General features: G+C 33.6%; 1 protein-coding gene and 1 pseudogene across 3 annotated transcripts; one reads left to right on the forward strand and one right to left on the reverse strand.

The window, feature by feature from the left end:
• Window positions 1-14,886: 14,886 nt before the first annotated feature.
• Window positions 14,887-120,696, forward strand: LOC143387181 (cadherin-12-like). The gene is given in 15 exon segments (XM_077108042.1): window positions 14,887-15,001; window positions 29,180-29,347; window positions 56,454-56,641; window positions 68,047-68,300; window positions 82,896-83,232; window positions 102,391-102,506; window positions 103,039-103,277; window positions 103,735-104,090; window positions 104,177-104,323; window positions 105,356-105,429; window positions 106,109-106,134; window positions 109,146-109,260; window positions 112,705-112,844; window positions 117,308-117,559; window positions 120,197-120,696. Coding segments are annotated over 14 exon segments (2,886 nt in total). The 5' UTR covers window positions 14,887-15,001; window positions 29,180-29,205.
• Window positions 100,289-105,415, reverse strand: LOC143387175 (SNF-related serine/threonine-protein kinase pseudogene; annotated as a pseudogene). Of its 2 annotated transcripts, XR_013154880.1 has the most exons (2): window positions 105,214-105,415; window positions 100,289-104,907 (listed from the first exon to the last, which is right to left on the reverse strand). The product of XR_013154880.1 is annotated as an SNF-related serine/threonine-protein kinase pseudogene, transcript variant X2 (transcript). The 2 variants fall into 2 exon arrangements; XR_013154879.1 differs by having other exon boundaries at window positions 100,289-105,415.
• Window positions 120,697-144,179: the final 23,483 nt, after the last annotated feature.

Here is a 144,179-nt window from a genome sequence, read left to right on the forward strand (position 1 = left end):
TACTAACAAAATAATAAGGATTCATCTCTTTCATAAATTTTACAATTGCTTCATATCACTTTCTGTGTTTGCCTGTATGAGAGTGTGTCAATAAAGCAAATTACATATGAGTCACGAACAACTCAAACAAATTGACATAAAAATAAAATTTGACAAAATTTTTTCAATTAATGGGAGAATCAGGACAATGAAGCAGTGCTTAATTTGTCATAGTATGAACAAAAAAATCTATAGATAATATCTGTCTCATGCTAAAAATGAAGCAAAGAATCCTGGACATTGTTTTATTAATTAACTATTGGAAATATTGTTTGATCTAATTTTACAAATATTGCTTTGGAATTTATTTTGGTTTGGTAAGACATCTATTATTTATCTTGAAATCCCAAATCAATAAATCATGAAGTACACAAATGCATTAGAAATTAGCACTTTGATAAATTATCAATTCCTCTGCTATGTTGCTCAATGTCAAATATGGGTTATAGTGGAGCTAGTTTTTTAAATGATAAGACTATAAAATAAAGATCTAAGTCTTAATATATATTACTTATATTTAGTTTTAAGCATACAAAACTGATTTCAAAGTTGTGTACTAAATATTCATTTAATGTGAAATCCTATAATATATATGTATTTTTTAAAAATATCATTTAATATCAAAAAAGCAAATCCATAAATATAAATCTAAATTTGACTGAAATAGACTATTTGGGTACTTATAAAACAAAAAACAATGAATAATGCATTTCTATAGAGCTGAATTCCTGATTTAAAACAAAAATGCAAATAAAATTAAACAAATTTTTGTAGCAAGCTCTACAAATAAAAGCAAATTCGATACTTAACTCAGAGTTCCTTTCACCCTATAGTTGATCATTATGGTGGCTATGAGCAAAGGCTTTGGTTTCAGCTGAATGAGTTTCCCCCCATTGCATTTGTTAAAAGTCCTGACTTTAGATGACCTGCATTATCATGTGGTATGGTATAGAGATACAGGGTGTCCACCAAAAACTCATGTGTTGGACAATTCCAGAAGGTTTAGAGATGAAATGATTGGGTTATGAGAGCCTAAATTTAATCAGTGAATTAATCTACTGATACGGATTAAATGAGTGTAACTATGTTGGTAGGGTGTGGCTGGAGGAGGTGAGTCACTGGAGGCATGCCTTTGGGGTATATATTTTGTCTTTGTTGAACAGAGCTCTCTCTCTGCTTCTTGGTATGATATCTTAAACCACTTTTCTCCACCATAATCTTTTTCCATGATATTCTGCCTCACCTTGAGCCCCAAGGAATGGAGGAGGCTGTCTATGGATTGAGTCTTTGTAACTATAAGCCCCCAAATAAACTTTTTCTCCTCTAAATTGTTCTTGTCAGATTATTTGGTCACAGCAATAAAAAATCTAAGTAAAACTTCATGTAAGTGTTTACATTTATAAAAAAAAGTGTGAGTCATAGAGGTAGGATAGTTTTAACTTTCAATGCAATAATACACATCAAATATTTTATACTGTGTTTCACATATTGTAGTACCTCCTAATATATTAATTGCTGTGTTTCTATCATTTTAGGGAAGAAGAGGGGCTACAGATGAGAATTACTTTCTGAATTCCCCAAAACTCATATAAAATGGTCTTAAGTTATTTAATCATTGTTTTTAACAGCAGAGTTTTTTGGTTGCTCTTATGGTGGTGCTTCTTGTTCTTGCTTTTGCTTGTTTTGGGGTCTTATTTTCAGTTAGCTGCTTGAAACTCTGGTCACTTAATGCATGCCTTAAAATTAAAAAAATAAAAAAACTAAAAACTGAGAAAAAAATTAAAAATAAAGAAAAAACACACCAGAGAATATCTAAAAAATGTCCTCTGGTAATAAATATGTATCTTCAGTGTCAGTTACTGGAAGAGTAAATGGAAGTTCTGTGGTTTCAGAACTTTGAAATTTGGGAAGTCTGTGATTGCATTTAAATGCAAAAATCCCACCTTTTACCATTAGAAAAAGAAAAAGAAAAAAAAAAGAAGTCCTGAGCCTATATAGTTACCTTTCTGAAGAAGGAAATGCTAATGGCTGGGGACCACAAAGACTTAGCTATCTATTACTTCTAGTTCATAGGGTATGCACTTCTGGTTATTAAATATTTCAGATTAAAGAAGAAAAACTAAAGGAGCACTACATGTAAAGTATCCCATGCTAACATAATCCTCTAATAAACAAGTGCCAGCCTAGTGCAGTGATATTGAAGAGGAAAAGGAAGCCACACTCCAGGTACAACTCCGCTGTAAGGAAAAGAGCACTCTCTACAAAAGAGGTCATGAAGGAAATCATGATAGCAGTGGGGGTGGATGGTTTGAAGGAAATATAAATTTGTTTGAGTAAGAGGTCCTCCTTGGAGTAAGATTTATGGAATAGGACAAACTTCTTTCTGGAACTTCAGAGCCATATATACTGCTAGCCAAAATATCAGAGTCATGGCAGCCTTTGCCTGAATGTGGCCCCAGGTCAATGCTCAGGAAAGGAGAGGACAACTGAGCCCAATCTCAGGCCTAGCACACATTCAGGACTCTGAACTGCCTGATGGACTTCTAGCCAGCTGCTAAATTTATTGAAATTTATCTTCTCACAGTTTTCTTGTTTATTTGTATTATTATTTTAAATAGCACTCATTAACAATTTTCAATTCTACTAGGCAAAATTGCCCCTCACCAAATTTTTAATCTACCTTTTAAATCAAATATGAATCAAGTTCATTGTTTTAATATTCATCCCAGAGCATCAGCTACTGCTGCCCTGGATTTTTATTAGTTTTTTTTTTTCTTTTCTGTCTCCACAGCTGGGTCATAAAATACATTCCTAAGTAAACTCAGCTAACTAGGACTCATTCTCCCTTGGACAATTAATCCCTTTATTGTCTTTTAATCTCTACTATATTTTATCATTGGTTTACAACCTGAAAGCTTTTCTAAAAATACTATATGTAAAAATTTCCATGTAATGACATAATCACTGAGATATTAAAAAGAAAAAAAACTTCAGTATAGAGGCAGAAGCTTCAAGATAAATACTGAAGTCCTAAATTAGTGAAGACCCATCACATTTATTTGGAAATAAATGGCATACTTAGTTCTACTTTTGTCATAAAAAGTGTCATAAAAAAGTGTACAGAACAAAAAAAAAACATTTTTTTCTTTTATAAGTAACAAGAATGCCTCCAGATATCTGAATTAATCATGCAAGTTCTTGGTTAAATTCAATGTTCCATATAGTATACATGGAAATTATAGTTTAATGATATAATATTTCTTCCTTTTCATGTGTGTGCTACTCTGAAATTTTCAAAGTGGTCAATAAAACATTATTCTATAAATGATAAATTAGTAATAAACAAATAGTTATAAAAACAAATATTTATTTATTTTTAGTGAGCTTTGAAAGTGATACCTAACTTTTAAAGTTGTTTTCTAATATTAAAATAAAAATCATCCTGAGAATGATTGCTATATTGCAGCTGTAAAGCAAATCACACGTTCCAATCTTCATACAGAAACCTTTGATGTGAAATGATAACTTGATCATATGTGAAGATTGGGCCATTCAACAGTGTTTGATTTCAGGAACTATAAAAACAATCTATCTCTGTCAGTAGTCATAATATTTATCTGCATAGAAGAATCTATTCCAACAGTTCCTGTTTTATTGAAGAAGAAACTGATGTCACATTAATGAATTGGGAGAATTTGGATCAGAAGGCACATGAACTAAGCCAGACATTTTTGTTTTTTATTTTGAGACAGGATCTCACTAAGTTGCAGAAGGTCTTGTAAAGTTGCCCAGGCTGGCCTCAAAACTGCTATTCTCCTATCTCAGACTCCAGGGTTACTGGTATCACACATTTACAACATGGGGCCTAGCACTCAAGGGAATGCGAAACAATTTTGCAAGTGTGGTAAAGTCATATGTATCATCATGCCTTTGATTCTGTGTGATAATCAGTATTAATGTCACCTAGTTGCAGGTCATGTGAACTACAATAACAATCTCTAAATGTTATTCAAACAAATTTTCTGCATATGATGTCAGTTTAATTTTTGCTCTTAGGAAAGTATATTCTCTTTGTGGGAAATAAAAGTAGAATTGTGCACATTTCTGTAAACTTAGCAGACTTAAAGTGTCAGGATTACCAATATGCTAGTAATCACTTTTGTTGTACTATTTTGCCATTGCCCTTAAGAGTTCTCAAGACACTTTTGATTCGAAGCTTCTCCTTTGATTTCTGCAACAGACAGCAAAAGAGTGCTGCTGTCACAATTATTGACAGGGTGGAACATTGAGCCTTTAGGCTAAGTCAAAGAATCTAAGGCTTCATTGAAAACTTCTAACACCAATTGATTGAAACTACTTTTTTAGCCAGACACATTTGTTCCTTTATTAACTTACACAAGAGACACGAATTAAGTACGTATTATAAACCAAGATCTATAGTATTTCTGAGATTCCAAAAGAAAGTAAAGCTGAATCAGTCTGTAGGTCACTGGTGGAAGACACAGTAGGGGAAGGATAGACAGGAACCAAGACATTCTGAACATATAGGAAGTGAGTTTCTGTAAGAGGAGCTACTGATCCAGTCTTTGAAGTAGGCAAAGAAGATATTTCTAACATCAACAACAGCATGAATCCATAGCAGAATATGGAGCAGCACTATCTCTTAGGAAACTGCTATCTTACAGAGGCAGCATAAACACGAGTCCTTAGCGAGAGATGAACCTGGAGGTGTTGGGAGAGGCAGTTCACAAGAACATCTGAGATACTGCTGAGGACAAAGTCAAATTTACATTTTTACATAAAAGACAAGTGTGATTGAATTACACAGAATTGATGCTAGGTACTAAACAAGCAGCTTTGGGGTTATTAAAAATTGCAATACTATGATCTAGATGAGAAACTAATATTTTAATTAAAAATTATATCAGATAGGAGGGACATATTTTAACAATGATTCACTAATAATAGACTGGAATTAATTTGAAAAATAAGTTCTAAAAAAATCATTCTAGAATACAATCAAGACTTATCTTGTTCTCATTACTGGCAATTTTGCTTCTGAAACAACTGAAAACTATGGATGTTGACCAAGGTCTAGCACCTAGCAGCTAATAGGAATGAGATTGAGGAGTAGAACATACAGCTTTAGAGTAAAAGTCTACAGCACAGAAACCTTTCCAGGTAGGGAGCTAAATGTGATTTTATATAAAAGGTTAACTGATGATCAGAGAAGCAAGTAGAAAGCAAAGAGGAAATGGTGTTAAGGAAACCATAAAGCGAAATAACTTGAAGAAAGATTGGGACCTCCAAATTAAATGCCTTCAAAGAGAGCAGGAAACATGAGGAGCACCTTTCTCTCTTGAGAGCAAATTGAGTTGATTGGAAGCAGTACCTGAAAGCTGAAGCAGTGCTGTTGTGAGTTCTAAATGCTGAACAGATATTTGGAGTCTCAGGGGAACCAGGATTTTAATTAAGGTGAACTGTCAGTGACATCACACTGTCAAAGTGCAACACAAAATTTCCAATTCTTAGCAATTCAGACTTGTTAGTCTCCAAAATTAAGCAGCCAAGTTCTAACTTTTGTTGGACAGCAGAAAAAAAACAAATGTCCTATAGATCGAGTTTGGAGGTGCTGACTAGATAAATTTTAGAATGGAAAACAGAAATCAGACTGTCTTGATGTTCACACTACAGCTATGCCTGGGCCTGGTTTTGGAAAGAGCAGTGATATGTTTAAAATCCTGTATCCAAAAGATAATGCTGCAGTAATAGAAAAGTTTTTGTGAGAGGAGTTCTGATAGAATTCCATCTCAAATTATACAATAAATTACTGGAAATAGAGGAAGACTCTATGCTTTCATTGCAATGCTAAAGGACTGTGACAACTGTCATGATAAGCTTTCTCTATGTGCCAGTTATTACACTTAGGAGTTTTTCATATTTTTACATGAATTGATGCATTAATGAGTTCAATGAAGACTGGACAGTTTATACTTCCATTCTGAGGTAAAAGTGGCCAATTGGGTTTAAATAACTTGCAAAATATTGTTTGTGTAGAAGTAACAGAAAATCTAAGTCAAAGTCTAAAGTAGCATTTAAAAAATGGTTTCTGGTCTCAAATTATAGAAAGTGTTGATGGTTGAGCTTCAGGCATCATTAGTAAAAACAAAAAAAAACAAACAAACAAACAAAAAAAAAACAAACTTTATTTCCATTCTTGTAATTCTAGGGTTATGTCCTCTTCTGATTGACTTTTTCCATTCAAGTTCTTCCCAAGGTGTTCTAAAAGACTATCAATTTCAGACATCCACACACCTATTTCTAGAGAAAAAAATAAAGAGAACATTTTCTAGAAAGTCCCAGCACCTAGCTCTTTGAGTTTTGTTGGCTTGAAATGAGTCACATATACAATCCTGAAATAATCATTGTTAAAAAATTTAAAAAAAATTATATAGTTTAAACGTGAGCCTATTGATTCCACAGAATTCTACTTTTGCATGCATGGAAGAGTGGGTGATAGAAATAGTGCTAGTGTATGGACAGTTTAGGGACTGCTTTCTCTGTCTCTCTCTCTCTCTCTCTCTCTCTCTCTCTCTCTCTCTCTCTCGTATTTTATTGTATTTTCACTGGATATGATGGCAAATGCCTGTAATCACAGCGATCCAGGAAACAGGCTGGAGGACTGCAAGTTGGAATTCAGCTGTACTTTACTGAGACACTGTCCCAAAATTAAAAATAAATAAATAAAAATAAAGGTATGTAGCTCAGTGGTAGAGCACTTGCTTGGCATGTGTGAGGTCTTAGATTTAATCTCTAGTACTACACATGCACTTAAATTACTTTATCATTATAATAACTTTCATAAGATCACATTTCCATTTAATTAGAGTACTTCTGAATTCAAGTATATATAGTGGGCCAATTTTATTATAGTCTACTTTTTTTGTATTTTATTATATTTTAAAAATACGTCCCAAAGTCACTTTGTCTAATACATAGAAAATAAAATTCAGATGAGAATTTAATATTAAGGGAAGAGCTCATCACTCATGTTAGTGTTAAGCTTTGTTAGCCTATAGGTGATGAAAAAAGAAAAAAAAACATAAATTTTTGTGTATTTATTTTATTTTACATGTATTTAAATAGCATATACTACATACACTTTTCTAGATAATAAAATTCATGGTTTTTCAATTTTATGTATTTTTCTTTTCAAATGTTAGCTGAATAAATTTCAGAATGTATATCATTCCATACATCCTATTATATGTCTATAACATTTACAATGTTCTAATACAATGTACATAAGGCAAAAGTAAAAAAACAAAAAACAAAAATATGATGCACCTCTTGATAAATCTAATCTTTCCCCAAGCATTTGAGATGATTTTTACTTCATAGTGGTGAGGATGCAAATGGATTTAGGCAGTCTCAGAATGATAAACAGCAAAGGACGTATTTGATGAATAGAATATTCCTATATATTGGGAATATTTTAAAGAAGAATTTAATAGAAACTGTATGTTAGATTTAATACACTTAAATTGTCTATGCATTTCCAGCAAGTTTATGTACTTATTTACTAAGTACCCAAAATGCAAGTAATATAATATGCAGAATATAAAATTTTCATGCTAAAAGTGGCATTGGCAGAATATATGTTTATGCAATATGCTTTCTTGTATGTTGAAAGTGATATCTGTAGATACAATAGAATGTATGTTGACTGAAAGGATAAATTCATGCACCAACAAATTAATGACTACTTCAGTTGAAGTTGTGAATTAATATGACTGCAATCTACCATTGTCTTGCTACAGTCATCTGTGGAAGTATCAAAGACAGTGATATTAGCATTGACCTTCAATTCCTGTGTTATGAAATGCAGACAGTAGAGATACTATAATGACTTTCAGACACTGTTGATATCACTCTTAACTTAATCAAATAAATAAAGCACAATTATCACAAGACATATTCAAGCAGAAGCAAGGCCTATGTGGTTCCATTGTGAAAAAAAAGTGACTAGTCTTTTCTGTGTTCCAGAACCCATATACACTGTGATAGAAATTATGAAGAAGAGACAATAAAGACAACTTAATCTCACCAGGGACAAAGCATAATATTTTAAAGTATGTATGCAATGTACATGCACACACAATATGTTAACATATATGCATAAAAAGTTCTAATTAGTACAACCTAATTTCATGAACCCTGTTGTGGTGGCTCACACCTAATTCTAGCAACCTGAGAGACCGGGGCAGGAGGATCACAAGTTTGAGGCCAATCTTGGGAACTTATCAAGACTCTGCATCAAAATTTAAAAAGGGAGGGGTGTTGGGGTGTATTTCAGTGATAAAGTATCCCTTGATTAAACCCCTAGTAATGCTAAAGGGAAAAAAAACAAACCAAAAAAAGGTGTTCCACAAAAATCACGAACCAAGATAAAATAAAAAACTAAAGGTAAAAAAAAATAAAAATAAGCTAGAAAATGACCAATTTGCCGATTAATATATAACATAATGTGTAAAGGACAGATGATTAAGAATATGATACCAATTTATATTTGTGTGTGTGTGTGTGTGTGTATGTGTGTGTGTGTTTGTGTGTGTGTGTGTATCTAATGCATACACAAGATGGAAATAACAATAAACATAAGGTGATGGACTACCAAAGTGCAGTCAAAACACAACTGCATATGAGAACTGATGAGAATGCTAGAAATCATACATTGGCCAAAATGTAAATTAGTATAGTCCTTTGTAGAACAACTTGACAATGGATATTGATATGTTTGAATTCAAATGCCTTTAGACTGAGCTGTGCCAATGGAATTATTTGTGTTAGAATTATTTGTGTTCAGAATTATTTGTTAGAGACAATAAACAGAATCTTTTAAAATAAGTACTCACTAAGTAATTATTAGTTAAAAATCAGAAGAATTTTTTTTGTGCTTTTGTAGGATGTCTACTCAAGATTTGAGTGATCAAAGTAACGTTTGAGAATGTGTGCATGTTTCTATATTTTATATAAAAGAAAGCTGAAACAGGGATAATTGGGTAATTAGACGGTACAATGAGTTATAATGAGACAAAGACAATGACGTGTTGGAGAAGTAGGATAGGCCTAACAATAGCTTTGGAAAGCCATACACATTCATTTTCTCTATTATCCCTTCTGTGTCATTTGTTATCCCCAGTGAGTGTGGCTCAGTTCTTCCTGGATCCCTCAGCACATTTAATGTGACCTATCCCTAGATTTTGTCTCTCCGTGGAATAAACTTTCTTCAAAAATCCTCATAGAAGCCAGGAGTAGAATGGTGGTTCCCAAGAGCTGGGAAGAGGGGGATTGTGGAATTCTTGGTCAATCAGGGTAAATATATTCAGGAGATGTACTGTACAACACAGTGACTGTAATTAATAACAATGTACAGGTGGATTTACATACAATGAAAGCATTGCGATTTGAAAATAATTTAAGTATTGAATAATACACTCAACATACGAAAATCACAGTTGAGCCTAAACCTGCTTTCAACATGTTAAGAACCATTATGTTAGGTTAGAGTTGGGTGAAATCAACATGAACTTATTTTATAAGAAAGTGCTGAATATTTTATTTAATTTGTAATACCTATCTCCAAAAAAGAGCATTGGTGGTTTACCCTCATGGTCAAATGGTTGCCTGTGGGAGCTGTTGCCTGCTGTTGATGCTTCTGAGATTACTAAGGGGGTGTCCTATCTACTGTGTATCACTAGCTCAGGCAAAGAGCATATTTCACAATTTGAAGTATGGTTTTTACTGACTGTAAAATGAATGTATGCACAAATTTCATATTATTTTGAAACTAAAACAAAAAGTCTTAAGTTGAATTGTCACTAAGTCAGAAACTATCTGTATTATATACTTGAAAATCACTAATGAAATTAGTACAAATTTTAAGGTTTTTTTAACCCAAAGATTGATAAGTATGTCAAGTAATGCATATAAAAAGTAACTTAATTTAGCTACTCCATAGTGTATGCAAATATTTTAAACATCACGCTGTATACAATAAGGATATAGAATATTATTTGTTAAAGAAATGAACTAGGGCTGGGACTGTGGCTCAGCAGTACAGCTCTCACCTAGCACAGGCGAAACCCGGGTTCGATTCTCAGCACCATGTAAAAATAAAAGCATTTTGTTGTGTCCGTCTACAAAAAAGATTCTCTCTCTCTCTCTCTCTCTCTCTCTCTCTCTCTCTCTTTTCTTAAAAAAAGAAATGAACTAGAAAAAAGTACAAAAATTTTACCTCATTTTATTCATTTGTCCATATAAATTATTTGTCTCAAATATTTTTTCCTGATCACTATAGAAAACATTCCTCAATTTTATTCTGAATTGTAATCCACCCCTAAATTTATATGTCCAATACCAAACTATTCATGTGTATTTCAAGACACAGCATTTCAAGAGTTCTTAAGCATAAATGAAGTCATAAGGGTGGGGCCCTAAACTGATAGATCTGGTCACCTTATATGAAGATGAAGAGATGGCAGAGCTCTCCCAGTTCACATGAGCACAAAGGAAAGACCATGTGGACAGAGTGAGAAAGTGGCCATCTGGAAGGGAAGAAGAAAAGTCTTACCAGAAAAAAAAAATTCAAAGTTTGGTCTTAGACTTCTTCCCTCCAGAAATGTGAGAACATTGCTTTCTGTTGTTTAAGCCACCCCAGCCTTTAGTATTTTGTTGCTTCTATTGTTTATCATAGTCTTACTAATACCACATCCAAATTGGATCTCAAATGAATTCTAAATATGATCATTTAGATGTTAGGGAACACTTACTTAGTTCAGTTTCTCTCAATTGGGTTCCCTGATGCATTTTCTTTCTTCACTATTGTTTTTTTTTTCTTCACTATTGTATAATACAACTCCATGTTCAATTTTTCTGTTGCTCTTAGTTTTATATGTATATGTTAAGGTTGGCTTAACTATTACTAAAAATACACTATTAAATTTGTAATGATTAGGGCAGTGTAAAGTGAACTTGAAGTGATTTGATACTCTGCCTCAAACATTTTGCACACTATCTGCAACCATTTATAAAGTAATGTTTTGTCTGTGAACTACATTCTCTCTGCACTGCAGTTAGAATGTTGTATTATTGTATTTGAATTTGAGGCATAGGAAATAAATTCCAGGCTGTTGTCAACATAGAAGACCCCTCCATTTTCATTGCAAATCATTGATTAGTATATTATTTCCCTATTGCACACTAAATGCCTTCGCCTCAAATCCACAATCTTTTCCTACTTCCTGGGCATTTAGTAATTAATAATGTTAAGAACAACTGGTGTGTGAGTTTAGCACTGAAGAAGGTAGTCTTGCTTAGAAGCATAAATATTCCTTAAATTTAACTGAGAATTATTTTTTTAAATTTTTTATAGTTTTAGATGAACAGAATGCCTTTATTTTATTTTATTTTTTGGGGCTGATAATGATCGAACTCAGTGCCTCACACACTCTAGGCAAGCACTCTGCACTGAGCTACAGCCCCAGCCCTCTAACTGAGAATTCTTAACAACATGAAACATGTAACAACATGAAAGTTTTGTTTTTTGTGTTAGTATAGAGAAAAGCATGGGAAAGTTGACATAGCAAGCCAGGATTCACCTATTCTTAAATTGAACAGACAGCTCTTTTTAATAATGTGCTTCAAGTAGAGAAACATGTATTCTTGCTATCATGTGACTAATAGGATTGAATGAAAAATCTCTGCTACTTATATGTATTAATGAAGTACTCTCACTCTTTTAAGTGACAAACTTTTTAAATGATTCACACAAGATTTTAATATTAGATTTCAAGAAAAAAATTTCTCCAACATGTTTATTGGAAGTTCATAATAACATTAAAAACAGACACGTAAAAAGGAAGACAAGATTATATTTGTATTCCTCTTTGATATTGCATGTGGTATAGGTTTGGCAAACTTTTATTAAATTTATTACTACATATATCTATTTTGTTAAATATTTTTATTTGCTACTTATTAAAAAATGTTTTAAGTTCAAATGTACCTATACAGTAGAACAATTCACACATCTCAAACTGCAATTTCATATTTAGGATTGGGGTAATATTTAAAATTGATAGGCTTTTCTATAAAACACATGTATGGTAAAGAAATAGACGTAATGAATCTGAGGGTAAAGATCACTGTTGAGGAGAGGAAAATTTATTCTTGATAAAATGTTCATATCTACAACATTGAGCAAAGATCAGTTTTGATGACTCCTTAAGACAAGAACATAGTGATTCACAGCAGCAAACACTAATCAATAATGAAATTTCTTGTGTGTGTGTGTGTGTGTGTGTGTGTGTGTGTGTGTATGTGTGTAATTATGGTTTCATTATGATTAGTGGTATGATTAATTCAACTATTGATGGCATGGAAATGTTGGTGCTGGTGATGGACAATACTACTCATCACTCTTATCTACTTAGCAATATATTCCTCCTTTCCTTCTAGAAGTTTCTTGCCCTGGGAAAGGCTGCTATAACATGTTTTTCATTTGTTGATAAAATATACCAAAGCATATTAAGCAAAAGCATTTGATATTGAATATCTACAAAAAGTTGTCATTTATTTTATAATTTTATTTATTTGTTTATTATTGATTTATTGTTTTGTGGTACAATACCCTCAGCTCTTCTATTTTGTATTTTGAGACAAAGTCTTGCTAAGAGGCAGAGATTGGTTTTGAACTTGGAATCCACCTGCCTCAGCTTCTTACTGAGCTGGGATTTGAAGTACACTCCACTGTGCCCAGGGAAAGTTAGCACTCTAATCTCTAATACTTTACTTTTTTAAAAAAGTAATGGTGAAGAGTGGATTTATTCCTTTAGACTTTATAAGACTTAGTTTATTCAAAGTTCAAATTGGTACCAACTTGAGAGAAAAGGCTAAATAAATAACTGAATGGAAAGGGCCAACTGTGCTTTCCCCAAATACAGCAACTACTCTGAATGCCTCCAAGGGATAGAGTGCACAGTAAAACTTAGGATGCACACATGCACACACACACATACTGCTCAGTATATACATATGTGTGTGTGTTTATGCTTAGCAGAGATTTCTAATTAAAAGCAAAATATAATTTTTTACAAGTTATGTATAATATCTTTGATTTTTTTTTACTCATTTAAGAATAACAATGTTGAAGAAGACATTGGGAAGCGGTACTTAAAAAGTTCTTGACTGATTAATGAATGTGCTTAAGTAGATAAGAGAAAAATACAAAAAAATTCTCTCCAACTTCCCTTTAGTACTTAAATAATATTCTCAATTTCAAAAAAAAAGGAGTAAAGCTGCAGATAATTTTGACTGTCTTCAGTGTTTTTCAATGCCAATGAACCCTCAGTTTAATTTAGTCTTGAGACCAAGAGGTGTTCTGTAGCTATTTGACACTGCAATTAAATATGGTTTTTTCAATTTTTTAAGTATTCTTTTCTAATTAAAGGCTTCCTAAAGTGTGTATGCAGTTGCTGCTTTGTAACCTGAAATTGCAAATCACTTAACCTCTAAAGTTCAGTAAGCCTCTAAACCTTTTAGCTTAGCTATTGATATTCTAATCATAAAATTAAAGCATCCACAGTAAGCAGATGAGCTAATGTAAGTGGTGTCCATGTTTTCTTTAGTGTAGAAATCAATAATACTATCTTGACAACTTTCAGTTCAATGATCTATCTACTGGAAATGGACTTAACTTTTAAAATAGATGTCTAAAATATGTGCTATTTGAAGAACAGCTCTATGATTCCACATTTTTAAATTTATTTTAACTCATATGTGAAAATATAGCAATTATATATATTAATGATATGTTGTGTTATCCTTTGACACATGTAAAAATTGTGAAATGTTTAAATGAAATTAATGAATCTCCTCAAATATTTATTATTTATTTATGATGAAAACCTTAAAAATACTATTTTCTTGCTTTTAGATGATAAGTTATTGTTATCTATAGTCCCCTAGATGCAGTACCACACCAGAGCATCTTGCTCTTCCTTTTGTTACTCAGAATATTCATCAACATTTCCCCTATTTTCCACAACTCTGACTTCCCCAGCCTTTGTGAACCACCATATCACTCTCCACCTTTATAATATCAAATGTTTAGATTCCATACAAAGGTAAGATCATGCAATACTTGTCTTTCTGTGCCTGGCTTATTTCATTTAACATAATGATCTATAGTTCCATCCATGCTGCCACAAGGGACAGGGTTTAAATTCTGGGGCAGATTATTATCCTCTTTGTAACTTTTTTTTAATCTCCTCATCAGTTGAGCAACACTTTGGTTGTTTCCATTTCTTGGCTATTGTGAATAGTGCCACAATGAGCAGAGGAATGCAGATGGACTTCCACATTCTGATTTCATTGTCTTTAGATATATTTCTCTTAGAACCACTGGTTCAAAAAGTTGTTTTGTTATAAGATTTTTTAGGATCTTTCACACTAATTTCCCAAATGGATGTACTAATGTGCATTCTATCAAGCATTGAGCAAGAGTTCTGTTTTTTCCCCATCTTCACCAGCTCTTGTTAGCCTCTAAGTCTTTTTGATACTAACCATTTGTAATAGGGTGATGTGATATCTCACTGTGGTTCTGATGTATTGTTATATGATGTTTTGATGGTAACAGTTAAATTTTCTTCTGTGGCATAATATCTCATGACATCCATGAGTAATGCCAAATTCCAAAGAAAAACAGAGTGCAGCAAATTACAGAAATGGCTTTCAGCTCTGTACAGGAAGAAAACTAGAATCACACTCTCTTATTTTCCAGGTGCATATGTGCTCCAGGTCAAGGCCACGGATGCAGAAGACCCGACCTATGGAAACAGTGCCAGAGTTGTTTATAGCAATCTTCAGGGACAACCTTATTTCTCTATTGATCCCAAGAGAGGTAATTTTTTTATTAGAGAAAACCTAATCACCACTCCTTCAAATATTTGAACTTTAATTAATTCTTGGCATGGAAATCACCTATTCTAATATAGCAAAAAAGATTCTGTGAGCTTCATACTGAGCAAAGAAACTAGCATCTCACCTATCTGCTATAGATAGTGACTTGTGTAAATCTAAACATTTTCACATATACTTACAACTTCTCTGGTTGTCTTATTTTAAATTTTCAAAAGTCTACTTTTTAAATATCTGGCTAAATAATTTTCATTCCAGGTTTCTTAGCTGAATTAAATTACATTCCATTTTTAGGCTTATCAGTGCATGGAGAAATCCTAGATCATTTTTGCTGTCTGTATAAGTGTTATAAGTGGCTGGCTAAAGCCAAAAGACACGTTTGTAATAAAGCAAAGGAGAGCATGACAGACATGAAGACCATTGATTCTGTAGTCTGTGTCTTCAAAGCCATCACACTTCTAATAAAAAAAAAAAAAAACAACAAAAAACAACAACAACAACAACCTAACCTAAATTGCAGATTTAAAGGCCAAATATAATATGGATGATGTAGAAAGGGCAGGAACATATGCACATGAAAGATCTTATATCCCTCCCACTGTTTTTGTGGTGCAGGGGATTAAACCCAAGATCTCATGCATGTTAAGCAAGTGATCTACCACTGAGGAAACCCTCACCCCTATTTTCCCTGATATATGACATGAGATCTCTGTTCTTCTAAGCAGTCTGTTTTTGAACACTAAATACATTGTTATGGAGAGTCATCCACTCTAACCAGTGAATGAAGAAGGTATTCCATGTCACATCAGAGTTAAAGCAGGAACTCCAGGTGATAGCCATTCTATCCCCTCTTATATAGTGCAATTAAATAAGTTGCAAAATAAATTGGACACTATTATTTATGTTAGCTTAAGATAATGGGAATTGTCAACATATACTAAAATAAACTATCTTTAAAATTTGCAGATCAATTACGCTTGATGAAAAATATTAAATTTATAAATTTTAAGACACATTATATCTATGTATATATATATATATTTGTATACAATTTATTGATATAATCCAAATATATTTCCTAAAAGAGGTATGTGATGAAATCTGGTATGCCAATGAGATATGTTATTAATAATTAGCCATCTACCAATGTTGCCTAGAAACAAAGCATATTGTTTTTCTACTAAATTGGAAACAAATGCAGGACATACAGAACTTACTGTCAATGCTCACTTCTTTCCCTTGTGATGAAGTCAATGGGGAAAACAGAAATTTTGAAGCTGAGAGTAAGATAGTGAATTTCTTCTTTGTCTAGACCCAAAAAAAGAGTTGAGAGTAAAGAGAACACATCTTTCCTTTAAGAATTCCTTTGAGAAGTGTTATAGTTTGGATATGAGGTATTGCTACAAAACTCCTCTGTTAATGAAGCAATGTCCAGAGGTACAGTAATTGGATTGGGAGATCTGAAACCTAAAGTTCATCTTAGTTTGAAAGGACTAGATGGTAACTGTAAGCTGGTTGGGCATGGCTGGAGGAGACATATGACTGGGAATGTGCCCTGCAAGAGTACATCTTCCTTTCCCCACCTTCTGCCTCCTTAGTGCAAGAAGAGCAGGATTCTTTTACCATACCCTTCCCCCCATGATATGCTGCCTCACCTTGGGCCCAGAGCAAGGAATTGGCCATCTATGGACTGAGACCTCTGAAACTGTGAACCTCAAATAAATTTTCCTTTTTTTTAGGTGTTCTTGTTGAGTATTTGTGGGACAGAGATAAAAGGCTAACTAAAACAAGAAGCAATTATAAAGGGAAGAGAATCCAGAAGGTGAAAACCTCCTCTGGTTTAGACAGAGTATTGTAGATTAAAACTCAGACCATGAAATGCTACCAGTGAGTGTGTAATGGGGAAGTAACCTTTAGAAGGTATTTTACAGTAAATATGGCAGTGAATGTAGGAAGATATATGTCAATAACATTATTAAACATGATTTTTGATTATTGTTAACTATGGGAAAATTATTTATTTTAGAAGAACGGGGAAAATTGAAGAAGAAAAAAGTTGAGGATGTTGTTCAATGAAGTTTATGTTGACACAAAGTTTCCAAGAAATTACAGAGTTTTGGAAAATGGGCAGAATATATAAAGGATTGATGAAGGGACATCATCTAAAATATATCCTTTCATTAGATTGGGTCATTAGTTTTTCTTCATATATACATATAAATTTGATTTTCTTAGTTGTACGTGGACAAAATACCTATATTTAATTATTTTTTTAATGTGGTGATAAGGCTCAAATCCAGTGCCTCACATGTACTATGTGAGTACTCTACCACTGAGCTACAACCCCAACCCCTGGGCTATTTTTTTCTTAAAGAGTTTTAAATCATATCCAAATTTACTTTTATTGAAAATCTGATAAGAAATGAAAATATGAATTACTTCAGTCACTGAGGAGCACTCCTGAGAGACAAAAGAAAGAAAAAAAAAGTATATAGCAACTTGTGAAGAAAGAGGGTCAGTTTTAGAATACTTTCATGGGTTTGCAATTATGTACTCTATAGACTGCGTGTGTTTATATCCTAAGCAGGGTGGCCAATAAAAGATGAATGACTTCATGCTGTTAAGAAAAACTGTAGGTGATGTGGATATAATTGAAACCTAACTGAAAATAAGAAAAAAATATATACAGAGATAAACTAAATACTTGTGTTAAGAATATATTAGCTATAGTCAAATTAATGCCATACAGATATCAAGTATGTGAGTCAAGACAAATGCTCTCCTTTTGAGTCTACTTGGGCAGTGTTAACTTTAAATAAATTCTAAATCATTTCAAAAGTATTACACTACACCATTATATATGAATACACATTATGACTTCATAATTTCATGTTTATATTTTTGTATAATGCTTATTATATAGAACTAAATGTGAAACAATTCTGGCACAAAGTACATAATAGATTTTTGAAGCATTGATTTTCACTGGAGACAGAAGTCTTCATAGTAGCCATGCCTCAGACCACTAGACAGGAAAAGAGTGGATGATGAGACCTTCATTAAGATAATGAAAACTAGTTCTTCATGCACAAAAACCATTAAGAAGACTTTTTGTCAAATTTATCACCTTGTGATAGATAAGAATAAATCAAAAATCAAGGATAATTGCAATTTCTCAGAAATACTTTCCATTTGTTCCAGCCATATACCTTCTTTTTATGATTCCTCTTTCTGTTATTAAATGAAATGCATGAAAAGCCAATATTATCTAAAATTTTCCACATTTGAGTGTAGAGAACAGTTTAAAACAATTCTTAAAGGAAGAGTCTCATCAAAACTTCTGGTGCGTAAATACTTAGGAAGAGATAAATATTTCTATATTTTATTTATTAGACATGAGAAAAGAAAATTGAAGTTTGTACTGATATTTCACTTTGATAAGCCTTCCTAACATTTCTGAGTAGATATGGCAAGATTTTTTTTTCTAAATATAAACACATGACCTTAGTATAAATTAATTTATTGAATGAAATAAATCAAGAAATGGTACTTTTAAAATTTATTTATTTGATAACTTTTTGTCTTAACCAAGAAATACTTTGCTATAGGCATGTTCATATATATGCCTTAAGTTATAAATCAATAATATTCGTAAAAATCCAAATGTAAGTGCATCTATAAAACATGCATTATTTTATTATATTTAATGTTTATAAGACATTGAATTATTTATTATATCATATAATGATATATTATTATATCATAAGCTTTTATCAGCTAATTATATAAATCATAATGCTTAATTACACTTAATGTTTAAAGAGCAATGAAAAGCCTTTATAAGTTATAAAATATTTTTTAAAAAGCAAAATAATGTAGTATTTTATCTAATGCATGGCATCAGAATACTGCTGAACATAGTAACCTTAATAATAGAGATATTCAAGTTAGAACAAAAAATATTACTCTTTATAACTGAATCTAATGCATTAAATAATGTTTGACGTTTTTAATGCATTTAGTTTTTTTTTCCAAATGATTCCAAGTAACTAGTCTGCATTAATTAACTAGTGATTTCCACATTGTATATCTACATTGTGTATCATATGGTGATGATATTTTGTACTTTTCTAAAATATCTGAGTCCTACTTGAGGAAGCTTATTGATATCAATTTCAATATATTTGTTATTCCATAAACTTTAATTTTGTCTGTATACAAGATATAAAAAAATCAACATTTTAACTTTTTAAATACAAATTTTAGCAGTATTATGTATATTTACATTGTTATGCAACCAACAATGGACAGATATATTGTATAAATAACAAGGTATAGATATAAAACTAGTATTCTATATCCAGAAATTTTTGGCCAATTTATTTACATTAAATTTGAAACATGTGTCCTTTCTAAATTCTTTTAGAACTTGTGTATGTATACATCATTTATATAATTTATACCAAAACAGTTAAGGGAAAATGCAGTTGCATGAGCTACTTTGTTTGTTGTTGTTGTTGTTGTTGTTCTGATATTCCAGGCTGTGTGACCCTCCTTAGTTCAGTGACCTTACCAAGATTTTTGTTCTTGAGTCTATCATTGTTCATTCAGATATAATAATCTTCAAGTCTATATCCTATGTGTTCTTATGTTTTGACTTTTTTTTTTAGGTTTTAAAGTGTTTTGGTATTCTAAACTTCATACTAATATTGCAGCATGGACCATACCATATGTTTTGAACCACTACTTTATAAGACCATGCAAATGCCTGTGATATCTTGTGTCTGGAAAATTATTTTCATATTAATTCATAATATAATTTTGTCGAACTTAAATTTCTAATATCTCCATCCTTCAAGGATAAGAGTGCTCACACAAAGTAGCCATTCTTTCAATATGTGTTGGCCAGAGTGAATGAATTGCCAGGAAACATTAAAACAAGGACTCGTTATGGACACACCAAGGGCAAGAAAATCAATAGATGCAGTACATATTGAGAAGAAAAATGTGTCAAGGAAACACACCATTATTAAGATAAAAAAGCACACATGTTTAGCTATTCTGCAATGTTTTGCATATGTGTAGCAATATTAGCTGGCCATGAATGCATCATAGAAAAAGATCCCCTTGTATTGGGCATTGTCCCTCTTTAAGAGAAGTGTAATTTAGTTCCACTAGCCTTGATTTAGAATAAGCAGAAAGATATAAGAATGTTTGACCTTGAAAAGACAATACTCCAGAGGGATGTAAAATATGCCGGTAGGAATTAGTTTCATTCTTGTTGCTTTTGAGGAGAAGCTCTCTCAATGGCTCTCTAATCTAAATACACTGTTTGTGTGTGTAAAAAGGGGATGTGTCATAATCTTATGAGCTTGACATCACTGGATTTGGTATCATAGATCAATACCATAATTGGTATTGTGTTTAATTAATAATTTTTTTAATGTACATTTATTTATAACCTATGGTCTGGCAGGTTCTTGGCCACAGTGATACTGGGATGAATCAAGTAGATTCCCATCTGCTGGGTGGAGCCCATCAAGTCCTCAGAAGGTTATATTTGAATTTTGTATGACACAATTTTCTATGATGAATAATGCTACTAATGGACACTACAGATATAGACTGATTAGAGGGGTGAAACTTCTTGAGGAACATCTCCTGGGGAAAATGACTCCTAAGTCCTTTGGAACTGTTAAGGCCTATTATAGTGGGAGTTCCCTGTTAAAAATAACTTGTTAATTCTTCTTATTATCTAAATACATTGTTGACAACATTTACATCTGCATCCATCACTGCATACATGAATTTCATATAAACTTTATCTATGCAGTGATGGATGCAGAATTTTTACTAATATCTATAATGGCATGGGTATGAGGTGTTTCCTGAAAATTCCTGTTTATGCAGGAATATTTAGAGGTAAATTTATTTGGCCATGAGACCTATAAACTTATCTGTCCATCTTAGTTTAAATCACTGGGTAATAACTACAGGCAGGTGGGATGTGGCTGGAGGAGATAGATCACTAAAGGATGTGGCCTGAAAGTGTATTTTCCCTGTGGCCCTTCCTCGTCACATCCTTTCTCTTTCTCTACTTCCTCACCCAGCCACAGGGGAGAAGCTTACCTTCACCGAACATGTTCCCCCATAATGCGTGCATCATCTTGGGCCCAGGGCAATGGAGTCAGTCTGCGATGGACTAGACCTCTGAAATTGTGAGCCGCTAATAAACAGTTCTTCTTCTTATTTGTTCTTGTTGATAATTTCTGTCAGAGAGATAAAATCAAAACAATATGGTTTAAAAATGCATCATTTTTGGCCAATTAAGTCTAAAAGGAAATGAAACTCAGTAACTTTTCAAATCAACTGATAACAAAAAACAGATCTCTTATATAGTGTTTTTAATTACTTAGCTGTGAAATTGAAAATGGAAATATATATTATGCTGCTAAAGTTCTTAGTTCTTACACTATTATTATTGTTTCTATCCTGCCATCTATCTTTAACAGGCTTATATATAAAATATATTTTATACTGCTTTCTCCACATTATTACTTGTGTAAAAGTTTATTATTACTTGGTCAATCCTGGAGTCTATGATTTACTTAAAGAGATCACTCTCTGGTCAAAAATAATGCTTATTCAAGATGTTTCTCATGATAGAGCAATTATAATACAGCTAAGTCCAAACTAAATCCTTCATCCCATTCAAAATTATATCAGAAATTCTTTTCTGCAAATAGTGACCAGAATTTTTAAAAACACATTAAATAATAATCTCTCTTGAAAAAAAAATGTATGTATGCTTTTTTTCCATATGTTAAATTAACTGTTACTTTATTAAAATCTACTTTTTAAAATATTATTTATTAAGTGGCTACTGTATCCTTGAAATTATTCTAAGTAAGTATTCTCCAAAAATACAGAGAAAAAAGCTTGCTTTCAGCAACTGATATTTTGTTGGGGACCACAAACCAAAGAGAATAATTAAGAAAAATAAACAGGGTTTTGAATAGCAATAAGAACTAAAGAGAAAATGACAAAGGTCATGAAATGCTGAGGTGCTGGGAGCCATCAGCCAAGTAGGTATGACAATCTCCTTGCCAGCTTACTCCCATGCTGTCTAGTGGAAGGACTTCTGAAAGGTGACCTTGCTCAAGGACCAGGGCAGTTTAGCATAATAGGAGATTAGGGTGTTCCCCCTTTAGAATAGGGCGTATCCTGCTGCTGAGTTCCTCTTGAGTTCTTAGGGTCAGACAGTATATTTTGGGAGACAGAAGCCCATGCAGAGTGGATTTGGGCAGAGAGTGGATTAGGGCAGAGTGTGGATTTGGGCAGAGAACGTGGATTCCCCCAGAACGTGTTTGTAGATGGCCGGTGTGAGTTCGGGAATAAAGAATTGCTGTTTGAATCTACAAGCTGTGTGGAGACTCGTGATTTGTGCCCAGCCAGAGACTGCGGCACTGAGGAATAGTATCTCTCATAGATTAATGACCCAACCCGAGTATTAAAAGTTGTTAATTGCTTGAACTTGCAGATGTGTTATACTATATGCAAAGAAGAGCTAAGCAGCAGGTATAATTTATCCATCAGATAATCTGCTATGGAGATGGGGATTATCCTGTTTCCTTTCAGTGGACCCAAGTAATCCCAAGGGTATTTCTTAATGAATCAGAGGAGTCAAAAAAGAATTAAAGAAGCTGCTTCTGTTGCTGCTTCAGAAGATGGTGAATGGTGATGAGGATACAGGCAGTTAGGCATCCTCCAGGAGATGAAAATGTTTAGAAAGGAACACAGCACTGCTGACAGCTGGACTTGAGGCTAACAAGACCCTCTAGAATTGATATGGTATCAAGCCATTATATTTATGGTAATTGGTGACAGAAGCAATAGGAAACAAATTTAGCATGAGAGTTTGGATCAAATGACCAAGAATGTTTTAAAAGATAACTTTAAGAAAAAAAATCTGAAGGAAGTTGAGAAAATTTTCATGAACCTACGATGGGATAACGTTTGCAGGAGGCAAGAAGAGAAGGTAGATTCCTCCAGTGAGTCAGGAAGGGTGTTAAGGGGAGACAATCAGAGAGCTCAGTGGGAAGGTAGGGATTTTGTGAAAACTTTGAGAGTCCTGCAGTTTCTGAAGACTTCAGAGAGAAGATCATTGGAAACTCACCATTATAGCTGCTCTAATTAGAACACATTGGTGGCCTTGGGGACTTCTTGGGGCTAGATTACTCAGTGAATGGAGAATGATGGGATTCATTTGTTGTTCATCTCCCAAACCCAAACTATAATGCTATTCTAAATTTCTAGGACTTGGAGGGAAGAAAATAACCTGATTCCTTTCTGTCTTTGAAAATATTTTCTTCTTCCATGACACGATAAAGATTGATTAAAATATAGCATAGACATTTCTGTCTCAGAATTAAGCTTTAAAGTGACATGAAGATGAATTGGGAAGAATGTAAAAGGCTTTTGCAATGAACCTTATTCTATGTATTTATTTGATATTTATTGCAAAATAAATAGATACACAGGGAAAAGACCATAGTGAATTGATAAATCAGGGCATTGATATGGGGGATATTGTGTATCTTCCCTGAATAAAAGGAAAGAAAAAACATGCTTGTATTTTCTGATTTGCAGGCAACAAAACATAAAGGAAAGTGGTTTCAAAATAATGAGTATCAAGTGCACTAAAAATATTGCATATTATTTTACCTCTATTACGTGAAGGTAAATAATTTTACCTTTATTACATATAGGAAAAATATAGAGAGTTGTATTAATAAAGGTGAAACAGGAAAGTAGATATACATTCATAAAAATTATTAAGAATCTTTTCAGTCTTCTGGCAGCCTTCTGTCTATTGAGGGAAGATAAGAAAAAAAGAGCAAGTGTGTACCATGAATAATGGGCATCTGTGCCTGAATCCTGTTGGATATAGTCACATATGAGTCAGAGATGGAGCTGGTCATTGAGGCAGAAATGACTTCTTAGGAAAAGCACACTAACATTGGAACGAGAAAGATGAGCAGCCTGCCATCTGTGGAACAGAGACAGTAAGAGTGAGATGTCTGGAAAAGTACAGGGGCACAGGAAGCTTGGCAAGGCTGGGATAGCAGAGGTAGAGTGCTCCAAGGTGTGAACCTCAAATGGCACCCTCTCGGAATCTATGACTGGTGGTGGTGTGTGACTGCAGTGAAGGCATTTCTCCTGAGAGTTTCTCTATCCCAGCTATGTTTATAGGGGATATAACAATTCTGGAATTTGCATTGCTCAAATGAATCCCAACCACCTTGTCCTTTCTTTAAATCACCATCATTTTGAACATATGTGTAATATCATGATTGTTCCAAGACTAAAAGTTAGGCTATCAATGCTACTATACCATGGTCACCCACAAATTAGAAATGTCAGTTTCCCCCTGATTGACACAGTCACTACACTGCTGAAAAAGAAAGACAGCAGGATGAATCTGTCAATCTCTCTCAGATAATAATAATAACAACTGTAATGGTAACAACAACAACAATAATAATAAATCTATATTAAATTCAGTAGGATCTGTAATAACTTGGGGATTGTGCATAAGAGTCCCCCAAATTGTGTTTTTATTCTGGACTGTCACCAAATAGATGTCAGAAGACTTTTTGTGATACTGAAAAGTGATCACATAATTTTCAAGATGCTTTCTCAAAAGGCTTATTTGTCTTTGAATAACACACTTGTCTGCCTCTTTTGCCCCTCTGGAGTCTTGTTTCATGTCATGATCTCTCATCTGCTGGACCTGAGGGCTCTTCCAGTGGGCTTTGAAGTAGGGACTCTGCTGTCTCCTCTCCTTAGAATGTCCCACCCTGTTTTTTTCCAGATCTGCCTCCTCTTCTCTGAGATTTCATCTCCACAGTCTTTCCTCAGAGGAGATTATTCTGACACCCCCACGTCCAAGGCACTTGCTCTTATAGTCTTCACAACACTCATCACCATATGAAATTGCCTAAATCACTGTGTACTTCCTTATGATCTGCTTTTTACTCCCACAAACACAAAACCATTAAATATAAATTTTGAAAGGAACTGTACAGAGAGTGTATGAATTATCATCCCATATGTCTCATATGCCACTATGGGAAAGTTTGAGATTAGTTTAATTAAACTACAATTGGCTAAAGCACATGCACACTTTAGAGAATCACTAAGGCATACATAGTACCTGGAGAAGGAATAACAAGAGGGTGCTGTTAGCTTACTAAGACTGAAGGAGAGAGAGGGTCTAGGGACACAGGCATTATCTAGTGAGGGCCCCTGGGATAGAAGAAATGGAATGTGGGCTACTATGGGAATAAAAGCCCAGGCCAATTTCGTTTTTACTTGACAATACACTGCCAATAGACCTAAGGCTTCCTGGAGCCAAGGAGCAAAGTCTAGAAAAGTATTAAAGTAGATCTGTGGGGCGGGGTGGGGGGGAAGGGGAGGGGAGGCAGCAATTGATTGTGTCTATTATTTCCTCAATTCTTTTTTTAATTATTTTTATTTTTTTATTAGTTACACATGACAGTAAAATGATCTTGACAATTCATACATTTGAATCAAATGGGGTGTAATTTCTCATTTTTCTGATTGTACAGGTTGCAGAATCATATTGCTCATACAGTCACGTATATACATATAGCAATAATAATGTAATAATAATGTCTATTTTATTCTGCTGCCCTTCCTACCTCCCTTCCTCTCCCCACTCCCCTCCCATCACATCTCTCTACCCAAGCTAATGTGACACACTTCTTCTTTTTTTTCTCCTCACAACATTATATGTGTATTCTGTATAATGATGAGGGTCTCCTTTCATCTTTCATGCAATTCCCCTTCTCCCTCTTTTTCCCACCCATCTCTCTTCCCTATTTAAAGACCTAAAAAGAGCATAGTACAGGGACACAGCCACATCAATGTTTATAGCAGCACAATTCACAATAGCTACACTGTGGAACCAACCTAGATGCCCTTCAATAGATGAATTGTTAAAAAAATGTGGCATTTATAGACAATGGAGTATTACTCAGCACTAAAAAATAACAAGATCATGGCATTTGCAGGGAAATGGATGGCATTAGAGCAGATTATGCTAAGTGAAGTTAGCCAATCCCTAAAAAACAAATGCCAAATGTCTTCTCTGACATAAGGGGGGTGACTCAAAATGGGATAGGGAGGAAGAGCAGGAGAAGAAGATTACATCCTCAATTCTAATAAAAAAAGGTGAATGAAATGTTTACTTTAGTACAAGGCCTTCCTGATCTGTGGTCCCATGTCTTAGTACTGAACTTTACCTCTTCATTCAAAAATTAGCTTTTGTAAAATTATATACTAGATGATCACAGATGCTGTTTATGATATTTTTCCTATATAATATTGTGTTATTTTTCATCTCAAAATGGCATTCTTGGAACATTTACTATATTTTATAAAATAATCAGACATTCATCAAGATTGAGGGACTATTGCCAAAGAAAATAAACTCTCTGAAGACTATTTTTCTTTGTTATATTATTTTAAATGTGTAAAACTATCTCAATCATATATGTCCATTTATATTGGTAGAAACTATGTAACAATATTCTTCCCATTCTAGTTGTCTTGATTAATACATTAGAAATATCCTCAGTTAGAAGATATTAAAATCATCCCAGGATTAATTATCTCTGTCTCCTTTTATCCAATAAATATGATTTATTTTAGAATTCTATGGGATGAATTAAAGTAAGTGGCATTATTTTTGTGAAATATTTATACTGTTCTATAAAATCCATTGGTTTGTTTTCAACTGCTCTCCTATAAGTCAGCCACTGTATCTATATACAAATACCAAAAGGAATGTAGATAGGATGGACACTAATACTAACATGAAAACTTAGTTGGCTTGAAGCATTTTCTTCTGCTTCCTGCTGTGTGGTATGGAAGTACTGCAGCTCAGTTCTTTGCAAAGTCCTCCTACATCAAAACCATGTAATCTATTCTTGCTTGTTTGATTGGTTTTTATATTTTAATTGATTGATACACAAGTGGCCATAAGAGGAATAATTTCCTGAAAGAGAAATTTTCAGCATTTTAAAAAGTGATGTAATAAAAAATTCTCTTTTCATGTTCAATATTATAGTCTTCCCGATTCCCCAGATTTGTACAAGTTACAAAAATGTGCAAATGTTGCATTTTATTTTTGTGGAACCGTGGTTTCTTGAATGTAAGTGATGGCGGTAAGAGCATCATTCTCATCATCACATATATTCTTGCTCTTCCAAAATTTTAATGTGCTACCTTATAGTTAGTTAGGCAGCATGGTATCAATAGAGGGCAAGGAACAGAAGGCAGGTCACCTATCATACCCAGGGCAGATGAAGAGGGCAGGGTGGCAGATGCCATGGGGACAACTTGACAAAATTAAAAATCACAGGGGGAAAAAGATCACAGGAAAAAACAGATATTCTGAAAGTGAGTTATATGTATCTACCCCCTTTGCAATTGTATCTTAATGTTTTGATCTAACTTCCTTTCAGTACATAGCTTTTTTATACACTTCACTAAGCAGAAAGAAACAAGTCCAAAATTCTCTCTCCCTTTCTCTCTTTCCTGCCTTCTCTCTCTTTTCTTTCTCTCTAATTTGATATTGAGGATTTTCAAACACAAACGAATTAAACAAATAAAAATATTTTATATATATTTGTAATTATTATATTTAAAATAAATTGTGCAAAGCTAGGCCTTAGTGAATAGAAGAACAAGTCAGTAAGCATATGAACATATGAATCGAACTCAGGGATTTATCTAAAATTTGCAGAAAGCATAACTCAGAAAGAAGTCACACAGATTAAGGTAGGCAGGACAGAGACATTAAAAACTAGAGATGAAAAATCATAGTTGTAAGATTTAGTTGGAAATAAGGCATCAGGAGCTTAAGCTGGAGACAAACAGATTGAATCAAAATGGTGTCAGTACCAATTCTTGAATAAAACATCAGTAGCAAAATGAAGGCTGTCATTTTATTATTATTTCTTCCAAGTGTCAAAAAAATTTTCAGATTGCAGTTAAATCTGAATTGGCTTCAAAATGGCATTTGGTAGTTGGATAGTAAGTAGAAAGTAAAGATAAAATGAGGATGTATATTTGGTTTGTGATTTCAATGCTATGTGCTCCTGTTGACACTCTTTGTCATACATACTTGTTCCCTTACGAAACACCACTATTAGTGCCACACAGGTTGAAGGCAAAGGCTGTCCCATCTTACCCTAAAACCATTGACTGAAAATAGGAATTAGGTTAATGCATTCAGTTTTTTTTTTTTTTTTAAAGAATGCTGGAAGCTTTTACTTACTTCCTTTTGAATAAGTGTAAATATAAATTAGTTCTAAATTTGGACACAAAAGTAGAAACTGAACATCATGTATAAATATGCATATGAATCATTAAATTTATGACTAAAAATGTAATTATGGATAAATTCACTCGAACAATCATTTATTTGGTCAACCAGCTGTTGAGTTCCCTCCAAATATCGGGCACTGTCCTAGGTGCTGGAGGACCTGGTGACAAAGGAGACAGAAGTCCCAGCAATAATAAAGCTTAATGAAACCTAAATAAAAAATCTATTGCTAAAGTAACTGAGGGAGATGGTGAAAGACAAAATATAATGTGCAAAGGAGATTATTCATGAATTTTAAAAAAAACTAAGTGGCATATTTATCCTAGAAAATGAAAGTGAAGAAGAAAATGGTAATCATTAGAAAGTGAACACTCAACACAAATTGACCATGTACATTTTTTCACATGATTATGTTTACCAATTTTTTTAAAAAATTCTTATTTGAAATAGACACATTTGTATAAATAAAATTCAACCTAATGTTCTTAGTTACATTTTAGAACTAATATGGTAGTTTTTAATAATTACTCGCTGCTGCTCTATATCTCATTGTAGGGTTGTTTCCGAAATTAAATTATATCTTAAATATTGAGCATTTAAGGTGTTTTTAAATATCACATGATTTCTCACCGGCATAACTTTGCTAGTGAATCTACATGGAATCACTTTATTGTGGTTGCAATCTATTTTATTATGGAAAGTACAGGATTTGTGATGTTTGTCTTCTGTTACTATTTCCCCCTCAAGGTATTATTAGAACAGCTTTGCCAAACATGGATAGAGAAGTCAAAGAACAATACCAAGTTCTCATTCAAGCCAAAGATATGGGAGGACAACTAGGAGGACTGGCTGGAACAACAGTAGTCAACATCACCCTCAGTGACGTCAACGACAATCCAATTCGCTTCCCCAAAAGTATGTAATTTACCCTAACTCAAAATTTGCAGAGCCATATGAAATTATTGAATTACAATGTTATATAATGCATTAGCAATTAAAATCATTTCCCAGACTTTTTTTTTTGGTTTCAGGGAGCATAAGTCAACAGATAAAAATTGCATGACTTCAGAATTTATAATTTCAATGTATTCACATCCCATATTATTTTAATAGAAAATAGAGTTAATAATTGAACAATCAGACTTATTAAATCAATGTTAACTAAAACAAAATATTTATAGTTATTTGGGTGGGATCTTATCCTGATACATTATTAACTTAAGACGTAACACAAATATACATAATCTGATATAAGGCATCATATTTATAACACATGTACCATCATATTTTTTATTATATATTTGACATAATAATTCTGTGACTCCATTTTTGTAAATATACACATGGAACTATTTTCATATACTTTTGTGAATAGGATGATATTGATGATATTTTATTATTTTAGTTCTGACTACTTATTTCATTTTAGTTTTGCAATAGGTGAAAATTGCTACAGTTTCTTTTGATAATAGAATGGTTCACACCTGTATCCTCTCTATTACTCTGTGTTTCCCTTTGAAAATGAGTATTTCTCACTTGTATTTCATCTAGTTTTCTGTTACAGTATTACATTTAACACCAATCAGTACCTATTCACTTCCCAGTGCATTTTGGGGAATTATTTCTCTGTTCCTCAGAGTTAGAATATTGATGCTGAATGGTTTTAGTCGTAGTTTTATAAGAAATTTGATTAAGTCACTAGGTAGTTTTTTTGTCTAGAGAGTTTAAAAACCAAAATGATTTTTCTTTTTCCACTTCAGAAGGACAATCAGGGAGTTCATCTACTAAAATCTGTAGCACTAAGAATATTTAAATAATTGTATGTTTTATTGCTTTGGCTACATGTTTTCATATTTGAATGCTTTGTCACTTTTTTCTTTATAGTTTCAACCTATATTTTCTTCATTGGTATATATTTTTATTTAGTAATCAGAAAGTCTAATTGCCAAATGTTTGGAATGGCATTTAGAAATCATTATACTTTAATGCATATGTTGATTAGTCAATTGAACCATTCTACCAGGACACATATTAAAAAATGCCATGTGATTCATGCTAAACATACATAGTTTCTGTCAATTTAAAAAATGAATGAATTTGTTTCCAAGATAACACCAAACTTTAGAACATGTAAAGTATATAACAAAGTTTACTAGATAACGTTATGAGCAATAACACAAAATTCCTTAAAGCAATATTTTTTCTTACTTTTTTATTGAGGGAAACAGAAAAAAACATTAAAAGGAGAAACAAATAATTAATTTGATTACCTATCATATGATCTCATTAAAGAATATGGTTCAAATTCTAAAAGCTATCCAAGTTTTTCTTTTCTTTTTTTCCTGTAGTTCTTTCTTATTCCTTTCTTTCTGTTTTATTATTTTTTATTTTTTTATGTCTACTTTAAATTCGGCACACTGTGATAGATTATTGAGCAGTATGGATTGAGAGATTATTCTGTTTGCATGTAAAATGTGGGATATTAAACATGGGTTCAGATTCAGGTTTTGTGTATATAAAGCCTGTGGAATCTATAGTGTAGCAAATACGTTCTGGGAAATGTGATATTCTTATTTATATGGGTGATAGTGGTGTTTCCAGGTCAGAAATTCAAAACCACTACCATTGGAAAGATGTCCTATTAGTGGGTATGTGTCAGGGTTTTAGCCCCTGGTTTCCTCTTGACCTGCGGAAGACATGGGGAAAGCATGCCCTGACCAGGATGAGCCAAGAAAGGCAAAGGTTTACTGGCCTTCGGCACCCAGGCGCCCACACCCTGCCCTCCCTCACCGAAAGACAATCAGACACGCTAGGGAGACCTTCAAAGCAGGATCTTGTTTATTGAGGAAGTACACACAGCTAATATAATGCTCAGGAGCCAATCAGAATAAAGGTCAGAGGGGTGGGGTGAGTTCACTTGTACACCCTTCCCATGTTCTGTAAGGGAAGGCATGAGCTGTCCACAAGGATGGAAGAGTACTGGACCTATCCTGGAGGTGGTTTGTTTTTTCTTTCACCACCACACTACCTACTGGCTGATTGCCAGGCGCCATCCCAGCCACATGTGCGGCCCCAAGACCGGGAAGCAGGCAGCAAGTCATGTCCTACAGGTATGGGTGAAGAGTATTTTGTAGAAGTTTGGGCAGGGATAATAGACCTGGAAAATACACAGTGAAAGTTTTGATTCAAGAGAAGCTACATATAGTTAGGAGACACAAATTCCTGCTTAGATCCCACTGAAACAGAAAGATAACTTTAGATCGTATGTAGGGGGTAAAAGAATATGGATAGGTCCATAGGCTTGTTGGGTATTTATTCAAGTTTCAATTTGTGTTTTTAAGGGTGATTAAACAAGAAAGTATGTGAGAGAACAGAGCATTGAAACTGTTAGAGCATTTATAAGCTATTCCATGAACTTTATGATTACTGTCTTATCTTCTTTTTTACAATAACATTATTAGATTAATATTTATCACTTTGCCTATAAAGAAGATGGACCCTTAGAGAGATAAATACTCAGTTATCAACAATGAATTGAAGTTACAAGGTTTTTAACTCTGAAGTTCACAATTCTTTTAATTTAACATGATATTAAAAATAAAAAATATGGTTTTCTTTATATGCCACTCTAAAACAATATTATTTTAAATGCACCTCTAAAACAATCATAACATATATTAAACTGCCTATACTCATAAAGAGAAAAATGAGAGGGCAATAGAAAATTACCTAGCAGATCACTGTGATCAAATTATTTTATGATTGTATTACATGCACATTTGAACCACTGTCTAGCATTATAATAAGTGGGAGATATTGTTGAATTATTTGAAGGAAGAAGGTTTTCATGTTTTGCATGAATGAAAAATTAGTCCAACTGCCTGAAGTTTTACATGTCTTTGTGTCAAAACCTTTTTAGTGTAACATCATTTTGAATTACATTCATCAGAGGAAAAGACAGAATACATTTATACACAGTAAAACCATTTCTTTCAAGGCCAGTGCTCATTTAGCAGAAACATTTCTCATATGGAGCAATTAAACAGCAAATGTGACAAAAAATTATGAACTGAAATGATATCTATTTGAATGTTAATGTCAAGAAAACATGTATTTCCTACATAAATAACTTAAAGGAGAATTCCCCAGACTAGCTATATTTGCTCATGACTCTTAAGCAGTTATGTTAAAAAATCTTGCTTCAGATGAATTTGACATACTTTTTTCATTGCTTAAACATGCATAACGTAATTTCTTAGAATTTACTTATCACAGTGCTTTATGGCAATGTGTATTCATATGCATGTATGACTTATTAAGCCCCCATTTGCATCCATTTTCTTCTATAAAAGGAGATGGGAAACCATAAATGGCAAATGTATTTGTATAAAACTTATGAAAATAGTTTGTCATTTTACTGTTGATTTAAAATTGATTGCCCCATGATTTTATAACTTTTCTCAGTCTGATAATGATGATGATGACTATGGTATTGACTTATAAATTACTATGTTTCACACAACATAGAAATTGTTGTGTGACAATGATTTGGATGTTCCTTCTCACTTAACTCTTATAATGACTCAGTTTCAGAAATAAAATTGCACTGCTATTTTGTTTAAAAAGTAAAAGAGATTCATCCAAGAACTTCATTTTTAAATTAACTCTCTCTCTAGAGTGGAAATTTATTTTTGATGCCTATGTTTACCCAAAAAGTTCCTCCAAGTAACCCAGAAAAGTGTCCACAAATGAAACCAACAATACTGGATCAGAAGTGGAAATAACCTGACACCTACTAAAAAAAACTCTATCTGAAATCATATAAAGAGAAAGTATTTTCTTTTAAAAATGATTTGCATGAGAGTTATATGGCTCCTATCTATTACAATCAGGGATATCTCTAGAGGATCTTTATTTGTAAGTAAGCTACAAAAATATTAATGATTTCTATTACATGAATTTTAAGTGGCTAAACCATCTAACAAGCTGATCTAAAGTATATATTATGAAATCAAATTACTTAAGTAATGGGGTTGATTCAAGAGTATAAACATATATGCACATAGATATTTATGTGGTTATATATACACAAACATACACACAGTCTCAGAATATGTGTTATATGTGTTAAAATAGAATATCTCCTGGCCTTTGAGTTCAGAGAAGGCCTTGTACTACTCATCTGGATATGGTGAGGATCACTCAGTTCCTTTCACAAGCTTCCTTGTTACTCTCAAGTGCATTTTTTACACCTCACTTCCTATCTTGCCTGGAAATTCTGGCTAAGGGCAGGCGACCTGTTTATTCTCCAAACACAAAAAAATAAACAAACAAAACCTAATAACACTCCCATAACATGGCTAATCAAAGCCTTTGAGCCTGGAGTAAGTTGGATACAAATGTTACAAAGTTGTAATATGTATACACTATGTATTTATGTTACATTATTGCAGAAGGGCAATAATGTAACATAAATTACATTAAGGGCAATAATGTAACATAAAACAAAATGCCATGTATTGCTTTTTAGATAAAATAGCTTTGATATGTGATAAGGACTGAAGTATACAGTAGTGTAGAGAAAGCCCACAGAAACAGTAAGTGAAGCAGAGCCTGGAGATATCTCAATAACAGAGTGGAAAGGACACGGGGATCTTCTGGACTCAAAAAGGAAGTTAAGTAAGAGGAAGACCAATGAAGAAATGACTTCAGCAAGAAGATGGCTTTTGTGTTAATATGATGAGCTTGATGGAGGGGAGAAAGCAAAGTGGCCATTGAAAAAGGCTTTAAAATCCTTAAAAAGTGTTTTCAAAATCGAAGCCACAAAGAAATATTTCTAAGATATATAAGCAAAGAAGTGATACATGAACCCTCACACAAAGAGAAAAAATAACTGAATTAAAGAAATCATGCTCTGTTTATCATTAGAGTATGAAAAGTCTTGAAAAGAAAATGAAGTTATGATAAGATGAAAAAAAGCAGATCAAGTCTTTATTACTTAAATTTCTGACATTAGTGACGGTCTTTAACCATAGTTGTGAAAGAATCCTAAAGCTACCTTTAACTACATATGGTTCACATTTCTCTACTTCATTTTTGCTTTATTATTGGTCTTAGGAGCTATATAGACAAAGAAACTGGATTTTGAAACTGTTTTGTTAATAAGAGCAACACAGAACCAAGTGTAATAGTAAAAACCTTGGAAACAAAATTCTGATATGTAAGAAATATATCTTATTAACAAATATTAGATGTAATAAAATATATCATTCAATAGAAAAATAATTAAAACTGCAGTTTTATTGAAGTAATGAATTGAAGTAATTGAATAATGTAAAAATAATATAATTTTTTATTTGAACCTGCATAAAGAGAATAAATTTTTAAATTTCTTCCCTCAAGCACCAAGTATAGATTTTTTAAGTAACTGACAATCACACAACTTGGAATAAAAACAGTGATAAACTAATGAACACAATATATATAAATGTACTGGATGGGAATCCATATCATTACAGAACAATGGAAATGTTGGAAGAAATGATATCTACATTGATTCCTGAAATAATATTATTATAATAATGTTAGTGGGAAACCAAAGCTATACTGAAATACTTACAGCACTGCAAAACATGACATCCTATTTAAAGGTTTGTATATATAGAACTATGAAAAAGTAGAAGTGAAAAGACAGAAAGGGAAGGAAGGAAAGAAGGAAGAAGAAAGAGAAGGGGGAGAGAGAAAAAACCAAAGAGAGCATTGAAACCATTCCTGAAAAAATAAATGATATTCAGATATTTATAAATGAAGAGATTTGTAGTGATAGCTAGTGAAACATTAAGGCATGGGCAACTAAACAGGGAAAGTCCAACAGTCAAATACAGGCAATAGAAAAAAAGAAAAGCCAGTGCATTTGCACATGATTCATGATGGTATGATGGCCATTAAGAAATCAAATTAAGAGACAGCTAGTTGGACTGTCAGTTAACGAATTGGTTTTGGCTAAAAGAAACTAAACTCTGCCATGAGAGAGAATATTACAAAACTTCATCTCTTCCAGATTACCTTATTAAAGTCTCAAAAGGAAATTCATGAGTAACCAATCCTTTGAATAAATAGATGAGGTCAGCTGAATTTGAAAGTCTAAATATTTATTTGTTTTAAGTATTTCTATATCTATCTATATCTATATTGATCTTTATTTTTATTTGTTTTTATGTGGTGCTGAGGATCAAACCCAGTGCCTCACAGGTTCAAGGCAAGTGCTCTACTACTGAGCCACAATCCCAGTCTTGAAAGTCTAAATATTTATTAAATTTTTGTTAGTTTACTTATTTTTGGTACCAGGAATTGAACCCAATGGCAAATAACCACTGAGCTACGTCCTTGGCCATTTTTATTTATTTATTTTTATATTGAGACAGAGTCTTGCTAAATTTCTTAGGGCCTTCTAAATTTGCTGAGCGTGACTTTGAACTTGTGATGCTCCTACCTCAGCTTCCTGAACTGCTGGGATTACAGGCATCTGCCACCATGCCCAGATACGCTCTTAGTTTAAAGGTGCTCAATTTTTTTCTAAATCATAAGAAAATTTGTATTATTTTTGTGGAATATTTTGATAAGGTTATTTGACAATTTATGTTAGAATTCTTAATGTGCTATATCTTATTTGATTAATCAGAAATTATAGGGATAAAGTCAACTGAAAGAACTGTTTACATATTTAAAGGAGGATTTAAGGGAATATTAAATGCACTCTGTTAAGATGAATGAACAATGGAAAGTTATTGATGCACTTGAAAGGATGTGAACCCTTGCCAAGATCTACATCATGTTTATTACCATGTAACAGGAATAGTGAGTATATAATTCATATGTATTGAATATATATATATATATATATATATATATATATATATATATATATATTATAGAATGTGAAAGAGATTTTTATTCTGATAATAATTAAGTAATATAAATGGGCTGTTAAAATTCCAATGCAATTTTTTGAAAAAAATATAAAGGACAATTAGATTAGTAGGGAAATATAGATATGTTTATTGAAACTGTAGTTACTATAACTGCAGTATTAGATGTAAAACTTATACTTGCATAGAGGTACTTTGTAAAAAGGAAAGGAGAATCAGAAGTCCTGAAAAAAAATGTAGTCAGTTTTCCTTTTTTTTTTGCACTACAGGCATAGAAAGAGTGTAGAAATAAATTAATTTTATCTTTAAAGCCTCATCCCCTTTTGAATATTTTTAAATCTCCTGATAATCTTTTTCTCCATATTTTCACTGACTGTGCTCTTTAAACTTTGAAAATAGAAACCCTCCTGTTTATGCCTAACCCCACTAAGTCACACATTATTGAAATGTACATGCTTCAATATGGCTGAAAGTATTAATTTTGAGTTATTTGTATTTTAAAAGCTTGCTTACTAACAAAATATTGCCTCAGTTTAATTGATTTCAGGTAGTAAAATGAGACCAAGTGGACAAACCAAATAAAGTAATCATTCTGTGGGTCAGAGATGCCACTTGACTGGTCCTTCTCATAACCTAGAACACCTGAAACAGGTGTTGAACAGATTATCTGAGCTTATAGGGCACATCTCCCAGGACTGTGTTCAATGATGACACATAGTTGACTTGAAATTGTCTGTGGTGGGAGTTCTTATGCCATAGAAGTTGACAAACACTAAAACTCAGGGCTTATACCTGCATTCCCTCCCTACTCAATATGTATGTTCATAGTCATACCCTACCAGGGTATGAATGGGAATTATGATAACAGTATAGACATCATAGTTCTAATGTGATGATAAAAATATTTATTGATGGGAAAGATTTTAGATACATGCTACAAAATGTAAAGCAGTTTAGAAATGATTCCTAAAAATATTTATTCTTCTTAAAGTGTAATATGTATTTTACAATGTCTTTCTTTCCTTCATATTTATGTCCATTGACTTTCTAAAAGCTTTATACATTTATTCCATGTTATTTCTGTGTCAGTGATAGACATGACCCTGTCTCTTCTTGCAGAAGAGCATGAGGAAGACATTGCAGGTACCTCAGAGAGAAGTACTACGGGAGACTCAGTTAGCACACAATAACAGTAATAGAGAGAAGAAATATGTGTGAGATCTCTGTTAGCAAAGACTATGGTAGTTGTGAAAATTATAATATGTGTATAGATTTGAACAAATTTATTGGATAAAAAAATGGTAGTATTTATTTTCTATCAATGGAGGATTTTAATTTATGGAACAGGAGAAATACTACTTGCTGAGACATTGCATATTAGATATCTTTTGGGGGACATGGCAATCCTATAAGCTCTATGTGGAATGCAACAAGATCGATGCCTTGAAGTTTTGGAACATCATAATGTTTTGCCAAGTATGAAACTCAGAAGTTGTATATAGAGAAATTTAAAATATAAAAAAAATTAGTGTGAATAGAGTAAATGAAGTCAAGAGGATAGATGAAATTAACTAGAAGAGAAAAATCAAAGGGGCAGCTGGAGACAATGGCTCTTGACCATGATTGTCAATAGAACCAGAAGGAATGTAAAGAATCCTGTTATTCAGGTCTAAACACAGAACCACTAAAGTAACTCCTCTTTGGGTTATTCTTGGGCTGCAGCATTGTATCCAAATCTTTCCATATGATGCTAACATGCAGCAGGAATTTGATCTGATCTTGAGGACATAACAAAGGGCATTGGGGAGGGGACAGCTGTGAAGTGGAAGAAACCAGAACTCTATATAGAGAATGTAAGAGATGTTAGAAGTGTGCTTCAAAAAAGAGGGAATGATGAAGAGGGTTGAATGATGCCCAAAAATTGTTAAGAATTTAATGACAAAGAAATAAAACTGGCCATATCAGAGGAAATCTTTAACAGAATAGTGGCTTCAAAAACCAGCCTAAGTCTACATGTGGCTTGCTTGTTAGGTAGAAATAGGTCACAGTGACAATAAAGGAGAAATTATGTTAAAAAGGGACAATAATTAAAAGAATGTCTGGAGTCAGTTTGGAGCAAAAGAAAAACTTTGTGAAATAATCAAATATGAACACTGTCTATTCTTGGGAATATCTCAGTTAAGAAGAATATTGATTGTGAAAACAGACTGTGTGATAAATTGTACCAGTATTTGCATATTGCTGGAGTTCAATAGTAAAAAGGGAAGATGAAGGATATCTCAATTGAAATTGTCTAAAAAGCGGGAGGGGGATGCTTACAGATGTAATAAAAGTTTATTATTGAAATTTTTACCATGATGCTAAAATTCAGTGAATATCATCTAGCCAAGTATTGTCCAAAGTCAAATGTAGAATTTAAAATGAAAATGTCAGGATGCATTTAAGACTGTTGAGTCATTAGTCAGAACAAGATATTTTGTGTGTGTTTTTTTAAAAAAAACACTTTTTATAGAGTATGGGGAATAATAGAAAACGTTTATGCTGAGGTATTCTTTGAGAGAGTGATGAAGAGTTCCCATATAATCAAAGTAAGTAGTGTGGTTGCTCTTTTCCTAGCCTCAGGTATGTAGAGAAGAGCCTCCTCAGCAACCAGGGCAGATCACAATGGCTGCTGTTATTTTCCCAGACAGGGAGCAAATCCTTGGGATAGTGTTTTCCATATGTTTAAGAATGTTGAAGTACCCAAGGAAAGCTGTTTGTAAAAATAATTACATGATAACCAAAGGAAGGGTAAAGATGTAGCTGCAGAAGGAAAAAATACCCAAGAGTCATTTTAAGTCCTACAAAGGAGATTTTCCTCATATTGAGAATCTGTGCGTGGAGTGCATCACTGAGGGATCTGGAGGGTGAGGCAGTGTTCTATCAAAGTAGAGGCAATTCCTTGCTCTTGGGGGTTGCAGGATGAGATGCTTCCAAGAGTTCTTCACTCACTGCCACTCAGATAAATCAGACCTGGAGAAGCAAAACTATACCTTAAAACAAGGACACACCAAACCCCTAGCTTTGCTGTGTCCTACAGTTGGGGAGTAATATCTTGGAGAATTAATAGGGAACAAAAAACTGACCACTATATTGTAGTTACTGCTGCAGATGATGTTCTGGCTCAACATTGTTTTCATCCAAGGAAAGATATTCACTGAGGAAATGGAGAGGGGAAAAAGGAGAAAAATGAACATGCTGTACCTATTCCAATAACAGGAATATTAGTGAGGGATTGTTTGCAGGTTTGGGAAAGAAAAAAATCTACATAACACCATTCTAATTTCATTCTGTGAAATACAGTTCACAGTCGTTATCTGGGAAAAGAATTAGTGAAGTTAGTAAAGCTGAGTTTGTGGAGAGTGGATTGGTTTAAAATAGAAATGAAAAGAGAATGGTAGTTACTTTAGCATCTGCAGACTTTGCAAGCAATGAGGAAGGTGAATTCTAGGTTAATGATCATAATTTAAACCAATATCTAGCTGTCTTTCTTGTTTTTTCTTAGTCATACATCTCTCCTCTTTAGAAGATTAATTATGACTATTAAGGGTTGTCTTTTGTCAGATATAGTAATAAAAGAATGTCAGAAACCAGGCATGGTGGCTTATCCTGTAATGCCAGCAGCTTGGGAAGCTGAGGCAGGGGAATCACAAGTTCAAATCCAGCCTCAGCAATTTAGCAAGACCCTGAGCAACTCAGCAAGACCCTGTCTCTAAATAAAATATTATAAAGGGCTGGGGATGTGGCTTAATGTTTAAGCATCCCTCAATTCAATCCCTTGTACAAAAAAGGTGGGGGGCATTGGGAATATATATAGGCCACACATTAATATTTTATTGAAATGATAAATCAAACTTTTCAAGTGGATATGGAAAGGACAGGAACAAGATGAGAATTTATACAGATTAATATACCAGTGGTCCTTCTGAAAATGGAGTTGATAGATCACAGTGGGAGTAGCTGAAAAAAGAAAATTATAAGTCAGGAAATTCTTATCCTATTAGCTTTTTCATGTGGTTGTTTCTGTGGATTGATTCTATGGATTGATGGTTCTGTGGATTGTTTCCTATTAGATGACCTCACAGACCCAATATCAAGTTGGCTCAGTTCACACTCTCAGTCTAAATATCATACATGGAATAGAATTATAAACATTGCTTCACACCTTCGAAGTTGCCATGCTAGATTAATATTTGTGATTTTTCAAGTAAATTCTTCAATGACATTAAATTGTTAACACTCCTAGATATGTTTAAACTCATTTGAACATTACACAATATATACATATTTTTAAAAGTAAGATGGGGAACCTCATAAATATGTATAAATTTATGCTCTTATGTAATGAATCAAATGAAAATTATTGAATTCTGAAATAGACAAAACTATAAAAAATCTGTTTATCCATTTTTATATTGTCTTCATCATCCTGTGGACAAAGCTACTAGAAGCTGCAGTTGGACATAATCTTTTACCTGAATTACAGGCATGCTAAGTAATTAACTTACTATATAAATATGATTTACATCTGGCCCTATATTTTTGCATTGTTTTATTTGCATAGAACCAGAAGTTTTAGATGGATGAGTTCTTATCACTCTTAGAAAAGATTTATTGCTATCATTACATAGAATTTATAAAACTTAATCCATTAATTTTAGATATATACTTAACAATTCATGTACATGCTTGTACAATTTAGAAGGGACATTTATAACATTTGTAAACGTTCTTTTCTCTTTTAGTTGTTGAGAACTGAGATTGTATTAGATATAAACATTTCTAAATTGCACTAGATTTTACAAACATTTTGTTTTCCTTTCCTCTTCTGAATTCTTTGAATTTCCTTTATTTTTTTCTACTATTGTATTTTAAAAGAGAAATAATTTAACTAAAATAGTAAAGATGTTGGTGCCCAAACATTGACATTTTAAAACGTGTTCAACCTGCACTTTTACTAAGTCAATCATTGCTAGAAAATGCTTCTCTTTCAATTGATACAAGTTTTTCAATGGCTTTAGGTAATGATAAGTTTGTGAACAATTTAAGATGAAAAATTTCAAAACTTTTTTAGAAAACTTATATCAGTAGAGTAGAATAAACTCTAGTTCTCTTCAAATTTATTGTCACTGGTCTCATAGACATTCTGAGACTGAGTAGGGATAGATTTGTCATTCCTGAGGTTCTATTTACAGATGTTTAATGTGTTTGGTTTAAGCCCAGATTGAATTCAATTTTGTCATCAAAAAGGTCTTTTCTTGTGGACTTTTTTTTTTAATTAAAAAACTGCTTTAGGATTTTGAAGACAGAGGACCTAAAATATTACTAAACTATCAAAATATTTTGTTATTCCTGAATTCTCCAATTTTCAGAACAAGAAAATAAATATTTTAGTAAAATTTAAAATAATTTTTCAGCATTCTCTTTTTTTCATTCTCACACATTTGTACGCAGCTTTCTCTTTCTTACTGTTATTCATATAGAAAAAATATTATAATGCATATTCACGGGGACATTATCAATAAAAATATTATTTAAAATTTAATTAGTAGTAATGGATAATATAAATTATGTTATAATACACACACATATATATATATATATATATATATAAATTTTATTTACTATTGTACCAGTGAATTTTTGAAAATAAATCTACAAGATGAATCAAAATTATTATTACACCAATCTTACAAATAAAAGAATCACTAAATATTTTGCCCAAGGTCACAGAGATATAGGTAAAGTTTCTATAAAGTTATTATTTTTTTTAATTTACAACGATGTTGGTTGCTTTCTCTTGGTATGTTCTTTTTTTTTTTTTTTTTTTTTTTTTCCGGCGGAACTTTTTTTATTTTACATAATTTTCAATTGTTACAATCTTTTCTGACACACATTGATTACATTAGATATTGAGTACCTTGTTCAAAATATTTTTCTGTAACCTTAGTCAATCATGATTAAGCTTTTAGGTTTTTACCTCAATCACTATGTACTAGGCGATGCAACTAGACTACATGACTCCTGACCTATTATTCCCTTTTTTCATATGACCTATTCAACTGCTTTCTTAAAAAACTTCCTTGATCCTTGGTCAAAACACACCTATTCTTATGTCTTTGTAATCTTTAACTAAGGGGCAGGCTTTACACCTCAACCCATTTGTCATTTATATTAACTATATGTTTTCCATTTTCATCATAAGTTTCTGTGTAAGGCAAAGGAGGGTCTATTGGTTGGTGAATGTATTTTCTTTTTTTTTTTTTAATTAATTTTTATTGTAGGTTGTTCAAAACATTACATAGTTCTTGATATATCATAATTCACACTTTGATTCAAGTGGGATATGAACTCCCATTTTTACCCCATATACAGATTGCAGAATCACATCAGTTGCACATTGATTTACATATTGCCATTCTGGAGTCTGTTGTATTCTGCTGCCTTTCCCATCCTCCACAATCCCCCCTCCCCCCTCCCCTCCCCTCTTCTCTCTCTACCCCCTCTACTGTAATTCATTTCTCCCCCTTATATTTTCCCTCCTTTCCCCTCCCTTCCTCTTGTATGTAATTTTGTATACCCCTGAGGGTCTCCTTCCATTTACATGCAATTTCCCTTCTCTCTCCCTTTCGCTCCCACCTCTCATCCCTGTTTAATGTTAATCTTCTTCTCATGCTCTTCTTCCCTACTCTGTTCTTAGTTACTTTCCTTATATCAAAGAAGACATTTGGCATTTGTTTTTAAGGGATTGGCTAGCTTCACTTAGCATAATCTGCTCTAATGCCATCCATTTCCCTCCAAATTCTATGATTTTGTCATTTCTTAATGCAGAGTAATACTCCATTGTGTATAAATGCCACATTTTTTTTATCCATTCGTCTATTGAAGGGCATCTAGGTTGGTTCCACAGTCTTGCTATTGTGAATTGTGCTGCTATGAACATGGATGTAGCAGTGTCCCTATAGTGTGCTCTTTTTAGGTCTTTAGGGAATAGACCGAGTAGTGGAATAGCTGGATCAAATGGTGGTTCCATTCCGAGCTTTCCAAGAAATCTCCATACTGCTTTCCAAATTGGCCGCACCAATTTGCAGTCCCACCAGCAATGTACAAGAGTACCCTTTTCTCCACATCCTCGCCAGCACTTGTTGCTGTTTGACTTCCTAATGGCTGCCAATCTTACTGGAGTGAGATGGTATCTTAGGGTGGTTTTGATTTGCATTTCTCTGACTGCTAGAGATGGTGAGCATTTTTTCATATACTTGTTGATTGATTGTATGTCCTCCTCTGAGAAATTTCTGTTCAGGTCCTTGGCCCATTTGTTGATTGGGTTATTCGTTATCTCCTTGTCTAATTTTTTTAGTTCTTTGTATATTCTGGATATTAGGGCTCTGTCTGAAGTGTGAGGAGTAAAGATTTGTTCCCAGGACGTAGGCTCCCTATTCACCTCTCTTATTGTTTCTTTTGCTGAGAAAAAACTTTTTAGTTTTAGTAAGTCCCATTTGTTGATTCTAGTTATTAACTGTTGTGCTATGGGTGTCCTATTGAGGAATTTGGAGCCCGACCCCACAGTATGTAGATCATAGCCAACTTTTTCTTCTATCAGACGCCATGTCTCTGATTTGATATCAAGTTCCTTGATCCACTTTGAGTTAACTTTTGTGCATGGCGAGAGAAAGGGATTCAGTTTCATTTTGTTGCATATGGATTTCCAGTTTTCCCAACACCATTTGTTGAAGATGCTATCCTTCTTCCATTTCATGCTTTTAGCCCCTTTATCAAATATAAGATAGTTGTAGTTTTGTGGATTGGTTTCTGTGTCCTCTATTCTGTACCATTGGTCCACCTGCCTGTTTTGGTACCAGTACCATGCTGTTTTTGTTACTATTGCTCTGTAGTATAGTTTGAAGTCTGGTATAGCTATACCGCCTGATTCACATTTCCTGCTTAGAATTGTTTTTGCTATTCTGGGTCTTTTATTTTTCCATATGAATTTCATGATTGCTTTCTCTATTTCTACAAGAAATGCCGTTGGGATTTTGATTGGCATTGCGTTAAACCTATAGAGAACTTTTGGTAATATCGCCATTTTGATGATGTTACTTCTACCTATCCATGAACAGGGTATATTTTTCCATCTTCTAAGATCTTCTTCTATTTCTCTCTTTAGGGTTCTGTAGTTTTCATTGTATAAGTCTTTCACCTCTTTTGTTAGGTTGATTCCCAAGTATTTTATTTTCTTTGAGGATATTATGAATGGGGTGGTTGTCCTCATTTCCATTTCAGAGGATTTGTTGCTGATATACGGGAATGCCTTTGATTTATGCGTGTTGATTTTATAGCCTGCCACTTTGCTGAATTCATTTATTAGCTCTAATAGTTTCTTTGTAGACCCTTTTGGGTCTGCTAGGTATAGAATCATGTCATCTGCAAATAGTGATAATTTGAGTTCTTCTTTTCCTATTTTTATGCCTTTAATTTCTTTCGTCTGTCTAATTGCTCTGGCCAGTGATTCGAGAACTATGTTGAACAGAAGTGGTGAGAGAGGGCATCCCTGTCTTGTTCCAGATTTTAGAGGGAACGCCTTCAATTTTTCTCCATTCAGAATGATGCTAGCCTGAGGCTTAGCATAGATTGCTTTTACAATGTTGAGGTATGTTCCTGTTATCCCTAGTTTTTCTAGAGTTTTGAACATAAAGGGATGCTGTACTTTGTCGAATGCTTTTTCCGCATCTATCGAGATGACCATATGGTTCTTATTTTTAAGCCTGTTGATGTGGTGAATAACATTTATTGATTTCCGTATATTGAACCAACCTTGCATCCCAGGGATAAATCCTACCTGATCATGGTGCACAATTTTTTTGATATGTTTTTGTATCCGGTTCGCCAGAAGTTTATTGAGGATTTTTGCATCTAGGTTCATTAGAGATATTGGTCTGTAGTTTTCTTTCTTTGAAGAGTCTTTGTCTGGTTTAGGAATCAGGGTGATGTTGGCCTCATAGAATGAATTTGGAAGTTCTCCCTCTTTTTCTATTTCCTGAAATAGCTTGAAAAGTATTGGTGTTAATTCCTCTTTAAAGGTTTTGAAAAACTCTGCTGTATACCCATCCGGTCCTGGGCTTTTCTTAGTTGGTAGTCTTTTGATGGTATCTTCTATTTCCTCAATTGATATTGGTCTGTTTAGGTTGTCAATATCCTCCTGACTCAATCTGGGCAAATCATATGACTTAAGAAATTTATTGATGCCTTCACTATCTTCTATTTTGTTGGAGTATAAGGATTCAAAATAATTTCTGATAATCTTCTGTATTTCTGAAGTGTCTGTTGTGATATTGCCTTTTTCATCCCGTATGCTGGTAATTTGAGTTCTCTCTCTTCTTCTCTTTGTTAGCGTGGCTAAGGGTCTGTCGATTTTATTTATTTTTTCAAAGAACCAACTTTTAGTTTTGTCAATTTTTTCAATTGTTTCTTTCGTTTCGATTTCATTAATTTCAGCTCTGATTTTAATTATTTCTTGTCTTCTACTTCTTTTGCTGTTGTTTTGCTCTTCTTTTTCTAGGATTTTGAGTTGAAGTATTAGATCATTTATTTGTTGGTTTTTTCTTTTTTTTTAGGAATGAACTCCAAGCAATAAATTTTCCTCTTAGAACTGCTTTCAATGTGTCCCATAGATTCCGATATGTTGTGTCTGTGTTTTCATTTATCTCTAAGAATTTTTTAATTTCCTCCTTGATGTCTTCTATAACCCATTGATCATTCAGTAACCTATTGTTCATTCTCCAAGTGATGCATGATTTTTCCTTACTTCTTTTATTGTTGGTTTTCAATTTCATTCCATTATGATCAGATAATATGCATGGTATTATCTCTACTCCTTTATATTGTCTAATAGTTGCCCTGTGACATAATATATGATCTATTTTTGAGAAGGATCCATGTGCTGCTGAGAAAAAAGTGTAACTGCTTGATGTTGGGTGGTATATTCTATATATGTCAATTAAGTCTAGGTTATTAATTGTGTTATTGAGCTCTATAGTTTCCTTATTCAATTTTTGTTTGGAAGATCTGTCCAGTGGTGAGAGAGGTGTGTTGAAGTCTCCCATGATTATTGTATGGTGGTCTATTAGACTCTTGAACTTGAGAAGAGTTTGTTTGATGAACATAGCTGCACCATTGTTTGGGGCATATATATTTATGATTGTTATGTCTTGTTGGTGTATGGTTCCCTTGAGAAGTATGTAGTGTCCCTCTTCATCCCTTTTGATTAACTTTGGCTTGAAATCTATTTTATTTGAAATGAGTATGGACACTCCTGCTTGTTTGCGAAGTCCATATGAGTGATATGATTTTTCCCAACCTTTCACCTTCAGTCTATGTATGTCTTTTCCTATCAGATGCGTCTCCTGAAGGCAGCATATTGTTGGGTCTTGTTTAGTGATCCATTCTGCTAGCCTGTGTCTCTTAATTGGTGAGTTTAAGCCATTAACATTTAGAGTTATTATTGAGATATGGTTTGTTCTTCCAGCCATATTTGTTTATTTATGTTACTAAACATGGTTTGTTTTCCTCTTTGATTATTCCCCCCCACCTTTACTGTACTACCTCCCGCTGTTGGTTTTCATTGATATTTTCCATTTCCTCTTCCTGTAATATTTTGCCAAGGATGTTTTGAAGAGCTGGTTTTCTAGCTGCAAATTCTTTTAACTTTTGTTTATCATGGAAGGTTTTAATTTCATCTTCCATCCTGAAGCTTAATTTCGCGGGATACACAATTCTTGGTTGGAACCCCTTTTCTTTCAGTGTTTGAAATATGTTATTCCAGGATCTTCTAGCTTTCAGAGTCTGTGTTGAAAGATCAGCTGTTATCCTGATTGGTTTACCCCTAAATGTAATCTGCTTCCTTTCTCTTGTAGCTTTTAAAATTCTCTCCTTATTCTGTATGTTGGGCATCTTCATTATAATGTGTCTAGGTGTGGCTCTCTTATGATTTTGCACATTCGGCGTCCTGTAGACTTCTAGGATTTGGGATTCTGTCTCATTCTTCAAGTCTGGGAAGTTTTCTCGTATTATTTCGTTGAATAGATTGCTCATTCCTTTGGTTTGGACCTCAATACCTTCCTGTATCCCCATGACCCTTAAGTTGGGTCTCTTTATGTTATCCCATATTTCTTGAATGTTCTGCTCATGGTTTCTTAACAGCTTTGCTGAGCTGTCTATGTTCTTCTCCAGTTGAAATACTTTGTCTTCATTGTCTGATGTTCTATCTTCTAAGTGTTCTACTCTGCTGGTAGTATTCTCAATTGAGTTTTTAAGTTGGTTTATTGTTTCCTGCATTTCCAGGATTTCTGTTTGTTTGTTTTTTATAACCTCTATCTCCCTGTATAATTGATCTTTTGCTTCTTGGATTTGTTTGTGTAATTTATTGTCGAAGTGGTCGAAGTGGTCTTTCATTGTCTGATTTTGCTGTCTAATGTCTTCCTTGAGACTCCAGATCATCTGAAGCATGTATATCCTGAATTCTTTATCTGACATTCCATCTGCTGCAGATATTACCTCTTCTAAAGTTGAGTTGACCTGCATTGCTTGTGGTCCTTTCTTTCCTTGTCTTTTCATACTGATCGCGTTTCTTTCTGCTTGGTGAAACTGTTGTGTTATTGATTTTTCCCCCTATATATTTATATTGCTCTTGTATAGCTGCAAAGTCTCCCTCGCAGGCTTTGGCGGTGGCTCTGCCCCTCCTCCAATTGAGGCAATGTGCCTTCCATGCCAGGAGGCCGCTGTACCTGTACTTTCGATGGGCCTGTTCTTTCGGTGGTCACAGGTCCGCCTACCTTGCAGGCGTGAGCAGCGGCTTTGCCCCTCCGCTGGCCACTAGGCCTGTTTTGTCTGTCGGTTGCAGATCTGTCTACCTAAAAGGCGCTGGTGGCGGCTCTGCCCCTCCCCCGACCGTGGCGATGTATCTGGCGGGCCACTGGGCCTGTTTTGTCAGTGGTCACGGTTCCGTCTACCTTGCACACGTGTGGAGCAGCTGTTTCATTAGTGCCTGGGCACACTCTCCTTGTTTGCCTCCCTCAGGCCCTAAGTTTGTAGAGCTTGGGGCTGAGAACCCCCAGCAAATTTGCTTACCTTCTGGTAGCCACGCCCCCGTATCTGGTGCTAGAGACCTCAGTTGTCAGCACTGGTGGGGGCTGTAGCTGGGAGACCCGCGCCGCGCGGCTCCCGCCGGCTCCTGCGTCAGCGCCGCCTCAGCTCCCGCCGGTTCCCGTGCCGCTGCCGCGGTTCCCGCCAGCTCCGTCCGGCTCCCTCGCCGCTCCTGCTAATTTAGAGTCCGCTGGGAAGGAATCTCTTTGGCCGATCTTTGGTGACTTCCCCTCTCTGCTATGGCGGGCCCCTGGCTCCTTGCAGGAGTGACCGAAGGGAGAGGTGGAACTGGCTTGTCTCTGGTCTGATACAATCTCTGGTTTTAGATCCCAGTTCGCTAATTCATAGAGGCTTGGTTAGATTTCCTTCCCATCCTCTCAAGGGGGGGAGCCCTTTCCTGGGTGGGCAGGGCCGTTAGCAGAGCCGGAAGGGCACGTGCCTTCTGTCGGGCCAGGCGGGGACCCTTCTGGCTGCGCTGGGCCGCCGGGGGCGCCCACAGAGCCAGGCAGATGGCGCCCGCGTGGCTAAGAGCCGGGCGGGGTAACCCTTCGCAGAGCGGGCGGGCCGCCAGGAGTGCCGGGATGGAGGGAGCTGTCTGCCGGCCAGGCAGGGACCCTTCTCGACGAGCAGGGCCGCTGGGGGTGCTTGTAAAGCCGGGCGGCTGCAGCCTCGTGGCTAAGAACCAGGCGGGCGGGGTGGCTGTTTGCAGAGCAAGAGTGGAATGGCGGGAGCTGTCTGCCGGTAGGGCGGGGACCCTTCTCGCCGAGCAGGGCCGCCGGGGGTGCTTGCAAAGCCAGGTGGCTAAGACCCAGGCGGGCGGGGTGGCTATTTGCAGGGCGAGAGCGGGGCCGCCAATGTAGCCGGGATGGTGGAAATTGTCTGTCGGCCAGGCAGGGACCCTTCTCGAGGAGCAGGGCCGCCGGGGGCGCTTGTAAAGCCGGGCGGCTGCAGCCTCGTGGCTAAGAACCAGGCGGGCGGGGTGGCTGTTTGCAGAGCAAGAGCGGGATGGCTGGAGCTGTCTGCCGGCCTGGCGGGGACCCTTCTCGCCGAGCAGGGCCGCCGGGGGCGCTTGTAAAGCCGGGTGGTTGCAGCCGCGTGGCTAAGACCCAGGCGGGCGGGGTGGCTGTTTGCAGGGCAAGAGCGGGACCGCCAGGGTAGCCGGGATGGCGGAAGCTGTCTGTCGGCCGGGCAGGGACCCTTCTCGCCGAGCAGGGTCGCCGGGGGCGCTTGTAAAGCCGGGCGGCTGCAGCCTCGTGGCTAAGAACCAGGCGGGCGGGGTGGCTGTTTGCAGAACAAGAGCGGAATGGCGGGAGCTGTCTGCCGGTACGGCGGGGACCCTTCTCGCCGAGCAAGGCTGCCGGGGGCGCTTGTAAAGCCGGGTGGCTGCAGCCGCGTGGCTAAGACCCAGGCGGGCGGGGTGGCTGTTTGCAGGGCAAGAGCGGGACCGCCAGGGTAGCCGGTATGGCGGAAGCTGTGTGTCGGCCGGGCAGGGACCCTTCTCGCCGAGCAGGGTCGCCGGGGACGCTTGTAAAGCCGGGCGGCTGCAGCCTCGTGGCTAAGAACCAAGCGGGCGGGGTGGCTGTTTGCAGAACAAGAGCGGAATGGCGGGAGCTGTCTGCCGGCAGGGCGGGGACCCTTCTCGCCGAGCAGGGTCGCCGGGGGCGCTTGTAAAGCCGGGCGGCTGCAGCCTCGTGGCTAAGAACCAAGCGGGCGGGGTGGCTGTTTGCAGAACAAGAGCGGAATGGCGGGAGCTGTCTGCCGGCAGGGCGGAGACCCTTCTGGCCGAGCAGGGTCGCCGGGGGCGCTTGTAAAGCCGGGTGACTGCAGCGGCGTGGCTAAGAACTAGCCGGGTGGGGTGGCTGTTCGCCGAACGAAAGCAGGGCCGCCAGGGTAATCGGGATGGCGGGAGCTGTCTGCTGGCTGGGCGGGGACCCTTCTGCCGCGCTGCTCTGGGCCGCCTGCCGCTTGCAGAAGCGGCGGGTGGCCGCGGGATTGGACTCTGAGCCCGCGCTGCCGGTCAAGTTTCACTTGTCTGGGGCAAACTGTCACGTCTAATAAACTTACTAATTCTCGGCAGGTCTCCTTTCAACGGAATTTTGCTAGAAGATCCTCAGTAGGTAGAATGTAGCTGTTTTAATTGGTGTTTCTGATCCCGTTAATGTGGAGATATTGAAAGTGCAGCTTCCTCGCCGGCCGCCATGTTGGATCCTCTCTTGGTATGTTCTTTACATACTACATTATTTGTCTATTATTACATTTGCTTAAGAAATAAAATCATGGGCTGGGGGATTTGGCTCAAGTGGTAGCGCGCTCGCCTGGCATGCGTGCGGCCCGGGTTCGATCCTCAGCACCACATACAAAACAAAGATGTTGTGTCCGCCAAATACTAAAAAATAAATATTAAAGTTTTTTAAAAGAAAAAAAAAGAAATCAAATCATATGCAATTAGGTGCAATTAGATGGCATTTCAAGGAAAAAGCATACAGGATCATTATTTAAACAATTCTATGTCTAAATCTAATTATGTAATCTACAGTTAGGTGATTGTGTATGTATATGCATATACACATTCTGAATATTAAATGTAAACTTTTTAAAAAAAGTAGTATAATTATTTAGGTGGGCTCAAGGATACAATTTTGAGTTCTTAAAATGTTTAATAATTCATATCAATTTATTCTTAAACATTTTATATTTCTAGCATTCTAGTGCTGCAGTCCGGCTGCACCAAACTAACGGGGGGGGGGGGGTGACGAGCAACTTGTGTACATTGATACAGCAGGAGTGGGAGCCGTTTATTGTAGGACAGGAGAGGTATATATACATTCCACACAGCTTATCTTAATTAACGTAAACTAGATACAAGAGTCAACCAATAAGGAATCTCCACACTTAATGGCTCTCTGGCATTACTTCACAAACCACTCCCTCTGGCAAAATGCCAGGCGCCAACTTGACTTGTTTACAGACCCTAACATTCTAGTATTTAAATTTTTTAATTTGTTCTTTCTAGGTATACATGACAGTAAAATATATTTTGACATATTATACATACATGAAGTATAACTTCCCATTTTTTTGGTTTACAATGTGGAGTTATAGTGGTTGTATATTCATATAAGAACATAGGGAAATTATGTCCAAATTATTCTGTGGTCTTTCCTATTCCCATCTCTCCCTTCCCTTCATTCTCATTTATCTAATCCAATGAACTTCTAGTATTTTTAAGCTCCAATTATTACCTGTCATATACAAATGATCTTTATAAATAGTTGAATGTTGAGCTCTTACACAATTTTTTTGTTATCTGAAGACTTATTGCTTTAAATATAAAATGTATTTCAAAAGTAAATTTGTAAAAATTTATTTCATCTTTTTTTAAAAAAAAATTCACATTGCTGAAAGTTTTCATGATATTTATAATTTGTTCATTCATTTAATATATTTGATTATATCATATTTTCTCAGTAAATTAAAACATTATTTATATTCTTTTAAGTAAATATATCTCTCTTGATAGTTTCATTAATGCTTCTGAATTTTCTAAAAGGGAAAAATTGAAGGAAACTATATAAATTTGATCACTAAAATTCCACCTTAGATCATTACCTGTAATATTCCTTTTTTCCCAAGGGATTTTGGGAAAGCATCATTTGTGCATTCTATGAATATGTAAATATATTTTTTACTGTGGGTACCATCTCTTGTCATCTGTTTTATTTCTTAATCTGTGTTGTACAGGTAGTGCCATTAAGATGCTTCATATGCATCAAAAGTAGGACACCCAGAAGATGATGGCAGTGTAATTTCATAGTACATAATAAACGATTCAACTTTTGCACAGCTGAAGATTACTTCAGAGTTCTGAATTAATCTGAATGACCCCAGCTTTATTGCTGTTGAGATTCTAGAAATGATAAAATGTCAAGTCATTGAAAATAAACCGACAGAACCTAAACAATCTGACGTGACTAATGCACAGTTTCTCTGGCTTTTTCCATACTCTGTAGCTTCTATTACCAGCTGCAGTATTTTACAGAGCAATGCTTGTCTTAATGAACATGCACATCTTTCACCTTATTGAAATATATGTCTCTTATGTAAAGAACAGAAAATCTACTGTTCTGTGTATTTGAGTTTTACATGCACTAAAACCTCGATGCACAGAAGAAATGTAAGTGATAAATAATTTCTTTATTATGTCTTAATTTTAAGGGATACAGATTAGTCAAATGCTGTTACATCAACCATATATGAACAATGCCACTCTGAATTTACCACAAGTTTTCCAAAGCCATTAAATATTAATGAAATTTGTGAGAATGCTCTGAGATGACAATTCTCAAAAAGAACTGCTTAGGTAACTTATAACTTATATTGACAGAGTACTACAAAGTATAGCTATCTTCACATTTATTGTTAATGGCCTCATAAAGTGTTCTTTTTTAAAGCATAAAATTCACATCTCAGCATAGTGTCTTCAAGGGGGGTTATTTCATCTCTAGTCTGCATTATTTGGTACCCTTCAAAGTTTAAAGTGCTTTTTCTCACAATAGAGGGTCTCAGTTCTGGCTAGACTTTCCATACTCACTAACCATTATCCAGTAGACATGACTCAAGTCTTTATTATTTTTCTCAATATACAATTTATTTATTTTTGCTTCTATACTTTTCAAATAAAAAGCTACCTTATGAAATCTAATACGCAACTTGAAGCTGCTCTCACTGAATATATTGGAAAGTGTCTGCAGAAATACCCTATGCTCTTTATATCCTCCTATTTCCCTAAAGATATCATCCAACACCTGCCCTGCACTCCTCAGGGAGGTATCCTCACCAACCCAACAGAAATCCCCTGTATAGAGCATCATGCTATTGCTCTCAAATCAATTTTTATCCCTTTAATTTGTAATGTTTAACAATAAATTTCCTAACTAAATATCCTATTAGAGGGAGATTTATAGTACTCATTCAACTTAAACCTCCATTTCTCTATTTTTTCAGCAAAAAATTTAAGACTCTAACACTGATGGACCATGAGATTGGACTGTGACTAATCATACCATCAATTTAAGGCTTTTATTGTTTCTACTGATTTTTATCCCAATCACACAGTGAGAATCAAATGTTGTAGACTCACTTCCTAATAAATCATATTTACATTAAATTGACATTAAAAATTTTAAAAGGGGGATTCCACTTCTTGGGTCCCCTTCTTCCTCCGGGAGAAGTCTTTTGTGATGTTCTTTAATAAACTTCTAATTTCTACTCTGAAAAAAAAAATTCAAAAGGAAGTGAAAAATATCTCATATATTCTGTGCTCTGTTCCTTTTCTCTGAAATTTCTCTTTGAGAAGTTGAGTAAAACTTGAGTGACTATGCTCCATGCCTTACTGCCACACTAAAAATAAATTCAAGCATCTTCATGCTTGCTCAAAACTCAGGAGTCCCTCAAATCTGTACTTATTGAGAAATATTTGTGATCTGAAGAATGTAGGTGACAATGGTCACATTAATTTCTACTAGGTACTTGTCACTTTTTGATAAAAGACAGATTGCCCTTGAATGTCCCACTTCCCACTTTATCCTTCTTGGAGACAATTGGGCAACATTTAATCCTTTCATTTTTGATTTTTCTAGTTGATCTGGTGGCCTAGGTTTCAAACCCTGCTTAGAATTTAGTGAACATTGAACATCTGGCAGCAACTGTGTTGTTTGGCAAATAAAACCTAATGAAAACAATACTAGTTTATGAGAAATGGCTACTTTGATCAATTACTATGACTTTCATTAAATATGATTCCTTAAAAAAGTCTATATTAATGCTCCAACATTGTCAATACAAAGTTTTATTATCATTTGTTTGTATTGTATATTTACTTATTTAAATTGTATATGGTGTATTCTTTTAGAAAGTCATCTTACATGTATAATACTAAACAATTAATTACTTACTCACAATTATTTTAGGTCAGTATAAACTATACCTTCTAGTGGGACACAGTGGCTCATGCCTGTAATCCCAGCAGCTCAGGTGACTGAGACAGGATCATTGCAAATTCAAAGTCAGCCTCAGCAAAAGCAAGGCGCTGATCAACTTGGTGAGACCTTGTCTCTAAATAAAATACAAAATAGGGCTGAGGATGTGGCTAAGTGGTTGAGTGCCCCTGAATTCAATATCTGGCACCAACCCCAAATATATATATATACCTTCTTTCTTGTGCATCAAATAAACAAGATATAGGTGGATATTTAGCCCTCTTAAGACAGAATGTGTGTTCTATTGAGGTGATGTTCTTTCGATGTCAGTTAAAATAAGGCAGATTTCAAAATAATTTACAAGAAAAAATGGGAAATATTTGGGAGGTAGAGGGTAGCTGGCAAAATTTAACTGTTACCAGGGCTGATGATATTACCAAGTTTTGCCAACTGATTGTGAAATAACTATATATTCAATAAAAATAATTGGTAACGAAAAATGAAGTGACTTAATTTAATAGTTTTTCATGCCATCTTGAAGCAAATAATTATAATTTTAAAAAGTAATTTGTTGAGTGAACTTAACCATGCAAGAAAAGTGTTGAGTGCCATCATAACTCAATACTCACATATGTACTAGAATTCTAAAAGAACTTAATCACTGCACTTTGTTTGTCCATGGGAAAGTGACATTCAAAATTTATTTATAGAATTTGAAACTGGAATTCCAGTATCAAAATTAAACATTGAATTTCTTCATTCATTTTAGCATCTGCACTTTTAATTTCCTCCTTTTCTTTAAACTTTGATTTGAATATTATTGTTTACCCCATTAATATTCACTTTGATGAGATGTTCAAAAAATAGTATGTCCTATTTATTTTCTTTATCTTAAACTTTAAATTTTTGACAAAGGTTTTAAATTATGTCTACTATTTTCATAGTTCTGGAATATTTTCCACAGATAAGTATTCTTTTTTTTACATTTTTTTCTGATCCAGTACATATTTCATGTAATGTAAGTATTCTATTTGGTGGTAAAAATGATCATTTTAATTTTTTCTCCTTTAATGAGAAAAAGAAAAAAAAATTGGGGAGTTTAAACTTTATGTACTCAGTTTAAATATTAGAAAGTATTCCAAGTTAATATGTATTAAAAATGAGCTGACGCCTGGCATGCGCGCGGCTCTGGGTTTGATGCACCTCATACAAATAAAGATGTTGTGCCTGCCAAAAACTAAAAAATAAGTATTAAAAAAAATCTCTCTCTCTCTCTCTCTCTCTCTCTCTCTCTCTCTCTCTCTCTCTCTCCTCCTATTAAAAACATGAGCTGAATCTTTGTCTCCAATATGCCTTATTTAAATTCGTCGAGGTAGAATTTTGTATTAGTGTACAGCTTATTATTTCAGTTCATTGTAAGATAAATTCATAGTCATTGTAATGGATACTTTCTGGATACATAACCTTCAAATTCATAAATAACTATCCATCTATCTATTATCTATTTATTATCAATTTATTAATTATATATATATATATATATATATATATATATATATATATATATATATATATCTTATTATTGTTTTTTAGATTCTATTTTATTGGTATTGATTACTTTGGTGACAATTATGAAGACTTTTACCCTCACATAGAAGGTATACTTTGATATCCATCATATTAAAATATTTCCACACAGTAATTTTAATATAGCAGACTCTATTATTTATAATACCCATTTAAAAATCAAAAGCAGGTCTACTGAAGTGAAAATGAAGTTATTACATATAATCATAATCCTTGACAGCAAATTGCCTTTGCATTTTACTCTATAATGTTCCAAAATTGATTTACTTTGTGCAGTCTACATTTTTCAAACCTGATAATCTTCCTTTACTAGTTCACTGTCAATGCAAATTACATATATTTTATCAGGCATCTTCCATCTGAAAGTTCCTGAATCTTCTCCTGTTGGCTCAGCTATTGGAAAAATAAAAGCTCTGGATCCTGATTTTGGACAAAATGCGGAAATTGAGTAAACTATTGTTCCCGGAGATGGAGGGAATTTGTTTGACATCGTCACAGATGAGGATACACAAGAAGGAGTTATCAAACTGAAAAAGGTACATAAACGAAAGTTTTGACAGTTTACTATCTAAAAATAATTAAAGAAAATGAAAGAGTATAAGCAATTTTAATTTTCCTTTAATTAGTTATATTTTAAATAAAAAAGTTATAATTATGAAATATTCACTCCCACAGATAGTGTTATTCTATGATTTAACAAATATGGATTTATATTGAAAATTGAAGCCTAATAATTTGATAATGTACTTTTTTAACACTCTTATCAGAGTTTAATTTCTAATTAATTTTATAGCAATGTATGTACAAAAATGATCAATTTAAAAATGAAAAAAACAATCAATAACTTTTATCTTACCAAAGTTGATCTTGACATTTCATGACTTTTTGGAGAACACAGAGTATAAATATCTAAGTTAGCACATTATTGGTGAGAGTTGATATCACAGTGGAGAAACACTATTGTTGGTAAGTTTTATTCAGTGCAGAAGTGGAAGTAATAAGAAAGGATAATAATGGACTTGAGAATTCTGTAAGAAAAAAGCCTACAGAGACTTTTACTTTTATCAGTTAGGAAGTAAGACTAGAAATATCCCCAGTGAAGAGATCATTGAAATAATACAAGAAAGAGATTTAGATGCTAATAGTAGTGAAGATTGAGAGAATTGTGATTCTGGCCAAACTTTAGAGCAAGAGAAAGAAAGGGAGAGTGGAAAGAGCAGCGGAGGAGGACAGCAAAGTTGTTCAGACCCTTGAAAGAAATCGTTACTTGCCCAATATGTAGTTTTGTCTTTTATTGGGTAGTGGCACATGAAGGAGTGTGTAAATGTGAGAAAGAAACCTGATTCCATTAAAGGCATGTAGATTGCTTCCATTATAATGAAGAAAACAATGAATTTTGAGTAGTGAAGTATAGCAAAAAAGTGAATCTTATTAAATTTAGGTCTTCTTTCCCCCTCTCCTTGTACAATGTATACTCTCTTAACCCCAAACTGCAGTACATGTCATTTCTGTTACTATTTATGATCATTTCAACCCAGAAGAAATATTTTTGAAATCAGTGCTATTAATCAGTCTTTTCTTCTCATATTTGTTAGGAGCTCTGAATTTTAATAAGAAACACTATGAATTATAATGAAAATCATCATAAAAGTAAATGTAAGCTTCATATAGATAGTCATTTTGTTTTTATTCCCACAAATGTACATAAATTGTACTTAGTCCAGAAGTTAGTTAACACACATGATACCATCTAAAATTATGCATTAATGCTGAATTTGAGAAATACACAAAGAAAAAAGGTGTATGATTCTTGTGTATTTTTCTATTGTTATTTAGTATTTCTCTTTTCTACTCAGTAACATATCAGTGAATATTCTTATTAATTTTATGTAAAAGTATAATATTTAAATATTTTTCAAAATCAATCCAAATGAAACAACTGTAACAAATATTAATAAGCTAATAATACTAAAAATGGTAGAAAATATTTTACTATTTATGATCATAAATAGTATCTTAAAATTTAAAATTTAACCATTAAATTAATTAGATTTACAAAGTTAATCTGAGTGACAGAATTAATACTAAATTATGCATATCTACATTTAAATATTCTTTCATCTTGCTATTATAAAAGTATTTTATATTTATCAATGTAGTTTTATATATTTTATATTTACTTTTATAGACACCTATTTTTCATCCATGCCTGTAAGTAACTGATGATTAGATGTCAATCAGTAAAATCTTTATTTTTAAATATATTTGGAAAGAAATAGTGTTATATTTCTTTATTATTTTATGAAGTCAAAAATATAATGTTTTAAGGAAGTGTTGCAGTTATAAATTATAAAAAACTTAACTATTATTAATCAGTAAAAATGCATTTTCAGTTCAAGGAAAGATTCATAGTGAGTAGGTGGTACATCATTTTTTGTTTGAATTTTTGAGAATTAAAAAAAAAAATTATTGGATTGACTTTGAGATTTATAAAACTATGGAAATGCCTTATTAAAATTGAATTACATAATGCAGATAATCAATCTGAAAAATGTATCTCTAAAAAAGACAAAACAGTGTTTCCTCCTGAGGTAAATTAATCATTCATCTTACTGGCATAAAACTCCTTGTCCAAATAAATCTGTGATTATTCCTTTCCCTTCAACATTCAAGGGATATTTATGGTGTAGCCACCATGTCCCAGATCCATTTTGGACTCAAAGATAGACATTCCCTGTTCTCCAGCTCCATCCATTCAATTGGGAAAATCGGAAAATTAACACATGAAATATCTCTATCAGCAATGATAGATTCAAGCTGATAGACATAAATAAAGGTAAAGAGATTACAGGAATGTGAAAGGCAGTCTTATAGTAAAGGTCAAGAAGACTTTGGGGCTATGGTGAAATATAAGCATATTTCTGAAGAAAGACAGATGAACAACAACTGTGTACATTACATGTGTTCAGAAAAACTAACCAACAATTGCAAAATCTCTCTTTAAGGAGGGACTGATGGACAAAGAGACTGGAAAGCTCAGTGAATAAAAGAAATGTTGATTGAAGACAAGGTATTCAATGTCCCATGATGGAGGTCTTGTAGGTCAGGTCAAGGACTGTGAGCTTGGTAATAATGAGGGGAGTTATACGTAAATCACCTCTGTTCTAATAGAGTCAGTTTACTCTGTATGCTTTGAGGAAAATCAGACTTAAGCAAGTAAGACTTACTTAAGTAAGGCTGAGAAAAGCCCAGTGAAAAGATCACTGAAATTAATCCAAGAAACAGATTGAGAAGCTCATAGAAGTAAAGACTGCGAGAATTGGTGATTCTTGCTAAATTTAAAGAAACAGTCAAAACATATTGCTATAACTATTTTTATCATGTAGAAAATTACACCAAACAATTCAGTACTTACAAAGCCTGACAGAATACTTGGAGTCACTTTCAATGTTGTAACTTGCTGTGATCTCTAAATAAGGATCCACCAGGGGCAATCTCTACCTAGTAACCTATTCTGTTGAAAAAAAATGCAATCTATAGACTACATCTATTAAATCTAAGAAGTAAGTTTTGCAACACAATTTTTGAATTATCTAACATCTATCTATGTGTTGGATTGCATGAAATGTGCTTATGTACATATACATACACACACACACACACACACACACACACACACACACACACACATATATATATATATATATATATATATATATATATATATATATATCAAACATGGTGGTATGATTTTATGAAAAAGGAATAATGGAAAAATATTCAGCTGAATAAAGTGCATGGAAAACTCAAAATAAATTAAAATGACAGCTGTATTTAAAATACAGAATCCTTTTGGTTAAAGCTCACGTAATAAGACTATTCAAGCATTACATGCAGTAGGTTCTCAGAAAACTTTATCTTGCACTTATTGAAGAATGAAATGAGCAAAAATAAATATGAATGTAAACATCAACAGTAGTATTTTAATTTTCCATATGATCTTAAAATTATTTTTGACAGTTTCTCATTTTGTATCTCAGCATAGAATTGCAATGCAAGAATGATGAATTCTTACATAAATCATATTTTTAAGTATACTAAATACATTTAGGAAATCCATAAATATATATCCTACATATGAATACATAGCTGTATTTTAAAGATGAGTTATTTTAAATTTTTGGCTGACAAACTTTTAAGCAGCAGTAGAGGAATGAAATAATATATTCTTCAATTTAACAGAGCTTCTCTTTTTTTAACCTACTTAAAATACATTCAAATGCTCAATGTTCTGAAGCACATATTTTCAATGTTGTTTTATCTTCAAAATCTTTTATTTAGTTTTATTTTACTGTATATTTCTCTCCTTTTCCTCTGTAGGGTGAGGATATATAAAAATGAAACTCAGGTTTATATAAGCTGAGGAGAATGAAGAAAGGTGTCATTTCACTGTATTACGTTGAATTCAGAGTAAAATTAGAAAAATTTGTAAATCTCTCCAAAGCACACAATACTGGTAAAAACCCAAACCAACTCTTACTCTACTCTTGCATGTTACACTGAACAAAGTATACACAAATTAAAATTCTCTTATGTGTTTTTGAATAATATAGCAATACCAACACTAGAAAAACTAGAATAATGCTTCTGAAAGTTTCAATCACATCTTAAAATCTAGGAACTGGGATATATTTGCAATGAGAAAATCAGCTGTTTTTAAAAGCAACAAATTTCTTATATTTAAAAGACAAATAAACTATATCTTAGTAATTGCTCCCTATGAGAAAAATAAAAATAAAATATATACTCCTTGAATATAAAAATGAATAGGAATTTACATTAGTTAAAAAACTCTAAATGGATAAATATATTGAGAAACACTTTGGTTTGCTTGTTGCTGAATGAAAACTTAGGTAATTAAAACAGTAGAGTGAATACTTCAGTTATACAAAGAACAGTTTAATATCCTGCAGAATTTCAGAAAGAGTCCTGTACCATCTCTATAAAAATGTCTTTTAAGAACTACAAAGTAGTGGTGGCATCTGTTTAAAATGAAGAATGATGAAGTAGTGGCCTATTTACTATAAAATAAGGAAAACATTTTTTGAAATTAAAAAGTTTAACCAGTTTGATGTTATCTTAGCATATTTTTTATTTTGAATTTACATAACTAAAGATCACATTAAATGTAAAGTAGAAGGATTTTTAAATAGGAGATGAAATATTTGACTTTTCAACAGAACGCTTTTATAAATAGGCTGTGGCCTCAATTGGTTCCATTGGGCATCTATATTTTATATTTACTCATGAATCAGTAAAACTCATTAATTTTATCATTTTATATGACTGAGAATTATTTCCACACTATATTACTTGGTAACAGCACCATCATGTGGTAAATTTTAGAATATCTCTTAGGAATAAAATGAAAATAAATTGTAGACTAATTTATATGCTCAAAAAAATTAATAAAATTTAAAAATTCTATTTTTAGTAACTCTGACATTCCTAATTTCAGAGAAAGGGGTACTCCTAATGTTGTTTCTACAAATATTATGTTCCTGTTTTTTTCCAAATATTTGTCTTTCTCTTGTTTTTTTTTTTAATTTCTAAACCTTGTTTATATTGTTTAAATACCTTGCCCAACTTTTCTTAATAGATTTAACTCTAAATTAACCCCGAATTAACAAAACCAAGGCCAATTTTTCTACTGCTTTGCAGATTTTTCTATTTGAATATTTCTTAATGCTTTTTTCAACCTCAAAATGTATAAAGCCATATTCCTTCTTTTTCTCCAATAAACATGTGACCTGTCTTATTTTTGTCCTTTCTAGTTTTTTTAACAAAAATTCCAGAATGCTTCTTAGGTTTCTACCATTCCCTTAGACCTTTGTTTGCCAAAAACAGGGCATGAGCTTAGCCAGTGATTTCTTCTGAGCAGAAATTAATGTTGTGGCTTATATCCTTCTTTAATACTCCCTTCCAACACTGCTAAGTATTTGCCAGCTTCACCCCTTATCTTCCTTCAGGAACTCCATCCTGTGAATGAAGGGTGGGAACTATATCTGATTATCTTACTTAGACTTTTATCTGGTCCCCATTGCTGGAAAGGTCAAAAGCAGGCTGCATATTTTCTTTTACCAGCCTCTTTACACACTGTCACACACATGTACAAGCTCCTTTTCACCCACACCAAATTCACTGCAGGTGTCTACCTGAGTTGTTGAGCTGTTCCACATTCTCATGGAAGTCTCTTGCTCACAGGAATTTCAATACTTTCCTGTTACTTAGTATTATCTCCCTTGCTTATCATCAATGGTTTTTTTGAGCCCTTCTTCCCAAACTGGTTGTCTCTTACTTTATTTAACAAAATTTCAGCATTTCTGCAACAGCACTTATTGTACTTATGACACTCATTTATGACATATGTGATTTTTCTTATTTGAAGTCCTTTATCGTGTTTATGTTTTGTCCTGTTTGTTAAAGAAAATCTCTAAAATATATAGGGTATTAATGTTTTGTTGGATAAGACAAAAAACATTTCATGTTCACTTACGTACTACATAAAGTTCAAAATATTTTGCAAAGTATATAAGAAAAGCAGTGTTTTATTGATTTCATTAATGGGAAATTTGAAGTGCATGGAAGAAGGATACATTTTTCAAAATCACATGGCTTATTTTCAACTATGGTATATTTTGAAAAGCATATGCTTTCATTGCAATGAATAGTGATATGTGACAAAAAAAATAACTGGCCTCTCCAGATAGGAATGATTTATACTGTACATGTATGTGACACATATATTTCACTTAAGCATTTATAATACTTGATGAAACCTTTTGTCATTTTATGAAAATTATTATTGACAATGTGTAGCAAGAAGCCCTGACATTATTGCCTTTGTTTTGATTTATTTTGTCTTTGTTACTAGATTTGTTCCAGAAATTATTGTCACTGAAAAACAGACCTTGAACTAATGTCCATGGTCTTTCAGGTACTTGCAAAATGACCGTCAGAATATTTTCAGTATAAAAAAGACTGGAATGCAATAACTTTGCAAAGAAAAACTAAATGCATTTTAAATAAGTAGTTCTGTTGTAATATTTTTAGAGATAAGTTGGATGTAGTGTTTATTTTATTCTTTAAATAAAAATGGCAATTTTTTTATTTATAGTTATATAATTTTTAATTGTATAAGAAATACTGTGAACACTGTCAAAAGTAAAGCCTATATTTAAAATATCCACATTTTATTTTGTTGCATGCTTCTTCACAATAGGGACTTTCTCATGTGGTACAAGAACATCAATTATTCATCAAATCTTTGATTATTTTTAGTGAAATATTGAATTTAATTCCTTCTTCACTGGAGATTATATATATATAAGCTTTCCCATCTCTTCTCTCAGAGAGGAATTGACTTTATTGATCATAAAATTTACTCATGGAAAACTTGACTTTCTTTCAAAATAATATGTGTTCTGAACATCTTACCTTTATTGTTCAGCTGGTATATAAACTTGCTTTGGAAGAGTGTTTTTCTAGTGTATTTTCATCATGGTTCAGTCTGATTTAAATCTGTTTTCTAACTCCTTATCTTTAAAGGGACTAGTACATTTTGTAAAACATTACACTCCTCGCTCATTTGTGTCCCTTCACAGTTTTCTATTCTCTTGACTGTGAAGACCTACAAAGTGATTGAGTACAGCCTTAATGCCAAGGATACATTGTTTTTTGTTCATTTTTGGAGTATTCCCTTCACTGTGTTGGTAAAACTGATAGATGCTCATCATGAAAACTGCTGCAATAACATTATAGATGGGAAGATGGCTAAGCCACATCCCTGGTTCTTCACTGTCAGCTTTTCAGGCTGAATTGAAGGTGTGGGTTGAGGTTGCAATCTGATACAAGGTTGGAACTCTTTACCAAGCTAACTGGTTGCCTGCAGAATTAACTTTACTGAGGTTTTATGATTGTTTTGTAAATTCCTGGCTGAGATCAAGTCTCAGTCCTCATAGGTATCCTTTAGGCACTTGCCACACTGGCTCCTGTGCTCACATGTTCACTTGCTCAAGACCAGCCAGAGAAGCTGGGGATATAGCTCAGTTGGTAGAGTGCTTTCCTTGCGTGTACATGGCCCTGGGTTCAATCCCCAGCACCACCGAGAAAAAAAAAAAAAAGTCCAGCCAGAATCATTTGCACCATTTGCTAGGTCAGACATCTCCAAAATGTGTCTTCAGTCAATGTCAAATGATTAAGGGCCTTAGTTCTATATTCATATTAATTTTTCCACAGAACTGAACAAGTTGACAAGAGTAATATGCCATTTAATTCACAAGTCCCTCACACTAAGGAGCAGAATTATTACATAAAATGTTTGGGGACAATGGGGACAAAAACAGGGAGCATCTCAGAATTCTGTCTGCCACAGCTGTTCTTTTCCAGTTCTCATGTATCTGTAATTATAGGTACCTGTTTCCACTCAACATTATCTGGAAACAAGAGGAGGCCTAAAAGAGCCCAGGGGGTTATTCTGATATTTAATATTAAAAATAGCTTATCCTCCTTTTAAGTGAAAAAAAATTATTTGTCACTGAACATTTTATGTATATTTAATTATCTGGACTTCAGCAAAGAGTAAAGAAAGCAATGTAACAAAAAGAAGTAAAAGGTGATAATTTGACCCTTCTCTCACTTTGTATTCCAGAGAGAAACTAAATATGCCATTCTCCAATTCACCATAGTCACAGTCTTATGTAGCACAATTTCCTATATTGTGAATTGTTTTCCAAAAGTTCTGATCTTACTAATCTTTTGTTACAGAAAAATCCAAAGAAGTTGCTCAGTTAAACTCTCTTTAGTCAGTCTTTTTCTTATTTTTCTAGAAAGGCTCACTGAATTAAATATGCCCAGAGCAATGTCATAAAATTCTCAAAGTACTGTGTAAAAAATAAATATTTCAAATTTATTTAATCCCATCAAAAATAGAACCAATTTTCTAGCAATTACCAAAAAAAAATCTTTTCTGTTCTATAATTATATCAAATGTTAGAATTTTTGTCGATTACAAAATCTCCCTCCAAATATGGCTTTGGTCTGTCAGATGGGTGAGTACAGTCAAGTAGAGATGATTGGTGATTCTTTGCTCTTTCAGAGTTACACCATTTTGTGAATTTGCCTAAGGGTCAGAGTCGTGAAGAAGTCCACATCGAATATAATTGTGGCATTTCTCTTTCAATTTTCTCCTGTTCTTTGATCTTCGTAGGAAATAACTTTTTGGTTGCAAAAAAAAAAATCTAAATGTACAAAAAGGTTCTTTCATTTCACTCTCTATTTCCCTCACTGCCAAATTCTTACCTGTTGTGATAGGCCAGGACTTCTTTAAAAACATACATCATGTCTTATCTCCTAAAAATAAAAGTAAAATTAAAAAAGTGAAAAATGTTTCAGAAGTCTGTTTCTGTCTCTGGCTTGAAATCGGTTTACCAGTAAAGAGTCAAGTTCATCCAGACAGATGTAATGTATTATTAAGAGGAAAAATAAAACTATATATACAATATATAAGCTATATATACAAATATACACATTAGTACAGATAGTCAGAGGCATTTCAACATCTAGAGGAAAATTAGAGATGGGAAACAGTTGGTAAGAATGCCTACATTTTAGAATAGCCATGGATTTGGAGCCCAAAAGAGAATAAGTCTGAGCTGGGGCAACTCAGTTTGCTTTGAAATCAAGGACTCCAAAGTTGTTAAAATTAGATTGCTCTAAGATAGATGTTAGGGTTCACTGTCAGGAAAATACATTGTTTAACATTTATGGAGCACTTATTTTTTTACATGCAAGAAGAACTTTGTATTTTTTTTTAATTTGAATTAGCCAGTGTACTCTTTCAACTTACTTTTTTTCTCTTTTTTTCAGACAACTACTATGGTGTTTTAAATGAAATTTATTGCTTCTTCAAACTTCTCCATTAGACAACATGCCTTTATTTTATAATTTATTGAATGCTGAGAGAAAAAAAAATCTTATTTACCTTTGTACCTTTCTGTTTTTCCAAGGGGATATCTCTTGCCTTGCCAGAACCTTTTATATTTTAACTAATTCAATGCTGAAAGTTTTAATTTGTTATTTGTTTCTTCCTTTTTCCAAACGAAAGTTATTGTTGTAAAGAATTTAAATTATTACTAATTCACTACTCAGAAACTTACATAATAATTCAAACTTATATTCACCATTATAGTCCTTAATATTTAAAATATGTGTCCTGTCTTGTTTTGGTCTTATTTATTCGAAACTGTTCATTCTCACTATTTGTACTAATTTCTTCTTTTTGTTTTAAAAAACATTTTGACATATTTTTCTGGAAATTAGCTGTATTTTCTTGAGTCTGATTTCTTTCTCAAAGCATGAGAGTCAAGCTTTAGATGGGCCAAAATATCATCATGGGATTATCCTCTATCTATGCTTTCTTAGATATTTCATTTCTAATCATGGGACCAGTGGCCATATTATCAATTTTATTTCTATTTGTTTTACAAGAAATAAACATTTCTAACAGGAAAGTAATAAAAACTGAAAGAAATCAATGTTATGTGTTAACAGGTATGACTAAATTATCAGAAAGTCAAATAAATTATTTGCTTAGAACAAAGATAAAAATAGGAATAAGAATATAATGAACTTGATAAAATGAAGGGAATAATTAAAGGGGAATAAATGTATGTTCTCATGCATTAAAAATATTGTGAGGAGACTTACTTGATGCATATACAAGACTTATAACTGATTTTACCATAGCAGATTCCATTGAATTGTGAGAGTTTTTAAATACATAAGTGATTTTTTTCTCTTTTTCTCAGAAGAAATACATAAAATAATACTCATGTCTTTAAAAGTGAAAATAAACCTCCTTTAGTTTCCTCTGGTGTGCTAGATAAAGGAACAGATGCTGTCAAGGCAATTGGCAAATCATTGTGGTCACACTATAAGGAACTGCTTTAGCAAACAGAAACTTAAGGGTCCCCGTATTCACTGTTAATGTTAAATTTGTGTTGTCTTAGTTTTTCCTTGGAGATTAGAAGTCTGAGTCATTACACTTAAGCTTATCACTTAACAAAGCAACATAGTAGCACCATATTTCTGGAATATAGCATTTTCAGTAACTTTCATAATAAAACTAACATTTACAGTGAGGGTGAATGTAAATAGTAGTAAGTTAAAATTGAGCATTACTGAAAATCTGGAAAATGACTTGTATGTTTGTTCCAATGCCTTCTTTAATTTGTTCATATATGTTGGAAGCCTGAATTCTTGGTGATACTTACTGACAATGCATGGGAGAACCAGTATTTATATGCAGTTCTGAGAACACAAAAGACCAACACTCTTCATAATTACCATTGTGTGTGATTTTGAATCTTGATACCAATGTTTTCTAATAAAACAACTTATTAATTCATAATTATTTAAAAGAAAATGATACTAATGTCAAAATAGGAAAAATGAGCTTAAAAATGTGCTGTTATGCCAAATTTACAAATGGAATCTAGAAATTTTCAATTATACAATTCCATTTTTGTTCCATTTCTTTATCACTGCTTGCTTCCACTAGATGTCAGTATTGGATAAGATGTGAGAAGTGCTTTCCTTAAACTATTAACTGATTTCAAACTGCTTTTATAAAATGTGTAACCCCTATCTAGTATGTATGCTCATTAGTACATTATGTAAATTTAATATGTGCAAAAGATTATGTTTATGAGTTACCCAGAAAGTTTGACTTTGTGCTTTACTTACACACTAATTATAAAAGTGAGACATTTCAAAACCAGTATAATTAATACCAACTTGCATTGCTCTGAAATGATGCTCATGGTTTATGCCACATTCTATACAAATGTAACACTTCAATTTGGATTTGTCCTCACTACATCCTTTAGATTTTGAAACGAAGAAGGCATATACTTTTAAAGTAGAGGCCTCCAACCTTCACCTTGACCACCGGTTTCACTCTGCTGGCCCTTTCAAAGACACTGCTACAGTGAAGATCAGTGTTCTGGATGTAGATGAGCCTCCTGTATTTAGCAAGCCACTTTACACCATGGAAGTTTATGAAGACACCCCTGTCAGGACCTTCATTGGTGCTGTAACTGCACAAGACCTGGATGTGGGCAGTAGTGTTGTTAGGTAAGAATAAGAAATATTTTCTTTTTATGTGTCTTGAAAACAAAACAAAACAAAAAAATAACAATTTTCTGACCAAAAGTGCATCATGATTCACATATAGAATACGATGCTAGAAATTATATATAAGAATAGAGGAAATGCCATAGGATTTTGACAAAACATCTGTATCAGTCCTCTTTGCAACATTTACCGCAGATAAGCTATTGGATATGTCACACAAACTAACAAATCTCAATTTTTGATCAATGAAAGATTTAATAAATGAAGTTCAAAGAATGATTTTCCAAATTAGTTAATTTAAGACACTTTCACAGTGCCTAGAATGTAGCAGCCATGTTATAATTATTTTAAAATTTCTGTCCCCAAAGTTAGTGTTTAAAAATGGATGGTTTTGTCATTTGCGATTTGAAAGCGATTTTTTTTCTTATTGTAATGACTTTTTATTCTGAATGTGAGATTGAGACAATGGAAACACATTAGTAGTCCAAGAGTAAGATGAATTAAGGAATTGCCCAGAACTCAGACTTTGCACGGAGCTCTTTCTTATGGATACCTCCTCACTATTCTCTCTCTCTCTTTCTCTCTCTCTCTCCCTCCCTTCCTCTTTCCCTCCCTCCCATAAAGCTATAACTTACAATAGCACTGTGGAGGGATGATAAAATCCCCTTTTCCTTACATTGATCCTGCAATAGAATTGAGACTTCCTTCCATATTCTGTTGTTTGCTAACTGACCCAAACCCAGACTTTGCACAGAGCTCTTTCCTATCAATACCTCCTCACTAATCAATCTCTCTCTCTCTCTCTCTCTCTCTCTCTCTCTCTCTCTCTCTCTCCTTCTCTTCCTCTCTTTCTCTTTCCCTCCCTCCCATAAAGCTATAACTTACAATAGCACTGTGGATGGATGATAAAATCCCCTTTCCTTACATTGATCCTGCAATAGGATTGAGACTTTCTCCCACATTCTGTTGTTTGCTAACTGATCTTACACATCTTCAACTCTTGAGAACCAATAAAGAACAGCAATAAAAGCTATTCTGGACCAAATAAAGAAAACATTATGTAGTCTTTTAAAACAAAAAATACTCTATTGATATAGAGAGGAATAAACATATCTCTTAAGATTTTATGACATGAGGTAAGTAAATACCAAAAAATTGCGTCATGTATTCAGTGGCAGAAAGCACATCACTGTAGATAGCACAATCTGAAGAAGTGGTTTGAAAGCATGTATTTTTTTTATTGTATTCATCTGAATCTGTCCCATGGGGTGCTCAGTCAGTCTAGGCTGTAGTCTTAGATTACCACAGACTGGGGAATTAAACAATAAACATTTATTTCCCAGATTTCTGGAGGCCGTAACTTTCAAAATCCAGGTGCCAGCAAGTCTGGTATCTGGTGAATATTTAGAAGATGGTGGTCATCTTCTTCAGTGGTCATGAGGCAGAAAGAGACAGAAAGTTCTCTGTGGTCCACTGTTTAGAAGAATTTGGGCCCCACTCACACAGCTTAATCACCACCATCTCTTAATACCATCATATTGGAGATTCAGATTTTGTATCATGACTTAAGGGGGTGAGATGTTCACAAGCACTATGTCCTTAACATTCCATTCTGACCTATCAAGATTCTTGTTCTCACCTTCAAAATGTGTTCATTCCTTCCCCAGAGCTCCCAAAGTCTCAAATTATTCCAACATAATCATTTGAGTCTAAAGTACAAAGTCTAGCTAAATAATATCTAAACCAAATATGGTTGAGATTCAAGGTAAGATTCATGCTGAGGCAAAAATTCCCTCCAGCTATGAACCAATGAAACCAAACAAGTTATGTATTCCCAAAATACAATTCTGTGACCTAGGTCAGACATCACCATTCAAAAAGGGAAAAGCAGGCAATGCGAAAGTGATGACAAGTCCTATGTGAATGTGTACTGTAGCAGGCCAGACTCCCTTCAGCCCTAAGATTTAAGAATAAACCTTCTCTCGGTCAGTCCTCTGCCCTCCTGGACCACTGGGGCAGAGCTCCAGGCTTTTGCACTCACCAGGGTGCTAACATCACCCCTACTCCTGAGCAGGACTCTACACATGCTGTTGCTCTCTATGTTGGCCCTACCCAAGTAGGAAGGTGGCCTCCCAGCCCTCTATTTGGCATCCTCACCCTTTGGCTCTACAGGCATTGATCTTGCACTGTGAAATCACTGGGAAGGCAGCCATGACTCTAGCCCTAGGAAGGTTAGATTATGTTGGAGTCCTTCTTTTGAACTAAGGAAAGCACATGTTCTCAGTTGAAGGTACTGTAGGGCTTTGGAAGTCTGCGAGCCGTTTTTCATTTTTCTCACTGGTTTCTTCAGTCCTTTTTGGCAGAGCTGCTGCTGCTGTGATGACATCTTTACTCCTGGCTTTTGTTGTTATGGTGGTGAGAGTCTGTTGCTTACACCCACAGGAATCCCTTTATCAAATTAGTATTCTGCCAACCCCTACTGTGCTCTTCTCAACACACTTTCTCATGTTTTACTGTATGGATGAGCTATTTCCACATTTTAAGATTATGACTTCCACTGGCTTAACCATTCCATCTTTAGTTAATCTCCCTCCACGTTTTGCTGTAAGTAATTAGAATGAACCAAGTTTCTTCTCCAACACTTTGTGTAGAAAACTCAGCTAAATAGTAAGTTTCACACCTTGAAAGTTCTATGTTCCACAAAATGCTAGAATATGAACACACTTCCCCAAGTTCTTTGATCTTTGATAATAAATATTGCCTTTCCTCCAGTTCCTAGTATGTTCTTTATTTCTCTCTGAACTTCAACAGAATGGTTTTACCATCTACCTTCTACAACACTTGTTGGTGATTTTATACCTGTTCTCTAAGTAGACAGAAACTTTCTTTATACTTTTTTTCTTTTTTCTGTGTCTTATGCAGGATGACTCTGAATGCCCATAATTTATAGAAATGCAAAGGTTCTTAATCCCATCCATAAGGGTTTCACCTCTGAACCTAAACACTCCACAAAATGCTGACCTGTAATACCATTACATTGCAGGTTAAAACATCAATATATATACAAGGGGAGCATGGCCACTCAGATCACAACAGATTCTTTATTTTCTATAGCACATCTGTGATAAGGACACAACACTAAAAGAAGCACTTCTGTCTCACAAAAAGGGAGAAAAATTATAGTAATGAGCATACCTTACTTTTCAGGTCAAGTACTGGCCAGTTTACTCATGGGGCTCAGGCTGTTTTTCTGCATGTCAACATTGCAACATGTTTCAGTTCCAGTGAATCTAAAGAGAATAAGTAGAAAATGCCTTGCAAACAAAATTATAGTTTTTTTTTAATAAATGTGTAAAGCTATTAAAGAAATACTGAAGATTGTAACAAAAAATAATGAAAACATTAAAAAAAACCACTGATTAAAACTCCATACAGTTTAATAAAAGAGAATTGGGGTAATAGTCCAATTGCATATGTCGAAATCACATTCAATTTTTTAATTGTTGAATTACATGATGATACAAAAAACATTAACAAAAGTTGTCCTTCTAATGCAGTACTTCAAAACCCTTTCACACAGAAAAATTTAAAGATTATATAAGTAGAACACATCATTAGGTAAAGGGACAGTTTCAAACCCAGGAAAATTGTCAAATTCATGATCCTTGTATGAGAAGGAAAAGAAGGATATATTTCAGAGAAATTATCCTGCACAAGTGGGCTTTCAAGTTTCATTGTTTATGTCATAGGAGTCAGGGCAATGCCACTTTATTTTAAAGTCACACCCTAGTCTTTCTTCTAATGAGTAGTGCCTGCTTCCAAGATGAAGATGGATCTAATTGATTCTGTGAGAGTTGTCAGAAGACAGAATTGTTTTGAAAACATGAAACTGGTCCATGTTCATGGAGTAAACAACAAACTTGAATCATGCCAGTTGTGGAAATATCCTGTTGAGTCATCTTCGTTTGGTGTAAAAACATGTTTGCTCACTTAACAATGATAGTGAAAATATGTTCTGAAAACTAAATATCAAATATATAATTATTTGACACATTAGGGTACAATCTATTTGGTTTTTTTTCTTTGTTTAATATCTTTTAACAGTGTTACTATGCAAGGTAAAATTTAGTAGTGTTAATCTTTTATTCTGGATATTTTATTACTGATATTATTATTATCATTACACTGAGCACAGTAAAGCCAGAAGTAATACCATCACCAAGAACTAAACCAGCTTCAAAGAAAGATTGGCTTTGATTTTCTGTCTGGCAAACTTACCACACAGTTCCCTAGTAGTCTTAGTTTAATTTGTAAATATTTTCCCCTTTGTTCTTCCAGCCTTTGCCTTTTAATGCTCTCTTCTTCTGCTCCTAATATTGTCTACCCTTTGTGATAGAACATGTTACAATAAAGGTCATAAAAATGATTTCTAGTGAGTCAAGTCTGACTGCAACATGTGTACCTATTACTAGCTACTTTTTCAATACACCAGAAATTTAATCAGATGGGAAAAAATACACATTTATCCACAAAGCACATGTGGGAAGAGACACAAAAGTGAAGCCAAGCTTCCCATGTGGCATGCTAAGGCAACAGATAAAATTTATTTTAATTATTGATAAAATTGGATGGGAGATACTACATGTTCAAAAAATGTCCATTCTATTTTTTTATCTTCCTTAGCAGGAATTTTGTGATGATTAAAATAAGTGGTGGTATAAAATATTTCTAGATTAATCTGCCACATTCTATGAGCTGCATATGTAATTTGTTACTTTTCCTTCAGCACATGAACTTCAGAAGGCCAGATACTGCTCTTCACTGGATTTTTATCTATCTATCTATCTATCTATCTATCTATCTATCTATCTATCTATCTATTTATTTATATTTGGAGTCAGGGTTCTACTGTGTTGCCCAAGCTTGACCTAAATTCACAATTCTTCTGTATAAGTCTTAATAGTAGCTGAGATATGATCACAATGCACCAATACCCTCTCTTCTGCATTGGTCTTGATGAATCTCACATACCTCAAATATTAATGTTATAATTTGTTCTAGAAACTTCACCCCATGAAGCAGTGGTTCAGAGGTAGGGATTTTTGACAGTGATTAGGGCTAGAAGATAATTGGTGGATTAATATATTTAATCAAATAATAACTTGAGTGGATTATTGGGTGGTAACTGTAGGCAGATGGGGCATAGCTAAAGGAAGTCTAGTTTCTGTATTGTATTATATATAATATGATACATACATTATATTATATATGTAATTATAATATATATATTTAAAGAATATATGCACTATAAGAATTTGTTTTATATAAAGATATATGGTCATGATCCGTAAAAAATTGTACTGTATTATATTATATATATTGTATTGTATATAATACTATATACAATACAATACAGAATGTCACTGGAAGCCTGGTTCTTGAATTGTATTATATTATATATAACATCATATTACATATATATAATTATAATAATATATTTGTCTCTATGCCCTTCCTCCCTCCCTTTCTCTTCCTGCCCCTCATTTCTGACTGCCATAGGTTTTGTGACTTTCTTCTGCTACATCATAAGTTTAGAGCAATGGAATTGGCCAACTATAAACTGAAGTTTTGAAACTGTGATTCCAAAATAATTTTTTCTACTCTAAATTATTCTTGAGAGTTATTTTGCTCACAGCAATACACAGCTGACTAATACAATTACCTAGAACATAGGGGTAGATAAATAAATATTGGTTAAATTAATGAGTTGATTTCTATATTATAAACTACAACCAAATAGCAAACTATTCATTTATAAATATTTTCTGTATGATGCAAAATTCAAAATGATTAAATATTTTTTTTACAAATATAGAACAATACATGGGAAACTCAGTAATTAATTAATAGGACTTGCTTCTATGAAACACTGCATATATATTTTTTATGGATCATGACCATATATCTTTATATATAACAAATTCTTGTAGTGCATACAATCTTTAAATGATTCTAAGAATATATATATATATATATATATATATATAGATATAGATATAGATATAGATATAGATATAGATATAGATATAGATATAATTAAAATTCACATTGCAAATACAAAGTAAAGAGATAAGGCTGCAGTTCTAAAAAGTATTAAATATTTTATCTTAATAAATATTTTATAAAGTTTTATAGGTACTACTTTTCCTTAAGATCACAGTATCTGAATACTGTGATCTGAATCACATTATTTTAAAATAAAATGTGGTCATTAAAACAGAAATAATTCTCTTCTACTAACTGATAAAATATAATACAGGAAAAACTTACTAGAGTCATAAAACCAACTGGACTCTAAAAAATGAAGTATGTTTCAAGTTTACAATAAGAAACAAATAGTGTGTTGGTTTCTATGCCATAAACTATTCTTCATGGATTATTTTATTAAGTTAGGAAGAGCTAACTATTTACAATAGTTGAAACTAATTTCCAGTAAAATATATATTATGAATTCTTACATCACTTGAAAACCTGCAGAATCAAATGAGAAGAAACAACTCCAAAAATGTTAAATGAAAAACATAAAGATATTGTGTACAAATATTGGTGGACCAAAGAGAAAAAGCAGACAGGACTTGATTTGAAATACTTCAAAGAAACTCAAGGCAAACAAAGCATTAAAGGGGACACTAATTTAGAAACTGCAGTAACAGCTGAATGTGTTAATCTCTGGGGAGTTTGCCTTATTTGAATTTGTCACAACTATGCTATCCTTAAGATTTAGGACCCTCAAGAGAATTATTTTTCTGAAATTGATTTTTGTATGAAGTCTACTTGCAAATATGCTGATGGCATATAGCTTTCATTAACTGCATTTATAGAAGCTAAGAACAGATAATCATTTTACACAAAGGGAAAAAAAGAGTGGGGGAGGAAATTAATTTTTTCTGAGAAGAGGTTGATCAAACTTCCTTTTGCTATGACATTAGAGTATAAGTTCTATAAATATAATATCAAAATCCTCATGTATGTAAGCCCTTAAGAAAAAAAGGCCAACACACACACACACACACACACACACACACACACACACACACACACCTCTGCTTATGATAGATTTGGAAAAATGCCCTTTCGTATATTCATAAGCATATGCATACTACATTTTATTAATAACATTGCATTACATATTAGGATACATGTTTTACTTCAAAAATATTAACCTTGTATATTGCATTTAAAGCTTGTTCAATAAAAGTATTGAATCAAGTAGGTTTTCACTTGCACATTTTGGGGGTTATTGTTAAATAGTACCATGTTAGTCAGCTCTTCATCAAAGTCACAGAATACATGAGAAAAATAAACTTAAATGAAAGATGACTTATTTGGGCTTACGATTTCAGTTCACAGATTCTTGGCCAAGATGCTTTTGACTTGTGGCATCTCAGTATCTTATGCAGTGGAAAATTGGGGCATAGAATGTCTGTCCACCTCTGGGTGACCAGAAAGCCAAAGAAAAAAAGTCCTGCTTTCACTATCCCTGTCATAGCCTTGCTCCCAATGATGAAGGTAACTTCCTTCCACTATGCTATGCCTCTTAAATGTTCTTCCAGTAATTTGGAATTGGCAATGAAATATGCATATCATTTTGGTACCTGTGAAAGCAGAAGTCTAGGATGAAGGAAAAGAAGTGGAGTATAAGAAATTATTTTAGTGATAGGGAATGTGATTTTTTGAACAATAAAAATTCGTGCTAAATCATGTCTTCATAATTGTTCAAATGCATTTTAAAACTTATCAGTGATTTGATTTTCATAACTGTGATCTCACCTAATCACCTTGGGTAACCATTGCTTGTAAACTCAGCAGGAACCCACCCCTGGGAGACAATAAGGTATACTTGTTGTAGACATGCTCTTATCATGTTATTGGTCCTTCTGAATCTTGCTCATATACCATATTTCTAGTTGACAATACAAAATGACAACAATACTCTTACAAGCATGCATTGCTTATTTTGTTTTCACTAGGAAAAAAAAATTCTGTTCCCTCAAACCTTATATCCAAATAAGGATTTATTTATATTGGTAGCAAGTGACTATCAACATATAATGATATAATCATATTTAATTTGTACTAGTTCTGGGATGTGCACATGTCTCACATCACACACAATAGAATAGCTGATATTATTTTACAGAGAGAGAAATCAAGATACCAGAACATCAAATCATGTTTTCAGGAAGGATGGCAAAAGATTTGAAGAAATACAGCTAGATCCCCAAGTTCTCATTATTATAAGCCTTGGAACAAATAGCCAAAGAATTAGCTTTAATTTACAAAGAAATTTTATATTAGTTTAGTAATACATTCAATTACGCAGTGTCACTGTAATGGAAAGGATGGTGATTTATTTCAGAGGCCAACCTGTTTTGCCTTAGGTAACTCCTCAGGAGTTCTGACCACCCAGGTGAACATGGGATGTATCATGGACCTGAATTGCTATGCTTTCCTTTTGCTAGTGGTTCAGGTTACTTGCTTTATCTCCAAGTGCTGAGGGAGCAAACATTTAAAAAACCCTTTCCATTCTCTTTCTTTTCTTTTCTATCGTGTGTGTGTGTGTGTGTGTGTGTGTGTGTGTTTGTGTGTGTGTGTGTGTGTGTGTGCAGGGTGATGGTAACAGGGATTGAACTCAGAGGTACTCAACCACTGAGACACATCACCTGCCCTATTTTGTATTTTATTTAGAGACAGGAGTTGCTTAGTGCCTCACCTTTGCTGAGACTGTCTTTAACTTTGTGCTCCTCTTGCCTCAGCCTCCTGAGCTGCTGGGATTATGGGCGTGTACCAGAACACTTGGCTCCATTCATTGTCTCTATAATTTCTTCAGTTGCTTTTGGAGAATAATTCTTTTGTCACACTAATTTGAAATTATGTATGTATGTGTTTGACCTATAATAATTAGTTATTTTAAATGCATAGTAAATAATCATCTTATATTTTTCTGAAAAAATACTGTAACAGTCAATAATCATTAGAAAATTAAAGAAATTAGTTCATGAAATAATCTGTCATAAACCATTCAATGAATTATTAGAATGTGAATAATTTTAGTGTAAATTAACTAAAGAGTACACATGTCTAGTTTTGTAGGAAATCAAGCTTACTTAGAAGAAATAAAAGAAATAAAAGATTCTTTAAAACATAATATAAGCTTTTAAGACACAAATGGTAAATTGCTTTAGATAAAATAGCAAACAGATTCAGACCATTTTGCTGTGGCTCCTAGAGACAGTAAATAAAATTAATGATGACCTGAACAAACATATACTACTTCAAGGCACTAATATGAAGTAGTTATGATGAAGCTATCTGGAAAGTACTTCAGGATAAGTATGTTTAACACTCATTGATATAAATTAAGAAATTCCATGTCTACCCTCTAGCCTGGATATTGTTAATAAGAGCAGTCAGATGTTCTTATAAAATAATACAGTGCACCCATGTAAGTACAAGGCCCTATGACTTAACAGGGAACTCACTGATAAACTCTAATGAAAGAAACTTCTTATGTACTCAACAAAACAAAATACAAAACTCTTGTTTTGCTATTTTCATTTTTGAGAAACCACCATTAACATCAATTCAAACATGTAGGTTAGACAAAAGAAATAACACAGGAGGATTTTGTAGGAAAGAAGTGATGGATGTCACTCATAAGGACTTGAGGACCCTTCATAGGAACAACACGAGCAAAGGCAAAATGAGCATTTAGTGCTGCAGGAAATTCAGAAAATAGCTGGATTGAATTGAGAACCACGGCCCAATGAAGGACGCATAAGATCCAGAGTCAGAAATATTTCTAGGGAAGAAATGCCTACATTTATTAAGCACATTCTTTATTTGTATTATCAAACCCTGCTATCTGTATGTTTCAATACATAACAAAACTGAGAATCTGTGTTTTATATTCAAGACATCAAGTTCAGAACCCAAGCTCAGTATTGGTGTAAACCACATTTTCCACCATTACAGCAAGCTGCTTCAAGGTCTCAACAAATTGAACAAAAGGTCACATATAAAGCTCTGGGAACAGATGATGTTTTCTTTAAAGAAAAAAAAAATCTTTCTCTGAGAGTATCTAAAGACAAAATACATGGTCCACATAGAACAAGAGAATGGCAGAGTATAGGGGAGTCTGAACACTGACATGCACATGTATCAAAAGATTCATAGTTAGAATACAATGTGTGACTGTTTAAGAAAAATACAAACAACAAACAACCACAACCACAACAACAAAAACAGGCCTGTCACTTTGGTGCACAACTGTAATCCCAGGTACTCAGGAGGCAGAGGCAGAAGGATGGCAATTTTAAAGCCATTCTGGACAACTTAGTGAGACTCTGTCTTAACTTAAAAGGAATGAAAATATAGTTCATATAGTTCAATGGTAAAGCATCTCTGGGTTCAATCCTCAATACCAAACAAAAAAAAAAAAGGAAAGTATGACAAAATTAAAGGAAAATGAATACATAACAAATATAATTTTAGGGGCTGGGGATGTGGCTCAAGCGGTAGCGCGCTCGCCTGGCATGTGTGCGGCCCGGGTTCGATCCTCAGCACCACATACAAAGATATTGTGTCCACCGAAAACTAAAAAATAAATATTAAAATTCTCTCTCTCTCTCTCTCATATATATATATATATATATATATATATATATATATATATATATATATAAAATTTTATTAACACATTTTATATTTATACCTCTTTAGACACCTATTCAAAGCATATTTCTTATATCCAAATGAGATATTTAAACAAAGAAGTGAAACATTTCTGTGTGTGTGTGTGTGTGTGTGTGTGTTACTCTCTAATACTCTCTTGAACCCAGGGTGTTTTTACAACTAAGCTATGTCCCTAGTTCTTTTTATTTTATTTTGATACAAGGTTTCATTGAACTTCCTGGGCTGGCCTGAAACTTACAATCCTTCTTCCTTAGCCTCCCCTTTCACTGTGTCCCACGTCCCAGCAAGAGTGCTAACTATTTAACCATTCTAACTTTATAATGTGTTTAGTTTGTCATTAAACATTTAAAACAAACAATCAACTATCCAAACTGAGATACAACTTTAAATTTATTAAGAAAAAAGTAAAAATAAGGAGAAATATAAGATAAATAATAAATAAATGAAAGAAATAAAGATCTCAGTGTTTATATGAACCTTTTTAAACTTATGTTTGCCTAAAAAGGTTCATATAAACACTGAGATCTCTAAGAAAAAAGTTTAAAGCTTAATTGTTATTGTTAAGGAAGCAATTACACTCTGAGTGTTGATGTATATGGCTGAAGTTTTCATTAAAATGTTTCTGCAAATAGATTCAATTGACTTTCATTTCATTAGCTGCCCAAAGACAAAAGCAGCAACAACAACAACAACAACAACAACAAAATATTAGCAACTTAGAGGAGATAAGAATGAAGAGATTTTGATATATAATTATTACCTAAACAAAAGACTGTTTTCTACATTGACCTGAATTTTTATTTTTACATTTTATTACCTAAGTATAAGATGTAATAGTTTTAGTATAGTTCAATACCATCAAGTACTTTTTACAAAATGTTTTGAGAATTAGGACAGGGTCAAAGTTAGCATTTCCATTAACTCAGAGGAAGTTATTTAGGTAAATTAAAAGAAACAATTTTAAGGGGAATGCTTACCTAATGAAGAGAATAAAAGTTTTTGAGGCATTTCTAAAAACTCATTTACAGAGAAATAATAAAAACTGTACTCTATCAGATAGCCTTCACAGGTCAGGTTACTGTTTTAGTTTTTTTTTTTTTTAATTTATTTCTATTCAATTGTTAAACCAGTTTTCTTTGCAATAGTCATTGAATAATTGTATGAATTGTTTTATATATCATAAGTACTTAGTTTTTCATTTAAATCTCAGCTATTACTGAGTAAGTAGAAGATGGTACAAACATACTTTATTGTTATGTCTCTTGTTTATTGAAAAGGGTATGTTTAAACAAATAATAAGTTCAGGTTACACTGCTGGGATTAGTTGCAAGTAAATATCAATCTATCCTTAGATTTTAATGAAGACTCTTGGAAACTCAAAGTGTGTGATTGTTGTCTCTAAGAAGGTGTATCTCCTGAAAAGCCCTTCTATATTTAGAAACTATGCCGTGTCTTCTTGGAAATGTTCAAAAATTATAGTTGTGGTTTCATTGTCAATTAGATCATGGCAATTTTTTTTCTGCTACTGGTCTCCTAATTGTTATATTGGGTAAAATATCACAATAAAAAATGATAGCTCTTGTTCAACATTTACTCTTTCATTGGGCACTGGATTCAGTCAGTCATGTGAAGGCAGGGCATCAGAAAAATACTAGTCTATATAAGTTTCAGCCATATTCCAGAAGTCAGGGGGCTTCCTCATAGGAGAACATCCAGAGAAAAAGGTACCAAATCTCACCAGGGGACAATCTAAAAACTGGGTGACATAAAATGGTGAATGAGAGCCAAACACAAAAACCATTTATAATACAGAGCCTGAGAATCTGTGCTCATGGTTTGTGTTTGAGAGATTTGTGCAGAGCTTCGTAGTTCAGGTATTTTAAAGTTGAAGATAATGTATAGCATAACTTGATGCTAGAACTAAGCATAAGTTTGCGGGTATGGAAGTATATTTTATCTGGAAATTAAATGAAATAATGTTGACAGAAAGAGGAAAGGGAAAACACACACACACAAACGCACAGTGCAATTTGACACATGTGATTCTGGGTCTAAGCAACACATTTTATCTTTTTAACAAGACAGTTACACAGTCAGGTACATATTATTTTCCAAATTTTGTAGAAATGAAGAATAGTGTGCATTAGAAAGAAAGATTCCACACCTAACTGTAAAAAGAATGAGTGATATTTTACAACACTCATTCTGTCCAGAAAACAAGTGTTCTTCAAACTATTTCATTGCATTTCAGTAATAGTCAATTTATGCAGTGCACTTATATGTCAGTGTCAGACTGAGCAAAGTAAATAAAATTTGCTTACTGTGGTAACAAGATACAGGATGCTGTAGACACATTATTATTTATTTAGAGGTTTTATTTGTTTTGTAGACTGAATTTAAGGCCTTGTGCATTCTAGGGAAGTACTATATTACTGAGTTAAGTCCTCAGCCTGACATATTATTTTATACATACATTATACAAATCATTGAATATTTAATATGTTGTCAAAAAACTTAAAATGTATGTAATTAACTACACAAAGTTGTATTTCTGTTTGAAACAAATTTGTAAATTATGACATGTCTCCAAGTATTAAGTATAAGTAAAATGGTAAATTTTTATTTTGTCTGGGAATGTGAAGTTTTTTCTGGGATTTAGGAATTTGAGTATTAAAGCTAATAAATTCTTCTTCAAATCAGAAAAATAAATTGGTTTTCCTGAATAAAACATGTTAAAATGTCTTATTGCCTTATAGTGGAAATATTTAGCTGTCATATAAACTGGAATAATTGTTTCTGTGCATCAAATTAAGTGCAAAATGTAAGTTGCAAGTTGTCTGTGGAGATTACTATCCCAGGCAGTTGGTAACAGAAAGATGAACAAAACTAGTCTCTACTTTTAAATAATTTAAAAGGCAGTGGGAAAGAAAAGAGATTGAATCACCTACAGGAAATATATACAAGCTATGTTATCTTATTTGGAATCTACCGTATTAATTGAATATTATTGCCGGGGTTCGGCTGCAGCAAAATAACATGAGGGTGACAAGGAACTTGTGTAGACTGATACAGCAGGAGTGGGAGCCCTTGTTTATTGTAGGATAGGAGCGGTATATGCACATTCCACACAGCTTATCTTAATTAACATAAATTAGATACAGCAGTCAACCAGTAAGGAATCTCCACACTTAATGGCTCGCTGGAGTTACTTCACAAACCACTCCCTCTGGCAAAATGCCAGGCACCATCTTGACTTGTTTACAGACCCTAACATTTCCCCCTTTTGTTTAATTTAAATAACGACCATAGTGGTTTTTACACAAACACCATAAATAATCTGCTACAAGCAGAAGGGGAGGATACAAAATGCCACAATACCAAGCCAATTGATGGCTCCATGCAAGGAGCCCTTGGAAAAATAATACCAGCCATGACACTGTTAGCAAAGATATCGAGTTACAATTTGTTGTAGTTTACAGTTTGTTGTCTCAGTCCAGGTAAAGCAGTGTCTCAATAGATTAACTCACAGTTCAGGTAAATCACAGTCCAGGTTAGTTCTGCAGGCAGCTAGCTTAAATCACAGTCCAGGTAAGTTCTGCAGGCAGCTAGCTTGATCCGAAGTCTTGTTTGGTTCTCAGCAACACTGGAAATTCTTCCACCCTCATCCTCACCAGCACTGGGACAAAGGCAGGAACTCCAGCAATGATGCTAAAGAAAATCCTGTAGTATTCCAGCAGGCGCTAAGAAAACAACCATCTGAACAATTTAGTACATTATCTCAAGGTTTTTTTTAACATTTGAAATAAGCCTTAGTATTGCTCATTACTCATTAGCTTCCAGGTGTGGGGGAACCATTGTTGTTACCGGCCTTGGAAATGATCAAACTTCAGGGATGTGGGCCATCTTCCGCCTGCAGCATCCCGGGCAGCCCCAGATGGACCCAGGGAGAGTCCGGGGAGTGTTCCGGACTCAAACTGCCACTGAGCACAGGGAGCAAGAGCCTGTGAGACTGTGCCTCTGGGTCAGATTTGGATTTGGGCTCTCGCAGTGGCGTCCTGATCCCCGGGCGGGGGGGGGGGGGAAGAGCCTGCTGCCACCGGTTGGAAAGTCCTTGCTGTGCCATGACTGGCTCACGCACATGGCAGCCGCCGTGCCACGCCAATTCACGCACCCTCCAGTAACGAAAAGTATTCAGTAATAGCCTTTTGCTGCAACATTTTTTGTGATAATCCTTGCTCCTCTGAACTTTCTTCTTTCTGACTAGAGTTCCTGGACTTCCATCAACACATGCCCTAACTGCTCTTGGTTCCACTGGGGTGCCTTCTTCTCTTAGTAATTTACTTCTCACCCCTTCCATATTTTCGTCACAAAGACAATACAACATTTCAAGACAAAACAAGACACAAACATACTGTATCAATCTTCTCCATTTTCTCAAAATGGCCATTTGTCCTCTCGCCCTATCTGTCTAGGGACGAGCAGATTTGCTCCCTTCCTATCTATGGACGGGCAGCTTTTTTTTTTTTTTTTCGTCACTTACCCCCGAGTGTCCTGGGGATCCCATATGGGCCACCATCTGCTGGGGTCCGGCTGCAGCAAAATAACCGGGGGGTGACAAGGGACTTGTGTAGATTGATACAGCAGGAGTGGGAGACGTTTATTGTAGAATAGGAGGGGTATATATACATTTCACACAGCGTATCTTAATTAACATAAACTAGATACAGCAGTCAACCAATAAGGAATCTCCACACTTAATGGCTCTCTGGCGTTACTTCACAAACCACTCCCTCTGGCAAAATGCCAGGCGCCATCTTGACTTGTTTACAGACCCTAACATACTACATTGCATGGAAGAAAGATGTTCACATTTCCAAGATGGGTAGAGTCTCAAATAATGAAATATTTTAAAAATAAAATGCAGGTTAAGTGCAATATAAAGGAATAAAAGAATTGTAAGAATTGATGGAGATTCCACTTAATGAATGTCCAATGTGGAACTCTGCAGAGGCCTTCCTTGGTAAAGCAAATAAACAAATAAAAATTAAAAAAAATATGATCAAAATAAAAAACAATTATTTACTGTCTCTCAAAACTTTTCTAAAGGCTAACAGCACAAGAAGAACTATTTACTCAAGTAAGTCAACAAAAATTTGTGAAAAGCAACAGACTTTGGCAGTGGACCCAAAGCCACTACCTCCCTCCTTATTATGTCCCAGCTACCTTGGTAGAAATGCCTGCCCTGGGTATTTGTGGTTGAAGAGACATGTCTTCCCTCTCTTTAGTAGCCAATCAAGAGATAATGGTGTGCTAGGAGGGTCAGGCTGCCAATATTTCTCATCCCCTCCACCTCCAGGTTTCAGAAGCTAAATTTCTAGTGAGTGTGACTAAGGGACCAGTAGCATCTCTCCTCCAGTCAGTATCACACACAGCTGGAGGTTCTACCCCAGTGAGACTAATAATGTGGGGCCCAAACACCCTGAACAATGAGAGGCAGAACAGGAAGTCCACAGGCTACTGTCTACACCCAATGCCTAGAGCACTGGCTCAGAGAATTTGCCCAGGCTGAAACAGAGTCCTTGAGAACCCAGAGATCTGAAGCTCTTCTCCAATTACTTGCTTTTATTAAGCCTTAATAGACATATTTCATAATTATTACCATGTTTTATTAGACTTGTGACATAGATACATAAAGGTTGGTGTAAATATGTTTATACCATATTTAATAAAAGCACATAGATATATAGGAGCAATATTTCTAGATAGTACTGGAATTCAGTTAGGGAATTTGAATCTGATAAGGTTATATGGTCAAACCTCAGAATAGGTATAAGAAAAAATAAATCAATGAAAAAATGTATAAGGATTTACATTACAATGAAAAATATTCACTTAATGAAAAGGAAAACAGTAGAGAAGGAATAGAGGAAAAAAGAAACAAAACTTATGGAATAAAAATAAACTGGCAAATGCAGATTCAATATTAATTCAAAGGCCTTATATGTAAAAGGAATAAACAATCTAATCAAAAGGCAGAAAATATAAAACTACATAAAATCTGATGAAACATGATTTGTATGATTATAAATTTCTGGTAGCAAAGTTATCCAATTTGAGTCCTTGGTTCTGTGCAAATGGCCACACATTTTTTTTCAACATTTTGTAGCAAGTAACTACACTAGGCAACCTTACTTCTTTGGGCCTCACAAATGTCTCAACCCTTTTTTGTATAGATAACACACTTATATCATTTTGCAGTAGATCCCATCTTTCCCTCAGTGAATCTGATACTGTGGGACTTCAAAGATGATAGATAGGGGAAGGGCTCAGGGATATTGATCTTGAAGAGCTGAGAAAGTTTCTGCCTATCAGACTGGGCCTGCCAAGGAGTGTGGGGCAATATGAAAGTGGGTGAAGTGAAGTCAGTCTGTAAACACAGATTAATTGACCCTGAGAAAACATTTAGTCTGTGACCTTTCTTGGTAAGGGGGTCTCCTTCTGCCGCTTAGCATAGGATTTCAATAAAGGTTAGCTTTTTCATTTCTGTGACTTAAATATCTGATAAAAAACAATTTTATAGGAGGAAAAGATTATTTGAGGACTCACAGTTGCAGGGGTCCTGTCCATAGACAGCCTGTTCTATTCCTTAGGCCTCGAGGTCAGGTAGAACATTATATGAAAGTGTGTGACAGTGGGAATCAGCTCACATGATGATGAAAAAGAAAAGAGAGAGACTCCATTTACCAAATACAAAATACATACCCCAAAGACATCCTGTGTCCTCCGTACACACCCTACCTGCCTTTAGTTACCACTTAGCCAATTCCACCAAGGGACTAACTCACTGATTAGTTTCAGACTCTCATAACCTCATCATTTCTTCTCTAAACCTTCTTGCATTGCTTCACACATAATATTTTGGGTGATACCTAATATCTAAACCATAAAAACGTTAAAGCCACTAATTTTGACTTGTAGTTTCCCATAGGCTGGGCATCAGAATTGCCTAAAATTACAGGGAACTCACCTCTGTTTATTTTTACTTTATTCTGAGATTAAGTGTGTGAGCAAGTATTTATTTCTGGACTAACCAAATTGTTAACATTAACCCTCAACAATATTGGGACAAATTAGTTGTCTTTGATTTTGGAGAAACATGTTAATATTTAGGATCCAGGGGATATAAAACCTGTAAGGTACTCTCAAATATGTCTGTTAAAACATTAATACATGTGTGTACATGAAGTTAAAAATGAATGTGGAAAGTATTATCAAGTAATATATTGGAGAGGTATTCTAAAATGTTCTTAGAAATGTATGATGAATTTAAATTTAAAAATAACATAAAGTAGCAGTTCTTGTCTGTCACGTTGGAGAGTACCTAATATAAATCATGCACCAAGGTCTACCTACACAAGAACAAATGACTTTTAAACAGGAGGCAAGAGAATGTCTTTTATCATTAAAAACTCCTCAGGGACAGAATTATTTTATTCCTTGACCCCATCACAATATTTATCCATAAAAATGAAATTTCCAGAAAATTAAACACATAACAATATATACATATAGAGTTAATAAATTTAAAATATTTTCTAAAAACTACCACATTCTTGCACAACATTCATGATACCTAAAATGAATGAATTTTATGGATGAAGTGCGTGAAAATTTTAGCATATAAATTATATCTCAATAAAGTTTATGGAAGGTGAAGTACATTTTAGCAAAGTGGGAACTTACTGGAGCAGTTCCAAAATCACCCACAGTGTGTACTATTTCCTGAGGAAACCCCTTATAAATGTTTACAGTTCTAATATAAACATATTTGCTTAAAGTATCTGAAATCTGCGTTTATATATGTTCTCTTCTTCAGTCCTACCTATTCCCTCAAAACATAACAAGTAATTCTGTCACCATTGCACGTGTCCATTTCTACCATTTTGAAGTCAGCTAATGTATCTTTTGTCTTCTTTGGGCTGCAAGTGTCCCTAGTTTTCCTCATCACTCCTCAAAGCCTGTTGAATCAAGTCTCTTTACAACCCTGCTTACTCTCCGTCTTTTGTCAAGATTTTGAAGATCCAGAAATGCTCACAGTCTCATCCTCTTCAAATACATCTAACAAGTTACTTTTCTAGGGGTTAAATGTAAGCCCCTGTGACCCTGCTCAGCAGTGTTGATCTCCCTTAGCATGTGGCCTACCTCCTTAATAGTATGTCTAAGGTCTTCTTTGACCTAAATCACTCTTCTTCTCATTATTGTTCCTCTCAAGTATTTTCTGTAGCAATTACTAGCAATGTATAATTCTCCATACTACTTTCACAGGTCTGATAGTGTGGTTGCATTGCTCTCTAAAATACCATCTTTTCCCTTTCACTTTGGGTTTTTCAGTCTCTTTTTCAAGATCATTTCTCCATATCCTTTTAGTGCCACCAAACATCAGGCACAGGATGTCTTGCCTGAACCATTTGATTTTACACTTGTTGCCTTTTCTTGGCTCTCATATGGTCTTCCCTATCCCTCTATCAGTCATTAAGATCATGTGTTGATATGTGTAACCCCAATTCTTGTTTATTTTACTTAATTTTCATGTTTTAGCTCTAGCAAGGTGTCTACTGCATGATGTACACTCAGCAAATATAATGAGTTGCATGATTGAACATAGTATGCATTGAAAATTCTCAAAAAGTCACCAGAGTGACAGCTTTTCTGCCATGCATGATCCTAAGAGTTTCATAGGCTGGTCAAGAAGAAATAATAATCAAATAAAATTACTCACTCTAAAATATTTTTTGAAATCAAGAAGAGCATTTAAAAATCATCTCCCTGTCTCTTTCCTGTAACTAGAATATATTTTTAATAAATGTAACTGTGGAATACACTTTTAAGTGCGATTCTGCAAAGAGCTGCAGAGAATCCCTAGAATTGTTTTTAATTGTTCCTTGTCTTCATTTCTGCTTGGTCCAAAATAGAATCCTATCAACTGAGCTTAATTGTAGTTCTTATGGTTTAACAGTATAATAGAGAATGTGATAAAAATTTCTTTAAGTAATCAATTAGAGTGGAAATGTGACATTTGACTCTTTTTACTTGGTTGTTTTCAACAGAAATGCATTCCCCTAGTTCTTCTGCTTATGATTTCCTAAAAGTTTTGGAAAATCCCTAAGTATCTTTCATTTCATTTTCTCATTTGTTTTGTGCATCTGGTGCAAATTTATAACACTTTTGCAGCTAATTTCACCTTTCAGATAAGAGAGAAGCTATGAATAGTTCTGTGGAGGGGTTTTGATCAGTCTCAACTCGGTGGGGGCATAAATGCGGAACAATTTTTTTATCTGTAACAACTGCGGCTCAACATGAACAGTCAGATACCTTACCCCATGCTTTTAGAATATCATTAGCCAATTTCACGACTTTCAGGTAACTCTTGATTGCTAAATAACTACTGCCTTGTTTGTTTCAATACTTAACTCTTAAAATTTTAACTTGTCATGTGGAAAGTCTAGCTATTCTGAGGCTTCCATAAAAGAGAGATCGCCTGTTGATGCTCAGATTACAACTGGGGCTCAGTTCAGCCTTCCAACACTACATGTCAGTTGATGGTTATGTCAGTCTTGAAACCCCTCATCCAATCTACTTTCTAGATGAATTCCACTTGCTAGATGAGTACCACAGTGTACTCCCCATTGCCTTGTGAAACTAACTTACTCATGGAATTGTGAGAAACATGAAAATGTTATTTTTTACTTTCCATGTCAAGGTTGTTTTTTGGTAAAATGGAAATAAATCACTGAAGATTCCAAAGAAACCATAATTTGTATATTTGAGAATGTGGGGATAAGGATATAGACATTCAGGTCTCTTCGGTTGGGAGTGAAGGAAATAAAAATGCATGAATTCCTCTTATCTGTACCACCACTTTTAGCGTTGAGTTGCACTGATAGTAAAGGTAAATGTTTGAAGGCCAATTATTTTCTTGTGTGATTAGATTCTTTAATGTTGGGGGCTTTTGGAGACATTTGCATAGGAATCAGATACCACCACACAATGGTAAACCTTAAACTTTCTTAATTTCCTCTTGATTGTCAAGCAGCCTTCTTGATAACAGTATAATTCTTGATAACAGTATAATTTCTCCATGCCAGTTCCTTTCTGCTATGTCCACTGTACCCTACGAAAACTCAAAAACTCTTGCCAAGGTAAATTACAGGCTGTGCTACCACAATGTCTTTTCCTTGTCATTTTTGTTCAGATTGGACCTTCTTGCTCAGCTAGACTCAGAAACAGAGTATGAAGTGAACTACTTGAGCGAATGTGCTATTGTAGAGTTGAATACCAGTCAGCTAGTCTTGGTGGACCCTCCACCTGCATTCTCTGTACACTGTTTGCTGTAGTCTCGCTTGTGGTGGACATCTTTCTTCCTTTCTGTTCTGTATCTGCTGTACTTGCATAGGTTAATTCTTTCCTCTTGATAACTTTCAATGATTAATTTCTATAGAATTTTGAGGACAATTAATTTATGAAAATTATTTTCCTAAACTATTTAATACAAAACCATTGTGAGTCTTGCTAAAATCACTTTGAAGTAGGAGTAATAGACCCCTGCCTTACTTCAAGCTAAATGTTTGTGGATAATCCATTGGTAATCTTTACCATACTATAAAAGTTTTCTTTCTCCCAGTAGCTACAAAACCATGGTAATGGTGTGAGAATAGACATAAAAATAATGAAAATAATGTCCAGGGCCTCCTATTAGAGCCTTTAGCTTCAACTGCTTGAAACAGGGAAGAAAGTATAAACCCTTGTGTGAAAATAAAAGTCTTCAGTCACTGAAAAATTAGATTTCCTAAATTTATAGAACCATATTTGGTTACTTATCTCTATAATTAGTGCACATGCTCTCCCAAATTGTAAGCTGTAGATTTTAGCAAAATGCGAGTAAGGAAATCCTAGTTTATGGATAAGAAGTAGTTTCTTAGCCCTAATAGTCAGCACTGGAACTTAGGTATATAATATACATCTGTACATATGTATCTCATGTGTCCAAGAAATCAATTTCCTCAATAAACCTGCAAGGTATTACTATCTACAGTATAGGAGTAAAGGAATTCAAATTGTTTATAGCACTGTGTCACACAGCTAATGATGACAAACCTAAGATTAGAGCCCTGGACTCTTTACCAAAGTAGATTTTGTGGATTGGGTACCAAGAGTTGTATAGCCATGCTTATTCATGAGAGTTACGTGGGTTATATATACTTCTCTCTCTCTCTCTCTCTCTCTCTCTCTCTCTCTCTCTCTCACACACACACACACACACACAAACACACACACACACACACACACACACACACACACACACACAATATGAGAGTGATGCCAAATTAATATTCCTAAAACAGACTGACCATCAATTAATTCCATTTTGAGAAATTCAGTATCTTTTCAAAGACGATTGAATGGATATTAGACCCATCAAAGAAGTCTTCTAGGACAAAATAAAGATGCCAAAATATCATCACATGATAATTAGAGATTCCATAATAAAAGCTAATTTTGAGTCTTTATTTTTTGCAAATGAACTTTTAAAGTAAACATGATTCATATTCCAATTCCTTAAGTTGACTTCATTGATAAAGCTATCCCACTGATCAGATATTATTATCATAGTGAATGGATGAGAAATAAATACCCATTACTTGCTCTTTCATGAAGAATGAAATTGTTTAAGTAGACCAAACTGCAGGTTGAACTAGTATATGTTTTGACCTGACTCTTCTATTAAAACCTCTCAGGTTAAGTGAAATGGTACAATGACAGAACAACTTTAAATTAATTAAAAATCAATCATTTATCAGTGTTGCTATAGTCAGAGGTCCAAATAATTCTCAAGAATTTTAAAAGAGAGGGAAGCTTCAAAATTTCACCTCATTCAAATTATAAGAAAATTTCAAAAGGCCAATGTATCTAAATATTTTGGTGTTAATGTAACAAATGCCCTTAGTTAAAGAGGGTAAGTGACCATGACACTGAAGTCCTATAATTTATTTCATATTTATAATATCTACAAATTACATAAGAGACAATTTTCTTCTTATTGATATTCAAATAATAACATGGATTGGTTTCATTTATTATGAAATAAGTAAAAAAAATCAATGAACTCTTTTCCTAAATGCTATTTTTGTGAAATTTTATATATTTGTGTAAGTTCATGAGTTGAAATTTAATTTTTTGTTAATCAATTTTTAAGGTGTCTGCATGAAGATATTTTTATGTTACAACTTATTTTACTTAATATAGAACATGTGATATGATTTTCATATGTACAGAAAAATCAAGTTATAAGATTTTTTACTATAATTCAAGCTCAACATGAATTATGCATTTATTTTATTTACTATATTAAGAACCATTTGTGCAAACATCATTTATTGTAGGTTATGAGAAAACTATAAATAATGTCAATTCTTAAGGACATTGCAGTGAAAGTATAGATAGAAATTAACCAAATTAATGAATTAAAATAAGTTATAATTGTTAAAATTGTGTTTAATTCCATAAAATTCATATTTAAGTAAACACTAGAAAGAAGTTGCAAAGGGTTGACTGACCACTATGTGGATTTAAAGTGATGAAGGATTTAAGTAAAAATAAGTGACCTTTTGACAGAATATTCTTTTTTAAAACATTTTTTGGATGTAGATGGACACAATACCTTTATTTTATTTATTTATTTTTATGTGGTGCTGAGGATCGAACCCAGTGCCTCATATGTCCTCTACCACTGAGCCCCAGCCCCTGGCAGAATATTCTGAAATGATTCTCTGTATGCCAAAAAACTAACTATGAAATTATATTCTCAGACAAGGTGAAGTAATAATAAAATAGTTAAACTATTCTAATACTTGTGTACCCATTAACTCATATGGTCCCCTTTGATAATACTTCAAGGTTAGTATTACTATCCATGGTGTAGGAGTGAAGAAATCAATGCTTTGAGACATTTCTTCATAGCCCAGCACCACACAGCTAAAGAGGACAAACCTGGGTTTGGACCCTTTGACTCTCCAAAATACATTTTGGGATGCGTATCCACTAACTTCTGCTTCCTTCCTTTATTTTAAATGAGTAATAACAATAGTCATGGTAATTTTCAAATGCATTTTGAATAAAAAATATAGTACAGATGTTCTGTAAATGGGCTGGCTATGCTACAAAAACAAACCAGTAACACTTTTTCAAAAAATAGATGGACATGAGACTGGGAATCATATTTCCACATTAAGAGAGGAAGATTTGAAATGTGTTCTCAAGCACATCACTGCTGTTTGTCAGCAGGTTCTCAGTCTTTGCAGAGGAAGCCTATGAGAAAGTAGAAAAGAGACCTCTCCTTAAAGGTGTGGTGTTAGTTAACTTTGGGATATTAGATAATTATGCTATGTTACCAATTGCATCAGAATTCGGTCACATAGAACACCAACATTTATTATCTCATTTATTCATTCATGGGTGAAATGAGTCCTCTAAATGTTCTCTCATTAGACCTTAATTAAGTTCACTCCATAGGTGATATTAAGATTCAGTTTCTTGTAGGATGATGGACTTGAGACTTAGAATCTCAGAGGCTATTGTTCCCAGGATGTTCTCAGTTTCCTGTCAATGAGAGCTTCTAGGGCAGTTTACAACTCTCAGTCAGTGCGATCAAAATAAACACAGGAGACAGAGAATGTGTGAAAGATCAAAATTAATCCTTTTTGTAATTTTTTTTAGACATTGATGGACCTTTATTTTGTTATTTATTTATATGCGGTGCTGAGAATCGAACTCAGTGCCTCACATATACTGGGTAAGCACTCTACCACTGAGCCTCAACCTGAACTCCATGAAATTGAACTTTCTATAACCTACTCTGAGAAATTGCATCACATCGCTTTTGCCACATTTTGGTTCAGTATAGGCAAACTACTAAATCTAAACAACATGTAAAAACAGAGAGTAAAGCAAGTGTGTAAAAAGAAGGCAGTGATAATTATAGACCATTTTATGTGACTCTTGGCAACTAAATAAGTTATTTTAAAAAGAAGAAAATTTAGGAACCATATTATCTGGGGTCTAAGTCCTGAAAATTTTGTGAGAGAAACAAATATCTGGTGAAATGATTTAAATGCCAAATCAAAATAAAAAGTGTTCTCACTATATCCCATATAGCTCTTAATTTAAACTGTGTGTTTAAAACATTAAAACACACACACATACATTGTGTGCATGTAAGAACAAGGAACAATAAGTCCTACCACCACATAAAACTTTAAAGCTTAAAGAAACTTACGGAAAAATGTACCTTGTCATAGGGAGAAGAGGGGATTACAGGTGGGGAAACTGCTTAAGCAAAGTCGTAGAGGTATCAAAGTTCATGTTGAGATCAGATCCTGCAACCTTTGTGGGACAGTTGGATGTACAGAGGGAATAGAGGGGGAAAGATTGTCTGTAGTCTCATTCAGCCATCTAAAGCTTCACTGAGAATTTAGTTTTTCCAATATGTTTGAGTCTACCCTCATTTTGTTGTTTCTACCTGTATGCCCTTTGCTTAACACCTTTCTAAAAGACATGTATTTCTCCAACTTTTTTTTTTTTGTTGGTGGATTTGGAATGCATTTCTTTAATCCAGCACTGACTACCTCACAGTGTATTATCTGGTCCACTGTGATTGACCAGGGAGCTGGTGACAAGGGTGAGTTGGAATTCTTTGTGGTGTCTGAACAGCAGTACTCTCCTACTCTCCTTCCCCCATTGATTGGATCACTTTTCAAAAAAGTTATAATATTTCTATGCATGCTGTTGAAAAGTAATATCCTTGGGTTGCCTTTTTTTCCTACTATTGTTCCTCTACTCCCCAACTATGATCACAAGTATCACAGTCATCTGGGATAATTTTTTTATAAGACAGATGTTTGGGTACATTCAAGTCACATTGGATCAGAATTTCTGGGATTATTGTCAAGAAACCTGTACTGGAAACAAGCACCCTATGTCATTAAACAAACATCAGGTGGGGAAACTGCTTAAGCAATGTCATAGAGGCAACAAAGTTCATGTTGAGATCAGATACTGCAACCATTGTGGGACAGTTGGATGTACAGAGGGAATGTTGACAAACTCTCCAGTGTCCTAAAGATGAGCACAAATTGAGGGAAATAAAAATGTGAAACCTGTCACTACTCAGCATAGATGAGGTTTGATGATGGCATGGAGCAATTGCTTATGATTCTAAGCCCATGTCATTTTTTCTTCCTTCAGTTGCCCAGATAATTAACCTTCTCTTACTTTTCATACAAGCCTTTTCATAGATTCCTGGTAGAATCTAGGTAGTTTGTCTACCATTTTATAATTTTCTTTTTTTTCTTTCCCCAAGTAACTATTTGAAACTAATTTGTATTCTCAAATGAAAATAAATTTTATTTATACTAGAATTGGCAACATTTCAATAGTAGTTCTAAGAGTGATACTGTGAAGAATGAATCACTTGTAAAGTTTTCAAACTATTTCATAAAGCTCTGCAGTGTATCATATAACATGGAAAAAATAATCATTAATGTTATCTCGATCATCAACTTAATTTAGAAATGTTTTCATTTTGCTCACTATAATATGCTATGCAAATATAATGAAATCCAAATTTATGTTGTGAGAGCTTATATTTTATTTTAAACCTTCAACTGCTTATGATTATACTAACATAATAAAACTGCTAAAGAGTACTGTAAATCAATATAATTGCTTCAACAAAATCACAGGTACAACATTAATGTCAGCCTTATTTTTTACTTAATTAGTATCAGTTTTCTCAAGAAGTAAAAACTACATGATGAACTTTTCACCTAATTGCTGAAATCCATATACAAATATATATTTATACAAATATGATAAAGTTCCATTAACACAGAAATATTCCTTTAACCTGAAAGAGTTCAAGAATTGAAAAAAAATATCAAAACTATTACATTGACATGATATATCATATCTAATATATTTGTAGAGTGATATTATCAATTTAGCATGAACTTTTAGAAGAAATGTCTTTATCTTATACATCTTTGATTCCAAGGTATATTACTCATTATGAACTACATGGATATGTTTGTAATTAATATATTGTGAATGTTCAACCTTTCTTGAAATATATTACATATTAACAATTTATGTCACCAACACTACATTATACCTTCTATTCATTAGAGTCACAAAACTATTCATCATGAGTATAAATAAGACAGCAATATTTTAATATTTTTCATTTATTTATTCCTTAGTGTATCTTAACATGCCATTTTTAATGTTTATAAAACAAAAAAAAACTTTATTAGATGGGCTTATGGAATAATGACCATAAAGCACAGTATACTGTAAAAAAAACAGCATGTTAAAATGTCAATCAAAAGAAAGCAAAGAAGGAGGGTGCTGTGGGAGCAGAGAGAAAGGTATCAGGGAGTACCTCCACAATACTGCTGCATGTTAACTATAATGTCAGGGAAAAGATATTAAAATTTTAGTATACTGGATACTAGAAATATCATCTATTTCATTCTTGATTGGAAAAAGCACTGATACTAAGAATAAAGTAATTGAATATAAAAGAAATAAGTATATGGAAAATATTTAGGGTGAGTAAAAGGTGACACTCTTTTGTATTTGTCTTTGTCTCTTTTCCTATACTTTTCTCATCCCTATAATAAAGATAATCAAGGTGAGAAAAAATTAAGGTTTGTGTTCTGTTCCAGCCTATGTGATATTTCAATATTATTATGAAGAGGTAAAAGCTGAAAAAATGAAATAGAAGTATGAATTGTATTTTTGAAAATGTATGCTGATTGAAGAATAATTAAAAGGATTTAAGAAAAGCAGGTTTGGAGAACAGTAGAAAAAGCTAATAAATAATTTTGTTATAATTTAAGACAAAAACTTGAGTGTTCTATGAAGCGTTGACAGTGGATGAAAATGGAAAGATTAAAATGATGAAAATTGAAACTCATTTAATGTTAAAATACAGGGTGGGGAGTGAGACATCAGTATTAGGGGTCAGGTTTCATGTAGGAGATAGGAGTAAGGGGTGCAGTAAACTGATGTAGAACAGAGAAACAGAAATAACGGTGTTTTGCAAATTCTGAGCTTAGTTTTGAACATAAAGGGTAGAATATGCTTGCTCCTCATACAAATCATTGCCATCATTTGTGTATACTTGTCATAATTCAGTAACAATTTAGCTTTGAAAAATATATTTGGTGGGGCTGGGGTTGAGGCTCAGTGGTGAACACTCACCTAGCATGTATGAGGTGCTGTGTTCGATTTCAGTAGATATATGTGTTTATCAGCAAAATAGATTATAAGTGAGTATGAAAAAGAAAAGTTAAGTAAACTGAAAATGTGCCCTTAGAAGAAAAAAATGATGAGGAGGTAGAAGGACAAACAAGACATGAATGCATAGAAATGAACAAATATTTTTAGGAGCTATAAACCACATTTTGAATAATCAAGAAATTATAGAAGAGGCTTAAACACAACTGATTATTTTGTGCATTATATTCTTATTGCTTTTGCATCTTAGTTGATTATAATGAAAGAAAACTACATAGAAATATGAACTATTAATGATTTATTAAATCTCTGTAACTGGGTGTTTCAGAAACTTAATTACTTACCAAAGGACATTTGTTCATTAATTTTGGTATAAAATCATCTTTATTATAAAATTAATATTAGTGAACTTTATGTGTTTTCAAAATTCAAATATTTCAAATTATTTATTGTTCATTTATTAATTTTATTTACAATTATCTTTAACTAATGCATTAAGGTCTAAAAAGTATACATATTTGTGGAATAACAAGTAATATCTCAAAATCTTTGAACTTGTGTAATATTTATATCAGGATCACTATATCTATTGCCTGGACATTAATCATTTCTTTATGGTGAAAACAGAATCCTTTCTCTAGCTTTCTGAAGTATACAGTATAATTATCTCTATTTCTATTTTTATTGTCATAAGTAATAGAATTTCATTTTGTTTTCATGGCTGAATAATATTCCATTGTAAATATCTACCAAATTTTCTTTATTTATTTAGCAAGTGTTGCACTTCTCTTGTTTCCTTTTCTTGGCTACAGTAAACGTGGCAGAGTATTTTTTCTTTTTGACATACTTATTCCATTTCCTTTGTGTATATACCCAGGAGTGGAAATATTATATCATATGGTAGCCCAATTTTGAAGTTTCTGAGGGATTATTATTCTGTTTTCCTAAATGGCTGTACTAGTTTACATTCCCACCAACAATGTGCATGGGGTTCTTTTTTTCTATTTTCTCCCAGCACTTGTTATCTTTAGTCTTTTGATGACAGCATTCTTGCTGGGATGATGAAATGCCTCATTGTGGTTTTGATTTTTTTCCCTGATGATTAGTGATGTTTAGCATTTTTTCTTATTCTTTGTTGACCATAAAATATTAATCTAATGTTGTTGTAATTATTATAGAGGCAGTATTTTGAGAATAACCTTTTATATTACAAATGGTTTAACATAAAGTAAAATAGAATTGATAGGTGTATAGATTTTATTAAGCATGGATTAATTCAGGGAACATACACTGAGAACCCAGGAATCAGTGGGGCGTGATCCATACAGTTTTCTTGTCTTGTCAACTCCATAGAAACTGTTTTAGCTTTTCAGCCTAGTCTGTTTTTAATACTATATTTATTTGTTTGTATATTTAATTGAGTATCATGTAGTAGCACTGTGTTATATTCTGAATGTCAAGATAAATATGGCACAGTTCTTGTCCTCAAGGAATTCAAAGTATCTAATACTTCATATTATTTTAAATTTAATATATATATATATATATATATATATATATATATATATATATATATATATAATTTACTCTTCATACAGTTTTCATTATGAAAAATAAAAAGATTAGTGGTATTGTTAGGGATTTTTTTTTTCCTTTGGAGATCACATTTTGTAACCAGAAGCACAAAAGGTAATATTTGACTTTACCATAGACATCTATGAATAATTTAAATCCTTTTTATGGATTGCTCAGTCTAGTTGCAGATCACACCACTAAACAGAGCTATTATTAAACATAGTTTAACTTGACTTGCAATTTAGAAGTGAACTGGTTTAAAGAGGAAAGCCAAAGAAAGCCTTTATTATTCACTCATTTACATGTATCATACTCAGTTTGTACAATTATAATTCAGTTTTTGGTATAAAAGGCTACAATTCAAATTTTGAAGTGATTGTAGTTATAATTTAGTACACAATCACAAAATGGAATTTTCACTGATATAGCTATTCCAAGCTCTTGTCATTTTTAAATAAGGAAGCAAAGTAGCTCCCATGTTTACTAATATAACCAGAACCTGGTATTTGTTAGAACTTTACAATTTTCAAAACATTTTGTATTAGACTTCTCACTTGGTTCTAAGAAATGTTGCATTATTTGACTATATTCATTGAGTATCTACAGAGCTGAATACTGCAAAACTCTCTCTTGGCTCTGAAAGGGGTTTCCTCATAGCATGGTGGCTGGAGTGCATTATGAGGTGACTTGTGGAAGAGAGGTGATAATTGCCTGGGCAATCTCAGGCAGCATGCCTTCTTGCTCTTCAGTTCCTTCATAGACGTCTCAGATCTCAGGATTTGATAAAAACACTGAGGAGACTCAGAATTCTGCTTTGGCTTCTGCAGAAATCTTAGGGAAGATTCTGCCCATTTTCTCACCTATTCATAGATATAAAATTTTAAAATTTTGTAGATCACTAGGACACTATGGCAAATTTAAATCTGGTACAGAGTCTCAAGGTACTATGTAAAAGAGAGCTCTCCATAAATGTATCACCTTCGGTTTGCTCTCTATGAAACCACTTGGCACTGAGAAGACCTGGGAGAGAATAGTACAGTTACATGAATTTTGCATTCTTTTTAGGTAACAGTCTTATTTATCTAGGATTATCAATGTTATATATAAAGAATAGTCACAAGTGACCTGTTTCTAAAAAAGATTTCTGATTTAATTTCCAACTGATAACAGGCAGACTAGAGTTATGGGAACATGAAGGGAATAATTTTATTAAATGTACTAATTGTGTTAATTCCCACATGCATTCTTTTTTAAAAACCAATTTACCCGCAGTCCTGCCTGGCTTAAGTTGACAGAATATGTTAACAGTCCTCAGCACACTATCTATTATATGAAGGAAAAATGCAGACCCAAATGCCAATTAGAATACAAATTATTCTCTCTGAAAAGGGGGGCTTTTTACACATACCAGATCCTGTAACTCAGGATGAAAAGTATGATCCACCCAAATCATAGAATCTATAAGAACAGCTTCCTGTGAGTACAGGCAGCTTGGTCCAAAGTGACCTACAGTTGTGATGACAGTGAGGACTTGAAAGTCCAATGTCATCCTGCTATCAGTCAAGACAAGAGGTGGACCTGGGTAGGATTCTCTGGAAACTTCCCTGGGATCCCCAATAAAATTAAAGACAGGAAAGGAAATATTCTCATTCTCTGAGAGGACCAACCCAGCTTTTGCCTTGAGAATGTTCCCCTTTCCTATCACCACCTAGCTGGACTGGCGATGAACAGGGATCAAAGGAGCTGACTGTATCAATAACTAAGAAAATGGTTAATTAACCACACAGCACAGAAACATAAGACAGGATGTCTCAGCTCGGTGAACCCAAGGGTCAGCTCCAGCCCTGGAAAGACAAAAGAGTGAGCACACGGGAAACTTTCTGTTTATTGGGGAAAAGATATTCAAGAATATTCCACCCAAATAAGGCAAAGATTGGGTTTTAGGGGTTTGCCCATTCCCTTTAAGTAACGCCCAGGTAGGGCTTGAAGTGGGCTCTGTTGCTGAGCTAGGGGGTAAAGGCCTTTGTTTATAAAATATACTGGTCTGTACTTTTGCTTTCTTGTGAAGTTTCTGTTTGGCTTTATTATCAAGTGATAAATGTTTCCTCTATTTTGAAGAATTTACACTATTTGGTTTTTAAACGTTTGATAGAATTTCTAGTAAAGACATCTGGAAAAAGGCTTTTAATTGTGAAGAGATTTTTCATTATACCTAAATTTTCATACCTGTTTTAGGAACACAAATGTCTCCTATTTGTGCTGTCAGTTTTGATCATTTGAATCTTTATAAGAATTTTTTTTTTTTTTTTTATTGCTGAACACCAATATGTCACTTTATTATTTGGGTTATTTTCCCATTTGTCACATACCTGCCAATGTTTACACAATGAGGAAAATCAACCAGAATTGGAAGCAACTGACCAAATCAGTTGATAATTCTGTACCCTCTTAACACACATCAGTTTTCACTTGGTAGGGATATCATCTTTAATTCAGTCTCACGGCTAGTCTTAAAATCGGTGTCAAGATTGTCACATCTTTAAATACAGATAGAATTGCCAGAAGTACATAATTATATGTATATACACACATACAGAAAAATACAAGACTAACTGTTTTCCCACAATATTTAATATACACTACTGTAACTATATGCAACTTTTGAAGACAGGTTAAGGGGTACAAGTAACTGTTTAGCGCAAGTAAGTAGTTTGGTCCAATATTATCTTAATGTAATGGTTTTCCGCTCCCTCCCTTTTATGTGACGACATACTATGACATACAACACATGCACAATCATTCACTTATCAACAAATGAGTTAGACAACACTCAGACGACAGCTGTATACCCAGAGGGTCACCCAACCACACACAACTAATAAGGCTATAATACAGCTATGCAGCATAAATGGTCAACACTGCTGATCCTAAAGTGAGCACCATATATACATCTGGATATAAAAAACCATTGAAAACCAAACACATGTGGGTTAGTTAAAAGGTGCCATTCCAAGGCTATACATAATCACAGGAAAAAAGTATTTACATTACTTGGAAAACAGCTGCAACAAAGAGTTTATTGCCAATGCCCTTTATAAACTTCTCTCCTACGTTTAATACAGATGTTACGCTCACGATCTATGTGAACCACACATCTTATTTCTGGCCCTTTATATGATCCCTGCTCAAAAGTTTCAAGCAAATATGTTCTATGGCTTCACCCACACATCTATTTTCATAGCTTTCAATGATAAATATCACAATGAACTAGAGCTGTAGCTTAAAACGTATCTAGCTAGCCTAGATCTAGAAAGTAAATTAAGCATTTTAAGTATCATTTTACTTAGTATAGTTAGATATACTGTGAAGTTCAGAGTTCTGAGTAAAATATATTATTCCTAAAGTAGCAGAGTCAGTTGAGTAGTACTTGAAGAAACCATGACCAACGTAATGCAGCTCTTTGGTGCTCTGCCCACTCTCTCAAGTACGTGACCAGATGCATCTCAGTTCCTCACCTGGAGCCAAGACAGGAGGGGAAGGGCCCACAGCCCAGTCACATCCTATCACCAACGTTGATAAGCACTGTTTCTAAGACCCCCCCAGGACATAGCATGAAAAAATAGATCTGGCTCCTTCTAAAATTCACAATCTGCAACATATTGCATCCTACAAGAAAGAATACCAGGAGAGATGATTATCTGGTCAAAGTAGTATTTATACAGGAATAGTTTAAAGCAAGAGTTCTTTGATTATTGTTTGGCAGGAAATGGCAGGAAGGCAAAGGGAAACACTTACAGGGGGTAGTTACAAAGCAGGCTTTGTGCATTTTTGTTTGCTGTGTGAATTTTACCCTATCATGTATACTTTTAATCAGCCAATTTTCATAGCTAGCTGAGCCAAAGGATGGAATGGAATGGAATTAACAAAAGAGACAACCTAGTTAACAAATTCCTAAAAAACAAAACTTACTTGTTTTAATTTACGAGTTTTGACTTGCCAACATGTGTGTGCACCTCTGCTTCTGTACTAGGCCCTCCAGTTTCTTCTATCGATATGATTTTGAAGGATTCCCTGCAGTGTGCCCTACAGGAAGGAATTTACACAGAGCATCTTTCTGTTCTGTTAGACAGACATAAACTCTATAAGTAGAGTTAAGACATTAATTCACTTTGTCACATTACAAAAGATTGTCTGCTTGTAATTCATCACTACAGGGGAAGCTGCCTTACAAATCTAAGTACTTTATCTCACCTATTACAAAAACAAGAAAATCTTCTTCAGTTAAATTTTAAGAGCCCAAACTTTTTTTTCCACACTATAGCTTAAGACAAACAGGTGTGAGTATGTTTAAATCATAGTTCTAAGGTTCTCAGTGCAGATGCTTGCTGTCCTCTGCTCTGCACAGGCCCTGGGCAGCTGGGCAGCATCGCCCAGGCCTGTCGGCTTCACCACGTTATTGCTTTGGTTCTGTCTCAGACACCACAGTGTGCCTCAGAGCACGGAGTTTCCGTATCACAGAAGGTCAGGACAGGAATTTAGATTTTTTTTTTTTACAAGGAAACAAAAGCATTTTCTCTCTCTAGGTTAAGTGCAGAACATCAAATTTCTAAGTGCTCCATTTACGTTAGGTTCCAAAGATACATTTTAATTGAATCCTGATCATCCACATTAAAATTAGGAATGTAAAAATTACACAGTAGACTTTTCGGCTGGGAAAGAAGAGAGTCTAGCAGCATGCACAAAGACCATGCATTGTCACAGCATCAGGAGAACAAACGAAAAGGTGATAAATAATTGCTCAGAACACCCACTTTCAAAGAGTAAAACAGAAAGGAAACAGTGAAGTGAGCCGGTCTTTGCGGCTCTGAGCAGGAGGTGTGCCAGTGGTCAGTGGGCCGCAGTCAGATGACGTGGCAGCAGCTGGCCTGGCTGGAGGCACACAGCAGCCCCTCCTTGGGGTTCCGCTGAATGTTCACAGAGATGGTCTTTTCACACAGAGGTAGCTGGAGCACGTTATTTTTCAGGTTCCTGTTCTTTATTCGTTCCAATTCAGTGGTGGTATCTGCCATGTGGTCAGAGAAAAACTTTATACTGCCCACTGCGGGGGCCTGCCCTGCATTCCCTGTGGAGCTGATGCACATTTTCCATGTGGACTTTTCCTGGACCTTCACACTGGAAAACGACAAGCCCTTCTGGGGATCAATAATGTACTTGGTGCTGCCGTGAAGCTGGGAGCCGAGGCAGAGGCTCATGAGTTTGAGGCTCTCCACGAGCTCCCCCGCACTGCGCGAGGCCAGCTGCATGGAGTTGCTGGGGCCAGCACAGCGGCGCGTGCTGCCTGATGTGTTGGTGGGGTTGCCACCAGAGCCACTGGAGGGGCTGCCCCCACCAGCATTGTTCTCACTGGGGCTGGCCTTGTCCACCCCTCCACTGCCATTGCTTGGCTTGCTCTGGCCCCCGCCATCCCCCTCGCTGCCAGGGGGGCCCTCACTGCTATCCTGGCGGTGCCAAGAGTAGGTGAATCCACTATCTTTATCCAGGCGCCTCCAGCTTTCAGAATCATCGTCACTGGTTTCTGAACTACTGCAGCTGGACCCCCAGCCCTGACTTTTCCTCCGGTGGTAGCGTTTGTGGGCAGTCCCAGGGGAAGCAATGTTCATCTTTAACCTGCTCAACTTGGGAGGCAGATTCTCATCCATGTCAAATTCATCATCGGATTCCCCTTCTTCAAATATCTGGTTGAGGACAGGAGCACTCTTCCTAGATGTCAGACGGTTGGTCACTGAGGGCTTACGGCGCAGAACCACTTGTGTTGAGAGGGACATGGGTTTCTTATCCTCTTCATCCTCCTCCTCATCTTCCTCCACCCTAAGCAGACACTTCCGCCCACTGGCGGTGGGTTTTAAGGTTGTGGGTGGCACCGTGGAGAGTGCTGGTCCAGCCAACTCCTGCAGGTCATCTTTGTTCGCTGAATCACACAGGCCTTTGCTCCTGTGGCCATTAAGGACATTGTCAGCAGCCCGCGCAGGAGACTGGGGAACAGTCGCATGGGACAAAGGTGTAGCCGTGAGGTCATCCTCAAGGTCCTGGGGTACATCGATTTTGGTTGGCCATGACTGCCTAAACTGGGCCTTGATATTGCTAGGGCTGGCAGATCTAGTTTGTATTTCTTTTTCTTGCTTTTCTCTCAGGATCCTTTCAGCAAGCAAGAAGTAAGTGGCCGTGATGTGGTTATACCTGTTGGTTTCCAGTGCTTCAACAATGGCATCTCGATCCGCTATGTCCCCAAGCACCATGCGCTGAATGATACTGTTGTGCTCCTCTTCAGAGAGATTTTTGTATGACACAAGGGGTATGTTATACTTTGTGGCCTGTGAAGGGTCCACTCCCTGAAGCCATGGATGGTTTTCGATTTCTTCTAGAGAGGCCCTCCTCTTGGGATCTCTTTGTAGCATTCGTGTGATTAAGTCTTTACATTCTTTAGACACATGGGATGGTACTGTGTATTTGCAATCCATGATCATTGTCAATGTTTCACTGTCATTGGCCTCTTGAAATGGTGGTTGCCCACATACCAACATGAAAAGGATCACTCCCAGACTCCATATATCTACTGCAGGTGCATCATACTCATCACTGAGCAGAATTTCTGGAGCAGAATATGCAAGAGATCCACAGCTTGTAGTGAGCTTCTTCCCTGGTTGAAATTTGTTGCTGAAACCAAAGTCTGTCAACTTTACAAGACCTTGTTTTTCAAAGAAGACTACATTCTCTGGTTTTAAGTCTCTGTGAACCACATGGAGTTTATGGCAATATGATATAGCATGAACTATCTGAGCAAAGTACTTCTTGGCCAAGTCTTCATTAAGACCCTCCTCATGCTTCATTATGTAATCAAACATATCTCCTCCGTCTCCAAGTTCTAGAATAAGATATAATTTGGTCTGGGTGTCAATAACTTCATAAAGATGAACAATGTTAGGATGCTGCACTAGTTTCATACATCTCACTTCCTGGAAAAGATGACCAGTGGCTAGAGTGTCCAGTTTTGTCTTATCAATAACTTTTACTGCCACCTTTTCCCCTGTAAAGACATGCCTGGCAAGCTTAACCACTGCGAAATGACCTCGACCCAAGGTTTTGTCCAGATCATATAATCCAGCAATCTTTCCATCATATCCTCGTTTGAATCCTGCCATGCTGGTCCAACAGGAGGAAAAATATTTACACTATTTGAAATGGATCTTCTCATATAAGAATATCTGCTGAAAATAAGGAATTCATTCAATGTTGCCACGGACATCCTGAAAACTGCACACTGAATAATCCTTGTTATCACTGTGTTTTGTTAGTTGCTTCTTTCTCCTCAGCCGGCAGGCGGGCGTCTGTCCGCAGTGGCCGTGGCGCCGACAACTCCCTCCCGGCCGCTGGAACCCTGCACCCAGCGCTAATCATAATACCGAGCGGCGGGCGGCCGGCTGCGGGAGGGTGGGGCCGAATCCTTTATAAGAATTTGACCATAATTTTTTTACTATTTTTTGCAATAAAATAACTTATCATATTTCTTTACAATATTTTGTTTTGTTTATGATTAAAATATATTTCTTATTTTATTCTGATTTTGGTAATTTTTTTTCTTTTTCCTTATTTTAAAGTTGTACTTTAAATATGAATAAGCAATTCTAATTCTCATTCACTGAGTGAGCATGAGAATGGACTGCAATATCGTTTAGGATTTGGACAAACAGCTGACAAAATATTTTGAAGGCATGAGAGACAAATACAGAATAGTTTCTTTTATTTCTCTTCTTTCTTTCTTTTTCTTTTTTCTTTTTTTGGTACCAGGGATTAAACTCAGGGGCACTCAACCACTGAGCCACATCCCCAGCCCTATTTTGTATTTTATTTAGAGAGAGGGTCTCATTGAGTTGCTTAGTGCCTTGCTATTGCTGAGGCTTGTTTGACCCTCCTGTCTCAGCCTTCAAAGCAGCCATATGTGCACCCTGCACCTGACCAGAATTATATCTTGGTTATCATAAATGGACCACAAATTATTGATTAGCAGATAATTAAAATATAAACAAAGTAGACTAATGATAATGGAAATTTAAACGGTCTATTAGGAACATCACAATTATGTGTGACATCAGTTGTTTAATGTTTACTAAGCCAAAAATTGAATTTGTTTTTTAAGTATTAAATAATAACTAAACCCTGTATAATTTTGTTGTCAAATATTTGGTCATTATACTCTTGCTGAATCAAAGTTAAATGAAATTTCATTATTGCTCTGTGAAATATAGATTAGATGGGTCAGAAAGAAAATATGTCATTACTTTGTCAACATACTTTAGTAAATTATATACCTAAATGAAAGAATGCTGCATTACTTTTATAAATTATATACTATGGCAAAAAGTTCAAGGCTTATTAGACCTCAGTAGTTCTCAAACAGAGATGTTCTTCCTACCTAGCTTGGCACTAAGGAATTCAGTATATTGTTTTTAAGCCCTTAATTATGAAAAATTAAAAATGTATTTAATAGAGAAAAAATAACAGAATTAAATCCATAAACCCATTACTCATTTTCAGCAATATGAACATGCTGTTTTTATTGTTTTTCCTCTATCCTTGATTGAACATTTATTTTATGGCTTTTGCAATGCTGGCTTCTGACATTTAATTTCAGGAAATCTAGGTGTCCTGCAGTGCACAGAATTGTTTCACACAACAAAGATTTGTCTTAGTTAAAACGCTTAAAGCATCCCCTGGAGAAACACTATTAATAATAAGTTATTACAGTATTGATGTTTTTGTGACAATTTACTCATAGAATACATCAACTAAAATAACATTTTAGGGCAATAATTCAATAATTCAAAGAATACCCAGAATTTTTGATGAATGAATGTAGGCCTGAATTCATTTTGATAATCTTTTTATATATTATAAAAGTAGATTGTTAAGATAAATACAATTGAGGGATAAGACTTGTCTCCTCTTGAAGAAATTCCCTCTCATTCTAACCTAATGAAATAAAACTCTTACCCTAAAAAAAAGTGGAAAAGAAATTCTCCTCTTCATGTGGGCTCTGGACTTGAACCCACTTTACCATGTAAAATAGGAAGTAGACTGTTTCCCATTGTCCAGATGTTGAACAGGTTGTCATTCTTCTTAACAGCAAAATCTAAGACATAATATAAATTATTTATCTATTTTAAGTGGCTGCATAATTATCAGTGTGCTTTTTAAAAATAATAATAAATAATAGAATTGAGAAGCACTAAGGAGCCAGAACATCTGATTCCAAGTCAGCATTTTTACCTTCAATTGTGGTTTTTGGAAAAGTCACAACTCGCCATTTTTTTTAAGAGTTCCATATGCATAATAGGGTTGATGATAGTGTCTATATAATAGTTACCATGAACCATAAATGAGTTAATCTGTATAATGTGTTTTAGAATGTTGTTGATTCATTGTTTACTTTTTAAAGTATTAAGCATTTGTTTTATTTTTATTGTTGATATACAGTTTCTTTAGAAATTTAAACCAAGTTTAGCAAATTTACTGACTTTTATCCCTATTCTTCACTACATAAATGTAAGTACTAATAAAATAACTGTCTCTAGTTAATCTCCACAGAATATAACAGGTCATAAGAATAATAAGAATTTCACCAAAACATTGAAAGTTATGTAAAACATCATCTTATTTAATACAACAAATATATGAGGTAGGACTTATTGATATCCTGTGTTTTATATGGGGAAACTCAGTGAAATAACTGAATAAGAAAGGTTCAATAACTTTTGAAAACTAAGCCAAAGTTTTTCTTATCAAATAAGTTAGTATGCTTTCACCAATATCAATGTCTACATCATATGTATTTTCACAATCATTCTTCAAGATTAACAACATATTTTTCATAATTACACCAAGTATCCTCATTTCATATATTCTCTGTCCATACTGGTATACATGAGTAGATTTCACAGTGACATATGGCAACGTGTAGATATTTTTTGTGTTAACGTTCAACATTTTAAAATATCTTTCTACTGAATTTTATAGACTTATGACAATCAGTCATTCAAAATATTTGTGTACTCATTTCTTTAAAGCTTTCCAGATAGAGGTGTATAAGAATATTTTGAATTTTCAATAACACTATAGAATAATTTAACTTCTTCTACAGAAGAATCAAGACAGAATGTATGGTAGAATATATACGTCTTTCAATTTTCATACTCTTGGACTTACATTTTTAACTCCCCATTCTTCTAGCTGTGTGATCTGGGTAGGCCTTTAAAAATTTGAGACAACTGATTCATCTGTAAAATCTTAAAGGTAAATTTTGTATGTTGTAAGCTAAAACTTACAAAATATTAAAGTATTATGTTATAATTTATTAAACTAATTATTTATAACATAATACTTTTATGTTTTGTAAGTAATACTTTTATGTTTTGTAATATTATTTAGAGCATACTTCAGCAAATGACAGATAGCAAAGGGTAAGTTATTAGGTTGAACCCAAACCCTGTGATGGGATTTTAACTGATACCTTTTCAGTTGAGATTTATTTTGATACTGTAGAAAGAACCTATTCTCTAACAAAAGTTTGCTTATTCTTTTCTTTTATATAATCAACAAGTAATTTCAGGATATCCTAGCTTTCTATGATATTCCTTGATTTTACTCCCTTAAAGCTATTTTTCTAATTATAACTTATGTAAATCAATTTCTCTTTCTTCTTGATACTCATCATTCTTTTATTCAGGAAGAAACTTCTGAGATGATTAATTTCAAAAGGGTCATTTAAGATGTAAAACATGGCAGAGAGTAAAATTTTTGCTACATTTGTAAAACTTAGAAAACTATATTTTTTAATCTAATAAAAAATATCGCTAATGGCAAAGATTACTCTTGTGAACTAATCCTGGTAAGATCGCTAAGTCATTCCACCAGAAATGCCCTAAACTTATAAAATTCCAGCTAAGTGATTGGTCTTAGCTAATGGTGAGTTTCAGGGATGAACCCTGGTAATATGCCTTGTTTGTGTTCTGACACCTAAGCATCAGTGTTGCACTGATGTTCTTTATTGAAGAAAGAATAACTAAAACAATTTTAATCATAATTTATGTTTTTATGTTTCAACAGGTAATCCATTATTAACCAGCAAAGTCAACATACTAATTAATGTCTTAGATGTCAATGAATTTCCTCCAGAAATATCTGTGCCATATGAGACAGCCGTCTGTGAAAATGCAAAAGAGTATATAAAACTATTGGTGGTACACACTTGTAATTTCATTGACTTGTGAGGCTGAGAAATGAAGATAACAAGTTTGAGGTCAGCCTCAGAAATTTAGTGAAACCCTATTTCAAAAAGAGAAAAGTGAAATGTAACTCATTGGTAAAGAAACCCCGGGTTCAATCCCAGAACCCACTGCCCCATGCCAAAAAAAAATGTTTAAAGACACATCATATGTGTATATTTTCAACTCTAAGTCCAGACATATATACATGTGCATATGCTCATATGTCAGAACAAGTCCTCATAAAATAAATCATAAGAGATATTAAACTTGTGTGGATTATGGTGAATATGGATGTGAAAATAATCCCATGGGAAATAAAGTTTTGATTTCCTAGCAAGTTCTTTGGATTATGCATTCTGCCATTTTTGTATTCTCTTACTGTGGCTTTTCTAAAGAACTTAACTGTGAGCAAACACTCTATGCTGATATATTAATGTAAACTTCAATCACTTTTAAATAACATAACCACTTACTTAGGTAAATTGAATGAGTTTTAATTCTTGAAATAAATTTTACATTTGAAACAATATTTTTAAAGGGCACGCTTTAAAATTTACTGTCTTTCAATTTGTGCATGTAATACTACTTAGTAGATTATTTGTCCAAAAGCTGTGCACCAGTGATATGTACTATCAATATAACTATTATATGAAGTTTAAATAAAATTTAGAGCCCATGTTCACTCTAGTAACATTTCAAGTGCTCAGTAATTGTATGTGTCAAGCAGACACCATTTTGGTGAGCAAAGTTAAATTTTCATAAGCATGGAGACTTCTAGATTGACTGTGTTGTCCCAATCATTCATAGATGATGTGAGGAAATCACTAAATGAATTACATTACTACATATTTTCATCATGTTACCTCAAATAAGAAATCTGCATCATTAATTTATAATAGTCACAGAATGGATTAAACCTTATCACCTTGAAAGCATCCACAATATGGATGTCTGTTTTGCTTGTTCTGCTCCAATGTTTTTAATAGTAGATGCTACATAAATATTTGAGCATAAATTAATTTTTTTGATAATTGGAAAATTAAAAGAAGTTTACAAAACTTCTACAAATTAACTATTTTTTCACTTTTGAGGAGCTCCACTGTGCCAAAGTATATAAAAAAGCCATTTTTTTGTCTTCTGGATACTTAGGAATATCAATAATATCAGACTAATCAAAATCTTATAATCCTCCAAATGAAATTAGCCTCTGGGAACAGAGCTCTATTTAGCTGTATTTGTCTAATAAAGTAAAAGATTTGAAATACTGATACAAGTCCATGTTACTAGAGATCAACCAGGTTTTCTCATTTGTGGACAAAGTAATGAAAAATCTGTTGTGTTCTTGAGAACTCTATATCAAAAAATATCTTTTGGGTTTTTGTGTCCTACTCCTCAATACTTATGTTCAAAGCACAGTGCTGAAATGTCCCTTGAGTTTGCAGGGTGTGTGATATATTGCCATTTTCTGCTTTGGGTACCCAACTATAGTGCCCCTGGCCTACAAACCATGCATAGCAAATAGCTCTCTCTTCTGGATTATTCTTGAATATATATAAAATACATATATGTATATATATATATATATATATATATATATATATATATATATATATATGTGTGTGTGTGTGTGTGTGTGTGTGTGTGTGTATGTGTGTGTGTGTGTGTGTGTACTTTTCTAAAAAGGAGAGAAATAGTAGCGAATAAGTTGGTCTTATGTAAGCCTGTGAAAATTTATGTGAGAGTTATTTTCTTCAGGGCAGTGCTATCCAAATAACGTTTCCAGATAAATGAATGTCTTTAATAGTTTCTTTATGCTGTCCTAAGATGATTTTCTTCCTTCAAAAATATGTTCTTGATATTTTGTTGTTAAATATTTTTTAATTTAATAGTGGCACTAGCTAACAACATTAAGAAAACAAAATAAAAATTGACAATCAAATATTGGTCCCTAAGTAATGTACAGAACTTTTAGGGGTGAAATTCTATGATTGGACTACATTGGTCTGAGTCAAAAAAGTTAATTTTTCAGAATATGTATCAAGATTCTTTCTAAATTATCATATTCCATTGTCTAATGATGAATTTAAAAAGTCTCATTTATGACAATTATACAAGGAAAATAAATTCTGTGCAAAGAGTTTGCACTATGGTAAGAAATTAAAATTTCAAATCCAGAATCCAAAATCCATAATTTTGTTACTAATGCTGCATTGATACATAAATGCCAATAACAACTGTGATTCATCTATCCATTATTTAGGTATCTCTCTGAGTGCCCAAATATATGGGAAGGTAAATTGTAGTCTGGAGACTGGATTTAACCAGGAATAAAAACCAGAAATAAAACAAAAATCAAAAGCATCAGTTTAATAGCATCAGCCATATGATGAATATTTTACACAATTATGGCCGGTTACCATAATTGAATATAACGTCTTCCTCTGCCAGATTGAAATTTAGTTCAAAAGCATGATCCTCTGATCAGCACACATCCTTTGTCTTTTCCCACACATGCTTCCTGAAATTAGTCTTTCTGGCACACAGCTATTGGATATGTTGATTCAAAAGTGCCTGGAAGCCATTCTGATTTTGTTTTGTTTTGTTTTGTTTTTGGTGGAATGGAATCCATATTCTTGTGCATGCTAAGTAAGCACTCTACCACTGAGCTGACTGTCTAATCACTTAAAGCCATTGTAACTTGCTTATCTATGTAGTGAATTATAAATGTTATAGTTTGGCTCTGAGAAATTACTTTTTGATTATTTTCAAATTTAAGAGCATCTTACTGAAATATCAGGAATTTAACTAGACTATGTGCTACTTTTGGTGACAGTGAAGAACATTTTTTGAAATAGAGATTGTAATGCTTATTATGGAAATCTATAAAAACATGTTTTTGTTCCTAACCAATGAAGGAAAATTAACGTAACAACAGAAACAATATACACATTCTTTCTTTGTTTCCCATTGTTTTATACATGAAAATAAAACTCATTCTAACAAACAACAGTTCTAAAATTTTGCTATTTCTAGCACTTTTAGATGATCAAATATTTTGTTTCCAGTAAGCAGCTTCATGTTTAGGCTGGAAAGAATTTAATTCATCTAATTTAAAATGCAAACAAGTACATTTTAATTTCATTTTGCTTATTAGTGAGAATTTTCAATGCTGTTAAGCTTTTCAGTTTCACATATATTTATTTAGAATTAACCTGTGTCCTATAATTGAGCCTGCTATTAAAACCTGTAAACGTTTAGAAAATTGTTAAAAAAAAATTATGTGTGAGTAATTGGCCTGTTGAAATGAATTCAAAAAGTATAATTTCTGTAGCATACTTCATTAAATGGATTTATAAACCTGTTATGTAAAGTTCCTTTCAAAACTGATTGACTTCAAGTTTAATCTTAACTCTGTTTCAGATAATTCAGATAGTCAGTGCTGCAGATCGAGATCTTTTACCTGCTGGGCAGCAGTTCTCCTTTAGATTATCCCCTGAGGCTGCCATCAAACCAAATTTTACAGTCCGTGACTTCAGAAGTAAGTATAAACACTTAAAGATTTACCTTTTTCAAGTAGCTTTTTCAAAGGGCACACATAGAGGAATCAATACTTTTCCTAAATGCATTCAATTTTGTAAAATAAAGAAATCCACATATGAGAAATCCAACATTGCCTAAATAGTAATAAGTTAAATATTTAATCTATATGTATCTATCTAGAAGGCCAATGTATTTCCACCATACAAAGGAAAGTCTCTTAATGAGCCATGCATGTAAAAAGCTACCAGACAAATTGAAAGTTGTCCCTATCAAATATATCCTTTGGCTCCCATGCATATTTCTTGTACATACAAATAGGTAACTCTATAGTATCTGTTTTATTTTAATAACACTCAGTATAGCACTGGTTACTAATGTAGATATTGTAATCAGAATGATTCCCAGGCCATACCAAAATGGTTGACGCTCAGAAAATTGTACTAAACGATGAGAACTTTACCCTACTTGTATTAAATTTATGTATAAAGTATAAAACATAATGGTTATAATATATTACTGCCACTATAATTTTAGTTATCCCCTCATATACCATGTTTACACTTACTTTCTACTACTATTCTGGCCAATATTGCTACTGCTTCTGCTATTACTATTGCATGTGACACTATTATATCCACTACAAAAAACATAAAGAATACTGGATTTCAGATGCTTCTCAATGTATGATAGGATTATGTCTCCATAAACTCATCATAAAGTTGAAAATATACTAAATTGACAATGCATATCATATACCTACCCTACTAAACATCAGGGATTAGCATATCCTATCTTAAATGTGTTTAGAACAGTTTGTTAATCTGCAGTTGGTCAAAATCATCTAACAGATTGTCTATATTAGAATAAAGTTTGGAATATATCATGCAATTTTTAAATATCATACTAAAAATGAAAAGGGTAACAATTTCATACTATGGGTATGCTTTCATACAACATATAAACTAAAAATATTTAACCATGAAGTTGGGAACTGTCTATATTAAGGTTTATGTGTTCTCTCTTAAGTAATTGCAAATAATAGTTTTGCTTTTTGCCTTTTTGTTTGTTTTTGTTTTTTGCTTTGACATTTTTATCTCTTAATTTTTTTTTTGATTTTATAAATAAAGTGACCACTGGAGTTTAAACTTCAGGGGCACTCGACCACTAAGCCACATCCCCAGCCTTATTTTATATTTTATTTAGATACAGGTTCTTACTGTGTTGTTTTGAGCCTTGCCTTTGCTGCAGCTGGCTTCGAACTTGTTATCCCCCTGTCTCAGCCTCCTGAGCCACTGGGATTACAGGCATGTGCCACACTGCTCCTGGCTTCAAAATTTCTATATGCTAAAAAATAAGAATTAAAATGCCATTTTTTATAATATTGGGTAGTGAGAAGCTAAAGTTTTAATAAATTCTGTTTCTAGAACTAAGTACTTAAATTATAATGGGATGATAAGGATGGTGATTATTGGTAGATGCCCAAGGATGTTTTGAGAAAACTGGGTTTGCTTTAAATAATTAGAGAAAGAAATTGGAGTACCCATGTATTGTCACCAAAGAAAGTTGAGTGAGAATGACTGAAGAACAGCTGTACATGAAACAGCACCCCAAAGTTGAAGGATTTTATGAATGAAACAACCACATGTTTTATCATGAAAATGGTAACACTTCTGAGAAGAGAAGTAGACAATATTTATAGTTTTCAGTTAGAGCAACCCATCTAAAATAGAGCTGTCCAAAACAAATCAGGTCATTATGTTCACACTATTTATAAATAAGCTAAAGGTATAGTAATTCAAATAGAGTAATTTTATAAGTCATTGAAAAGTTTATGCAACAGTATAACATGTTCAGATTTTCATTTTGGGAAGATCAGTCTTATGTAATATGGAAAAGACATGAAGAGGGAGAAAAGATTAGTCCTGGCACCTTTGCATTGTCGTGTGAGACTGGCTGTGAAGATGAAGACAAGAGGATGGAGAAAGAATTCATAGAGCCCAATGCAGGATGCCCTTGGTTTAATTCAAGAATATAATGCAGACAAATCAGATTTCCAGATCATAAGATTGACGCTCATATCACTTACTCACTCTGAGTATCTGCTATGCCCCCCTAATCCATCTTTGTTGGAAGACCAAGATAATCATGATAATATGGACCAGACCCTCTGGTCTCAGGAGCAGTTTTTGCTTATAGACTGCACATATACCTGCTACAGAATTTAATGTCAATTATTGCTCTTCTTTACTGCAAGCTATATTTGTACACTTTTTAGGGTACAGAAAATGTTTTAAGTGGTGAAATGAGGTTTACTGAATCTTTTTTTTCTCACTATTGACAATGTACAATTTTCATGCAATCTATTTTCAAAAAATAATAAACTGAAAATAAATATTTTAAATATCCCAAAAGATTCTAGACACTGTGGTGCATTTCTGTAATTTCAATTATCCAAGAGGATGAAACAGAAAGATCACAAGTTTGAGGTTCTGCAAACTAGCGAGACCCGTGTCAAAATAAAAACATAAAAGGCTGGGGAAGTAGCTGGGAGGTAGAACATTCCTGAGTTCAATCCTCAGTACTGCTACACAAATAAACCTATTAATTATTTTCACTCAGGTTACAACACTTAATCTTTGTTCCTTTTCCTCAGATTCATGTAGAAAAATATCAAGTGCTGAAGATTTTAGCATTGCTTCGACTAGTCTCCACTTTTCTATCCTTATTGTCCCCACAATCATTTGACACATAAATTTAATTGAAAGTATCCTAGTAGACACCTGGCATTTTTAAGTTTTGTTTCTTAATTTTAAAGTGTTATGTCTGTAATAATAACAAACTAATCTTACCAAAACAAACCCTGATCTTATCACATGTATACTTTGTTCATCAAGGTACTCCATTTTTCAGTAACTTCTGTTGGCTCCATTGAGTATCTACAAACAGTACAATGTAACATAATGGAAATGATAACATTTTAAACAGACTTATATTTTATTGAGTAATATATTTTTCTAATTTTTTAAATCTATTTTCAAGTGGGAATTATGAATGTTAATATATTGATAAATAATAAACTACATGTCAATTTATTTGTAAAAATAAAACATTTGGGGGGAGTTTATTGGAAATAATAATGAAGAGTTTTCAAATAAACTAAAATTTATGCTTTCATGTATAGAAACAAATAAGAAAAGAGCAAATGAATGCAAAATAATATTTTCAATTGAAACATTAATTAAATTTATATGAAATGGAATTTTGGTGTCTTTTATTTCTACAAATATCACTACTATTAATTTTATTCAAGTTAAAATGATTTTCCTTTGTAATTACATTAAAGTGGTAATAGTTCATGATTTTCACAAATTGTTATGTATTTTTACATTTATAATTGGAATGTATTTTTCCATCTCTCTTTTTTTATCTGATGTGCAAGAGTGAAAGCAGTTAAATACCTACACATGCATACACACACACACACACACACACACACACACACACACACTCATACCTGCAGTTGTCTGTTGGTATGTAAAGGATTAATTCCAGGACCCTAACACCCATAGAGTCCAAAGTTTTCAGAAATACAAATTTCTTATAAAGCATTTCATAGTATTTACACATAATCTGTGCACAGCCTTCTGAAAAATTCAAATCATCTCTATGTTACTTATTATACCTAACACAATGTAAATGATACAAAAATAAACAGTCAATTTTACTCTTTATGTATAGCAATGGAAATTTTTTTCCATTGCTTGTTTTCTCAAATTTTCAATCCATGGCTATGGAATGTGTGAATATGGGGGGTCCGTATATAAACATGTTTATTTGTTTATGTATAAATGATCCATGGAAAACACAGGAAAAATCACAAGTTTAATCTGAAAGAGTCAATAGATTTTTTTAAAAATAATCTTTTTAGCTGCAGATGGACAAAATACCTTTAATTAATTAATTAATTATTTTTTTATGTGGTTCTGAAATAGAACCCAATGCCTCACATGCTAGGCAAGCAAGAACTCCACCACTGAGCTACAACCATAGCCTCCGTCAATAGATTTTTAATGAATTTTAAAGAATAGATTCTTATTAAGATATTCAACAGATTAATGCTTTAATTTTTTTGTTATGCTAATATGTGTGGAAATATTCTTTTCCTCAATGACATTTTCATATAAGAAAAGAAAAAAGAGTAACCCAATGACTTCTTTTCTCATAAAACATTCTGTATTTTTTTCCAAATACGAAAGCTAATTCTTGCAGCAGACAAGATTAGTGTTTCCTCCTTCTTTAATGATTATTTTTCTGGCAGCTTTCATGATGATATATGACATAACTAATATAAGGTTGCATTTTACCAATTCAAGAAGGTCTTCTTATACTTAGTGGATACCAACTTAAAGAATTGAAGTGAAACTCACAGTAACCATGTTATCTTAATGTCCTGTTTTGTAGACAACACAGCTGGAATTGAAACCAGAAGAAATGGATACAGCTGCAGACAGCAAGAGTTGTATTTCCTCCCTGTTGTAATAGAAGACAGCAGCTACCCTGTCCAGAGCAGTACAAACACAATGACTATTCATGTTTGTAGGTGTGACTCTGACGGTACCATTCTGTCTTGTAATGTGGAAGCAATTTTTCTGCCTGTTGGATTGAGCACTGGCACTTTAATTGCAATCCTACTATGTATCGTTATACTTTTAGGTTAGTTTCAACATTGATCAAGTTCTCTCTCACACACTCCTATGTCTCTATCTCTGTCTCTCTCTCTCTCTCTTTCTAGAGCGGGCATGCTCTCCCTCTCAGTTTACCATGTAAATAGATTTTTGTTCAGTGAGTTGTCACTTCTTGTTATAATTTATCTATATTACAATATTTTATGAGATATATTTTTTATTTAATCCCTCATAAAACACATAATTTAAAATATAAAACTGGATTTTCAAGTTTGTGGTCTTTGCAAAATGAGATTCTCTCTAAAAATATCTATTTTTTGGCAACAATTTCTCAATTCATTTTATATTCTAGTAATTACTACAATTGAATAAAAGATCCTATAGTCTTCTAAGAAATGTACTAGGTGAACAAAAGTTCTCAAATTCTGAAAAGAGAAGAAAGAAAAGAGCAGTAAAGAAATAGAATATAAAGGAATCCCCAAATTTTATTTTCTTCAGTTAAAACTGCCTTTCAGAAGCAATTCTTCTTCCAATTTTCCCAGATCCCCTCACATCAAAATTTTAACTCTTCCTACTCTGAAGAAAACTGACTAAAATATCTAGGCACACAACAAAGGAAAAGGACTGAAGTAAAATGTGTTCACCATCTCTGTGATAGTGACTGTCAACCAATTTCAGGGCTTTGCCTCTCCCATCAACTGTTCAGCTTTTCTATTTCACTTTCTAATTTATTGCCATATTCACACTAGTACAGAGAAATTTCAATTTTGCATCACTTCTTTAAAATCAAATTACAACAGATACACTGCTGGGCACTGTGGGATAAGTTTGTATATGCATATTTTCCATTCAGGAAAAAATATTCTGAAAAAGATGAACACTTTCTAGTAACTATAGGATAGAAAGCAAAACTGTTAAACCACTTGTAGGAGGTAGAACATGGAGTAAGGAATTCGATGATACCTTGTGGGAACATGCCTTGAGACAAATGTTCATGCTGTCTTGAATGATAAAGTTGTAGTCCAATTTACATGTGTATTATTAATTACATCTAAATAACTTTCATAAGCATAATGAAATTTTATGTCCTTATAATTTATAATAAATAATTATTAGTATCTATTTGTGCTGTTGATATAAAACTTAAAAGAGCACATTCAAAAAAATTCTAACATCTGGAATTGAACATAATCAATTAGGTTTAAGTTCAAATCAAGTGTTCCTTTCTCATTCTGCTCATTTGTCTTTTGACTACTGGAATGCCAGAGTAATTCCATAGCAATTTAGCAGCTCTGCACTTTCCCTATGACTTAGGGAATCCCAAAACCTAGGAGACTTGTTTGATTGCCTGGGGAGAAATAACCGAGTTTCATCATGATGAAAGAACTCTATAGTTCTATGACAAGAGTCTTCCAAACTCTTCCAATATAAGTAAAAAAGATTTTGCTCCCCTAATTATTTTTAATTGATTAAAATGAGAAGGCACATTGGGAGTGTATTGGTCTATTTGTATTGCTACCTTGAAACAGGGTAGCAAGTAACATGTCTGCTCATCATTACAAAGCCCTGAAATCTACCATGCACTCCTTCATTCTATGCTTCCTAATGCCTGCAAAATACCTGTGCTATTCTAGAGGCTGTGAATTCACTCGAACAGAGTAGTGAGTATTGGCACTCTTCATCTTTCCATGGTGTCTGCTTAAATATCCACTATTCTTTGACTTCTGTAACCAATCACAGACTTCACTAGGTCTGCCATTTTCATTTCCTTTGTGAGTTGATGGGAAGCCCAAGAATTCAGTGTTACTTGATTTTCTTTTAGGTGGACTTCAGGGAAGTCTATAATAGTCTGCTTTACTGCCATGATGACTCCTAAACCAGTTTGCATTCAGGAATTCTCTATGAGGCTTTCAGTCTCTCACATACTCCCCAGGCAATCAAACAACAGTCTCTTAGGTTTGGGGATTCTCTAAGTCATAGAGAAAGTGCAGAGCTGCTAAACTTCTCTCAAAGTCCCAGTGTACAGAAGTCCTCCCTAGGTTCCCTCGCTTCTTCCAATCCCCTGACTCTAATTTTGGAGAAAGTGAAATAACCTAGTTTCATCATGATGTATTCTTCTCTACTCTCTAGTTTTCTGACAAGAGTCCTCCAGACTCTTCCATTGTAAATCAAAAGGATTTTGCTCCCCTAATTATTTTTAATTGATTACCTCAAAAAATTATTTATTTCATTAAAAACACAAATTTCCAATTTCCAAATGAGAATACTACAATTTGGAAATTAACCATGATAATTACATCTTGCAGATGATGATGATTTTTAAGTTTTTTTTTTTAATTGGTATCAATTCTTACAACTCTGTATGGTTAGAACATCCCCACCCCCACCCACCCCGGTATTTTTGTCAAACTGAAATCTAAAATATGGAAATATAAGGGCAAAAATGATATTTTGAATAACTGTTCTGTGGTTTCTTGTTATCATTTCCAAATAAAGTTGTTGACTTCAGACAATGAGAAAAACATAAACACATACGTGCTCAGATGGATTGTAGTGTTTTTAATCTAAGATTGGAAACAGCATGCCTTGATCAATTTTAACTTTCTTGGAATGATAAATGACTCATCTGCCTTCTTTTTCCCAATTGCAATTTGTCTCCTCTCAGCCATAGTTGTGCTGTACATCGCATTGCACAGGCAGAGGAAGAAGGATACCTTGATGACCTCCAAGGAAGACATAAGAGAAAACGTTATTCACTACGACGACGAAGGAGGTGGAGAGGACGACACGCAGGCCTTCCATATCGGGGCGCTGAGAAACCCGACAGCAGTTGAAGAAAACAAAATCCGCAGGGATATCAAGCCAGACTCACTTTGCCTGCCCCGCCAGAGGCCCCTGGTGGAAGACAGCACGGACATCAGGGACTTCATCCATCAGAGGCTGCAGGAGCACGACTTGGACCCTGCTGCCCCGCCCTATGACTCGCTGGCCACCTTCGCCTACGAGGGCGCAGGGTCGCTAGCCACGTTGCTCAGCTCCATTGACTCACTGGGCACTGATGCTGACCAGGACTACAACTACCTGGCGAACTGGGGACCGCTCTTCAAGGTCCTTGCTGACATGTTCCATGAACAAGAGAGCTACAACCCCGACAAAGTCACTTAGGGAGAGGCGGAGGCTAGGTGCAGAGGAGGAGAGATTTTTTAACAGGAGCAACACAAGTAGACATCAATGCGCGCACACACACAGTCTTTATAATGCAGGATTCTTTTGATGATCTGGTTTCTAGCAAGTGGCTGTATTTATCACACTGTCAGTTTTGGTTTATTCTGTTGTCACAAGATAAATCCTATAATATGTACTTGCTTTGTTTTGTTTTGTTATTTCAGAAACATGCTGAGACAAGCTCAGGCCTATTAAATACGATTTACTGACATGACAACCTACAATGAAGATAGCTATGTGGCATCACGGTGGAAGAGTGTTAGATTTTTCTTAATTCCACTAAAGTGCCTATTGAAACTCTCATCATTTAAAGTGGTGTACCCTACACTCTGCTGTGATGTGGTTGCAGGATTCAGTGATAAAGAGGAATAAACAAAGACATCTTCAAGGAGCAATAGCACCCTGCTGACTCTTCTCATTCCTTTTGAGACAAAAAGGAAACTCTGATCTCCATCTTCTTATAATTCAAAGGTGTTTCTTTTTAAAACTGTATGCCAAGACATATTTGCTTTTCCTACCCTTTCAGAAAATTGAAATAAATATAATAATATCAAATTAAATATGTAACCCATGAATTTGAAAAGCAATGTTTGATCGTAACATCAGTTCATATTAAAGAATGTTAATTAATATATTAGTTTTTTTCCAAAAAAATAAAATTTTAAAAAAGAAATGGAAAAAAATTCCTCTTTATAAAGGGAGGCCTCAGGGCTAAAATTCCACATTAAAATAAATATTGGTTTTGTTTTATACTGTAGTGGTGTGTGGAAATTGGTTTTAAAAAGTCACCAAATCATTTAAACTCTCAGTTGTAGATAAAATACCAGCTTCTATTTCTATGAATATTTTCAAAGGGAACAACAACTATTAATTTAAATAGAGAAAGAGGAATTCATTACAGTTTCTTAGATTTTTATTACATTCTAGTGATTCTTTCTTGGCCAATGAAAAAAATACATATTAAATAACATAGGCTAGATGTATAATACATCTCTAAATATTTTTTATGTTATTGAACAAATAAGTCAGGGACTTCAGAATGTTGAATCCAATGACTAAATCTTAAAAGGGACACAAATGCAAAATCAGTCAGCTGATGCACTTACTAACATGTACTTTGTGAATGCCATTCTATACTACAGCTCAGAGTTAACTCTTTGCTATCTCACAAACAACAATCCTCAGATTCATCATCCTTTACAACTTCCCTGTAAATAGATTTTTAATTTGATACAAGTTCCTAAGAAATATTCAATTTAATGAGCATATTAGTAAACTTCACTCATGTTAATTTCAACTGGATTGTATACTATTTAGAAATACACATAACAGATATTAACTAATTAAAGTTGTATATTTCTCAATATTAAACCTATAAATGTGTCTTCTGAAAGATAAACACTATGTATAATTAGAAAATTAAAGTTGTTGTAGTTCCATCTGAAATCTAAGATCAATATCTAACTATTGTTTTAAAATATCTATGAATATATTTAACATTTACAAGATCATAAAACCAAGAATTCACATATGGGAAAATCACGTGGAAATATGAATAACTGGTAAATTATACTCAGCCATATGCACACACAAATGCTTACTTTAAAATTATCTATTATTGATGCTATGGCAATGGGATCCTTCAAATCTGCATTTCCCATCTTTTTCCTCTTTCTACCAGTTGCATAGTTTCCTTTTCTCCTTCTGAGGAATGACTGACGAACTTGCTTTCCTCTACTGATCACCCCGTTTTTACTTCAGTCTCATTCCTGAGAACTACAATATTCATGTAGTATAATACTTTCTAATATAGTACACTTTGGGAAATATTTACATACTTTTTTTAGGAAGCTTATAATATCATCATCTTTCCCAAGAGAAAAATTAAGATAATTTCTAGATTTGCCCACACAACATGATTCACTATGTAATGAAGAAAAACCTCCTGAAGAAGGTTAATGTGCAATATCATTCCCTTTTGAAATGATTATTATTGGCAGAAATTATTGCATTTGACATTTTGTAAAGGAATATCATTGGATCTACATTCAACAGAAGCCATGTGACATGAAGAAAATTAGGAGGGGCAGATTATGTGAAACCATGTGACTAAAATACTAAGCAAAAGTATGAAACTTGTGGATCTTATTTTAATCATATTAATAAATTTTATTTTTAGGACATCTATCTCTTTTACATTTTCAACACTATTTGTGTGGTAGGGCTACTTTAACAAAAAATCAAAGATTGAAATGCTTAACAAGAGGTGCTTTTCCTTACAGTTCTGGAGGGTTGGTTTCTTCTGAGGCATTTCTCTTTGCTTTAGGATAAATTCTTTGTTCTGTATTTTTACATTGTCTTCACTCTGTGTTCATGTTTTTATTTACTTTTTTAAAAGAACCTGCTGAATATTAGATTTGGTCTTAGTCATGTAACCTTTTTTTTACCTTACTTATCTCTTCTAGGTCCCTAGCATTGAATGCAGTCGCAAAGACAAATTAGGAGATAGATTTCAGCATAGGGATTTGGCATATAACAATAATACAGATAATCACAGCAAACTTTTTTTCAACCAAAAAAGCATTTGATTTCTAATAGCCAACCACCCAATTATGTCAAAAGAAAGTGAAGGAAATAATCTTCATTACAATGGGAAACTAGAAAAATCGATATGGGGAAAGAGATCTGTTAGTATTAACTAATTAGAAGTGTTACAGAATACTTTTTATGCTATGACAAAAAATAGATTTAATATATTAATATTTTTATTTTTAAATATTTTTTAGTTGTAGATGGACACAATACCTTTATTTTTAAATTACTTTTATGTGCTGCTGAATATAGAACCCAGTACCTCAATGTAGCAGGCAAGCACTCTCTCACTGAACCAGAAACCCAGTCAATTTTTTAAAAAAATTTATATTAACAATCACATAACTTCATTCAAGTTTTAAGCAATATAAAACTATTAATAATTTATATTTATATGGGTAAATATTGACTATTAACTATAATTAAACTATAATTTTATTGTCTTGCATATGTATCTTTATAGAAATATATATGTACATATTATATATAAGTAAGTATGTTACTTATAAATTTTTAAATATACTACCTTTGATTTTATTCAAAGAATATTTATCAACATCCAGCAGTGAAACTTTGTGATTGATACACTAGAAATAATATAAAATTGCTTTTGTACCAAATTCTGTCTCTGGCTAGTAATGTCCAAGGAGGCAAGTTCCTTCTTCATCTCTCAATGTTCTAGTGGTCACTGTGGTAAACTTAATTTGTTGCACCCTAATGTTTTGTAAGCTTCCTCTGAAATTTATTGGCTATCAAATTCTAGCTATAATCACAAGTCCATTAAATCATTTGTGGATTACAAAAAAATCTTGAGACTCATAGAGATCTTTAAGTCATAAATCACAGAAATCACTGATGTGCATATACGAATAATATAAAAATAGCATATCTAGATGATTCATAAATATTTGTTTCCTTAACATTATGTTATTTATCTTCATCACTCTGTCTAATTATGGCAGAGACATATAAACAGTCACAATTATATAAAGAATTCTGAAATGCACACTTCAGTCAGTAATGAGGTACAGTGTACTGTACTCTCCTACCTCATTCACTCATGACTAACAGCCTGAAGTCTGTCTCTCTTGAAGCTCACTAGTAACTTCAAAATTGAAACCCTCCAACGACCTTTCCTTTCATCTTCCTGTGATTTCCATGGTTTTAAGCACATTGTCATCTCTCATCTTCAAATTCTGCTTTCACCCCTCGGTTCATTCTTTTTTTTAAGTATTTTATACCCTCACATGTTCTACAGAGGTAATTCCACTGAGTGCTCACTCTGTTTTCATTTCTTTCTTTGTTTTGGTATCATCAACATTTGGAGTTCTTTCATGAAGCAATTTTTATCTCTATAGAAAATAGCATTCAAAGAATTCTTAAATTTATGTGTGTATATCTATATACACAATATACATACATATAATTCCTATAGCATATATATATATATATTTATATATAAAACATATTCATAAGTAAGTAGTATTTGCTACTTTCTAAATATATACTCCTGGCTATTCATTGGCTTTGAATTCATTAGATCCAAATCTATATATTCCACTTTCTGAATGTAATATTTCTGTTGTTAAATGAACTCTAATGTACTCTAAACTCTTTGTTTCTCTCTCTCTCTCTCTCTCTCTCTCTCTCTCTCTCTCTCTCTCTTACACACACACACACACACACACACACACACACACACACAAAACCTTCCTATCACTTGCCCTATTATGTCAGTATACTTCCACCGAGATATGAATAATCTTTATTTCCAATACTATTGCCACTCTCTCATTGTATTGCTGTTATAGTAATAAAACAACTGTTAAAAATAAACTTTTAAAATTACTAAGTGCAGAAAACTTATATATGTATAAATATGAACATATATGTATATATACATATAAATACCCTATATTTAGTTTCCCCTACTCTTACATAATTTTTTGTTAGGGTACCAGAGATTGAACTCAGGGGCACTCGACCACTGAGCCACTTCTACAGCCCTATTTTGTATTTTATTTAGAGACAGGGTCTCATTGAGTTGCTTAAGTCCTCACTATGTTGAGGCTGGATTTGAACTCAAAATCCTCCTGTCTCAGCTCCCTGGGCTGCTGGGATTACAGACATGAACCAGTACTGATAATTTTCAGTCAATTAAAATCTGTATTTTTCCTTATTTTTACCTAATGTGCTTTCACCGTTCAGGATCCCATGCAGGGTTGTCATTGCATATGGTCACTCTAAGATTCTCATGGCTGTGACAATTTCTCAGATTTCTACTTCACAGGTTCTTGGAAGTCTGAAGGATTACTGATCAGGTGCTTTGTGGACTGTCCCTCACTGGGTATTGGTCAGATATTTTCACTTCATGATTTGACTGAGGATGTGTTCTGGGGAAGAACAGAGAGATAAAGTGCCACTCTCTTCACATAGATCAGAATGATATGCTATTCAAATGACATCACTGTTGATATTAACTTTTATCCTCTGGCTGAGTTAGTTTTTCAGGTTTTCTTATTGTACATTCCTAATTTTCCCCAAATCCTTATGCAGTTCTTGCAAGAGAGTTTATTCATGTTGCCCACATGTAAGAGGCATGGAGCTATGTTCTGTGACTTAAGAGCAGAGTTTCATCATAAAACATTTTAATTTTGCATGAGATATGTGTCTATTCTCAATTTATATATTTAGTCATCTATTTATATGACAATGGACTCATAGATATTTGATATTTTGGCCTATAATTCAATGTTACTTTATTCATAAACCTATTTCCATTCATTTATATAGCCCTTTGCATGTCCTCAATCGTTTTTTTTTTTTTTTTTTGTGTGTGTGTGTGTGTGTGTGTGTGTGTTTGGTTGTTAGTATATTCTGAACACTGTCTTACAGTCTGCCACTGCAATCTCCAGTCTTGTCTTATAAACTATTTTGACAGAGTTCTGGAATTAGCCATTTCTTCAAAAAGGCTTATTTCTTTTTGTTGGAAATTATCTTACAAATTTGTGGGAAGGTAAAAGTGCTTCTCATTACCAGGTGTGTGTTTCAGGTCTTCAGATAATAGAACAAGAAAATACATGTGTGAGGATCAGAATCTGTCTGTAAGTGTTGCAGTGTGTAACCATCTGTGGTGGCTTCATTAGGCTCAGAATGAGTCAGGGTAACATCACATCTATAATTCTTTACCACCTACATCATTGTTTGTAGTCTTTCTTGTTTATGAAAAACGTTCACTCCATTACTGAGAAAACTACCTCTTAGCATCGGTCCTCCATTTAGGAATTCTTCAATTCCAGAATAGTGTTTAAGAACTATTAAGCCATAAGACGACTTTATCAGAATTCTTTAGCCTTCAGTCTTAGATTTTTCAATGTCACTCATCATTACTTTACCAGTGATGCAGTTTTGACCATTTGTCAAACAGTGAGATTATTTTGTCACATTCTCTTTCAATTTTTAGATCATTTTATCTACTAAATAAAAATTCTAGTTTGCATATTAAAAGTTACTGTTTGTAATATAATGGTCTATAGATTTTGACACATTTATAGTGTTGTTAGTTTACCATTTTAGTCTCAACAAAATAGTTTTACTGCTTTAAAAAAGAAAATCTGCTGCACTTCTCGTAATCTCCAGAGACTTCTCTAGACTATTGTGAAACATAAATTATGAACTATCTTTGTGTTTTTGACTTCCATGTTGTTATATAAATAGAATAATACATTGTGTAGCCCTTGTACACTGGATGTTTTTCTTGGCAATATGAATTTAAGAGTCATCTTTGACTTTGTGTGATGTGATAATGCATTTGTTTTTATGGAATTCATTCCACTGTATGGATGTACCAGTTTATCAATTTGGCTACTGAAGGACACCTTGGTTGCTTCTAGCTTTCAGAGATGGTAAATAAAGATTTATACAGATTCACATACAGGTCTTTGTGTAAACACACATTTTCAAATTACTTGGGAAAATATTTAGAAGTCCAGTGGCTTTTAGGAGTATATTTCTGGACTTTCTGTTCAGTGCTATTGATCTTTGTGTCTACTCCTTCACAAAACCAGAGTCTTTTGATCACCATCACTTTCTTTAAGTCTTGAGATAGAGAATGTGAGTACTCCTGTTTTTCTTTTCAATGTTGTGTTGGTCATTGAAGGTTTTTGCTTTTTAATACTCATTTTGAACAAATTTGTTGATAGTCAGGAGGTAATTTTCTTAGAATTTCATTGTAATGACTCAAATCTATAAATTGATTTGGAAGGGATTCACTTCTCAACAAAAATGAATATCCTAATCCTTAAACATTGACTACTTCTCAATTTATTTATATGTCTCTTACTTTATTTAATAGTTTTTGTAGTCTGTGTAAAGACCTTGTATATAATTATTAGATTTATACACAAATGGTTCTTTTTTGGTGTGTATTGTAAATGGCATATAAAACTTTTAAAATTATAATTGTTCACTGGTATATAAGAAAGCAATTGACTCATTCTAAATAAACTTGCATCCTGTAATATTGCTATATTTGCTAATCATTATATTTTTTAAAAATTTTCAATACATTAAGTAATAATAAAAGGATATTCCTACTTTATTTTACCTAAAAAAAAATTATCTTATATCATCAGTCACATACAGGAACATGACAAGAATATCGCCATAACTATTTCTTTGTTGAAGAAATAGTTATGGCAGATATTCTTGTCATGTTCCTGTATTGTGACTGATGTTAGATAATTTTTTTTTAGGTAAAATCAAGTTAGGAATATCCCTTTCTATTCTTAATTTATTGAGACTTTTTAAAAAATAGAGAATGATTGTTGGACTTTGTCAATATTTTTTCTATTCATTGTATGATTATAATGATTTTTCTTGGTAAATCAATTGGCATTGTAGATAACATTTACAAATATTGAATATCGAAGCAGACTTGAAATGAATCACCTGTGTTTGTTATATACATATAACCTGGATTTCCTTTCTTTGAATATCACTTGTAGTTTTGATATTAGGGTAATGTTAGCTTCATAAAATACATTAGCTAGTATTATATATCCTTGTATATTTTGGAAACATATTATTTAGAATTGGTATTATTCTTACTTGAAGTTTGGAAGAAATCCTAAGTGATATAATCAGGACCTGTTACATTTTTAGTATAAACTTATTGTGTGTTTAATTGATTTAATAGGTTCAGGGATATCTATTTCTCCTTGTGTGAGGTGGGGTTTTGTTTGTTTTTGTTTTTAGTTTGTGTCTTACAATAGGACTCTGGTATCAAGGATATAATATTTGTGACCCTAGGCTTGGTCACAGTATTCACTAGTTATAATTTCTATGCCTCTCAAATTCACAACAATGGTGATCAATTTTAATTTGTTTCTGGTGTTGCTAATCTTTGTCTTATTACTTTTATTCATGGTTAGTTTGATTGCTAAATAAAAATAAATTGGTCATTTATATTTTTAAATGAAACAGATTTTTTATTATACTGTTTCCTATTTTCATTTATTTCTGCTCTATTTTATTTTATTTTATTTATAGTTGTTGTTTTTGTTTTGCAGGGCTGGGAATGACTTCAGCAGCACTTTATCACTGAGATATCCCTGGGCACCTTTTTTCAAAATTTTAAGACAGGGTCTCACTGTGTTGCCCAGGCTGACTTTGAATTCCTGCACCTCCTGCCTCATCATGCCTATTAGCTACATTACAGTTTTGAGCAACCACTCCCACCTTCTGTTCTAATTGTTACTATTTCTTTTACCTTATGTGGTTTATATTAATCTTTTTTCTATGATGTTTTAGGTAGAACATCAGTTTAACTAGTTTTTAAATATATGCATTTTTGAGGTGGGGTTTTTATATGTTTTCCAGGCTTTTCTTGCATTCCTGATGCTCCTTCTCTGTTTATGTGGAGATGGGATTGCAGGTACACTCCACAGTGGTCCAACTTCATACATGCTTTTCTCTGAAGAGAGAATTTACACCGTGTCCCTGAAATTTTAACAGGATACATTTTAATTTCCATTGGGTCCTACATATTTTTAACTTCTCTGAAAACTTCCTTAGTTTATGTATTATTTAGAGAAGATTCTTTAATGTAGAAACAGTTAAGTTTTTTTCCAAGTTTCTGTTATTGATTTATACTTTTATTTATTTTTATTTTTATTAATTTTTATTGTTGGTTGTTCAAAACATTACATAGTTCTTGATATATCATATTTCACACTTTGATTCAAGTGATTTATACTTTTAATTCCACTGAAAATCTAGAAAATATTTTGTTTGACTTCTGCATTTTATTTTGTATTATTTTTAATTTTATAAGTTTGCTCGGGCAAGTTTTTAGCCAAGAATATGGTTTATTTTGGTTAATGTTCCATACCTGTTTGAAAAGAATGTGCATGGTACTGTCTTTGGATGGAATATTCAATGTCAATTACATAAAATGGACAGGTAGGTACATCTCATTCATATCTTCACTGACTTTTTTACCAATTTGATTTGTAAATATCAATCCAACAAATAGATGTGGAAGTTCCTATTAAAATTTTGGATTTTTCTATCTCTCCCATGTCTGTTTCTTTTGCCTCATTCACTTATCTATAATTGTGGTTCTTCTTGGAGGGTTGATACCTTCCTAACACCTGATAAATGTCCTTCTTTATGCCTGAAAATTTGTGTTTTGAAATTAGCTTTTTCTAAATTTTGTATAGCTAAGACAGCTTTCTTTTGATTAATGCTAGCATTGCATACATTTACCTCTTTATTTTTACCTCTTAATAATTTTAAACCTATTTTCAAGTGCAGGTTATCTGAAAAGCCAAATTCAATATGCTTCAAAATCTAAAATATTATGATTACCATCATGACACCACAAGTTGAAATGTCATAATAGGCTTCATGGAAGAAGTCACAGTCAAATTATATGCACTCTAAAAATATGGTACAAAAATAACAAGAGATTATGAATATAAATTGCAAATTAAACATTTTATGATTAGGTTTGGGTTCTATCCCCAAGATATCTCATTATGCACGTGCAAATATTCAAATATACAAAAAATAAACCAAAATCTGAAACACATCTTGTTGCATCCATTTCTTATTTTTGTATACTCAGTATTTATATAGAAAATATCAATACTTCTTTTTTCTTTACTCTGATCATCTATGACTTTTAATTGGCATATATGAAATATTATACTACAGTTCATTTGCATTTGGGGAGTGTGAGGGACTAGGAGATTTCTCTACTCTTCTGATTAAATATCAATGTTTCACTAAAAATATATCTCAAGTCTATGACTTTTCAAAGTACTTTTCTGTGACAAATAATTTTATTTTATTATCTGGTGTTTACTCTCTTTAGTGTTTCCAAACTATTTTTCTTTCTATTTGTAGTTCAGAAATGTTTTTTTCATTCATTGTCAACATATACTCTTATAAGTTGTTGCTTAAATTTTCTCTATACAAAAATGCAAAGTTAAAATAAAAAGTGAAAATTAGACTTTCCTAAATATATACTAGAATAAAAGTGAGTTGCTGATGATACATGAGGAAAAAACAAGTAAAATTTGCTGAACATTCAATTATAATAGCCTGTTCAGATGATTTTTGAAATATCATTGTTTATGTGTGTGTGTATACATATACACATTCCTCTAAATATTAAACATGTTGGATGTACTGTTCTTAAACCCCGCAACATTATGAAATGGAAGTAGGGTTTGGTATATTATGGCTTGCTATTTTATACACACTTGTTCAATTATGGCAATATCACATACCAAGTTGTTATTTAGTAATAAAACATGGAAGATGCCATTTCTCAACAAATTATTAAACTATGGACACAAAGAATGAGCAGAGAAAAACCTTAGGCTTTGCTAATTAGTGGTTAATAATGAGCATTTATTATAAACTCCTTTAAATTCTTGAAAAATGAAAAGGTCATATGGAAACTAAAATGATAAAAATACATCATGCACACAGCATATGAATGTTCCAGCTGTAGATAGAAAATGAGGAAAATCTGAAATTATTACCCTTAAAAATCCAGCCTCATTATGGCATCTCTGAATGGCTAAAAAAGATTAAGTCAAATTCACAAAGCAAATTAGAGATATGCTTAAAGCTTTGTTCTCATAAGTATGCTGTATTTTGTTTCAGATAATTTATCTCTCAAGGAATGCTACCTTGTAGATATTCAAATAATATGATTAATTTATAGAGTTCTAAGAGAACTTCATAAAGAAACAATAGCACAATTCATAATTTAAAAATATTTAGGACTTAGTGAAATGCATTTTAAAATATAGACATGTAATTTTCGACTGGAATAATTATTTGAATGAATATTAAGCAATAACATTCATGTTTCAGTTACTGCCATCTTTTCATTTAATCTACACAAAAACCTTATGGAAATTATCAGCTTGAGATTAAAATGCACCTACAGTTACATAACTCTTACGTGACAAGTTTTCTGAGGAGAAAAGTATTTCCAATAAAAATGATAACAGTGGGCTGGGGATGTGGCTCAAGTGGTAGTGTGCTCACCTGGCATGCATGCGGGTGCGACCCGGGTTCAATCCTCAGCACCACATACAAACAAAATGTTGTGTCCACCAAAAAACTAAAAAAATAAATATTAAAAAAATTCTTTCTCTCTCTCTCTCTCTCTCTCTCTCTCTCTCTCTCTCTCTCTCTCTCAAAAAAGGTAAAATAAAAATAGTAACAGTAAAAACAAAGGTCAGAAAAAAAGCCCAGTTTTACAAAAACAGAAATGATAAAAATGAGATCAGAAAAAAAAATGCTCAGTTTTAAACTCCACAAAGAATTGTTTCTGCATAAAGATGTAGAAGTTCATCTGCTCTGATGTCTGTTCCTTTCCTTCTCAGGCACTTCACTTCTGAAGTGGACCCTTCTATCAAAAGAAGCCACTCTCATTGACAATCAGTACAATTAGACAGGCAAACATCTTCCCTAACAAAAGTCTTGTTTTAAGATTCAGTTTTCACTCTGAAGGAAAAGCAAAATATGCTGTTTTGTCAATTTGTTTGTGGTCAGATTTGAACGTCTAATTTTTTTTTCAGGTGTGAAAACTGAGACACTAGAAGGTATACAATTTTCCACGGCCTCAAAGTTAATAATTTTGAAAACTCTAATTGGAGCTTTTGTTGAATTTCCTTCAGGAGTTAAGCTCTTCCAGTTTCATTTCTCTGTCTCTTCTTGACATACCTAAGCTTGATAATCACTTACTTATCCCTGGCCGGTTTCTCTTGTCATTTGTTATAGAAGTTGTTTAAAAATTATCTGGTGGTTTCATTTACGTTCACTGGCACACACCCACCCTTCTAGCTAATCTCTGCAGAAATTCATACTTGCAGCTTTATAGAGTAACTAGTAATTCTCTTTGTTCCACAGTTTCCCACTTCATCCTTCTTCCCTTGTTTCTTATAGATAGCATTTGCACAATTTTCAGTAGTGTCAATTTGATAGTATCTGAGCCAAAGCATACTATACTGCTTGTACTCTTGAAAATTATTTTAACTGATAAAGTTCCAAGGAAGATATTTTTCAAGTCACTATACATTTTTTTTATATTTTTTCTTCTAAGAATTTATCTATCTTTTATTTTGCTGATTATCAAGTTGTCAGGGTTTTCAGATCATTATCAGAATTATGTTAATATTCTCTTGAGTGCTGTCATGGTCATTTATTCATTCTTTCAAGAAATACCATTCCTTGTGTATCTATTTTGTGCCAGTCAGTAAAGAAGCTACATTGGAAAAATCAAAAGGATGGCATTTTTATATGTCTTTACATGAATTAGGCCAGATAAACAATAAATAATTTGGACACAAAACTGTTCATGTCTTAATACATCCATATAACATAAGTAACAAATATTCAATTGTTTTTTCTTTAGATAATACACACAAAAAATACATGGTATAAAGCTTCTTTAATAGAGCCATCTTTTTTTGTGAGTTTTCAGGCTCAGGTTACTAAGATTATCACTAAAAGTTACTGAAGTATTTAAGAATGATTTTTTTCTTGGGCTTATATGAAATGTTTTGCTTCAGATAAACAAATAACTTTTTTCATAGTAGCTGTACCAAAACTCATTTATCCAATCAGATAACAGGTTCATTTTAAAAATAGCCTACAACAATATAAAACTATTTCAAGTCATAATTTTTATAAATTTTAGCATTTTATTAAATAGGCAGGTAGCTTTATATTCAATAATTCAACATTTTGTTTATTTTTGCAACAAATATTTATTGATAATTTAGTAGGCTAAGATGTTATACAAGGAAATGTAAAAATTATAAAGTCATTCTTCTTCCTTTTTTTTTTTTTTTTGATACTGATGATTGAACTCAGGACCACTCTAGCACTTAACCACATCTCCAGTCCTATTTTACATTTTATTTAGAGACAAGGTTTCACTGAGTTACTTAGTACCTCACATTCTTGCTGGCTGGCTTTGAACTCAGGATCCTCCTGTCTCAGCCTTCCAAGCCACTGACATTCCAGCCACCGCATGTGGCTCATTCTTATTTTTTCCATTCTATTAAAATAAAAGAATTCCATCAGATTGTATGTATATATACTAGATATCTGAAGGAATTTGTGTTTCTATTCTTTAATCTTATGGTGGATTAATCAATTGCACATTTTCCCAGTGCTTAGTGTACCTTCTTGAAATCCATGCAAAGTAGTCAATAAATGTCATGAAACATAATTATTATTCATGAATTTTATCTTTGTAAAATTAATGAGGTGACACTTTCACTTTATTATGTAGCCTAATTCTCTGTAACTAATCGCATGTGAATTTGTTTTACTTTTCCGTTCAGAGTATGGCATGTATTGACTTATCTTAGTATTCTGTCCATAAAGCAGGAAACAAATTTTTACAAGAATAAATGAAGTAATAAACTATTCAATTGTTTTATTTATGCTTAACACAAAATTTAGCATGTTAGAGAATAATGAACAGGTAGTTAATTTTAACAAGAACATTCAGATATGAGAGAAATTTGAGGAGGATTTAATAAGAAACTATTTGGTTAGATATTATGAAAGTACATTATTTGAAAGCATCTCATTCTACAGTCTCATCCAAGTATGTTTTCTATCCACATTTTCTGGTTTCTTTTGGCTTACATGTCTAAGAAACTTAGTAACTCTTGTACAGTGGTAATATCATTGTTCCAAAATATTTTGTTCAGTGATATATTGAATTTCCAAAGGGTAAACAGAAGACCCTTTTTAATTTAAAACAATGTAATAATATTTCATGTATGAAGCTGTAGACACTAATAAATTGAGCATTTTCAAGGGCATAAAATCTTTCCTGTAAATAATTAAAGATTCCCTTAGGTCCCGGGTATGGAATAATCAAGCATTTTTAATGACACTGCATAAATTGCTTTAAAAAAACAAGAAATGTGGGAGAATATTATAACACCAATAATCAATGATACATGCTTCTTTATATCCATGCTCTGAACATTGCCTGAGGACCTCATCATGTGACATGATTTGGGTAAATAGGGAGCCAAAACTTGCAGTGTAAAAAGTTAAAAGTGACTGCACCTGGGGCATGCTCTGTTCCATTTTTGCTTTGGATTTATTCACCTTATGACAATGCCTATGTTGATCCTACGGAAACACATGGCCAGAAGAAAAATCATGAGTATCCTAAACGTGGCCCTCATGATCATACAGCTCAAGCCAAGTTTATTGATCACAGCCTTTTGAGTAATCATAGAAGACCAGCAAACAACCACAAAAGTTGGCCCAAGGCACACTGTTGACTGACAGAAGAAATGCTTTTTTAAACCCCTACATTTTAGAGAATTTTCTTCTATACCAGCATGATACAAAGATATATGTTGAGATTGTTCTAGCTATAGGGACTATGCGATTAGTGTGGGGTTTATTAAATAATATATAATATCTGCATAGCAATTTAGAGGCAATATGCCTTCACAATTACTCTTTTGCTTGTTCCTACAGACTTCTAAGTTTTTATGGCTTTAAAATTTCTTTCTTATTGTTTTTATTCATTTGTTTTCTGCTATACCACATACCTATGGAACTAAGGGTAGCATATGGCAAAGGTCCAGAAAGTGTTTAATGAGCAGTGGACCATCAGCAGAATCAAAGACAAAATATAATCTTGAAAAAAAAAACAAATATTACAATTATATGCAATTAAATTATATATTTTATTTCATATAGTTGATCAGGTAATTATATATTCAAACAACTCAAAATCATAGTGCTTGAGTGTATTTAGTAGAAAAAAGAAAATCTGAATGTTTAAATCTACAGACAATAATAGTATATTTACAAAGGTTTACATTCAGATCTTTGATAAATCAGATTTTATTGTGCTATGCTAGAAAATGTCTCCCTGCAAAATGATGTGATAAGGAAAAGAACTTTGAGAGAAATTATCTCAGCCTGTGCTTGGTTTCTAAATACAATTACATGTGACCTTATAAAAGAGGGAAAAAGGGTGTCTGATAAACAGAGGAGAGAAGGTGATGTCAATACAAAGTAAGGTAAAATCTGAAGATGTTCTCCTTGAACGCTGCACGGAGCCAACAGACCAAAACCGTTGCCAATCATCAGAAGGCAAACAGGAATGGAGCAACTTTTCCTCTGGGGGGCATGTGGCCCTGCCAATACTTCAGTTTTGATCTACTGGAACTAATATCAAACTTCTTCCTCCAGACCTGTGCAAACATAAATCACTGTTGTTCAAATCCAACAAATGTAATTTTTCATTGCATGTATGGAAAATTATTAAAACAACATTTTGCCAAGAAATAAAATTTAAAATATCTTTTAAATTAACATTTTAAATGACCTCCAAAATAAAGAAAAATCTAAGTCACCATGAGAAGCAGCAGCAGGTAGGGACATATTTACAGTGGTAAGCCCACCACCCACTGATAACAGCTGTAGCATGACTATAGACTTTCAATGACATTTTGAACATGCTTGAAGGTGAAAAGAAGATGATGAATTTTCATTGGAGGACTGACATATTTTACTTGTATTTGGATTTAAATTATTCAGAAACTTAAATAATTCACTGATTTTTATTTATTCAGTTTCCATTTCCCTATCAAATTATTCAAATATGCAATTCATAAGATATTTTCAATATAGAAAGGTTTATCACCCAGTCAGCATTCATTCTTCCTAAGAAATTGTGAATTACATACAGTTCACATTTTTGGCCCTTTGATTCTGGTGTCACCGAACACACCCACTAGACCAGTGACAACCTTGCTTTGTTTGTTTGGTGAGTCAGATCCCCACAGAGAGCACTTAAAATATGAAAACAAGACTAAATACATGAAAAAAAACTGAGATTCTTGGTAGATGAAAAAAAAAATCCCTTTACTTTGATGAACTTGGAAGCAACAAATAGCTACTTGATCACAATAGAGTCTAAGAATTTATTCACAGAACTAAGGGAGAGGAAAGTCAGAAGCAAAATGGGCAAAGCTAAATCTCAGTGCCATGCTTTTGAATTTTTTAATTTGTTAAAGTCTAATCCCTTATTTTCTTAAAAAAAGTTGAAATTGAGTTTTTAGGAATTTACAGTGGTTGAAAAATATTTATTTGTTCTTCTGAGTTATACATGACAGTAGAATGTTATTTTGACATCTCATACATACATGGAGTATAACTTCCCATTCTTGTGGTTGCACATGATGTGGAGTTACAATGGTGGTATATACATATAAGAACATAGAAAAGTTATGTATGATTTATTCTATTGTTTTTCCTATTCCTATCCATCTTCCATTCCTCCTATCCCCCCTCCCCCATGTAATCTGATGAACTTCACTCCTCTCTCCCTGCCCACCCCCAAATCTATTGTAAGTCAGTATCCACCTACCAGAGAGAACACTCATTTGTTTTCCAGGGATTGGCTTATTTCACTTTGCATGATAGTCTCCAGTTCCATCCATTTACTGACATATGTCATAATTTCATTTGTCTTTCTGGCTGAGTAATATTAAATTATATATATGTACCACATTATCCATTCATCTGTTGAATGGCACCTCGGTTGGTTCCATAGCATAGCTATTATGAATTGAGCTGCTATGAACATTGATGTGGCTGAGTCACTATAGTATGCTGATTTTAATTCCTTTGGGTATATGCTGAGGAGTTGGATAACTGAGTCAAATGTGGTTTCATTCCAAGTTTTCTGAAGAATCTCCACACTGCTTTCTAGAGTGTTTGCACAAATTTGTAGTCCCACTAGTAATGTATGCATGTATCTTTTTTTTCCCACATCCTTGCCAACATTTATTTTTACTTATATTCTTGATAATTGCCTTTCTGACTGGATTATGATAAAAATCTCAGTGTAGTTTTGTTGTTGTTGTTGTTTGTTTTTTAATACTTTTAGTTGTAGATGGATATAATACATTTTATTATCTTATTTATTTTATGAATGATGCTGAGGATCAAACCAGTGCCTCATACTTGCAAGGCTAGCATTCCATTGGGAAGCTACAATACCAGTCCTCAATGTAGTTTAAATTTGCATTTCAATAAGAAATTCATTCGATTAACCACATTAAATTATTTGTGCTTTAACAGTGAAGGATAGAGATTTTAGTCAAATTTTCTGTTTCTCTTTAGGTCTTTCTAAGTTCATAATTATAAATATCAATGTTAGTTGCATGAATATATAAATGTATTATATATGAATGGTGAAAGGAATTCTATCAATTTTGTTACAAATACTGATTTGATTAAAAGATGTTTATAAAATTTATTATTGATTTATTTTGTCTTACTCTTTTCCTAAAATATTGATTCATTTAAAAATTTATGTGACTTAAAATGAAATAAAATAAACTGTTTTAATACTTTAATTTTATTTATTTATTTGTATGTGCTTCTGAGGATCAAACCCAGTGCCTTGCATGTGTAGGTCCAGGCAAGCAAACACTCTACCACAGAGCCACAACCCCAGACTCAATTTTATTTTTAATGAATTACATTCACCAATTTTCATTAAAACAAAGAAAGTTTTTCATTGTTTTAATTCGTTCACATTTTAATGAAATCAGAGAGAGAGTTAGAGAGAAAGAAAGAGAGAGACATTTCCCTTGCTGGTGTGCATAATTTGATATACTCTTTTGACTTCAAGGCAAATAACCTACAAGATTAGATCCATACTATATGTAAAATAAGAGAAACTCACAAGGTTACTTCTAATATTATTTAAAGTTTTTTTTTTAAATTTTGTTATTTAAAATATATTTTTAAATTTTTCTATTTTATTTTATTTTTTTTATTTTTATTGGTTGTTCAAAACATTACAAAGCTCTTGACATATCATATTTCATACATTAAATTCAAGTAGGTTATGAACTCCCATTTTTACCCCAAATACAGATTTCAGAATCACATCGGTTACACATCCATGTTTTTACATATTGCCATTCTATTGACTGTGGTATTCTGCTACCTTTCCTATCCTCTACTATCCCCCCTCCTCTCCCCTCCCATCTTCTCTCTCTACCCCATCTACTGTAATTCATTTCTCTCCTTGTTTTTTTCCCATTCCCCTCACAACCTCTTATGTTTAATTTTGTATAACACTGAGGGTCTCCTTCCATTTCCATGCAATTTCCCTTTATGCATGGCAGTAGAATGTATTTTGACACATTATACATACATGGAGTATAAAATTAGGATCCCATTCTTATGGTTGTACATGATGTGGAGTTTCACTGGTGTGTATTCATATATGAACATAGGAAAGTTATGTCTGATTCATTTATTGTCTTTCCTATTCCCATCCCTCTTCTCTTCCCTTTATCCTTCTTTATATAATCCAATGAGTTTCCATTCATCTCACCACACCTTGCCTTATTGTGGGTTAGCATTCATGAATCAGAGAGAACATTTGCCCTATGAATTTTTTATGAGTGGCTTATTCACTTAGCATGATAGTATCTGTTTCCATCCATTTATTGGGAGATGCTATAATTTCACTCTTCTTTATGACAGAGTAATATTCCATTATATATATATATATATATATATATATATATATATATATATATATTCCACATTTCTTAACTATTCATCTGTTGAAGGGCACCTAGTTTGGCTCCATAATTTAGCTATTGTGAATTGAGCTGTTCTAAACATCAATGTGGCTGCATCACTGTAGTATGCTGATTTTAAGTTATTTGGCTATATACTAAGGAGTGGGAGAACTGGGCCAGTGGTGGTTCCATTCCAAGTTTCTTGGGAAATCTCCATCCCACTTTCCATACTGGTTGTACCACCAGTGTTCAATTAGGGACATGTGTTGTATTAAATAATAAACTATTATTCTACTTGAGAGCTCACAAGAGTAGTTATATAGTGTTTAGTCTTTTGTGAGAACTGTCAGTATTTTTGCTAACATTTAACTATTGGAGAAGTCAGAAAAGAATTTAAATTTTCTGACTCCTAAAAATACATAGAGATGAAAAAATGATGCTGCTGTAGGTTACCAGCACCATATGTGAAAAATTAACTAGAGCTAAATAGCATAAGTTCCTTTTCATTAGGGCTGACATTTTGAGTAACACCTCCAAGAAACTCATATTATTTTTAACATTATTAGTAGTAAAGATAGCCTTTTTTCCCAGTCTTAACTACTATACTTCCCATCTGAGAATATTTGGAATTCTGACCCCTCAGATAGACATTGATAAATAAGGATAGTGTTTCTTTATCAGTGCAAGTCAGGCACTTAGTTCCAAAATTATATCCTGAGTCAAAGTACTGAAATTTGATCAACATCAGCCCTATGTGCTTTATAGTGCTGCTTCACAGGCTAATTGTTGACAGCATGGATAACACTGATACAAAGCTGTTTACACTTTAGAAAATTAGATGTATTTGGTAATAAAATGCTCTCCGTGGGGATGAGTGTGGCTTTTTATTGATGTAAACGGCAGGAAAATACCAGAAACAAGAGTGACTTGATGTGGAATAGAAAATAGAGTATATAGATAAAGCAAATTTATGCATCCAATTTGATTACAAGCGTGATGAAAGTACTTCAGTGAGGGTTAGAGAAACACACAAAGGTTGAAGTCTCTGTTTTATATAATCATGTCTTGTTTTTAAAATTGTTTTTAATATTTATGTTTCATTGTAATTGTCAATGCATTTCCAGAGAGAATATCTTATTAGTTGAAAATAGTTTATACATGTTCGTAATCTCTGAATAGGAGCAATGAGGAGAAACGGTGGGGTTTACTGCAATGCATGAGAACCAGCGGTTGACTTTATTTGTATGTGTTCCAGTACAACCTGTGCTAAATAAACCATTTCTCAATGTGTTTTTGTTGCCTTTTAAAGCTCTGAATAAAGATTATTTGGTATTTAAGTAATATCCCAGGGACAGAAGTTTATTTGAAAGAAAATTATTAATGAACTGTGCTATTTTAATAGTAAAAGTATTCTGCATTTGATTTCAGCAGTGGTAAATAGGTTTTCAGGTGATAGGATCTAAGAATAACAGCACCTGGGCCTTTAAATTTCAGCAAAGCAATGAGAATATTACGTCTAATTCCAGTTAGAACTTTTCTATTTATGGTTTATAACTGAACATTATGCTGAAAAATGGAGCTTTAGTAAGTTGTATTGCAAAATACATTCAGGAAATTATTCTTCAACACAATTTTAGTTCTGAAATTTAGAGAAAATAAGAAGTTTGCCAAGACATCCAAGATAATACACAGCCTTAGAAAATTTCAGTTTAAAAAAGTAATCAAATTAAAGATTCTCCAAAGAGACCATTTTTTACCTCCTTTTCCCTGGAGGTTCAACAAGAAGTTTAAATAAATACAAGTAAATAAATAAATTGAATAAAGAAAAAAGAAGAAAGAAAAAAGAAATAGTCTCAGTTCCCAGTATTTGTACCAGATACTACTTTGAGAACATAGACTAACTTCTGGAGTATGATGTATTTAACTCTTTGACATATTCAGCCTGTTTATAAGTATCATGGTGCTATCTAGAAGTTCTGAGCCCACTTAATGCTCATGTGGATTCCAGCCACAGTAGAAGTGAGGAGGAATGCCTCACGGGTGTTTTTGTCAGAAATAACAGTAAGAATCTTTCTACCAAAATAAGGATATCAAAGGGTACTTCATATTTAATATTCTAAAAATAAAATCATTTAAGATTGTGCAATTTTTGAAAAAAGCACCATAATTAAAAAAATAAATTCACATGTAAGAATATTGACTTCTTATTTCACTTGTGACAGCAATATCTGAGTTAATTTTTAGTATTTGGAATTTTGAAAATATATTTCAATAAATGTTTGTGTTAGAATCTGGATTCCATCAGAAAAAATATATAAACTATTTTTTTTAACTTTATGAAGTGTGTGATAAAATATATTGGGGGATTCTCTCATCATTGATTGTCTTAAATTGTTTCAACGTCTGAACTTCCTTAGGCCTTATCACATAATTCAATCTCACTTTACAAAATATTATCAAATTATTTATTAAGCACCGTTGAGGGACAAAGCATGGTTTTACCAATGGTACATATAGGAAAATAAATATTACAGATCTTTCCCCAATCAAATTAGCAGAACATTTAATAAACCATATTTTTGTAGGAAAAGAGAAATATTGCGAAATTAATGTGATTTGTGAGAGAGAAAATTCTGGTTGTCCATGCCATTTTCCACCTGTTGACCAAGCATGGTAGAGTATACTAAAAGGATGCATGTTCAGAATGTGCAATTCTCTGAGCTCTTTTTAGGTTTCAAAACTGAAACAATTTTACTTACCTAAGTTTTAGAGATTTTGCTTTTGTTATGATAGATATTTTGGCAAAGAGAGACTCAGATGTGCAAAAAAATTATTGATATTCCTAAAGTTTCTTACAACTTATATCTGGTTAAATGAAAACACAGATAGCACAATTTAGAACCTTTCATTGCCTATAACTTACACAATTATAAAACATTTTAAATGAATGTACTTAACTTGCAAAGACATCCAAGATACCACACAGCCTTAGAAAAGTTCAGTTTACTTAACATTAGGAGAAACAGAATCCTATAATAAAATATTTTCATAGAAAAGCCTTTGTAGTATCTTCATATTAAAGGAAAGAAAAGCAATATGACATATCACAGCACACGCCCACATTTTCCAGAAGTCTGATTATAAGGTTAGCCATAATCTGTGTTCCGTTCAAATGTGTTTACATTGAGTTTTACCATCATGTAGGAGATTTACAAAATAAGACCACAGTAAACAAAATTTAAATAAGCATAGTATTGTTTTATCTTTTATTTCATATTAACATATACGATAATCTTTATATTGTAAGTCAATTAATGCATGAAAAATATTTTGTAATATACTAATGTTAATATCAATTAATACTAATAAAATAAGTATTAATCAAGAGCTTTGCCTAAATCACAGCTTCCTTCAAAGGGATATTTACACTTCTGATTTAAATGTTCCTTCTTAATGAGGAAATTTGTGTGTTTGATGCTAACTGACTCAGATTTTATAGGTGAAAAACGTAATACAACAGAGTGCAAGCAGCTGAACTGGAAGCCAGTAATGTTTTCAGGGTAGATGCAGCACCATTTAGTCATTTGGAGAAAGACTGTGATGCCAAAGATTATTGCAAGAAGGAGGAATGCATGAGAATTATAAATATTACATGGACCTTTATCATGAGAAGAAATCAGTTTCCATTTGGATTTAACACAAGGTCTACTATCAGTGTGTGATTTATTCAAACATATTTTTGTCTTTCTTATTCTCCAAGAAATAAAACTCAATTTTTTTAAAGTAATGTGTATTCTCAACACTTTTATATTGAGGTTAGTATATATTTAATGTTTTAAGAAATAAGTTATTTTGTATTTTTCTGAAGATACTGTTATTTGTTTTATTTGTTTAATCATGGATTTTTTAAATCAAATTTCTTAAAACTTTATTTCAAAAATATTATCTACGAGTCAATATTTTAAAGAAAATAAATTCTATATTTTACTTAAAACTATGTTGTGGGAATTTGGCAAGTATTTTCTCAACTACAACAAATTTTAAAAGTATGTCCAAATATTTGAAATTGCTTTTGAAAATGTGCTTATAAGATTATATGGGGAAAAAGTTAATATTTTTCAACTTTAAAGAGACAATGGCCTTGTTCTTAGAAATTTTAGCTGCAGGTGTTAAAGCATCAGATATTATCCTAACATGTCCTTAGGATAATTCACAGTGATGTTAAACATCACCATTACTAAACAAACTATATTAGCATGACTGAATCTCGCCTTTACCATGTCTGAAAATGGTATTCAATCTTTGAATGTATTTAATATAGAATTGAATTTCTGAAATGATCATAGTAAAAATTAATATATTGAATGAGTAGACAATTAAAAGAGACAAAAAACTAACTATAATTTTTTTAATATCAGGAACACAAAAATAATTTTTAAAAATACATTCATTTTTCACTACATAACAAAAAATATAATAATACAGTAAAAACATAAAAATATCACATACTTGGGAATTAGTTTACATTTTTTAATAAAAATATTCATATGATATTGAGAAGGTAGAAAAATGTTTTTATCACATGGTATTATATGTGTTGCTTTACTTTTTAAGCAAAATTATCCAGTTTGATGAATTTACCTGCAAATGCCATCTTTTCATTCTTCTTTATGGTTAAGTACAACTTCATTGTGTTTATATGCCACA

The sequence above is a fragment of the Callospermophilus lateralis genome, unplaced genomic scaffold (genome assembly GCF_048772815.1).
Source record: "Callospermophilus lateralis isolate mCalLat2 unplaced genomic scaffold, mCalLat2.hap1 Scaffold_121, whole genome shotgun sequence".
Lineage (NCBI taxonomy): Eukaryota > Metazoa > Chordata > Mammalia > Rodentia > Sciuridae > Callospermophilus > Callospermophilus lateralis.